At 40.4% G+C, this 122,539-nt stretch overlaps 3 protein-coding genes across 14 annotated transcripts; 2 read left to right on the top strand and 1 right to left on the bottom strand.

Annotated features, from left to right (window-relative positions):
- Positions 1 to 13,299: 13,299 nt before the first annotated feature.
- Positions 13,300 to 18,386, top strand: ostm1 (osteoclastogenesis associated transmembrane protein 1). The gene is made up of 6 exons (XM_084377463.1): positions 13,300 to 13,714; positions 13,985 to 14,099; positions 15,043 to 15,140; positions 15,233 to 15,343; positions 16,340 to 16,505; positions 17,267 to 18,386. Exons 1-6 carry the CDS (start codon positions 13,331 to 13,333, stop codon positions 17,320 to 17,322), a joined length of 930 nt encoding a protein of 309 aa, XP_084233589.1. The 5' UTR covers positions 13,300 to 13,330; the 3' UTR covers positions 17,323 to 18,386.
- Positions 18,387 to 26,764: 8,378 nt separating this feature from the next.
- drc1 (dynein regulatory complex subunit 1 homolog (Chlamydomonas)) lies at positions 26,765 to 31,469 on the top strand. Its single transcript, XM_084377870.1, has 15 exons — positions 26,765 to 26,963; positions 27,128 to 27,239; positions 27,616 to 27,743; positions 27,900 to 28,083; positions 28,233 to 28,370; positions 28,702 to 28,788; positions 28,889 to 29,011; positions 29,236 to 29,363; positions 29,466 to 29,600; positions 29,704 to 30,115; positions 30,325 to 30,414; positions 30,502 to 30,585; positions 30,683 to 30,798; positions 30,872 to 31,024; positions 31,107 to 31,469. Exons 1-15 carry the CDS (start codon positions 26,887 to 26,889, stop codon positions 31,213 to 31,215), a joined length of 2,076 nt encoding a protein of 691 aa, XP_084233996.1. The 5' UTR covers positions 26,765 to 26,886; the 3' UTR covers positions 31,216 to 31,469.
- Positions 31,470 to 32,701: 1,232 nt separating this feature from the next.
- Positions 32,702 to 121,463, bottom strand: otofa (otoferlin a). Of its 12 annotated transcripts, none has more exons than XM_084377863.1 (48): positions 121,133 to 121,463; positions 112,486 to 112,544; positions 93,921 to 94,009; positions 82,340 to 82,439; positions 79,175 to 79,374; positions 67,267 to 67,340; positions 65,942 to 66,068; positions 65,565 to 65,619; positions 64,019 to 64,150; positions 61,904 to 61,966; positions 61,440 to 61,524; positions 61,194 to 61,353; positions 60,731 to 60,917; positions 58,393 to 58,579; positions 57,487 to 57,710; positions 55,526 to 55,634; positions 55,218 to 55,404; positions 54,833 to 54,953; positions 53,771 to 53,871; positions 53,331 to 53,421; positions 52,503 to 52,619; positions 52,083 to 52,235; positions 51,537 to 51,729; positions 50,965 to 51,089; positions 50,749 to 50,883; positions 49,898 to 50,059; positions 49,137 to 49,208; positions 48,744 to 48,863; positions 48,504 to 48,665; positions 48,167 to 48,329; positions 46,674 to 46,840; positions 46,441 to 46,470; positions 46,214 to 46,351; positions 46,037 to 46,112; positions 44,187 to 44,302; positions 43,972 to 44,106; positions 43,172 to 43,309; positions 42,944 to 43,071; positions 42,578 to 42,748; positions 42,200 to 42,360; positions 41,767 to 41,909; positions 41,595 to 41,683; positions 41,221 to 41,319; positions 37,840 to 38,081; positions 37,561 to 37,739; positions 36,921 to 37,021; positions 36,276 to 36,463; positions 34,557 to 34,645 (listed from the first exon to the last, which is right to left on the bottom strand). In XM_084377863.1, exons 1-47 carry the CDS (start codon positions 121,212 to 121,214, stop codon positions 36,283 to 36,285), a joined length of 6,129 nt encoding a protein of 2,042 aa, XP_084233989.1. In that variant the 5' UTR covers positions 121,215 to 121,463; the 3' UTR covers positions 34,557 to 34,645; positions 36,276 to 36,282. The 12 variants fall into 12 exon arrangements, with proteins under 12 accessions (XP_084233987.1, XP_084233981.1, XP_084233988.1 ...); XM_084377860.1 differs by lacking the exon at positions 41,221 to 41,319 and adding an exon at positions 40,900 to 40,998 and having other exon boundaries at positions 44,187 to 44,332; XM_084377858.1 differs by having other exon boundaries at positions 44,187 to 44,332.
- Positions 121,464 to 122,539: the final 1,076 nt, after the last annotated feature.

Genomic DNA, 122,539 nt, shown 5'->3' on the forward strand with positions numbered 1-122,539 from the left:
TGTTTGTTGTCTTTTCACATCCTGGGGTTGTGTTGGAAAGAAGTGTTCTGCCTTTAAACTCTTGGATTGTGTTTTTATAAGTCAAATTTAAGACGCAACATGCAAATATCATCCATCAACACTCCTTTCATTCAGTCGCTCACTAATGATGTTATTTCAGGACAACACTCATCATTACATCTTAAGTAACAAGAGGCTAAGCTGTAGTGAACAGAGTCAACATATGCTCACTGTGAATTTAAGTTTACATCACAAGAAAGATGGTAACAGCTTGTAGGAACAGTATTTATATTCATACATCTGTAATTAACTTTATTCAAACTTTTAATACTTCTCTATGAATGTATGCACATGATTTCCAATCCACATATTTTTAAAACCCAATCAGGTATGAAAATATGTTATTTACATGTGCAAATGTAAACTTCATATGGCCAAATTTCCTTGTGAAAATGTCCAGTTCACGTGACATTTTTTATTTTTGCATTTTAAAATTGTTGTTCACATGTGAAGCCATGTGGAAGATGTCATGTGCCATGTTTTGTTTCCACGTGTAGAAATTCTCATCCACGTTTTAAAAAAGCCAATCGCATGAATGTTTGTAATTCACATGTGAAGACGTAAATTTCTCATGTGGAAATTTTTATTCATGTGAATAAAAGTCAATTGCTCGTGAAAATGGCCTGTATACGTACGGCATTATTTTATTTTCACGTTAAAATTTTAGTTCACATGTGAGTCTCCTACTGCAAAAAAGCGGGCATTGTAGCTTTCATTTCGAAATTTTGCATTTGAAAAGTCCCTCCATGAACGGCTCGTGTTGTGATGTCATAAAGTCATGCTTTACATTTACACAAATGTCCAAAAACACTGAAACTCTGTTGTGTATTTTTTTGAGTTGTGTACTTGTTCCTGCAATGTTTTGACCCAGAGAAGTCCATAATTTGACTCAAGGTAACGATGCATTTTATTTGGTCGCCTGTTGCTGTAACTTCAGGGGAATCAGAAGATACATCAGAGAGTGAGGAACAAAAATAAAACTTTAAAACTTTATCTTGTCCGTCAAGATTTCTGCCTGAGTCACGTGGATAAATTTTCATTAACAATGGTGGTTATTTAACAATGAAGACAATCAAAACCATCATCAAACTACATCTTTGTATTCCTTGTTTTGACTGTGAGACCCCTAGTGGCAGAAATGACATACTGAGCCTTTAAGGTGATCACAGAGAAACTTTTCCCCTCCAGTGGACGAACGTGTAAAATTCTTCACATTCATCATTCTGCATACTGAAATAACACAGTTTTGAGTGGAGGAGGACAAAACAAGAAAAGAGAGAGAGTTTCACACACAGCGTCTTTAAAAAGCAGCAGCGGTGTGAACAGCCGTCGCGGCCGTCAGACAGATTAAGCGCAGAATGGCTGCCATCAGCAGCGGTTCACCTGGAGTCACTCTGACAGTCATTCTGCTGTTGATCCCGCTCTGTTCAGCAGTCACTCTTGCTTCTCCTGATGTTATCCTGCTGTCTCTCACAGGTCAGGTTCAACGGTCATGGTCCGGGGTCACAGTTTCCACTCGTCATTAACCCTCGGGGACCCTGCAGCACAGGAGCTGTCATCAGCAGCCTCACACTCACCTCACAGGTCTTAATACACACCCAGACACACAGGAGACGGGTGATTCATTGTCAGAGTCGGGTCATGTCCTTCCCTGTATTCAGACTGTGTGTGATGAGCAGATTGAGGTCAGTTTATGAGTGTGTGTCAGGTGACATGATGAGAACATTGATGAGCATTTGTGAGTGAGTGACTGATATACTTTGTGACCACAGAATTTTAGTTACTGACTGCTTTCGAAAATACTGAGTAGTTATCAGGTAGACTCATTAATTACTAATTACTTAATCATTAGTTACTCTTTTTTGTACCTTCAAGTATAGAGAACAAAATATTGAATAGAGACCAGGTAGACTCATTAATTACTAATTACTTAATCATTAGTTACTCTTTCTGTGCACTTCAAGTAAAGTGAAACAAAATACTAAGTAGTTCCCAGGTTATTATACCTTTAATTTAATTCCATTTTTACTTTTTCTTTAATTGTATCAATTGGTCATATATTTGCTTACAAAACGTGTGTGTTTTACTTACAACCCTGAATACAAAGAAGTTGGGACACTAAAACATATATAAAACAGAATGTGATGATTTGGTAATCCTTTTTTTACACATACTGAATTAATTACAGTACAAATACAGTATATGTAATGTTTTACCTCATCAACTTAATTGATTTTTGAGAATATACGCTTATTCTGAATTTGATGCCAGCAACATGTTTTTGTCTTTGATTAAATGGTTACTGACTACTTTGAGTAATTGTTGCAAAATGTCCACATGGCTTAGAGACTGTCATTGAATAATGTAGTGAGCACTTCATTTCAATGCTACCATTCATAGACAGAAATAGCTAAAAAGATATCTCAAGTGGTCTCCTTTATTGTTAATTCTGCATTCTTTCATAAGAGATTGCTCTTATGAAAAACGTCGATGCTTTCTTGAGTTTGTTATGGTTGCATCACTAGAAATATTAGGACTTCACTTTAAGAGGCTCTGTGGAACTTCTGTATTGTGCTGGAAGCTGATCATTTGTTTATGTTTGTGGACTAGATCTCTAAACTAACATTAGCTACTGTTGCTCTCTGTTAGCAGAGCGGAGCGAGGCACTGAGATGAGAACTTCCATATAGTCACATCCATTCGACTGTTGTGGAGAAAGAAAGACAGTCGGTCAGCTTTAAACAACTCAAACTAATTGCAAACAGGCTTGTAAAGGCGACCAAGAGAGACAGGGAAGGTCTCATTTTTCACATCATTGCTACAAATTGTTACACAGAGTCCCTTTAAAGCAACACATGAGAGTACCAAGTATAGCTGTTCATTTATAATAAAACATTTATCATAAAATATGACCTACCTGTGTCCAGTTTTAAGTCATAAACTGGGCATGGCAGTAGCAGTCAGTGTGCTCTGTGAAGGCCTCTCATATATAGTTGTGTTTATCTAGGACTCTATTTTAACTCTGAAAGATAAAGATGAGGAGTGATGAAAGCAGGTGGGAGACATGGGGTCCTTTAGAAACACCCAAACAATGACGAGGGCAAAGAGGCACTTGTTTTTTTTTTCATATTCACCACTTTTTCTCCGTCATCCACCCCACCACCCAGCAGCTCAGCGCTTTCCCATCCTCAGATTCCCTCAAAGTTTCAGATGCTCCACAATTCCACAATGCCCAGATGCTGTCCTTTGGCCCTTTACCCCCCCTCAACCCAGAGCTATCATTCATAACCTTTCTGTGGAGCTGGGAGTGAAAGAGGTGGGATAAGGGAGAAAGAAGGGGGAGCGGAGAGCAACATGGCAGCTTATTTAGAAGACTTCCTTTATTGGAACATGTGCAAGCAGTTCACTCACAAAGGACTTAAATAGGATATTTTCTGTTCCCTATAGTTGCTTTCCCCTTTTAAGTGCCGAGGCAAAAAAAGTAAGTTTACAACTCCCTCCTCAATGGGGGCTCTTCACTCTCAGGTTGCGGGGACCTGAGTGACCTAGGAAAGTTAATTAGGAGGCGAACAAAGAGCGAGCTGGAGCAGAATGCCTAGCCTCTCCTCCAGCCAAAGATGTCATCCATTAATTAGGAAAATCTTTAAGGTGGCCTTATTGAATTTACAGAAAGCCCTGTGGTTGGCGGGCAACAGTTTTTTGATCAAGCCCTGACTCAAACAATGCCTTTCTGGGGGTTAAAAAAGAAGAAGAAGGGAGGAGATTGGTGGTAGAAGAAGAGAGGGAAAAGAGGTGGGGGGGAGAAAAAGAAACGTATGGGTTTGCGGCGCAGTACAGTTTAATGGGGGGGTGGCTGCCGATTGTGACAGCTCAGATTCACATGGGTATGGGGGGCATAGTTTGGGGATGATGTCATGCAAAGGCAACCTGGGGGCTTGGGAAGTAAGAAGGAGGGGGAGCTGAGCTTGAGCCACAGGGGCCACTCAAAGTTAACATCGCTGCCTGCATCTGGGCCAAATCCTTTTCTTCTGGCCCAGGAGAGGCTTTCCTGAACGCCAAGCCCTCCACCACTCCTCCCACTCCCTCGTTCACAAATCAGGGCTTGCTTTAAAGCTAACCCCTTTGCTAACTGACTAGCTAACTGCCTTTTCTTTCCAGTCTAACTGCCTATTCATCCCCAGCCCACTATGAATAATATAGCTGGATAACACGGAGCTGTAGTGCAGCTCCTCCGCTTGTGAAAAGCGTCGTCTTTTTAATCAGCTTTTACTTTGTGTCTGCAATATTCCAGTTTTCAAACCTTGATTTTAAAAAGGATTTGCACTTAGTTGTTAATTTTTAAAGCACCCGATCAGATCTACCTCCGACTTTTGTTGTTGTCTTTTTTTCTGATTTCATGTCACAGAGGACGGTGATGCATTTCAACAGGTTGTAGAAGTAAAGAGAAATAAGAAACAGCAATGTAATAACACAAGAGGAGAACAATAAAAACAGTCTTGCTTTTCTAATATTTTGGTTTTCAATGCAGTACACAAGTTTGTACATCAAATGTAAGTCAATTAAAAGTCCTAAAAGGTACCTTTACATGTATTTTCAGAATAGTCTAGCAAAAAAGACAAGTAAATATTGTAGCCAATATTTAACAGAATGAATCAAGGCAATGAGGTAAGAAGGAATAAAATAATAAGTTTATAAGGAAAGACCTGAGAAATGTGTTTTCATAATACAACAACTAAAGTAGGAGAGATAAAGTATGTAAAGGTCCGAGATGATGGGAACCTATCGGTGAGCTGCACAAATGAGGAACAACTTGAGAGTGCACTTAAACTAAAAGAGATAGCAGAACTTAAGTTGTCAGACGGGGACGATGGGAGCACAAAGAGGTGGTGAATGTAAATGATCACGAGAGGGTCAATGAGTATAGGTATGGAGGAGCTCAAGAAGAATCTTAAAGATATATAATGAATGCAAACAGACAATTCTTCTTGAATACTGGCCAATGTTCAAGAATTCAAGCATTATATTAAAGGTGTTAAACCAGATGTAGTATGTATTCAGGAATCATGGCGAAAACCTTTTAACTTTTTATTGTGCATGGATACACAGTGATAAGGAAGGACAGGAATCATGGGGGAGGAGAAGGGTGCGCTGCCTTCAGAAAACAGGATATTCCACATAGGGGACTGGAAAAGGGAATACAAGGAAGGAGGGACTGTTAGATGGGTGTTGGTGGAAGAGTTTTTAACCGGATAAAGGATTTTCTGTGTCGAAGAAGAATTCAAGTACAAAAGCGGACGGTGCTAAAAAACAGAGACAGGAGTGCAAGCTTTAGATCTCTCCACTCAAACAGTCATGATGTACTATATGAGCTGGCAGAGAAGGCTTTAAAGGAAGCAGATGTAGAAATGCAAATCAGCATCAGTAAAGCAGTGGTTAAAAGTTTAATCTGGGGAAAAGTCAACCAAATGTGGCAAGAAAGGTGGCACAGATCACATTCACGCGGCGGCCATTTCCCTCTGACATCACGCTCAGGGTGGGAAGCTCAAATGTCGTAATGCTGTTTTACAGGTTGCAAGTCCTTAACATGTAGTAAATCTGACAAATTGTCATCATTTCACCACTTCCTGATTGATCAGCAATTAAAATAACAATTGATAGTGAAAATCCAGACAGACATGAGACCATATTTCAAAGTTAAACAACATGTTTGATAATCAATTAGCTAACGAGAACAAGAACAAGAGCAAGAACAAGAACAAGTCTTCAATGTTAAACAGTTTTGAGACATTTTAAATTGAGAAATGTTACATACTATATCTTTAAAGGTGCAATATGTAAGAATTGGCGACATGTCGAATGTCTGAAAACTTTCAGAAAAAAGTGAGAATATGTTGCTGATTTTGCTGTAATGGTATTGAATAATGTCACTGAGCATGAATTTAACTTCGCAAAGCAGAATAAAACAAGCTCACTCACTGAACTTTTAGTTTAAACATCTTTTTTAAGTTGGTAAAAAAAACTGTATTTGAATAATCTATATCACGTGTAACATCAAACATAGGGTTGTGTTTTAAAGTGGGAAAGTTTGCTTCTTCATCATGATCTCTTGCCTGTAAATGACAGGAACCAGTAAAGAGCAAGGAAATAACACCAGTATGTGCTGGTTTAGATGCTGCATGTTTATGCTATATGCTGGCATGCTGTCCTGTCCATGCGTCTCCTGGGACGTGAACCCCTCACCCCACCCCCTCCTGGGGGACTAATTTGAGGGGAGGGACGATGTGTTTTGTTGCTTGTCAGAAACAATCACTCCCGGCCCATTACATTTACAGCAGCACGTTGTGCTCTCACTGCAGCAACGCGTTGAGCTCTGTGAGGGGAAAGTATGTGGCTCTGACAGAAATCATAAATGTACTCACGAGGGACGTAAAGTGTTTACAAACATCTTAAATGTTTACAAACATCCGTGAAAGAGATCCAAAACAGTCAAAATGCAAATGTTGCACAGTGGCTCATTTGGAAGAGATCAAATTTGTGTTAAGATAAAGTTGCTTTTGTGTGTTTTTCCCTAACAAGATGTAAGATTAAAGTGAATAACAACTTTATTTAGAGTGGCCTGTGCCGCCCCCACCCCTCTCTTGTCCTCTGTCCCAGCCCACCCGTCCTCTCCCTGTTCTGTTTGGGCACTGGAGGTTGTCAGTCGGGGTTTATGTCCAGTTCACTGGAGCTGAAAGAAGTCAGTTTCATGTCTTGTTATGGAACAAGACGTCTCTGCCTCTCAGGAGTGATGAGAAGTGGTCTGGGTGAGCAGGGTGAGCCGGGAGCGGGACCGTCCCCTGGAGGCGACCAGCAGTGAGGAAGTCAAAGCGGCTTTTGTGTCGCTGCTGTCGGCTGCGTGTTTGGTAATTATCCCCCCTCAATATGAGCACAGACCGGGCTTTCCAGGAGAGATCCCAACCCAACCGGCCCACGGAAGAGTGCACAACACACCGTCAACAAAGATTAACTTCTCACAGCGCTGCAGAGATGCCTGATTGGGGGAGACACAGCAAATACATGAAACCCTCTCGTGTGCGACGATGAGCAGATCTGCACAGTCAGACTTTCTCAGCTGTTGCAGGGCTCAGATAGTAACACCTGTAGATTAGAGAGGTCGTCCTTCCATTCAGGTCCTTTTATTAAGGTAAAAGTACCAATACCATAATGAAAAAATACTGCAAGTAAAAGTGCTGCATTTAAAATCAAAGCCTACTTCAGTATCAGTACTTTTTCTGCAAAATATGGAGAAAACGTATGTGGCACATTTTGTTGTATAAGATATTATCAGATTGTTACTGATGCATCAATGTTGCATTTAATGCATTTAATTGTTGGTTGAGGTGAAGTTTTTACAGCTTAGTTAGTTTAGTCCAGTGGGTCACAACATAAGGGTCAGGCCCCCTCTAAGCTAAATTTGAAGGGATGTGAATTGATTATTAAAGTTGGAAAGAAAAGAAAATGTAGTTGCAATGAAACACATTTGCGTACAGTTTTCAGACTTTTTTGAGGCTCAAAGATTTGTGAAGTTAAGCAATCTGAGAAGTGTAGGTCTGTCTTTGATGGAAACTGTCAACAGCCAGTGGTGGAAGTGTTCAGATCCTTAATTTAGGTAAAAGTAAGTATCATCAGCAAAAGTATCAAAAGTCATTCAGTACAAAAATGTTCAATGGATCAATATTACTGCTGCATTCATGTGTATGTTGCATTTTTCAGCTGTAGATGTTGCAGGTTGAGTTAATTTTAACTACTTTATAAACTGTTGGGTAGTTTAATTTAAAGCAAGGCATCATATTCTTTAAGATCAACACATGTTTGTAGTGTTGCTGTCCTGTGAAAACGACGCATCTCTAAAGAGTCAACTTTTCATGAGCTCAGGAAAAAAACAGCCTGTTTTCAGCTTTGTGACGATCTAATACATGAGGGTCTTTAGATAGTTTGTTAAGCTTAAGAAGAAAAAACACTACATTGGAAATACATTGTTTTCACTGAAAAAGTACAACATCTGCCTTTGAATCAATAGAAAAGTAGATAAGTAGAAAAGTAAAAGCAATAGTTTTAGTTTTTTAAGTCCACATAGGAGGTTATGTTTTCAACCATGTCTGGTTGTTTGTTTGTTGGTTTGTCAGCAGGATTACACAAAAACTGCTGAATGGATTTCCACCAAACTTGGATGGAGGATGGGTCTCAGCCCAGAATAGACCCCATTCATTTTTGGTGTGGATGCGTATAAAGGGAGGGATCCAAGATTCTTTTCTAAAGCAACATTATGTAGAAATTGGCAATTTGTGCAATTTGCCGCCCCCTCTGAGTGCAACACCACTGCGGTAAATACAAATCCCAGGTCTGTAACAAGTTGTCTGCTGTGATCCTACCCTCTCACTGAAGTTACATAGTGCAGAAACATTTACTGTACTTAAGTCCAATTTTGTGGTAAATTACTTCACTTGAATCCATATATTTTCTGCCACTTTATGCTTCTACTCAATTTTTAAGGTCATTATTTAACTTTTACTCTACTATTTTTATTGTTAGTTAGTAGCCAAAGCCAATGTATGGTGCATTTTTTAATTAATGTATTTGAACGGAAATCTGATTTAAAAAGCACAGATTCTGACAAGCGGACCGCTGCTCTGATCTTCATTTATCCATTATGCACACATACTAATCCATGTACATATAAAAATGCCAAATAGTGCATCCAGTATGTCACTTTCATAAGAAATCCTATTGTCAGATCTTCTCAAGCTGTTTACTTCATGCAAACTCTACGTAAACCAAAGACGTCATGTATGTAAAGTAACTGCTGTTTCTATATATTTAGTTATTTTTTGTTGTTCTTGTCATTTTAGACATTATTTCTCAGAACTGTGTCGGTACATTGACAGCTGCTGGAAACCAGAGCAAAAATGACTTAAGCTGATTCTGATTTTATCTTCAGCATCGTCTTCCTCATCATCATTACCATTATCTGCATTTTTGCCATGTTTCTCATAATGTTCATAATCTACCTCATCATCAGCACGATTGCCATCACCATACATATCATTGTCATCATCATCTTCATCAACATCTCTATACTTACTGTCATCATCATCATCACCATTATTCTAATCATAAAACTGGGATGTAGTCATCATCTTCTTCATCATCCTACACATGATACTCAGCATCATTGTCCACTCATCACACTTGACATCACCATCATCAGCAGCTTCATCATATCCTCTAACCTCACTCTAACATCATCATCGTCACCAGATGCAGTCTGTAGATCTTTTTCGACAATGTCAACTCACAAAAAACCCGAAAACTGTTTGAAAATAGAGCAATTAATTTGTGGGAAGCAAACTGAGGAGCATCCGTTTCATCCATTAAAACTCCATCATTTTAACCCGACTCAGATCGCTCCCTTTCAGAGGCGCAGAATAGGCCTGCCTTGATCTGCGTCAATTGTCATCCCGGGGCTCAGGGGCACTTCAGCGGCCAGTATAGCGGGCGAAGTCAGGGCTAATCCCTGCAAAAGGGGAGAATCACGGGAGAGGAGAAAAGCAACAATAACCAAGTCAAGCGTATAAAATGAAAGCGAAATCTCTATTATCACTCCCCGCAATTCCCAGCAAAGTGGTGAAAATCAGGGTTAGTTTGTGATTCGAGTCAGACGCGGAGGGAAGAATATGGGGGTCCCTGCGGGTTGGGAGACTCACACGACGAAAAGGGCAATATTCTGGAGAAAAGGGGAAGAAGAAAGCCCCTCTCCCATCCCGACATAACCATTAAATGCAGTCTGACTTTATGTTGTATAGAGAGGGGGGAACAAGAAAGGAGGCACAGTTCTCCGATGAAAGAATGAGGTTTTTGGCGGATTAGGGACGGCCCGAAGGATGAAGAATAACTTCTGCATAACTTTACAGCTATTTTCTCTCCCCACGCCAAGAGCCAAGTTTAAGGCTGAACCGGTTTGAGTTAACCCCTTTTGTGATTGTCCAGTTAGAGACTTTCACAAGGAGGGAGAGGACTCATATCACAATCTCAGACCCCCAAACTGGGCGAACATTGAAGCTATGTTTATGTGACATTATTATACATGCAGAGCTAAGAAAACCAGGATCGTTGGGTGTTGAAAAGACTACATTTACTACCTTAAATATATCCATTTTATGCAACTTTATACTGATATCTCACTACATTTCACTGGGAAATGTTGTACTTTTTACTCCACTACATCTGTGTCAGCTACATATGATGGTTACTTCACAGATTAACATTTCAAATATATATATAAAAGAATCAGCTTATAAAATAAATTGGGGCCACACGTCACGCTTCAGATGTCTGTTGGGGTCCACGACAAACATTTCACAAGCGTTATGTCTCAAATAATCTGACACCAAGAAAAAATGTTACCAAACACAAAACCTTTTTTTTTGTAACTAAGTACATTTACTTAAGTACAGTACTTAATAAAAAATTTTGAGGTACTTGTACTTTACTTGAGTATTTCCATTTTCTGGTACTTTATACTTCCACTCCACTACATATTGGAGATGCACGTGCTGAACTTTTTACTCATGATGTTAATTTAATAACTTTAGTTACTAGTTACTTTTCAGATTACATGCTGCATCAGAGCTGAGTGCATGTAATTAACTTATTTTTACACTAATCCAATTATCAGAAAAATGCTGAATATCAGCTCTGATAATTGGCAAGGGTAACAATCGATCGACCCATAGCATACAGTACAGGCATACTTGTAAATATATCATTTACTTTCACGTGTACTGTTGATACTTAAGTACAATTAATATCAATACTTTTTGTTGGTGATTTTCACTTTTACCAAAGTAGTATTTAGAAAAGTTATCTTTACTTTTACTCAAGTATGACATTGTGGGTACTTTATACAACACTGCATTTAAATAATGTATGCACAGTGTACACTATTTCATAAAATTAGCAAAAAGAACAAGAAAATTAATGCTAATTTGTGTCAGAAATCTGAACTTCCATTTCTATTTTTTCTTCTTTCCTCTTCCATTGATGAGGACCCCTCAGATGTTTCTTGTGTCCCCCTGGAGGGGGTCCGACCCTTATGTTGGAAACCACTGTGTAGCCTACATTGATGTATCAGTATTGATAAACAATTGATGTTTACACTGACATACTTACTTTTTTCATTACATGTAGCTATGATTCTTCTGTTGTGCGTTTCCATTGGTTTGTTGTTGTTGTTGTTGTTTTTTTCAAAAGATCAGAGTGCTGCTTCTTTAAAGGACCTAAAATGGGGGGTGATAGGCATTAAGGGGCTCTATAGTTTTTAGTCTATGGTCGTTCTTTCCCAAATTATCAATAGATATTGGCTAGTTATTGGATATATATTCTTCTGGCCAGTTTCTTTATATATATATCCTGCACCAAATCACAAGGGGCTTCTTGGACTGAGTCTTCCCATCGGCCCCTGAAGGGCTCTCATCATCATCATCATCATCATCACCGCCATCATCTAATTTATGGGCCTAATTAGTGTTTTTTTCTTCTTCTTTCCTCTTGGTTTCTCTATCTATCACATGCTAATGAAGGCATTTTCTGCCATCTGACAATAACGGTCATCTCAGATAGTAATGATATGCCGATTTTACTTGGTGCTCTGCTGATTAGCGGATTAGAGGAAAGACGTCCAAAACTTTGTGAATAATGTGATCAGTGCAGGCGGAGACTATGAGCCTATATGTTATATTGATGCATGCATTAGTGGATGGAATAATAATTAGGTTAACATTTTTTTAAAAGTTAAGGTGAAGCCAAGTGGACATTCATAACTGCACAAAAAGAGGAAAAAGAGAGAAGAAAAGCAGGACCATAAAGGGTTTAGGTTGTAATCACGTCTTCTTTCTGAGAGCCACACTGGAGAATAATAAAGGAACGGGGGAACATCTGAACAATTAGGTGAACTCTGGTCAGGAGAAGAAGAGTTAATGAGCCGCCGGTGCCATGTGCAGTGAGAGGAGCATTAGAGGCCAGAATCCATATTTACCGCCGCGGTGGTGGGCGCACGCATCAGAATAGGCCGCTGATGCCGTGCGCGTCCTCTCCCCCCTATTTTCATTAGGCTCTGATGACTGCGGAATTGATGCGGCCTGCAAGTTATCAAGAGCCACTAATTTCACATTAACGACCATTGACTGCGCTCGCTTGATTCGAGGGGGTTTTTGACAATTATCACAATCAGGATTGGAGCCCAGATCGTTTACCTTGACTCCGTAATTATTTGCTCCGAGCCGAGGCGCACATTGCAAAATTGTATGGTGTCATAAAACCCCCCGTAAATACCGAGGAGACCAGGAGGAAGGGCTATCTCTCTCCAACACGCACCGCGCGCGCACAAACACTCTCACACACACACACACACACACACACACACACACACATAGATAGATAGATAGATAGATAAGTGTGTAAACTATTCACGAGATATTCTTTATTCAAATCTCAAAAATCGATAATCGATTAAATTTCTTTATGCTACTATTATTATTATTACTATTATTATTATTATTATTATTATTATTATTATTATTATAGTTGTTGTTGTTGTTGCAGTTGTTTTGGTGTTGTTGTTGGTGGTGTTTTTTTCCTCACTGGAATCGAGGCTCTAAGGACAGAGGATGTCCTTCACTGTACGGTTTGTAAAGGCATTGTGATTGTGATTTGGGGCAATATAAATACAATTGATTTCATTTTATATATACCACAGCGTTTTCTGTAAAAGATGCATCACTACAGGTGCGGTTTTTTTTCCATTAAAAGTGTCAAAAGTGCCTTAAATAGTAGGCTTCGTGAGGAAAATACCTAAAGGCACATCCATGTACAGAAAAAGCATAAAAACTCAAATAATGTAAAACAATAAAGAATCAGATTAGCACTCCTCCGCTGCTATATACCAAACTGCTCAATAACATACACTTCAAAATCTATATTTTATAATGCTACTAAAGTGAAGAATAAGTATAAACGTTAAATAATACATTGTTTCCTTCAAAAAGTGCCCAAAGGTGACATGTTATGTGGTTTTAAATGAAGTTAATGGACATGGAGTCTGTGTCCTGATGAGAAGTCTCAGTACTACTGATTTAATAACGGAGCCACATGTTCTCGCGAGATTACACACTGTCACATGATCACGTTGGGAGAGAAACAGGAAATCATGTGTTGTTTATAGCGGCTGCTGTCTGATGATGTTTTCGACCATGTCTCTGTACAAAGGCAGCTTGTTTTTGCTTTTATTAATACTTCATGTTTCTACTCTTGTGTCTAGCGACGGATTAAACCTCACCGCTTCAGATTCAGCGAACAAACTGAAACAAATCCCGTCTTTGAGCCCGGCTCCTGTGTTCAAACCCGCTGTGGATCCCATCTTCTCACTTAATCTGCTGTCTTCTTTCCCCGAGGACCTGGAGGTCAGTGACTACTGCAGCGAGCTGCTGAACATATTCGGACAGCGGTACGTCGCCTACGTGTCCTGCCTGGTGCCTGCTGCCAGACCTGTTAAAGTCTGCCAGAAATGTTTCTCCCTTTATGGCAGCCTCAAGGAAACATATGTGAACATTTCGTCCGAGGTACGTGAGAAATATAAAGTCATTTTCTGTGTTTTGTTTGCAGTAAAGTGCTGTCTTCAGTCTGCTTGCATAGAGGCCTAGTTGAAGGGCAGATGTCTCATGATCACGAGTCTTGTGATGTGTGTGACACATTTGAGGAAATCCCTCTGCATGACCCTGAATAGAAACAAGAGGAGCACTTTCTGTAGCTGATCTTTTAGTCCAAATGTAATACAAACATCTGTATGGATAGAAGATGATGTGTATGATGGAGTGTGCCTGTGTCCTCAGACTGGTCCAGGTAATGTGAGCTGCGGGGAGAGTCTCCTGCGTGGTGATCGGCTCATGGTGGTCAATCAGCTGTACAGCAACCTGAAGGAACTGTGGGAAAATTCAAACTGTGACAGTAAGTCCTCCGCAGGAAGCCCTCTGTGGTGTCTGAACTAGACGTGTATGAATTACTGGGATTCTGTGTGTGCCTTTTGTTCGAACTCCTGACTCACACACATTTGACCACAGAGGTCAGGGTGCAGGGTCAGTGGGCAGTGGGCACGCCGGACGTTGCAGAGGTCACACACGTGACTTTGATTTTGATTGGATAGACTCCGAACATGAATCATAGCAGCTTGTGACTTTCTGAGATAATCGCATCCGACTCGGTAGAGTAGTTGGTTTGTGTGGGGCTTCAATCAACGATTATTTTCATTTCTGATTGTTCCCCTGAGTGTTTTTTCACTTAAGTTAGGTGTTTGGTCCATAAAATGTCAGACAAGAGTGAACAATGTTGAGCTGTGTTTGCAACTCCCCAAAGATGTTTTCCCAAGGCTGTCTTGTTTAGTCCGCGGTGCAAAGACATTCAGTTCATTGTCATAAAAGTGCAAAGAAACCAGAAGATATTCACACTGAATAAGCTGGAATCAGAATTTTGACTTTATTTTTTTAACAAACCAATACATTTTTATCAAAATAGTGGGCAGTTCATTTAATAGTTGACAACTAATTGATTATTTGTGGCAGCTATATTTATGTCATCCTTTCATTTTTAGTATTTTTAGTATCTATAGTCAAGCTTGGAGAAGGTGGATTTATGAAATCTTTGCTGAAAAATACCAGAAGTTAATAGCTTATCACCCAAAAGAGACAGTTATTTTTCCTGTCAATTAACTAATTTTTTTTTTTTCGCTATAAGTTTTGTCTGATGTTGAACAGAAAGCAGGAGCTGATGTATTTTTTTGTATAGTTAAACCAAAAGAACTGAAACCTGGTTAAAGGTAATGGCTAAACTGATTGATCTGACTGCATTTGAACAAATATGCCTAAGTGACTGTTTTTACTTTCCTGTTGTGCAGACTGCATCACTAAAGGATTCCAGAGGCTGACCAATGACACGCTGTACTTCATGAACGTCCTCAACCAAACCAACGACTGCTTTGACAAGTACCGACAGGTACGTCATAAATTTGGTGACGATGAGTTTCATGTGAGTCTATGCTGAGAATGTAACCAGATCTGTCGTCCCTTCTCCATTTTTCGTCACAGGGGAACCACACAGAGCTGTGCAAAAACTGTAAGAGCACATACCAAGAGCTGAACGAGCTGTACGGCGGGATGGAGAAGAATCAGACTATGTGTATCGACATAGAGGATTCGGTATGTGTGTCAGGAGCAGAGATTCATGCAGCGCCTCTTGTGAGATGGGAAGAGAGAAAGCTGCACCCTCTAGAGGAATCTGTAGACAGTAAAGGACAATTAGAAAGTTCTTCACCCATTTTCAGCCGGTGATAATACAGGATCCAACTTATTGTTTAATAAGCTGTCAACCACATTTTGTGACCTTCCTCAGCAAGTGGATTTGCTCAGTGTACTATGTATAGAAACATTTATAATAACAAATCTAGTATCAAGTATAAATGAATGTAAATATTGTTCAATAACCAAATAAGTTGGTACGGTGGAGCCGTGGTTAACACTAGGTTGGATTCCCCGACTTGAGCCTTTCTTTGTGGACTTTGCATGTTCTTCTTGTGTCTGTGTGGGTGTCATTAGTATTCCAGCTTCCTCCCACAGTCCAAAGACATGCAAGTGAGGTTAACTGGTCACTCTAAATTGCCCATAGGTGTGAGTCGTCACTTGTCTATACATGTCAGCCCTGTGAAGATCCGGCGACCTGGGTGTTTTCCGCTGCTTGCCAGATGTAACCTCGGATCAGCTTTTTTTTTTTAATTTCAGCTTTTTTTTTTGTCAAAAAAGATTTATCATATTTAATTTTAAAAAACTGAAGTAAAAGAGAAATCAATCACTGAAAATGGAAGTCCTGCAGCTCCTCTTTGCCAGTCAGTGGTTTGTGCAGAGACAGAATGTTGGTTGTATTTTAATGGTTAGAGGACTTTTATAAGAATCAGGCTTTGTGATCAGAAATGCAAGAAACTTGGTAAAACGCATAAAAAAATAATTAAAAGTGAAAAAATCCTCATGAAGCCTCTTTCTATCTTTTCAATGAGAAGAACAAAATATAGAACCCCAGCACCAAATAACCTTGAATACAGTTATCTGACGACAAACCCCTAAGATGGTTGAATTAATCGTAACGCTGTCCTGTAATTGTGGTCATCTGAAGTTTATGTTGCGTTTGCACTCTGGTTTCAGATGAACATGACCCGCAGTCTGTGGAGTACGCATTTCAATTGCTCTGTCCCCCGTGAGGAGACGGTGCCTGTCATCGCCGTGTCCAGCTTCATGCTCTTTCTGCCCATCATCTTCTACTTGAGCAGCTTCCTTCACTCGGAACAAAAGAAACGCAAGCTCATACACCGTGAGTAACCAGCTTAATTCGCCCATTGTCACACAGGGAGATTTTTTGACTGGGTTTTGAGGGGTTTGGGGTCTTTGTGGACGGGAGGGTGGGGGCTTGACTGACTGTGATATAGGGGTTTGGCTGGGATGGCGGAAGGGGGTGGGTGTTTAAGGTTGTTATAATGCATAGTGGGCTTGCCTCCTGCAAACCTCTGGATCACAGACGTGGTTGGAGGATTGTTTTTTTTCTGTGGCTGATGGTTGTCTTGAAGGATCAGAGGGCATTTACCCAGATTGAGGAACTTTTATTTCCCTGGGTACTGGGTGGATGGGGGCGCAATGAGTGCACAACATGTGGCTTGAGATGGTCAGGGACACATTGAGCCTCATGCAAGAACCACTCGTACAAAACAATTTGTTCTTTTGAAGCCCGTAGGAATGATTGTGTTTGAAATATCTTTGTGAAACTTGCTCTTGTATAACATCGCCGACTATACTGATTAATAATTTTTCTTCTAGTATCTCCAAGACTGTCACATCCCCTCAAGGAGTTTTTGGCTTTTTTTTAAAAAAACATCTAACTTAGTCAGTCCATTTTGTCTTTATTTCTGTCACAGTACGGCTCTCCTCTGAATACACATTGTCTGGAATTGCTATAACTCGTTTTTTATTGTTTACGACTACCGACACCCCTAAATGCTCCGTTTTCCTCTTGTTATTTCCATTTAATGCTTTAAATAATCTTTTTAATAATGGACTGTAAATTTTGTGTCGTTGCAGCCAAACGGGCAAAGTCGTACACCAGTCTGATGAACATCCAGGACAAACTGGGCTGAAGAGGACACAGGTGATGACAAACCTTGAGGACGACGTTCTTTAATTTAAAGTTGCAACCTGGAAGAAGATTTGACTTCTGACCGCCTTGTACCTGAAGTTTGACCTCCATTAACTTAAAGGACTCAAATCAGAGTTTCCTGTGTTTTTTCAGGAGGTTGTGATACCTATCACTAATCGGGGGACTTAAAGGATCGATAACTTGAAAGTGAAATGCTTTGGGCACATGAGACATTTGCTTTCACATCCTCAAAACAGTCTTTTCAAAATGTAGTAAATGGCTTTGCGAAATATAAAACAGTCATGTGAAACAACAAAAAAAAGCTTTTCACTGACATAGTTTAAGATGAGCTGTTTTTGGTGACATCTATGTTGGAATCAAAGAATATCTAACTTCATAAGCTACTAATCTGATGCTTGTTCATGCGGCTGCAGGGTAATGTACGCTCGTAATCCTCACACAGATCCTGGCCTCTCCTTCCTTTCAACTCGTTAACGATCTTCAGGTGTCACTGGAAAGAGTGAGTGGCTTGAATGCAGCGTGTGTGTGTGTGTGTGTGTGTGTGTGTGTGTGTGTGTGTGTGTGCGTGCGCGCACGCTCTATTTATGGGTTGAGAAATGGGTTTTCTGTCTCTAATGTATGTCCCGAAAAGAGCTGCAAAAAGGAAGCACTTGATGTCCATTAGTGGTGACATGTATCTGCTGTAAGAAGGGGTAGGGGGGGTGGGGGTGCACATCAGTGGGGTGGGGGTGGAGTAAATAAAGACATAACACACATAATGTAAGAGCACTCCAAAGTACCACACTGTGATGTTACCTGTGTTCCAGTCAGCGTTCTTTGTGGTCGCATGAAGCTTTTAATGCGCTCTGTTGTTGTCGTTTTCCACTGATGTTTAACTTAATTTGTTAAGGGGTTTCTGACTGCTCGTGACAGTACAGTCTCCATTATGAGTTGTGAGTGCTGAATTGATTAATTTGCCTATTAGAAACGCATTTTGCTGTGAGGTAATGTAAACCTATTATTATGAATGCATAAGAATGAATAAATATTCGTATGTCAGAAACATCCTGCAGGTGCATGTGTTGTTATTTTACCACCACTGAACCAGTGGTGGAAAGTAACTAAAATGGAGTGTTTTCATTCTGTGTTGCTTTGTACTTCTACTTTATTTTAGATGGAAATGTTATTCTTTTTACTCTATTACATTTATTTGACAATCGCTACTTACATTTGCATCTAAAATCTACCATCTTGTAAATATGATGCAATCCTAGTAATTAAACAACAGCCAACAGAATGTTAAAGGTAAGCTCCAGCAAGTGTAGACATTAAAGTGTGTTTAAAGGTCTTAGGGAGTAAAAACAGTAGTGTAAAGCCTTTTTTTGGCTCCAGGGGAAGCTGCATGTAATCTGATAAATTGCCTCCAGTGATGCCACTCATTGGCTAAGTTGCATTGTGGGTAATGTAGGCTCCAGGTTTTGAAAAGGAAGAATAATGTGTGGAATTAAAAAAAGTTGATACGTATCACTGATTCTGCTGTATTGATTCTGATCATTTGTTTCTAAACTATCCATGAGTCCAACAGTGTTACAGGAGTGAAATCAAAACCTGGTGCCTACATTTCCCACAATGCAACTTAGCCACTGAGTGACATCGCTGGGGGTGATCATACCCAAGACATTGGTGGTTAATCTTTTCCAATCCATGTTTTTAAAAAAAAAAAACAGATTGGTGATGAACAAAGTAAATGTAAAAGTGTGTAACTGTGGCCCTGATGCAGACTGTAATCTGCTAAATAATTAGTAACTAAATTCATCAAATAAATGTAGTGGAGTAACAGTACAATATTGGCTCTCTACAGTGGAAGTGAAAGTATAATGTTGCAGAAAATGGAAATACTCAAGTAAAGAACAGGAACCTCAAAATTGTACTCAAGTACAGTACTTAAGTAAATATACTTAGTTACATTCCTTTACTGAATAAACTACAGCTGCAACGTGCCAGAAAGCTTTTAAATGCCACTTGGAAGAGAAGTAGGAACCCTAACAGAAGTACACAACTTGAGTAAAAGTACTTAGTTACATTCCATCACTGCATACATACACATTAAGGCAGCAGTAATATTAACCCAGAAACATCAAGTATTATAGTAAAACACTGACAGGGACCAGATTTCTGCAGGGTTAAGTACATTTTGCTGATGAAACTTGAATACTTTCACAGTGTGGTACTGTCCGGCACTCAAGTATCTGAACACTTCTTCCCCCACCGGTACTCGCAGGGTCTCACTGCTCCATCTCTGGTGACGGGTGTCCCCGCACTGTGCCCTCAGCTCCATGCTGTGTAATGAGTCCATGCTGCGGTTCAGTGCGTTTCCTCACGCAGCAGTGACCTCTTATTCTCAGGTTACGTGGCCTTGTGTTTCTCGCAACGCGGCTTTTCCCTCCGTCATTAGCAGCTAATCTAAATGTGGGATAAAGATACTTGGCCGAATAATCGCAGCAACACATCCGTTAAACTCCTTTGGCTTTTTGGTCTTGTGGAGCGCAGCCACCGCTGGCCCATCAGCAGGTCTAAGAGCATTACGGATTTGCCGAGTCATATGATCCGGTTGCGGCCAGCAGAGCCGCAAAAAACACGGGCTTTCTGTCATCCGCGCTCCCGCACGGTGTTGAGCGGCTCGTGTGCGGCGCGGCCCGGAGCTCAAGAATGACAGCTTTGATTCCTGCTAAGCCTCCGGTGCTTTTCTGAGGCACACCGGGTCCTTAAGCGGGGCTGAAAGTCAGGAAAACACACACACACACCCGGGGAAGTGGACCGGAGGCCGCCACGTGAATGAGAGAACCGGTGGAATAGTTCCCCGTGAGTGAAGGGTACAAGTGTTCAGACCTTTTACTTCAGTTAAAGTAGTAATACCACAGAGTAAAAGTACTCTATTACTGAGGTGCAAGTGCAAACGTATCAGCTAACTTAAAGCTCCAGTAGTAAAGCTATTATTATTATTGGATTATTATTCATATTTAAAGGAGCACTATGTAGTTTTGGGGAAGAAATAATCATAAGAGAAAGACCTTCATTGAATTTTGTTATGCTTCAACAGATTAAATAAACAAACTCTCTTTGTTTTCATGACTGAATAAACAAACTGACTTTAAAGGACAACACAATTTCATACTGTTTTGCTTTGTTTATATGTGGCGGACCCTGCCACCTTATTAGCTTCAAACATTGTTCTGGGGACCTTATTTTCCTCTGAGAACAGCTTGTTTATTCAGTTATGGGAAAGATAAACATTTCTGAGTTTGTATTATTACCTCATTAATATTGTAAATATTAAAATTCAGAGTTTGAATTTCTTCTCCAAAACGACACAGTGCCCCTTTAAGATGTAGGTTGGAGCTCGTTTTGCATGCTGCTGTGCAGAATGACGTGTGGGGCATTGTTTTTGTGCCCATGTACTTACAAGTATAGTAAATTTGTGACATCCCAACTGGTTTGCGAGCCAATCATGGACCAGTATGCAATGCAAGGAAAGAAGTGGGATGTGGAAACAGGAGACATCTTGTGTCTGTTAGATAAACTTGTGAAATGTGTGACAATATTTGCACCATAAAGCAGATTTAGGGCTTTTTTCAGGGAGAACGAGCAGATTAAATCGCATGAAATCGTAACAAGGCAATTTAATGTTTTATTGGATGCAAGTGATTGAATGTAACTAAGTACATTTACTCAAGTACTCTACTTAAGTACAATATATGTACGGTAGTTGTAGGCTACTTTACTTAAGTATTTCCATTTACTTCCACTCCACTACATTTAAGAAGCAAATAGTAACAAATAGTAAAAGTAAAGAGTAACTTGTTACCATGGTTGCCAAATGAACAGTGTAAATGTTTATAGTCGCCTCACATCATGTTTTGCCACATAATAAAAAACACTGGATCATCATATCAGTTTAACATGAGCTAATAAAGAAATTTTTTTCAGGTGATATTTAGTTATCGGCTCCACATTTGGCAAAAAGACAGTATCCTTGTGATGTTTGAGTGTTAAGAGGCTTAGTTTTCTAACCTTTGGTCTGTCATACTTCACCTTTAGAGACAGAGGTGGCTTTTGTTACAGGTCTGCTTTGGAGTCTTTATTGCTTACTGTGTAAAGGAGGGAGGCAAGATGATGAACATTTAGTTAGTTGCAAAAAGAGCATGCTCCATTTCATTAATGTGTCAAGTGTGTACATTTCTACACGTTTGAATTTGTGTTATGTGGGCTGCACAATGCGTTTCTCTTTGGCAAACATTTACGCCACAGTGCAGTGAAGGAGGCAGCTGATTTACCTTCTCACTGAACTGACTGCAGCGCAGCAAAAACTACAATCCACCGGTAATCACAGCCTAATGCCATGCATAATTATTGTACACCTAATCCACTCACAAAGAGCTTTGATAAGAAAAAAAAATGACTTTGAGAATAATTCTACTGTAAGTGTGACGGTTTATGTGGAAGAAATTAATATTTTGTAAACTGACTCATACGCTGATCTCGACTGCTTGCTCTAGTTCTCTGATGGATTAACTTGGGGGAAAATATGCTAAAGATTGTTTAAGAAGTTTTTTAGAGAACAATGAAAAGGGACTGCACCAAAGACAGAAAAGACAAAATATGGGACAGTTTAGACACACTTACAAAATAAATGATTATACAATTATTACAATCTAGCTTTATTTTTATGCCATAATTCTAAATGCTATAATCCATCATCTTCAGTGCATCAGCAGTGCTAACTAACTGACTCTAAATAACCACTGGTGGAAAGTAACTAAGTATATTTACTCAAATACTGCACTTAATGGGTAACTCCAGCAATTTCACACATTAAAGTGTGTTTACAGGAGTTCTACTTCATATGTGAAAAAAAGTAGTTTAAGGCCTTCTGTGGCTCCAGAGGAAGCTGCATGTAATATGATAAATTGCCTCCAGTGATGTCATTCAGTGGCTATGTTGCATTGTGGGTAATGTAGCTCTATTCCACTGGTCTAGCATTGCACTCCTATAGCACTGTTGGACTTATTGTGGACAGTTTAAAACAAATGATCATAATTGATGCAACAGGACCAGAGATATCGCCTTTTGTATTCCACGCATTCTTCTGTGTTTTCAAAACCGGGTGCCTACATTACCCACAATGCAACTTAGCCACTGAGTGACATCACTGGAGGAAATGTATCAGATTAAATACAACTTCTCCTGGAGTTACAAGGGCTTTTTATTACCTTTTTCACATATGCAGTAGTACTCCCCACGACCTGTAAAAACACTTCAATGTGTTAAATTGGTGAAGTTACCCTTTAAGTGCAATTTTGAGGTACTTCACTTGAGTATTTCCATTTTCTGCTACTTCATACTTCTAATCCAATACGATTCAAATGCAAATATTGCACCCCATTACATTTATTGTCAATTTAAGATAATAGTTACTTTAGATCAGTTTAATACAAAATATAATCTGCGCATACATTAAAGTGATGAAGACAATAATGCATCAATAATTATAATATTATTAATTCATTATTCTGAAATATACCATTCTGCGTAATAAGTACTTTTATATTTGGCAATTAGTACTTATTGATGCTCATACTTTTGTACTTGCATGGCTTTTACTCATAAAAGAGTTTTTCTATGCTGTAGTTTTGCTACTTTTACTTAAAGGTGCAATATGTGATAGTGTGAATTCATACTCAAAATACGTAGCATATCACCAGGGTAACTGTTAACTGCTGCCAGCTGGTATTTACACTGCTAGCACAGGGGCTTTGGACTGGAACGGCCGGGGCTAGCTGCTTAGCATGCTAACTTCAGCAGACATCTCTGCAACACAGTATATAGACACATCATAATGTCAAAACTGTTATTTCTTCACATTCTGTTGATATTTTTATTTAAGTTTTGATTGTGAATGTTTTTTAACCAAAATTCTTACATATTGCACCTTTAAGTACAAGATCTGAGCACTTCACTCATCGTTATAGCTGCAATATTGAAATAAACACACACTACATTTTATCTAAAAGATGTGCTACTACTATTTTCCAGCAGTTTTAATAAATGTAGCTTTTTACTGATGCATTGCTATAAAAAAAGTAGAGCTAACAAGTTAATCAACATCTATAAACCTCCTCAGATGCAGCAGCTGTTTGATGAAATCACAGTACACTGTACACTCTGTAAAGAACTGACAAATTGTGCAGCTGTTAATCCCTTTTTTCCTCTGACCTCTCAGCTTTTATAATGTGTGAACTGGTTAGTTGACTTTTTTCAAATTGAGGAGAGAGTAAAGCAGCAATGTTGGAGCAGCATGATGGCTGAAGTTGATGTTTGAGTGGCTAAATGATAACACAAACCTTTCCTCAGACCTCATCTGGAGAGGAATGATGACCGGCAAGTGGCCTCCACTTCACAGACCTTGAGATCATTCTGTGTTCCACAACAATTATCCAGGCAACTTCTGAATAGATTTCTGATTATTTTTCCTGCAATAGCGTCTTTGTCTCTCTTCCTGTCTGCATCTGTGTTCGTCAGCTTTCCTCACTCTCTCTTAATATTTTCAAAGTAGTTATAGAGGCAACAGTAATTTTTTGGGGGGAAAGAATCTGTGTGCCTGTTTGCAATAGATACTCCAGCAGATGGCAAAAACATACTTCTCTTTGCACAAGTTACCTTGACACAAGGCCAGTACATTTCATATTTGATGGAAGAGTAGGGGGATGCTCTTCACGTTGTTTTTGAATCTGGCCTTCGTTTTTCGTTTATTAAATAACATTTTTGTTAAATGACTGTGTTGTTCTTTCACAAGGTCACGACCTCCTCTAGACTAAATGCCTTTGAATTTCCTGCTGTTCTCTACAATCATCCTCCTCTCCTCTGCAGCCTGTACACTGCATCCTGTGTTACCGAACGACGAATGTCTCCTTCGTTATGGCAATATTAAGAAACTGTTAGTCAGGAATTAAGTGGTTATGCAACCCCCACCACCACCACCAACACTCTAAGCTGTCAGTTAGTTAACTGACTGAAGGTCAGGCTTAGATTATGCACCTCTCAACCCCTGAGCAATGAATATGATGCTTTGTTGAACAAGGAGTAAACATATGCCCCTGGGAGTAGGAATTAGCAGACACACACACATGCACCCTCTCTCACAGCGCATATGCAGAGTGAATGGGGCTTATTATACACCTGCGAGTGGGGTCAAAGTCTGTCAATCCCTAGCTTATGGTATTATGATAGATTATAGAATCACTCTCTAATGGCAGTCATTCAGTTTGTAATCTCAGCAGCTCGATGCAAGGGTCGGCTAAGGGTCTGTTGAAAATAAGGCCTTCTCCTCATTCATCCCTTACTTCCCCCCTCTCACAAAGGTCTTATGACAGGTCAGCTGTTGGTGACATCACAGATGCTGGATCATATGTCAGAAACCTTCGCTGGCTGACTTACATCCATTGTGGCTCAGCAGCAACTGAGGCCACTTGAGGCCAAAAGAGCGGCGAGGTGCCCCAGGGGGCGAGAGGGCGAGCATGATAGCTGCCAATAGGCAGGAAGTGTGGGGGGCACTCCTCAGGGCAGGAACATCTGACCCATGTGTGGGTTTGTTTGTGCAGACGACCAGAGAGTGCCCATCTTGCCATCAGCTTGAGAAGACGTTTATTATCTGTGTGGAGTGTTTGTGTGCATGAATTAGAAAGTCCGGATTTGGTGCGTGTTGGATTTCTGTTTTTGAACGACACGCACGAGAGAGCTGCAAAAATCTGCATGTGTTTAAAACATGCTGCGTGTCAGAAAGGAAACATTACAAGGATATTAGTTTGTGGCACCTGAGTAGGATTTATCACAAGACAGTAGCGCCACCTAAAGTCAGGTTCTGAATATAACATATAGAAACATGCCACTTTGTTTTGCCTGGAAAGTAAGAGTGCCTTCTGTTTTTTAACTGAACATTAAAGCTCTCACAGGTAGCTATGTTCACTGCTGATACTTTTTCCCTACTGTAAACCTAGCATTTAATTTTTTTGTTTCATTTTTAATTGCATGCAAATTAATAGTATTTGTTAACCAATTATATGCTTTGTCCATGTTGTGTATCTGGACTTTTGTCTGCTGTTTCTGTTGATCAGTAGACATCTTGTGTTTGGGATAAGTATAATAATTTTTGATTTCTTGATTTATTTTGATCTGTTTTCTCATGCTGATTAAGCTGCCAATTGCTGTTAACTAGCATCAAATCTAAGATATATGAAAATACTTTAGTAGTGTAGTTTTGATAGAGTTACTGTAAGTCATTCTCCATTTGATGTTAACAGAATTTTTTCCAACCACCTGACCAACTGACCTTTGATGTGAAAAGGCTTTCAAATGTTAATATGCTTTTTTCCCCCTTGCCTGAACTGCCCTAAGGACCATTACAGAGTCTTGCAAACAGGCCTGAATGAAAACTTTTCTGTACAAGGTCTCATACTAGTCATAGAAATTATGACAACCACTCAGAAATGTGGAAACAGGATGTTGCCACTAGATGGCAGCACCAAGCCATGCATGATAAATCAATGATCCCAGACTATTCTGTTTTTCCCCTGCAACATTTTCTTGCTGTATAACAAATAATAATGACCCACATATACTAAGTTGACTATGGAGGACTGACACTGCCAAAATCATAAATCAAAAACAATAATAAGTAGATTCTATAAATAAGAAATACATATACAACTAAATAACCTTATAAATTAATAAATACATGCTGGAAAATAAATAGAGAGATAGATGGATAAATAACTAAATAATCAATTTAATAAATGAATTAATAAACAGATAAATAAATGAATTGATAAATAAATAAAGAGACTAACTAAATAACTAACTAACTAAATACCGGAAAACCGGATAGAGAGATAGATAGCCTTGATAGATTACTAACTAAATGACTAAATGCATCAATAAATATGAAAATAAGATGGGAAGGAAATAAATTGTTGAATTAACACAAAGGTAAATAAATACAGAATCATCAATGTATGCCACATTTTAAAAAAATTAATTAAAGCCTACATACATTTTCAATATTATTTTTGGTGTATTTATGGCACATTAATTTATTGATTGAGCCATTTATTTATTTTTCTATCTATCTATGTTTTGTTATGTCCATGTTATGTCTTGGTCAGCCAAGTTTTCATGTGCTTCTTGTTTTGATAGTAGAAAGAGTTTGTAGACATGAACTGCCTATACACTGTATTAAAGTGTCTAAATGTATGTATGTATAGGTTATAAGTATATCGTTCCTTTTTGTTTATATGAACATTTTTCTTTAGCACAAGTCTTGTTTACGTCTGTCGAGTTTACGAGGGGCACTTGAAGGCAGCACTCATCACTCTGGAGGCTCTGTCGCCATAGCAACGTGTAACAAACGGACCACGGCGATACGCATCAGCTACTTTCTGCTGTCTGCTGTCTTCAGCACCGCAGCATTCAGCTATTTCAGTCAGTGACTTTTATACAACACATTGTTAATATGGAAGAAGTTGAGAAGGATCCAGAGGAGGCGTCTGAACCCTCTGTGGTGTCCGAAAACCAGGAGGCCAAGAGCGGGTAACTAGCTAGCTTAGCGTTACTGTAGCGTGATGTGTTAAAAATGCCAAACGATGGGTAGAAGTTGCTAATGAAATTCATTTTTCATTCTGCGTGGACTGCAACTCTTTATTGTGTAATAATATCAATCATATTTTTACTGTTCTGTAACGTTACACCATCAGGGTCTCCACACAGGAGGCGGAGGAGGACCCCACTGTGGAGGTCAAAGAGGAGTCACGGGAGAGCCGGCCTGAAGAGGAGGAGGAGGAGGAGGAGGAGGAGGAAAGTGAAAAGGTGTGTTTAGTTTCCAAACATGGAATATTAAACATACATGTCCTTTTAAACTTTGGTCATCAGTGTAGGCTACTTGTCAATGATTAGGAATTGATTATGTTTCTCTAGGACGAACAGTAACCACATCTGAAATCATTCCCCCTCAAGTTTCAAGTTATACTTCCTCTCCACTAATAGTATCCTTGCAGATTCATATTATTTCATTGTTTATAGGCTACTAATTGTGACTTGCTACGAATCAGACAGTGTTGTGGGCGAGACATTACGTGAGAAGATGCTGCATCAGAGCCAAAAGCCTAATATTATTGTATATTATGTAGCTAACTTAATTAAGCAGTGTCTGAGCATGAATAGTAACTGTCCTCTTTTCTGTCAGCTGATCACTCCTCAGAGGATAATCGACCTGCAGAGAGATTTGTCGACATTGGTAACAAACATCCAAACAGCAGCTGACAGCAAAGAGTCAATGCGAAGGACCGAGTTGGAGGAAGCACGCAGACTTAGGTAATTTTCAGCTATTATTATCTCCTTAAGCACTACCCATAGAGTACATACAAAACTAAGCGGTAATTTTACTTGCTACGTCCTCCACACCATCCTCACCCTTTTGTCCTTCTTCCCTCCTGTTTGCCACCATGTTTGTTCCTCTTGTTTGTCCAGATTGGAGCGGCTGGAGAATGATGTAAAATCCAGCCAGGAAAGGTTTGAGGAGATCACCAGAGGGTGGTCAATAGCTAAGCAGAAGGTGATCCCTCAGGAGCTGCAGGAGGACCTCAACAACCAGCAGCAGTTATGGGCTGTTCTCTTAGAAGACAAGAAAAAACTCATCAACGACCTACAACAGGCAAATCAATCAACTGATCTATTTATCTAGAATATATTTTTAATAGTCACCAACTATTACCAACTATATAGCCAGTTTTTGTCGGTGTTTGCCATTGTATTCTGAAGGCCTCGTCCATTCATTAGGTCACTTCCTGTGTATGTGAATAGGAGCTAAAGGCTGGAGATGATCGCTATGTTAAGGACTTAAGGAAGCAGGTAGAGGAGCTGGACCTAATGATGGAGAGGATGGAAGACCAGATCAAAACCCTGACAAAGGCCTACAGGGAGGAGCTGGCTCAGATGGAGGTAGGTCCAGATGTGGGTCAAGAAGCAGCTTTAAATAATTTGTCCGGTCCATTTGAATCAGATGAATGTGGCAAAACTGACATTCCCATAAGCCTCAGCTGTACTTTGTGTTCAGTGCTAATTAGCGAATGTTAGCATGCTAAGTCATTGAGCTAAGTGGTGAATATGGTAAATTTTATACCTGCCAATCAAAAGCTTGTTAGCATTTAGCTAAAAGCACTGCTGTTTCCAAGTACAGCCTCACAGAGCTGCTATTGTGGAGTTAGACTCTTCATCTTATATATGTGATTGTTGTCATTTTCACTAATGGTTGAACTTGTGTTGTTTGCAGAGGGTTTATCAGCAGGAAACTGACGTCTTACTCACGAAATACAATACCGAATGGGAGCGATACATGACGGAACTTTTGGATAAAGAGGTGCGCACGACTGAAATAAAAAAACAACGCACACACGATCTTAAATCATATCTTATATCTTACAGCCATCAACTCTGTATCTAATGATATCTACCTCTAGGTGGAGAGGTTGACGCAGAGGAAGGAGAAAGTGGAGGAGTACGAAGCCACAATTCACAATCTGTTGTTGGAGACCAGGGACAAGGACAGCATAGTCTGGACAGAACAGAATGAAAAGTTTCAGGTTTGCATAAAGATCAAGATAATAGTTTCTGTGATGTGAACAGTGCTTCTGATGAACCTACGTTTTCCCTTTGATTTGGATTGATAGAGAAGTCCTCCGGAACCAGTAAAATAGTAGATAATTGTAGTGATTCTGATCATGTTGCCAAGAATAAAATGTTTCGAATGTTTCACCATTTGACAAAAATAAAACACCGAGATCAGAGACTGTTCTTGCCTCTGCAGGTTCTGGAGAGAGGTCTTCAACAAATGAAGGGCGCCAGTATGATCGCAAAGCTAAAAGAAGTAAAGCAAGAGGATGACTTATCAAGAAACAAATTCAACCTGGTCCATATGAAGAGCAGGATCACCAGGTAGTACAGATTCTCTCTCTCTCTCTCTCTCTCACACACACACACACACACACTGTTATATTTAATCCATTCTCTTCTTCTCGGGCTTGCTTTGCATTTAAGTCTGGGGACAGATTTGAGAAACCTGGTGGATAAGTACAGGAGTCAGGAGAAACAGTTTACAAAGAAGAGCCGGTATTTGTCTGACGACTACAAACGCAACATCCAGCAATATGAACGCATACAGAAGAAAATCAAGTGAGTTATAATCATCATATCACTTTTAAGAAACGCTGACATAATGCACGATTGCTCACTTCTTATACCTGAAACTTTGCACATCCACCTTCACTTCATGCAGGCACTTTGCAGCCGCTGATGTCAAAAAATTTGAGGACATGTGGCTGATGATCGAAGCAGAGGTGAAGCAACTGGTGGAGAGGGTTTTGGTCATTGAGTCACTGATCTACAAGCAGCACCTTGGTCTAGCCTGGGAGCGGCCTCCTATGCCGTTCATGGAGCACTCTGGTCCCATTCAGCCTCAGAAACAGGCCTGGAGGCCCGACCGCCAGGCCGAGTCGTTTCAAACCGGCAGTCAGAGGATGACGGACGCCTCAGTCGGGCCTCGGCTGGAGGCTTACACTGAGAGCACGGACATGGAAATGTACAAGGAAGGGAGAGTTGCACAGAGCGTGAGCGGTGCAGAGGTGGAGGAGGGGAAGTTGACGACGGAGATGGTGAAGGAAGTGATGGAGCTGCTGTGTGATGAGGCGGTGAGAAACCAATTTACAATTTCTGTTTTTTTACCTTTGGACAGAGCCATGCTAGGTGTTTACCAGGCTTTATGCTAAGCTAAACTAACTGGCTGCTGGCTCTAACGTCATATTTAGCGCACAAACGTGCTGGTGCTATCAATCAATGAAAACTATGAAATTATGTGACAAGCATCTTCAACCAAAAGTTCCCCTTGCGTCTGTCTCAGGGCTTCCTGGTAGAGGAGAAACTCCTGAGCCTGCTGGCCCCCCTGGAGAAGGAGGAGCAGACCGTTGTGAAGCTGGGCTCTCTCCTTACTGTGAGTTTGTGTAGTGTAATGCATCAATGGATTGTAAGGAGCAAATCCTGAACAACCAGACATGTTTTTTCTCTTTTGCTCTTCCAGTCTTTTGGCATCGAACAGGAGGATTTGCCTAAGTTGGCTCATTTCTTAATAAAGTCCAAACATCAGCAGAGAGAGCAGACTGAGGTGAGGAAGGAAACAGATGCAGTGGAAGGCTGGATGCCTCATCAAAGTAGACAAATACTATCTCTGCATCTACTGTCATTGTTTTGTCTGCCTGCAGTATGTTTATTATGAGTTGGGGGAGGAAGTGGAGACCAACCTCACGTCTGAACTCATCGATCCAAAACATGTCGTGCCGGCTCTAAAATATTTCCTAGAGCAGCTCACAAGGTCGAGGTAAGACCACATTTACTGCAATAATCAACACTGTAATGACTATGTGATGCTAACGTGTTCCCGGGGCTTTCAGGAAGAGCTCAGCCCGCCAACGCTTCAGTTTTCAGCATGTAGAAACTCGGGACGCTTCAGAGGACGAAGCCTACTGGGAGAGTATGGGCAACGTGATCCCCGAGGACAAACTGAAACTCTGGGACGCAGCGGAGAACACGCTGACGCAGTACCAGTGAGTTTCAACCACACACTCGCACACAAAGCAAACAACCCTGCGTCTTTCGAACGAGCTTTTCTTTCTTCTGTGTTCCCAGTGCGGTCCTGACGGAGATCTCTGACCTCGTCCCTGAGACTGAAAGTCTTGAGCAGCAGAACAAAGAGCTGCGGATGGTGCTGCAACAGTGTCTTACCTCAAGTATATGATTCTGTGTTTAAGTTTACGTCTCTGTTTCGTGGATGTGTCACACTGATTTGCAGATATTCAATGCGGTTGAGGGTGGAGGAACTTCCCTGACAATAGGTTGAATTGTTTAAATCAAGTTAAGTCCAAATAAAAATACCACAAATGTGTTGATTACAGGTTTTTATAAATGTGAAGATATTCTGCTCTTCTTTGTCACATTTGTGTATTTGTAAAAGGATTTATATATCAGAGTATTTATAAAGGATCAAATCAACGTGGTTTGCAGGTTTTATTTTCACAGTCCTAGAGGAAAAAAATGGCAGAACAGTCAACTTCATCATCAGTAAGACATACATCAGTTCTTGTGGGATACAAAGTGTACACACAACAGTAGAGACTCCATGTTTTCATCCAGCAGTGTTGAAGAGCTTGTGGTTGAGCTCTGAGGGCAGAGAGAAGAAGAGCAGAGCCAGGAAGAGCAGGACCAGCACCGCAGCCAGCAGCACCGCACAGTGCAGCCTGTAGTGCCTCCAGGCCAGGATGCACATCGTCCTCAACGGGCTCAGCAGCCACGACATGCTGCTACTGGGGCGACTGCACACAGAGATTCAGAAGGTTTTAGTGCGGCCAGTGAACTGAAATCAACAAGCAACTAACTTTTTGGCCACTTGGAGGCAGCAGAGGCCAGCTGTGGACACATTTAGCTCCGTTTTCTGGGGGAAATATTTGTCCTTTTAGTTGCCTCCTTAGGGATGCGAAATTTTATTTCTGGTTTGGGGACAGGAAGTTTGTTAGTCCACTTATTTCAGTTGCTTTCTTTATGTTAAACCCAAGAAAGTAAGGGGCTACAGTCAGTTTCAAAGGGTTTGCTATTATTGGATTCTGTCGCCATCTGAGGGGGGGAAAAAGTCACTTGGAGCTGTCTGTTTTCGAATAGACCTTATTCACATGGCGGCCATTTGCCTCCAACTTCACGCTCAGGGTGGGAAAATTGAATGCTTGGATAATGTAATGTTGCTGTGTTCCAGGCTGCTTGTCTGTTGTTGTTGTTGTAGGCTAACTCTTTAGACACTATATGCTACACGCTAACCTTGTCTGCAATGTTGTGCTGGACAGGCAGCACACGGTAGGTTTTGTAGAGACACAGACAAAGATGTAATGAGAGGCCATAACATAAAGTTGCAATATGAAAAATCCAAACGCTGAACTGAAAAATGCTTAAAAGGATCAGTTCACCTATTAAAAAAGACATCTACTCACCCCCATGCCGATGGAAAGTTGAGTGAAGTTTCGTAGTCCATGTTCTGTGTACCATGAAACTTCACCTGACTTTCCATCAGCGAAGGGGTGAGTAGATAATGACTGAATTTTCATTTTTGGGTGAACTGTTTCTTTAAAGTGATACAGATCTGGGGAACAGCAGAAATATAAGAACGATCCCTTCCAGGTACAGTTAATGTGAGCCATCGTTAATATAAAAACTAGCGGCTGTAACAATCTCAAACGTGTTGTCCATGGAATTCAGTTTATTTCAAATTGCCAAAACAGACAGAAAATAAATACTGCACACATTTCAACAGATATATAAACACGAAATTAATTGTAAAAACAGGCAGGTTTAGTGCAAACGATAACTCTGTAATCACAAACAAAGACTGGAACACAAATGAGGTCAAGCACAGGCAAGTTTGAAAGGGACTAATGGACACTGCAAACAATTCGACACGGAGCTGAGTTTTGAGAATCAACACAGACCTCCCTTCAACACGCCACTCAAGTGCACTTTAAACATATTCCCACTTTATCTGTAACGTTAAAGATAACAGGGTTGGTGATTTGGTTTGTGTCGAGCTGGAAAGACAGTCATGCCAACGCACATGACCTCTGTGGTCAGTTATCACAATGATGCATGCATATTGACATATAAGTCTACATTTTGTGCAGGAAACAGTAATAACCTCGAGTATTTGTTGCTTTTGAGGACTTTTGACTCAGACTTAGTCAAATGAGATCTGCAAATAATACATTTTATTCTACTGTGGGGGTTTTATCAGTGGGACAGCGAACTGAAGAGCATTTCCTGTACATACTTACACAAAAATCTGGGAATATTGAAGCATACAGCATTTGTGAGAGTGCATGTCTGGTCCACATGTTATTAATAAGAAAATGAGATAAAACAATTTTAATTGGGATTATTTGCAAATACTGTTTGACCAAAGTCTGGCTCGGCTGCCTTAATCCAAGAGGTTAAACATTTAGCATCGCAGTGGAACCCTGTAGAAAGCTTCTTAATCGTTTGATTTTCATTTTGAAGTCACCTTGTTCTATGTCTCTTTGAATCTCATTAGGAAAATAGACATCTTTATCTTTTGTTTCTTCATTATTATTCTTGAAGTGTGCAAAGACCGCAAAAATGGCAACACTTTGCTTCAACCACCCTTGAGAGCATTTATAAGCAGTATATAAACATTGAATACAGGATAATGTAATTATGAGCAGATATGAGTGTTTATTAATGTGCTCGTCAACAACTGTTAAGTCCTCTTGTGGGCACTGAGAGTGGAGGCTGGCTGGTGTATAAACAGATTATGAATGACACAGGTATAATAATATAAAACACGTCTTCACAGGAGAAGTTATAATTGCTGATAAAAACTGTACATTCATAAACATCCTTGTATCTGATTACAACTGCATTATAGTTTATTAAATGTTTATATAGTGCTTATAAATGCTTAATAGAAGGAGGGGGGGTTTGCAAAGTGTTACTAAAAACATTGTTCATTTGTTCCCTATTTACCTAAATCAGCAGCAGACATTATAGCAGTAATGGGAGATCTTACAGCATCACTTGAAATGAACGCCCATGCAATCGTCTGACCACGAACACAACACTCCGATTTAGCTTGATTAGCGGCATAACCACATAAAGAAACATTCATTGTCATGTAACATTGCTCGAAAAGAAGAAGAGGAAGAGGAAGAAGGGGTTACTTTTGTGGCAAATGATTGCTTTTTAGTCAGTTCAAGGATGGAGTCCACATACTGAGCGTTAGATTTGTTAGGCTTGCTGCAGATCGGATAGAGGAGTAGACAGTTAGTGTTTCTCATGATTTCGGGGAGGTGGTGTCTGCCTCTCTCCTCGGAGCTAAGGCGGGAGGTGGCGAGCTGTTTTACGATGACCTCCTCCTCCTCGTCTCCCTCATTCACCCATCCTTTCATCTATCCAGGCTGGCCACCCCCCTCCCTGTCCTCCCAGCAGCCTCTCAGGCCCCCAGCAGCTTCTTGACAAGGTAGCCCGGCATGCTGTAGAGGAAGAGGCCCAGCATGATGAGCAGCAGCAGGGCCAGCACGATCTTGATGATCAGCCACTTGTAGCGGTTGCACACCAGGTAGCGGATGGCTTTCAGCGGGCTCAGGAACCACAGGAAGGTGGTGTCTGGGCGACTAGAGGCGGGGGATGGATGTGTTAGAGGAATTTGGAGAGGATGGCATGCAGGTGGAGGAGTGAGTTAATGAAGGGTGAGTGATGGGATGAGACAAGGGAGGAGTGAGAGAGAGAGAGAAAGCTGGCGTTAGTGGTTAATAAGCTGCATTAATGAATATTGTTGTTCGCTACAGCATGCTCACAACCCACATTTCTATCAATATAATGTTCCAGAGGACCAAAAGATCACACCACAGAGTGAAAGCTGAACAATAAAAACATCTGCACAAAGAAGATGGATGGATGGATGATTGACCAACAGCTCAGAACACTGATGTCTGTCCAGGGCCGTTTGTTTCTGGCTATGTTGGTGCATTTAACCAAACATTTGAGGAGGGATTTATCTTTTTGAATGTCAATAATTTAAGTGTATTTTAGTTTAAATGAATTCATGATTTGTGTCATGTCATCAGCCACACATAAGGTTCAAAAGCACCTTTACACGCACACTTGAATTCTTTATTCTGGCTTCATTAATGACGAAACACATCCCCTCTACCCTGAGTCTGCGCTGCTCCCCACAGAGCGATGCCACAGAACACCAAAGAAAAAGATCTACAAGGGTTCATTTATCCCAAATGCAATTAATATGGTTAACCACCTATAGTGGGTTTACAACATGACTATGAATGCACTGACCATAAAGTTTAATCTATTCCTAATCATATTAGAGATTATATGGGACATAAGAAAGGTGCAGATATTATCACTACCAGATGTTCACTGGTTGCTGTCCTGGCTACATTTCATGGTAAAACTTACAATAAACCTTAATAATGCAATTTAGATGTGTGACTTAAAGTTAAATAGCTCTGCATTTAAAAATAAATCTTGGCTCACAGCTCATACTATTTTGTACAGTGTCCTACAGTATAGTGTATATAGTGTTTTGTATGAAATTTAGACAGGAGGATTTAGACAAGATTTAGTTTTAACCCTTCAGAATTAACAAAATACTGATGTTTGAAACCAACGTCACCACCAATGTGTCTCCTGCAATAAAAAAATATTCTTGCGACTTGGTTAGTTTTGCATTTCTTGTTTGTTTGTTGTGTTTTCGTGGAATAATAATAATAAGGCAACCAAATGTCACTGAAAATGTCAGCAGCTCCTCTCGGGCTGTTTCTATATTTTGTGTATTCACACTTGTAAATGTCAACTAGGCATCTGAAATGAATTACAAAAACAAACTTCTCCAGATGGGGCCTTATGTCATTTCATTTATGTCATTTACTGACTTGTAAAAGGTGCTCAGGTCTACATCCAAGTTGTAATTACAACTGGAAACTCACTTCTCTGGACGCTTCAATATATCTGACTGTAATAACACAGATAAACCATTCCATTTAATTCAGTTCAGATTTTATGAATATGTGTTTCCATACCAAACAGCTGGTCACTGATGAGATGTATAATGGCACTTGGTGGCAAAAGACACTGACACTAATATATAGCTAAGGCAACAGAGGAGAGACAAACGTGAAGTAAAAGAGAGAAAACAAAGAGTTTGGCAGGACAGGACAGGAGAATCCAGGAAGCAAAGGGGTTAACTAGAGAAGCAGAGACGGCGAGGACGGGGGCGGAGGCTACCAGCACGTCAGGCCCCCAGTATCTTCTTGACCAGGTAGCCGGGGATTGAGTAGAGGAAGAGACCCAGCATGAGCAGCAGCAGTATCAGGCCCAGGACCTTGAGGATCAGCCAGCGGTAGTTGTGCCAGATGAAGTAACGAATGGACTTCAGGGGGCTCAGAAACCACATTAGACTGGTGTCCGGGCGACTTTGTGGAGGGAGGTAGAGAGGGGAGAAAGGAAGGAATGCAGATGGAGCCAAAAACAGGGAGAAAGAGGGTAAGGAGAAAGGGGGAGTCACACGCAAAAAGGAGGGAAGGGACCAGGGGAGGGAAGAGACAGAGGGAGACAGTTGAAGAGATGGTAGGAGGAGAAACGAGTGCGAAAGTGTAACAGTGGTCTTTAGGCAGTGCAAAAAGCAGTGCAGGGTCAAACAGGACCAAATCACAGCTTTATTCAATATTCAGTCTTGGCTGGAGCTGATTTGTGACGCAGCATTTGATCCACTGCTTTTTGCACTGAGAGAATGAATTTCTCGAAGAGGAAATTTAAAGGACAGTCATGTCTGCGCCTTTCATTTGCTCCACACAACTATCCTCAAATTTATGTGTGTGCATTTGTGAGAGTTTGACTCGACATATATTGTGAATAAATGAAATATCTTACTTGGGTTTCTCCAGTGGATCCGGCTCGTTTCGTCCAAGTCCTACAGGACTCTTCTCCGCTTCTTCTGCTGTCACCAGATGGAGCTCAGCTTCTACTTTACCCTGCAATGACAACATGTTTGATAACATATCAAAGTTAATAATAATCAATCAGCTAGATACCTTGAGTATAGGCGTCTTCATACTAATACTTGACCTTTCTTCCTAACACAGGTGGTACTATCTATCAAACCAGCCTTCATTTCCACCAGATTTGATGTGGAACCATTGTAATCATGGATGCGTCATCAACAGAGATGTTGAACATTACACAACGACCTGTAGAAAGCAAAATTAGAATTGCTGTTTAAAATCCACCTTGGACTGCTCAGCTTTGGAGGTTCTCAATCCCGGGTTGGGTAATACTGAATTAACGAGTTTTGAATTTGCTTTGTAATGAGCTTTCAGTAAGAGTTCTTGCCTGCTTTAATAGTTTGCTCTTTAATTACATTCTTCTTCATACTGTTGAATTTAATTCTGATTTTTTTCGCTTCATGCGGCTTTCCAACTGCTGTTTGAAAATGATTTACGAAACAATTACAAGATCATGTTGCGGTGTCAATCTGCAGTGCTGTTATGTTCAGTATTTCATTTTCATTTACCGTGAGCTCCATCTCATCGTTCTCATCTCGGGCCACAAACGGCCACCAGCCTTTGACCCGCTTCTGTTTGAAGATGGAAATGGTCGGCAGCTCCTGCTCATTTCGGATCATGTCAAGGGAACACTGCTTGGCCGTCTTGGCGCCACGAGGGAACCGGTTTAGGTCCAACTCAATCGCACCTGAGAGTGGTGACAGTCAGACAATAGGAATGGTGATAATTTGTGGTGAATCAGAGGGAAATTTCTGCTGAGAGCAAGCAACAAAAACATCAGTCCTCACCCAGGAAATCATCAGCGGAGAAGTGATCGGCGTCCCAGACCTGCATCGTGAGGCGAGGAGGGATCTTATATTCAGTCTCATCCCAGGAGAACATGGACTCTTTCTTGGAGATGACAATCTTCTCCTCAGCCATGAGGTAATCGAAGGGGTAGACAAAGCGCCAGTTAAAGTTGCCCTCACCAGTCAGGGAGTGATAGTGCACATCTGTGTCCTGCTTGTCCTCCTGTTGTCCTTTCAGCCATCTATGGGGAAGGGCCATAGAGATCTTTAGATCATAGTTTAGTGAGATAAGTGGATAGACTTTGTTATTTTGTCAGTCATGCACTACTAAGGTCTAACTCAGGAAATTACAATCGTCTGTTAGTTACTGGGTATTAATTTGGTTGATTCAGACAAGAGCATAGGACACGTTAACAAGAGAGATGATGCTAATAGGTCAAAATCAAAACATATAATGTGGCTCCCCAAAACCAAATCAGATTCATATACATGTGTGCGAGATGGTGAAAAAAATCTGATTTGATGTTGGAGCTTCACACTATTTTCAAAAGCCATGCATACAATAAGCTTGCAATAATGCCATTAGTGAAAATTATCTGAAATTTTCCTTAAATAAAAGCTATTTTTTAGTGTCTGGATGCACTAAGCAGACGATTAAAGCCTATGAGGTCAGGCTGTGCCGGCTGGAGCTCTTTCACTAACAGTTGAGTGAGTCTGACTTCATCAGTGAGGAGGAGCAGGAGGGGTTGTCAGCCTAAAACATCTCAGTGAGTACAAGAAAATGTGAGGAAATGTGCTGTGATCTGCTAACTGAGATGCACTGGAATAAATTAAGCTGGGACTGAGTAGGATAAAGTCACTAAACATGCCTGATCTCATGTAACCCAACAACTGAAACATATTCACTGTATCACAACACTGGATCCATCTGAAACAACCCCGTCCTCCTGTCTAACAGTCAATACAGATGGTTGGGTCAGCACTGAATAAGAGAGTCGCGACTTTTAAAATACTATCAACCTCCAAGTACTGACCATATTCAGACGACGGCCATTTTCCTTTGACGTCACGCTCAGGGTGAGAAGCTCTAATGCTGGGATAATAATAATAATAATAATAACTATTAATAACTATTAATAATAATAATACAGTTGCTCATCAATATCAAAGTGGTGAAACGATAACTATTTGTCAGATTTTCTATGTTTATATGACTTAAGTACGACAGTTGAGCTTCCCCACCCTGAGTGTGATGTCAGAGGAAAATGGCTGCCGTGTGAATATGGTCTATTGAGGGTTGTTTTAGGATGGCACCCTGTTTGTTATAGTACAGTCCTGAGGTCCACGGGTGACACCAGGTCAGCTGAGGGAAAAGTAAGTTTGGTTAAGAGATGCAGGAGTGAGGAGGCTCCGCAAAACATTAATAACTTTGAGAGGGAATAACATAGTCAGAGTTACAGACCTTTTTCATTGTAGACATTTTACATGTAAGGTATGTGTATGTATAATGGCAGGTTCACCACAGGTGCAGCTGAAAACATTAATAGTGGCTGCATTACAGTTATGTACCAGTAACAAGAAACTGGTATTATTTATCATACTGGGTCATTTAATGGAATGAGACATTGGTCGAGTTATTAGTTACCTCTTATTAGTTATTAGTTATCTGGTTACCTCAACCCTCCATCTTCCATTCATGTTAAGTGTAGTCCATATGACAAATGAGTGCAGGCATGCCCCCTCTGTTGTGGTACAACCTCCTGGCTAATATTACACAACCATCTCTCTAAAATACAGTTTACAGTTGGTGATCATAATAGTTCAATGTTAATTTTTTATCCATATTGGAACAACTACACATTATTTTGGGGTTGAGTAAGAGGGAACTACATTGGACAGAAGGCAAATTTAATTCACCTTATATCAAAATGTTAAAATGTCTGCCATGAAGAAGGTCCAGTATTTGAACAGGGCTGCAACGTAACAATGTTATTAAAACATTGGAGCTCTGTAGTGCCATGCATATTCTCTGCTTATATACATGCAAAAGGCTCCAAATATCTTAAAATTATAAATATTTTGAAGTCTCTTATAAAGTCTAGTAATTTCCAGTACAATTGGCAATATAGGATCAAACCACAAACCTTGGAAAAAATAATAAAAAAAGCAACAACAACAAAAAAAAGCCCTGTTACATCGGTGATGAAAGTAAAAGTTGGTGCTTGGTGTTGGAAATAATAGTTTGACATAAGAGAAACGAAAATGATAGGTTGACATAAAAAAGGAAAATTGTATTTTGACAAAAAAGTAAGTGCTTGTTTGATGGTTTTACAAAAACAGGAAAATCGTAGTTTGACCACAAGGAAAATAGCAGTTTGGCATAATAATAAATGGAAATAACAGTTTGACAGAATAAAAAAAGATAATAGTTTGACAAAAAAGAAAGGAAAAGAAAATGGTAGTTTAACAAAAACAAGAATATGGTACTGAGACCTTAAGAAAATAGTAGTTTGACATAAATGAAAATTGTAGTTTACAAAAAACAATTTAGTATTTTGACAAAATAAAAAAGTGGCTAAAGAAAAGAAAGGAAAAGAGTAGTTTGACAAAATAAAATAAAATTCTGTTTTAACAAAAAAGGAAAATAGTTGTTAGACAAAAAATAAGAAAAGCAAACAAATAGTGGTTTTCAAAAAGGACGTCTTGTCCATGATAGGTGAGAGGTTTCAGCAGTTTTCAACTACGTGAACAAACATTTAATCTCAGCATAACTCTAAATTTAGCTGTGTGATTGCCAATGGATGGTTTATAGTATATATACCATAATTACGATTATAATTGTAGTCAACAAGTTGTCAATGTGGTTTGATCCTGAATCAAGTCAATTTTTACTTGGCAAAAGTTTTCAGCGTGCTATTTGGAGAGTTAAGGACAAGCGAGGTTACGTGCTGGATGGAGAGTTGAGACAGGAAGTGGGAAAAGGGGAGAAAGGAGTGACATCAGGCCTTCAGGAGGGGGAGGAAGGGAGGTACGAGCCATGCGATGGAATCGTGTGTTTACCCCCTGACATAGATGTCAGACATCTTCTCTCCTGTCATGAAAGCATCGTCCTCTAGAATTACGTCATCAGTGTTCCAAATAACAACACGAAGCTCAAAGCTAGACACCAGCAGAGCATTGACCAGAGGAGAGAGAGAGGACGACAGACAGATAGACAGGAGACACACCACAAACACAAAGACAGACGCCACACAAATACGCACACGGAAAAAATGGAAACAAAACAAAAAAAATAATGGTTAACTGCAAAAAAAAATAAAAATCCACACACAGCTCACACCCACGGGACGAGGCTCGGTCACCGCGTCCCTCTGTACCTACCCCCTGACAAATATGTCACTGGACTTTTCCCCAGTGAAGTAATCATCGTCCTCCAGTATTACTTCGTCTGTATTCCAAATAATCACCCTGAGCTCATATCTGGTAAGGGGAGGAGGAAGGAACACATACACACACGGTTGGACTTGTATTCGACAGTAAATTCGAGAGCTAACTATTCAAACAGACTCACCATTATTTAACCTGGGGATAAAACTACATATTCTGTTGAAAGAAACTCAAAGAAATTTAGAAACTTTGAGTGAAACTAACAAGTATCTTTCCAAGTGAAACTGCATTGGATTTACAGTTTTGCACAATCAAAAAACATCATAATCGCTGTGACGTTTGTCTCGTTTACTCCAGCCTACGCCTACCTCTTTGGTTTCCGTGGTGATATGTCAATCGCAGGTCCAGGAGCAGGCATGTCCATAGGAAACATGTCCACCCACATCTCAATACGACCCTTTGAACGCACAGAGAAAAACAGTTTAACTCTAATATCAATCTGTTTCATTACCTCCAGACAAAATTATGGATCCTTCCTACCTGTTCGATGCCGGGTTTGTCGGGGTTCAGCAGGGGTCTGGTCTCCACGTGTTCAGGGACGAGCTTGCAGCCCACCCTGGGGATCTCCTCCCAGTGGTTCAGCACCGTCAGAGCCAAATGCTCCTCGGTCTGCTTCTTCAGACCTGAGATATCGACACGAGAAGATAAAGTGGGGAAGGGAGAGCAAAACACCCAAAATACTTGAATCAGAACAAACTAATTCGGTTTTGAATGAACTTCCAATCATGACGTCCTGTTACGGTTCAAAAATAGTTCCAAAATGGAAGCTGTGTCCACCTCATAATTATGTCGAAGGATTAACCATCACTTTTATATTTTATTACATCTGCACCATAATTAATGTGAAGGGTTAAATAGTGATGTTTAATCCTATGCGGGACTTTATATGATCTCACAGTTTTAGCGGCCATACCATTTTCATCCTCGATATCTGTAGGTCCCGTGAAGATTCGATTCGCCACCTTGACTTTGCCTCCCGGCCCGTAATGAGGTCCATCGATCTTGCCCTCCTTACAGAGCCTTGCGAGGATCTGACCGGGCTTCATAGGGTCCCGCCAAACATTGTATCCATGGCTGACATTAACAGATAACAATGAGGTAATTGCAATTCTGCGGTCCTTCAGAAAGTTATAATTCATACAGTCAATGCAGTCACATTCAGGACATCTTGGGGGTTTTGACTGCAACATTTCTGTTATAACTATTATCTATAAAACTGGTGGTGACATTGGTGATGCTACAACTTAGCAATTACCAATAAAATGTAGGATAAAAACACATGGATGCTCACACAGAATAGTTGGATGAAATCCCACAGGTGGCTCTGTATTTGCTGTAGAAACGGTTCTCCAAGTCGATCTTTGTCTCTCCGATCAGGTCATCAGTGCCGACCAGGTCCCAGTCGTACACGGACACTGTCAACATGGACTCCATGGGGAACGTGGCCTCGATGTCGAATGATCTAAGCACAGACGAGTGGGGGATAAACAGAAGAAGTTGAAAACGAGAATTAGGAGTTAAAACAACAGAGTCAATATTTTTTGATGACTGTTGGGTAGGTTTGATTACTCTGACATAAGCTGCTTTTTTTCCCAGACTATTCTGTACATAACCAACAAACTGGAACTAAATAGAGAGTTGCTTTCTCTCAACGTACTTGCCAAACACAGGATTGAGCTGTTTGGAGATGTAGTTCTCTTTGTCCTTGACCTCTGACTTGCCCAGCTTTATGACAACGTATGGATCAGCCTTCCCGTTGATGTCAGCAGGATGAAGGTCTGTAGCCTGAGGAGGATGAAAACAGAGCAAAGAATAGTAATAGAAATAAATAATATTTGATTCTGTTTCATTTTTAACTTCAGTATAGATTCAAACAGACACTCACCCGGACCACATAGACACGGACAAGGACGTTGATTGGATCGTTGTGTGGAATGCTCTGGAACATTCCCATATTGGGATCAAATCCTGCCTCTCTCGTGATCTCCTCAGACAGAGGTAGCTTGTACATACATAAAGATCCCTGGGTCACACAAAAAGACAACAGGTTAAAAGATAAGTGTGTTTTTGCTCTATGACTTATTTTAACTTCTTTCTGTCCACTAGTGCAGGTTGGGCAAATGTAAACCCACTGTGATGTCCCCCATAGGTTTGTGGACTACCTTTTTGAAGCCTTGATATTATTGCAGTAGCCATCATGGTTTTTTGGAGCCAGAAATGACCATATTTGTGAGAGGGTGGAGATGGGGAGAATATCCTGATTGGATCTCGCTGAGAACCCAAAGACAAGCCGTGGTACCAATTTGTCAATAAAAACGTAATTACGCTTTTAAGCGTACTCTGCTTTATCGTCTATTCTACCCTCAATGACAACTTCATTTACAAGATGAGCATCGTGCTGCATTGAAGAAGACTTGAAACAAGTGATTGAGACCAGAAAATGATTAGAAAACGGTTTACTGAGGCAATAAATCAAGTGAGAAGTAGGGTCATTTTCTCATAGGCTTACATACAATCTGACTTAGTTTTGAATCCAGTAGGGTTGCCCCCTGCTGGCTATTAGACAGAATGCAGATTTAAGGCACTTTTGCTTTGGCTTCACTTTTCAGACCTGGAAGCTCAGTCAATATCTTATGGTCAATGTTTAGGACATACTTGTTTTTACTTCTGTTTTACTTTTCTCACCTTAAATCTGCCAACAATCCTGTCGTCATCCAGAGCATGTTCGTCGTCATCCCCGGCCTTTCCTCTGTACAAGTTAAAAGTGTGGAGCCAGTCTTCAAAGTTGCCATACTCACTCTCCAGCTCCTTGTTGTACACCTGCATATGAACGGACACATCGTGTTTATATCTGCACGTGTGCTGGTTCTTTATTGTCCCAGTGTGACTGATATACTCACCAGCAGCTCGTCCACTTTCGCTTTAACCGGTCGTTTCTCGGAGCCGTCAGCAGCCAGACCCTTCTTCTTGTCCTTGGAGCTCTTCTTCTCTTTGCTCTTTTGATTCGTCTTGGAGCCTTTCAGAAGAAGGTCATCGGGTTTGATATCTGATTGGACGGGTGAGTGGAGGCGGAGGTGGACAAAGTAGGGATGGAGTCATGAGGAGGGGTGGCAGGGTGGCACACAGCACTACACGTGTCATTCAACATGAAAGCTGACAAGTCTGTTTTGTCAGGGGAGTACGTTTCTCTGAAATCATGTACAGGCACTCCAAGAACCAAAAACACCAGAAAATGCTAAATAATCTGAATAGTCACTTAACACAACCTGATAAAATATTGTTTTTGATGACTTCCAGTGATTTAAAGCAACATGTAGGAATTGGTATTTTGTGCAATCTGGCGCCCTCACAGTTACTGATGCAACACCACTGCTGTCAATAGAAATCCGAGGTTTCTGTAACAATATTGTCAGATGTAATGTGAGATGAGCCAGCTAGCTAAAGGCAGCTACAGTTAGCAGCAGTTAGCCGTTAAAAAGCCCATTTATCAAAGTTTTACGATAAATTTGACGAAAGTGTCTATTCTTATGCTAGATGTAGCACCTGTAGCAGAAGTTTTATGTGGCATGGATTGCATTGTAACAGTAAATAATTCATATTTTTCTTAGCACAGATGTTAGTGCAGATGTAAGTTAATTCAGTGAGTCTCTATAAGCCAACTTTCATGTGTACAGCAGAGCAGGGAGGTCATGCTGATGGAGGAAATGGTCATGAATGCGATAATGGTTGACTCATGCTCAAAGCTTTGATGAATCCATGGGATGAAGGAGATGATGATGCTTTGTTCTCACATAAATGCTACAACTACAGTCCAAAATCACTCCCTCATTCACCCCTGCCTTTATGATAACAACTCAGTAGACTGCTCTATAGTAGCAGTTAACATTTATGGATCATATTCAGTCATCACCTACTGTAATCATTAGCAGGTTTTTAGTTTTTAGTGTGCTCACACTAGAAGAGTGATAAAATAAAGTATCCTCATAGCAGACAGCATGCATGAAAACAAACAAACAAAATAAACTTTGAGAGTGCCTTTGATGGATGCTTTCGTGCAATGCAGTGCACAAAGGGAAACGGCGGAACATCTCACTACTAGAAAAATAAATTGCTGATGGTGATTAAAACAGATCCAAAAATGTTTGTGCTGCTACACACATGATGTTGCACAGCTTGCTTTTAACTTGCATTGTCTATGTTTTTAAGAATATTAACCATGAAACAGCAGTCTGAATAAAGGCTTTTAAACTGTTTTTTTTTCTGCCAGAATGCCTTGAATCTTAAAACTTTAACTTCAGAAAAACCTTTTGTTGTCTATTTGTGAAGAACAGGCCGTAGCTTTCCACCATATGTCACCTTTCCTTCATATTGTAAGATTTCCTGTAATATGGTAAAATATGTTGATATTTCTATATACTGCTATGTACTTTGAGAATAAGTAATAGACTTTACGAGCACTATATTGACCATAAATACCACACAGATAAAATGGACGATGGTAAATATAGAGCACTACAGAGTAAATGGGGAGTGATTTCAGACTCATTTCCATCTGTCACCTCAGACAGAGAAACTGACATAAGAGAACTGAGAATGATTTTTTAAACAATCCTGTAAAATTAAGTAAAAATAATCAGGAATGTGTTTATACTTAGAGAATCACAACTTAAAATTTGACATATCCCTTTAAAAGAGAATCAAAGCAGCAGACATTTGGCACACTGGCAGGCAGCCCGGCCAAATTCAGTACCTGCTGCCTCTGCAGCTATCTCCAGGTCCTCTCTCTCCTCCGCCTCAGCCTGAGCTGCCTCCTGGGCTCTGAGGGTCTGGAAATACAGCAAGAAACTGTTAGTGGATGTCAAGTGTGGGGGCAATCCTGTGAGACTAAATAAAAAGTGTAGATGCAAATAGAACAGCACAGACAAACCTCCTTCAGTGTTTCTATGGAAGCAAAATATTTGGACCACCAGTCCAGCACTCTCTCATCCGGCTCATCATCTTCGTCCACTCCTCCCTTCTTCTTCTTCTTCTTCTTCTTTTTCTCTTTGTCACTCTCCTCCTCAGTCTGTTGAAAGACACTTAAGTGACTTTCGGGAGCTCGTCTTTTAATTCATAACGACGCACCAGTTAGCTTCTGTGGGAACCATTACTTACCATATCAACTTTTACAACAGCGTCAGACGTCTATGACAGGGGGGCATCACATAAAACAACACAAGGGTTAATACACACGATGGATGATGCAGGTAGGAGCGGCACATGTACAGAGGCAGGTTAAAAGGATTGGACATAAAGCAGTGCTACTATTCCTACTACTATTCACATATATAAACACACACACTTTACATTAGAAATGAGCTCCACAGTGAAGTCAAAGAGAAGCTTACAGCATCTAACTTGACGACTGTGTCCATCTTTCGGACCGAAGGATCTGAGTCCATGTTGACGATGATGTCACCTGCGGGGCGAGAGAAGGTGCGGGAGGAAAGGCTAGGTGAGGAGCGAGGCTGGGAGCCGCCATTGGCAAGGACCATGTAGCCATTCATTAGCTTAGCTGTAGCCAGGCCGAGGGGGCGAAGAGAGCAGGTGGCAGGAGAGGACAGGACAACCAAGGACACGCAAGAGAGGAAAAAAGACGACAGATGGAGAGAGGAAACAGGAACGAAAAGAGGTCAGGGCAGAAAGCGAGCAGAGAAATCAGCAAAGTTAATAAAGAATGAATATTCATTCTTTAGCGACAACAGAGCTGGAACAGAAGTATATAAATGTGATTCTTAGTTTGTTTTAACCTTCTGTGATGTATAGTGTCCTTTTAGTACTTAAACATTAGCATAGAAAAGGTTAAAACAAAGTCTAAAGATTATTCGCAAACATTGTTTCACCCATGTTTGGTAAGGACTTTTTCAAGAAATACAGGAAACCCAGAACTGACAAAGAAGTGAAGAAAAGAATCTACACGTTTCAAATAAATGTGCTATTTGTTGCTGTTCTATTTGAAACATTTAAAGATTAGAAGTCACAGTGTAAAGTGGCAATCAATTGTAAGCTTTTCCAGTATACTACGCAGGATTTGCTTGTTGCTGTTTGAAAATGAACCATTTTAAAGTTGGTCACAGCTGTTGCCGGTGCAGAGGAATAATAGTTAATGGTAGTTACGTGCTGAAAACACAAATAAACATGCCCACACCTCCGCACAACCATGCAATAAGGTGCCACGATGGCAGATTTGATGTAAATTCATTTGAGACGCAGCCTTATCCCTTCCGACTCTCTGCTCTGTGTGTGTGAAACTCAGCCCCACCCCAGGTCGAACACACACACAGACCTACAGTTCATGACACAGAGGAGAGAGACGAGAAAGCGATGTAACCCAATTGTTACGATTTCATAAAGTGGGTCCATCATAAGTGATGATTGAGAGTGACTACTTTTAAGTCTTTACATTTTTTTTTGGAAAATCCTGCATAGTATACCTTTAAAAGCAATTGGTAAACACTGTCACTGGAGGGATATTACACTTTCCTCTAATGGCCATGTACTCCACAACTGGTTAAATACAGTAAGATAAAATAAAATGGCACTACTAGGACTTTGAAATCAACCTTACAAGTTGCTACAGTCAATAGGCTGCTCATTAACTACTGAACATGTATTTGTTCTCCTCCTGTCTTGATGATTTTTTTAAATTTTATTTCAACCAATGGACTGACAAAACTGCTGACATGTTTTGGCTTGACGTCTCTATAAAAGCGTACAGGACGTGTCATGCAGCTTATCATTTTACAGCTGGCAACAGAAACACAAAGCTGCTACTCCAAACACACAAAGGAGCTCCTTGCTAACAATAATATATCACAAAAATATAAATATAGTCCTTCACCTGCTGTGGCCCAGTTGTTGGAGCTCTTGTCCGGGGTGCTGTAGATGAAACGTCTCAGGCTGGTGACGGCGTGGGACCCCACCAGGATGTAGCGGCCAAACGCCCGGCAGTCCACCACCCGGATGTTGAGAGGAGGGTGTAGAAGCTCATTCTCTGGAAGGTCCTGAGGACAAAATACAGACATGGAGCTGGTAAATGGAGATAGGTGGTATAGGTTTGGTATTGGTATAGGTTACAAAGGGAGACAAGTGTGTTTTGTTTATTGCAAGAAGCTGGATGTAACATCTAGGATTCACCTTTTTAAAGGTCTAAATATCACACAGACAGCTGCACTTACCACCTCAAACCATTTAACCAGGATGCTGAAGTTGGGGTTTTTCTTGTAGTTCTGGATGAGGACCGACTGCACACCTCTACCGGCACACTCTATGTCCACACGGGGCCGATCCACCTGAGCCAGGTTAATCCTCTTCAGATCCCGTAAGCCCCAGAACAAAACCTGAACCAGAGAAAAAACAGCAGTAGGTGAAGGGGATCTCTAGAGCTAAAAAAACAAAGCTGTTGGTTAAACTCTCACCTCTATGCGGTAGCGACTCAGAACAGGTCGGATGCCCAGCGGCACAGGTAGAATTGGTCCACGTTCTGAGTCTGTCGGACCCTCAAGGGGAGGGAGGTCTGCCCTCCCTCCTTGACCGATCTGATTAAGGAGGAGAGAGGGGAAGTTAACATGAATATCATATTGCAACGCTTCTGTAGTTTCTCAGTTGTGATACAGTCTGAGCACCATACCAGATTTCTTTCCTACAGTTGTAATATTTCTATCAATTCTTTCTTTGCTTAGTGTGACAACTTTGAAGGAGTACAAAGAAGGCAGAGATTAATGCTATGTTGGTAGAGATAAAACAGTTACTGCAGTACAAACACTGACGACAAAGTGGGATGAAAGGAAAGAATGAAAGAAAACGAGCACCTTTATTTGAGGGACAGCAAAGTTATGGACAGCGATCAGAGCTCGCCTAATCGCCTCCTCATCGAAAGGAATCTGTAGGCAGCAGGAGGAGGCACAGAAGAAGAAAGAGACAGACCAAATGGATATTTCACAGGAGAAAGGAGAAAAGGTGAACATGTAAGTGGATGGAAAAGGAAGGGTGGCGACACGGTGGAGAGGAAATATGGGGGATAATGGAGGAAAGAGCCAGAAGAAATGTATCATGATTATAAAGTTGTGATGAGGCAGATGAGGGGATGGACATGTGATTGTGCAAACAGGCAAAGAGCAAGAGATGAGTTTTAGAGTGAGAAATGTTTTTACATATGGAGAACTGAAACTGCCAAAATCAAAAATAAATAAATATGTAACCCAATAATTGAATTAATATATATATATATATATATATATATATATATATATATATATATATTTATTATATATATTTGTTTATATATATATGATCACACCATTGAGTTTTTAATTTTGGCCTGCTAAGGGAAAAAGTTTGGGTACACTTAATTTAATGGCATATTAATGTCCATGCTCCACATCATTAAAGGTACCACACGAGGCCTTTAATGAATCTTCCTTTTTTTGTCTTCTTTTTCTCTTTAGTATAACAACCTTTGCTGCAACTGTACAACAGCGACATACAATCACTCAAGGAGAGAGTTGCATGTGCGTGTGCATGGCTGCATGCGTATAAAAAGTTAATTTGTGTGTGTTCTTGCAAATGTTACCTGCAGCAGCTCGAAGGCAGCCAGCAGTTCCCCGGCGGTGCAGTTCCCTCTGTAAACCTGGTAGTACTCCAGCTGTGGTGGGAACCTCGGGGGGCCGTAGTGCTCGTCACACATCTTGATTGTGGGCTTCGCAAACGTCCGACCTATGAACTCTGCCTTGCCCTGAACACCACATTGTGACAGCAGGCAGTGGAGACAGTCAGGGGGACAAGGGATGGGAGTTAGACACGGGTGTGGGAGGTGCAGTTCCCATGGCGGCCACTTGGTGTCAGTATTGGTTAAAGTGGTTGAATGTTACAAACGTGGAATTTGAGAGGGGAAATATTATTTATTTATGTAACACAAACAAACACCCCGACTAAAGATTACAGTGCAACAGAATACAAAGTGTAGTCATTAAATTAATGTCTACATAAGCACTTTGTTTCATGAGTATTTGGAGGTAGATTATCATACTACACCACTGCTACTTATAACATCATTAATGCTCCTGCAGCTGAGAGAGTTAAAATGCAAGGTACATGCAAGACTTTCCAAAAGTTTCCAGAGCTCATCAGTAGCTAGATGAACCAAACGATTCATGCCACATCAGCTAACAGCCATCAGCAGCTATTAAAACTTCCAATTCAACACAGCACTAATGCTTTCACACTCTATTTAGCCAGCGCAGCATGAGCAAGGCCAGAGTTCACAAGGAGGACAGGGAGGAGTGAGACGAGGGCGGACAGACAGGCAGAACATGAGGAAGGGAGAAGCAAAGCAGTTTTATTAGCGCAAACTTGATTCTGTTTAACGAGCATTGATGAATCAATCAGTCAGCATCCACTCATTCACACAGAGGAAGATCCTACCACAGTGTCCTGGTCATAGATTTCAACTACAATGATTGGCGGGTCGTCTCTCAGCTCGCTCGCCTCCCCAAACAGCTCCACGTCGTCAAACACCAGCAGCTGGTCCCACGTGGGGCAAAGAGTCTCGCTCAGGATCTGCAGCACACACATCAAATCAGTTCACATATAATCGACACACTCGCATGTTTATAGATATACACACATTCGTGGTCCTACCTCAGTGACCTGGCTGTGTGTGGAGAAGAAGACCCGAGCGAAGGGATCTGAAAGGCCACTGCTGTCAGCAGCAAACAGACTGCGGGCCTGGTACATGTGAGCTCTCAGCTGGAACACCTGCTTCACTGTTGGACACACACGCACATCACATTAACTGACAATCAATCCCCTTCATTGGCAATCTTACACTGAAGTTAGAGAAAAGAGCCACAAAGTAAAAGGGATCAATAGAAGTCAAACGTCCTTCTAACGTCTGAGTGAGTTTATTTTTGTGTTCACTGCCTCTAGCTGATCTGAGAGTGGAAACTTAATGCTAAATCAAAGCACAGTTTGATGGTAAAGAGAGAGAAAATAATGCAAAAGTAAAAAATCATGCAAAGTAACACAACTTCAAAGAAATATTGAAAGCAAACTTCTATATCCAAGAGCTGTAATGCTACAACAGCACAGGAACCTTGAATCATTTTTCATTTCTGGGTGAACTTATCCTTTAATTTTTCAGTGACCATTATGTTTCCCACTTACAGAGCTGATATATGTGTCGCAGTTTGGCATTTTGGGTGTGTACTTACTGTTATAGACGAGGCTGACGGGGGGAACAGATTGAAGGCCGGGACCTGTTTTAGCAGCTTTGATCTCTTCGAAACCATTAGGCAGACCGTTGAGGAAGTCCTTCCTTTGCTTGTTGAGGCCGAGCCACAGATACAGCTCCAGCTTAGCCTGGACTGTCCAGCCTGCAGGACCAAACCCCTTCTTACCAGGCAGCTGTGGTGAATATTCATGACAAGTTAGATTAAAAAAAGAGAAGAGATTGTTGAGAAAAACTTGGGAAAGTATGTATCCCATCCTCTCTTTGTATTAATACAGAGTGGATCATTAAGCATTATGCCGACAATGTTGCAACACGGCCCAGCCGATAAATATTAAGGAGTCACCTCATTGATTTTCTCTCCAGGCAGCCGTCACAGATTTACAAGCCTATTCACCATAATACCTGTCAATACTGTACATCTTGTTTTATGACTATTCACGGCAAAATAAATGGTTTTATCTGTTGATGAGTATAATTGGTTGAAAACATCAAAGCTTGAGAGAGGAGCAGGAAGAGATGATCGCACCTTGAGAAAGACAGCTTTGACTTTGCCGCAGTCTTTTCCCGTTTCCTCGTCCACGATGGAGTACAGAATGTCTTTGGAGGGAATCTTTGCGTAAGCGATGCGCTTGTTGTTGCTCATCATCCACACGAAAACATCTGGGATGCTGTGCTGAGGCTGGACAAAATGAATACATAGGGTTGATAAATAGGTGATCAGCACTCTCCTTCTTCCAAATTCTTTACCCAGTTTACATATTGTGAAATATGTATGAGACGCTTCAGGTGAATATGAAATTTCTTTGGGCGTTCTAGGTGTTTTCATAGTAATATTAGGTAAATTTTCACCCTATTCATAATTTTTTTTGTCTAAATACATATGGAATCTTAAATATATAAAAGCTGCTTTCTCAAAATTTCCCCTCAAACAGTTCTGTGTCTTTACCTCGTCAGCGAGGAACCGGAGCTTCTGCAGGAAGTTCTGCACCAGCTTCAGTTTGTCTTTGACTGTGTTTTTCTTCACTTGAGTACGGATCTGCTTGGCCTGCTGGCCCATGCTGTCCTGCATGACGAGAGATGATAGATGATGATGAAGCACACAAACAGAGAGAACATCACATCATAGCTGGGAGTCTATTTGTATTCAATTTTACCATCTGCTTGTGGATTTTCTCTCTGAATATGAAAAATGTTTTAGCTCCAGGAGACTGTGATTACCGACACTGTCACTACTTGCATGTTTCTAATTGTCCCTTAACAATGATGACATTTCACACCATAAATCAACTTTTTCTTTTAAAGTTACATTCTCCTGCAATATCTTTGTTTCCCATTGCCCTCACACACAGTGATAAAGTGCAGCTACAGGCAAGTCTGTGCATTAAGCGCCGCTCATCCATTTGCCTGATCAAACACCGGACCATATTATAGCCTTTATTCACCGCTCCTACGAAAAAACATCTTGAATTCTTTTTGCATTTCCTCTTGAAATGAATCCAATGCAAATTAAATACAAACATGCACCAGAGGGAATATGAAACATTTCTAAGAATGAGATATTTCAAATGTATGTATGCAAATGTATTGCAAGGAGTTATTCGAGGGAGTGAAAATGACTTGAAATTAATTTCCTCAAGTAGCCTTTTCAGGAACTCCACACCATTGTCTCTCTAAGGCACCAAATTGATGCCATTAATCACAGCTTCATCTTTCCCTCTATCACTCACGCTGCTTCCTTCCTTCTATATGTGAGAAACATAAATCATCTCCATACCATCTCTCTCATGCAAGACTTGAGCCGCTCCCGATCCAGTTTGGTTCGGCCTGCCTGGTTCACGTCCTTGTTTGCCAGAGTCACAAACCGGCTGGAAATAAATCAAATGAAATATTTTAGATTATTCTTCTGTGATCATATGCACGCTAGCAATGAACAATCGTTTCTACAAAATGACTAAAAGAACATAAAAAGAAATAAAGATCAATAAAGACATTGCTGGTTTTATGAGTGAATCTCAGAGATGGTTGAGAGTAGATGAAGATGGAAGCTGTAGTCTTTATTGTTCATGTTTGAGGAGTTTAAAACAGCATTATAATCTTAGACCACAAAGCGGTTTTTCAGCTTTCAGCATCTGGAGAAACCCTGCGTAACTTTACTAGCCACAATGCCTGTTTTAATATGACAGCATGACAAATGATTATTTTTATGCAGCTTGCCTGCAGCCGACGCTCAGCTCCTCCAGCACTCCCCTGAGTCTGCGCTCTGGAAAGGCCTTCTCTGTCTTAATGATCTCCTGAACATCATTCAAACCCTCTTCCTTTCGGGACACAGAAAATACAAGGTTAGTGCTCGTATGTTTATGTCCAAAACAAGTTTTGCAAATGCCAAATTCCCCTTATCTATATACTGTATTAAGAGTACTATCTAAACAATGGGAGATGCACCATGCACAGCAGTGCTTCTCTTCTGGGTGAAGCCAATACAGGTCAAATCACAGTAGATCAGAATCAATATTCCAGCTCACACCAGAAAACGACTGACAATATTTTATTAACAGTTACATTAAAAACAAGAGGGGGTACTAGAGTACTATCTACTATGTTCAGTAGTTGAAAATGTATCTTTTTTATCATTTCTATCTCTTATATGTGATGTATTTTTTTTTTACTGGGTGGTTTGTTTATTATAATTGATTATTTTCCTTTAATTTTAGCCATTCTACTAGAATGCAATATTGCAAAAACTATTGGATGGATAGCCATGACATTTTGTACAGACATTCGTGTTCCCAAGAGGATTAATTTTAATGACTTTGATGATCCACTAACATTTCCTCTAGCACCACCATGAGGTTGACCTTTATGCTTATGAGTGAAATGTCTCTATGGTTATCAGACGGATTGCGTCAGATTTAGTACAGACCATCATGTTCCCCAGAGGATGAACTTTGCTGATCCTCCAACTCTCCTTTTAGCGTCGTTATCAAGTCAATCGTTTCCCCAATACTTTGGTTTTTTACTTCAGTGGATACCAACAAAAGTGGCATCAACCCCAGCTGCAGATTGTGTTTAAAGCTAATGGTCTAATGACGGCACGCTAACATGCTAAACAAAGATGTTAAACACTCCACTTCCTGAACATACACATTGTCATTGTGAGCGTGTTCAGCTGAGTACAGCCTCTCAGAGCTGCTTGCATGGCTGTAGACGCTTACAAAAAATCTGAGTCAAGCCAAGTGAGCCGACTTTTGCTCATTGGGAAGAAAGGTGCATACTGACCAGTTTGTCTGCAATCTTGTCCATCATGTTGGAGTTGTAAAGTCGTCTTCTCTGGTCCTGCCACCAGCTTTTGATGTACACACATGGCTTCTTTTCAAAGTAGGGAAGGTGGAAGTAATTCCTGTGAAGTATAAAGAAATAACTTCACAGTCTTACAAACCTTAATTATTACATAATAAACTACAGTTTAGTTTATAACATACATGCATAGAACATTTTGCAACCACGCTCTTAGTACAGCTACAACAGTCTGCTCCTGGCTGACATTCACTGTACTATCTGTGATAATTGTCAGGCAGCCAGTTCAAAAGAGCTGAAACTAGATGAGCAATATATCAGAAATTGCTTTCTCATAACCCTTGACCTTGCTCCTGTGACCCCTGACCTGTCTGTGATGACGGGCTTCATTGGAGGAGTGCAGGAGACGGACACCAGGTCGCTTTCCTCGTCCGCCTCGTCCTCGCTGGAGTTCTGGATGAGCTCGCTCTCGTCTTCTTCATTCTCCCCATCTTTCTTTTTCTTCTTCGCTGATGAAGGCTTGCTTACACCATCTATCTGGTTGCCATAATTACCTTATGGAGGATGGAACGTAGATGTTGATCTTTTTTTGTACACTGTCACATTTCTACGTTGTATTGTACATTTTGTGGAGTGCAGGTCAATGTTAACAAGATGAAGAAATGGTTTATTTACCTATTGTGATTTCAAAACTTATCGTTTTGTCCCCGATCTTCCTGTCGATCATAGTGGCCTCCAGGAAGGAACCAAAGAGGAAGAACTCGTCTATTTTCCCAGTGGCACTCTGATGCAGGAAGGAGAAGACCAATAAAGTGAATAACAGTGGAATCTTTTATTGGACTCAAGTGTGTTCGTTTTATTGTTGAGTCTGTGGAGAAATAACTGCAGGTGCTCTTTTTCTGTAATTCACTACACAAATAAAACCTACCTGAGTTACTTTATTTATGCATTACATTTGTCAGTGCAATTCTCCCATATTTAATGCCCTTTGATGCTTTAATTCATTTATGTGGTTGTTATCAAAATATTAAATATTAATCCGTACTCATTATTAATTTAAAAGGTATTATTTGCAGCAGTTCATTGCAATGCCCCCAGGATAGTAACCACATATTGGACCATATTGGCCTAAAGCTATTACAAATGGATGCCAAACTAAATGTTATTAGAGGAAATATATAAATATAATAAAATACAACTTATTGTCCCTGTATGCCTAAATATGCAGCATCTCCATTGTCAATAGCTAACATGACCGACATGTCCATATAGCTTGTGTCAAATTGTCATAGTTTAAGGATATACAGTGAGTATGATGGTAGTTCAAATAAACTGTATATTAAAGGGTAACTCCATCAATTTTACACATTAAAATGTGTTTACACGCCTTGGTAAGTGCTACTGCAAGTAGTTTAAACCCTTCTGTGGCTCCAGAGGAAGTTGCATGTAATCTGATAAATTGCCTCCAGTGATGTCACTCAGTGGCTAAATTGCATTGTGGGTAATGTAGGCTCCAGGTTTTGAAAAGCAGCTGATTAATCCTATAAAACTCGAACCAGCAGAACTGGTTCAGCAGAACCAGAGATATCACCTTTTTTATTCCACATGTTCTTCTTCTTTTACGAAACTTGCCGCCACATGTGCACCAGTATTCCCCAAGACCTTCAGCAACACTTTAATGTGTAAAAATAGTGGAGTTACCCTTTAAACCCACCTGAAAGTGGCCCAGAAATGAAAACACACTACTGAGTTGCAGTTCATGTTCTGATGTCATAATTAAAGGCACCCCAAATCTAAATTACGGGATCGATGAGAAGTCTCCTCCAGAGGAAGACGGAAAATCATATCACTGAGCAACTTTTTAATCAAGGAGGGGAGGTAGATTTCCAACCTCTCAAAATAACCTGTTTGATTTATATCCCCACAAACTAAACTATAAGTATTTCCTCCCAAACTTTTCCAACTCTACGGCAACCACAGATAATGTGTTGGATATAGCTATAATCGATGGGAAGATTTTACTTACTAGTCTGGTCTGAAAGAATGATGAAGCATGACCTTAAACCGAACAAGCTAAAGTCTAGCATCAGAGGAAAGGTCTTCAATCATGGAATTGATTCCTGGCCCAAATCGGGATAATCTCTCCAAGAACTTCACCAAGTTTGACTATGATATATGGACCGCAGCCCGCTTTCAACACAAAAAACTTTTTTCTGTTACACCTCCAGTCGGCTATTGCTATCTTTTCCTATTCTCAGCATCTCTCAGCAGAGTAGAGATTGAAGAGCCAATTAACAACCCTTCTGTGATTAGTATTAGTATCTGTCTTCCTTTTTAAAGCAAAGCGCCTGACAACTGGCACAGACTCACGCTGGCAGTGACTGAGGTTCCCAGGGGACTCATTTACACCATAACTGCCAAGAGGCTGAATAGCTGGCAAGCTTGCCCCGAAGCAAAGCATCTAATGTTTCTGATTTCCCTGATGGACACTTAACTCCACATGTGCCAATACAAAGGTGGATTGTAGCTTTAGAGTGTTTATTGTAGGGTCAGGAGGTCAGGAGAGGTCAAACAGCCTGTTGTTCTTTACTGTTTTGTCAAATCATTGTCTGATCCTGTAGGTCGGGTCTTCTTACCTCTGAGATGTTGGAGACACCCTCCACCTGCACCTCAGTGGAGCTGATGATCTCAGGTGCAGTGGTGTCCAGGATCTCCACAGCGATGGACAGCAGGAGACGCGCTCTGAAGGACACGCCCTCTCCGAGACCCTCGTTCAGGTCCTGGTGCTCGTCCATCAGAGTGTACTGACGGGTGGAACCGTACATGTTAGCCCAAGCTGGACCCATGGTGGGCAGGAACCCTGTGAAACATTGACATTTCTATTGCTATAAGGTCTTTAAACGTATCCAGTGCTTCAAATCTTCCCCTGATCAACAACAATGACAACCTCAGTGCTACAGAAAGGTCAGTTTCTCATTCCTTATTGGGGTTTAGAGTTAATATCTCAATCCAGACCATGTAAAAATGGTCCCCAAATGTTACTGAACTTTACATTTTAGTTTTAAAAAAAGTTTGACTATCTTTGATTATTATTTTAAGCTCAGCGCTCTACTGTTGTTCCACTTAATTTTGTAGAAATTACTTGGAAATGAAAGTGTGGACTGTTTTCTTTCAATTATATGTTTATCATTTTTGAGCTTCTGTAAGGTTGTGTTCAGTCATGCTCACCAATTGTTCCTCCATCCACTGCTGATAATGTGACAGTACACACTTGTGAAATTTTCATTAGATGGACTTTGTACTTTGGTTTAATATATGCTAATGTATGTATTGATTGCAAGTCAATCTGAATGTCATCCACAAAATTTATACAGCCGTTAGCGAAGGGTCGGGTGGGTCATGTGGTTTGATTAATCTGCTGCAGCAAAGCTAATTACTACATACTGTAAAATATTAACTAGTTAAGACAAACTAATTAATGTACCTGACAGCTAATCAATGCCAATAAAACAAACTTTGTGTGTGTGTGTGTTCTGATCTACCTTTATCACCATCGTTTGATATCTTGCGTAGGTCAACAAAGTGTGTTCCTATGGCAACGTCGTTGACCTTATCCGAGTCTCGTATCTGGACCTTCATGCGTTTGCAGAGCGGAGGGAACAGCTCAGTGAAGACGATCTGCTCGTTCCAGATTGGTTCATAACTGCTCTTCTGGACTGACGTCTTCCCCTAGAGACACATGAGGAGTCAAATTTAGGTCACTTAAATTTGCAATAGACAACTTTTTTGCTTTAACTTATCATTCTGGAGTAAATAATGATTGCACAGTGTAATTGCTGGAGAAAGATGACACCATCCACGGACAGATTGGTTACCTATAAACCTAACTTTCACTGTGCTGTTCGGCCTGTCACTGCGCTTCTATTACTACTAGAAAGATTAAGGTCGAGTTACGGCACAAAGGAAGCATGTCACGTCAGCAACCAAAACAGGAAGAGGCTTCGTTTTCCCTGGTCACTATCCATAGGTTACAGTGGAAGAACTGGAAAACTGTGGAAACTCTACAATGCAAAAGAAAAAGAAGGCAAAGAAGGTGAAGGTAAGGTGAAACAAGAGTGAACAGATGTGAATTTACTCGAAAGAGAGTGCCGGTGTTAAAAGTCAAAGTCTGTTCCCTCGTTTGTATGTTTCCCCTTGCCACCAGACTTCTTTCTACTAGAACAGTAAGTAACAAAACCTGCCTGCTTATTACTACAACTGGGTGTTTTACTCTGCCTTTTCATAGCACTGAGATCAGGTTTTTTTAAGGTTCATTTATGATCAACGTTAGATACGTGTACGGACAAGGACGGAGCCTTCTGGCCATGCTCTGTGTTAATTTTGTCCGTATTTCTGCACATTTTCTGAAAGCTTACAGACACGAACCAACGGAGTAGTATATTCGGTAGTCGTGGGGTGCAGTGTAGCAGTGTAGTCAATAGTTTAAATGCGACACGACCAGAGGACAAGAGGAAGAAGTCTTAAAAATGGCAGAACTTTTCAAGGAGAGGTTATCAGTTGGTGAGAAGTTTTAAACATCCATGTCACTTTGCCTGGGCACAGTCAAAGTCAGTCCCAAAACAATACTTACATGCCAATATGCTAATCAAATACAGTTTTTGTTAATGTAATTGTGTCTTGTACTCATAGTAGCATCGGTTTCTATGTAGGAGATGGTAGATAAAATCTGCAGTCCTTATTTTGTTTTCAGTGGATCATCAAATAGTATTACACATACACAGTAAAAGTTCAGCAAAAAGTTCATATGAAACTTCAGCAGCATAAGTTAGATAAATCAAGTGGATATCTTTCGAGGAGGCAGTCTTTTAAGTACTAAATGTCCTCTTTGTGTAACTGTCTCTCTTTCTGTACCTCACATTAGCTTCAGCTGAACTTTAGGCCAGCAGTAACAAAGAATAAGAGATTGCATAATGTGGAGGGAGCCACTTTCTGCCTAGCAAACTGCACTCAAACTTGTTCAGTTTTGCAGAGACTGTTCATTACCCTCCATCAAAATCACTGAAATCACTTTGGGAAGGGGACCCTTTACAACCAGTACGGACAGGAGGTGCACTACAGCAACCAATAACCCTTTTAATGCACATACGGGGATGTAAGTGTTATATTATAGGAGACATATTATGCTTTTTGTTTTTTTCCTTTCCTTCACTGTGTTGTATAGGTTCTTGTACATGTAAAAGATCTTGAAAGTTAAAAAGGTCAAAATCCGCACCAACAGAAGCTCCTCTCTCCCACAGAAAACACTGCTCCTGAAACACATCATCAGTCTGCACACATCTTTGTCACAATGTATGTGACAAAGTTATTGATCTAAACAGCCTGAAGGGCGTATTGGGGTCAAGATCACAGAAGTAGTTGTGGCCTTCTCTACACTTGTTGCTTGAAGTCTGCTCCTCAGACTTCTGAATCACCATCTCATAGCAAACATAGTACTTAAGCCTCAACAAGAGAGTTTTATTAAATGTACAAAACTTTTTTCTCTCTTTTTGTCTATCTTCTCTTGGATTTTAGGGTATTTATGCATGGGACTTATAGTGTTTACATGGTTATTGGATCTGTGAAACAATTCGCTTGCTGATTAATATCTATAAACAAATAATTTAACAAATATAAAACTTTGAGTCCTTAATAGCCATGGCATGTTGCTCCTCTTTAATAATATATATAATTATTGGTTAAGCCTTTAAAACCCGCACTACAGATGTTTGCGTTTGTATATATCATAAAAGCAACAGTGCATTTTAAGGGCACAGTAATAACTCCTTGGGGAGTATTAGCAGTCGAAAAGAATGAGCGATGGCAGGATGTGGAGGGAGTTACTTTCTGCCCGGCGAACTGCACTTGAACGTAGGGGTCGACCAGGTCTCTGTTCTCTCCTATAAAGGCTTTCTTCACATTAGCCATGATGCTGGTGTTCATTTTAGGAAGTCCCTCGGCTCGGTAGATCTTCACATAGAACCGAGCCCACTGCCTCTCTGCTGGGATGCCCTCTGGGAGCAGGAGGTTCCTGGCAATAAGAAGCAGCACAAAACTCATTCAGAGACAAGATTGTGGAGTTATTGATTAGAAAAGCACAGCTGGAGGAAAAGCTCTCGGAAGATACTGGGTGAGTATCTTTGTGGAAGGTTTTGAGAATGTCTAGTCATCCTTGCAACTAAAACACCTGGTACAAAATATGCATCATTACCAAAGTCATCAAATATTTTAATACTTTACACCTACGTATGAGAGATTGTGAATCTGTAACAGCTCAAACACATTTGTTCATTCAACAGTTCATTACCCCTCTATGTCGTCTTCATCTGTCTCGTTAGCCTTGTGCGGGGTCTTGATGTTGTCGCCCTTCCCGACCACAGCGATGTCGCACTTTATATATCCTTTACAGCCCGCTGTTATGTCATCAGGATCAGACAGGATGGCCCACTTGTGATAAAACTGATGCTCTGGGATAGATGTCAAACAATTAGAACTATGCAGGTAGGTTTTGACAAGTTATCGAATGAATATCGGAGCTACAGTTGTAGTTTACCAGGCTGAGAATAAACAGTGCCAACATCCATCTTGAACGTTCCCACCAAGGTCCCACTCCGTAGAAGATTTTTAGAGTGAATAACCTACACAGACAGAGTTGGGAATGAAATATTAAACTAAAAACTCGACCGAATAGGAAACGGCTATGAATAATTAAATGTGTGAGTGCTATGGGGAAACAGATGGCTATGGACTTTATGTTTATCAAGGGGCTGCATATGTCTGGCACTATTTTACATTAAACATAGGCAGTTACTCTGCCCCCCTTATTCTGTTACTCAATGCAATATCAGCTATATCCTTTATAGTCTTTACACTCTGTCCCCTATTCTCTGCACCGTAAAATATTAAGGAGTTGTATTAGCTTCAGGACATTCAGCTCTCATACTTTTACGCAGCAAATTTCTTTCAAATCTAACCTTAGTGTACCTCGCTGTGTACTCTGAGGTGTGGATAACTTACTGAGAGCTTGATGATCTTGTCAAACATGACATGAGGAGGGACGTGGAAGTCAAAGACGAAATACTGCAGAGAGAAGAGAAAAAGGTCGGCCCATTAAAATGTATTCAAATCTATTTAAAATGGATAAGACATTCTACTTTTAGATTTGCTCTGGGAGTAAAAAATGCCACGGTGATTGTTATTAAATAACTTTGAAGTTCAGAAGATGTCAGTGCAGCGTTCAACTGAGGAACTGAGGGAATGAACAGTAAAGCAATACTTTCAGTTCTGTAGAGAAAAAAGATGAGTGGGCTTGAAAAGAAATGGCTGATTTAAAGTTTGACATTAAAGCTCCGCCATGCCTTTGCTGCATGACACGCCAGGTTCCTCTGTATTAGTAATGCTGTATACTGCAGCGTATGTGCAACTCTAGTATAGGCAGGGGCTAGTCAGGGTGGACGGACACCACAAGGGCTCAGACTTCTCTAATGAGACCCTCCCATGTATCCCCCCTGAGCTGCCAGAGGTCAGTCACTGTTGGGGGTGCTGAGAGTTCAGTCTATATAATGTCACAGTAAATGATGCACGAGATTCATGTTATTTGTATTAACTTGAATGGCCAGGTTAACTTATATCTACTACTCATTAACAGCGTTTTGTGCTACAGCAGATGGCAAACTTGAACAACAACATATTTTAGGTCAAAGCAGCCACAGCATCTGCAGTCAACAACAGCAAGGAAATGAAGAAGAGAAATTCCCCAGACTTCATTATAAAATGGGCCTTTTTGTAAATTCGGCAAATGTTTTACATTAAGTTCTTTCTTTCTTTGTGTAGAAAACATCGTGTCCGTTCGTCCCAGTGATGTATTTATTTATTTGCATATAGAGTGGAGAATTATATCTGCTCCCAAGTGGTCACTCGAGATGAATGTCGAGACGCCTAATGCCAGGCGTGAACTACCGAGCTGTCCCCTTGAGAACTGATCACCAAAGATTCATGTTAATGATAGTAATTTGTTTATAATAATGCAGCGTGGTGAGGATACAGATGTTTTATAGCGGAGAAGAGCATATGCTGTAAATCGCGGATCTGAAAAAGCACTGAATTTTAGAGCAAGTTAAAGCAACATTATGTAACTTTTTTTTAACCTTAAAATAGCAACTTTAAAATCATGTTGATGGTACAGTGTTCCTATCACTGGTTTCTGCACTATGTAACTCCAGTAGGATCACTGCGTTGCATACACGTTTACTCTAAGAACTGTGAAGTCATCCGAAACAGCACCGACTCTGAACAAACTGGAGGCTCTGCACACGAGGAGAGAGGGAGAGTTTGTCTGTCCACGGGGGATTTTCAGACAAACAGGAAGAATCGATAGCAGACAAACTGTCGCTTCCACTCCCTGCAGGACACAACCCAGAGGCTGAGCATAGCGTGACCCTCATCACCACCAGCAACACTCCCTACTGTTCAGGAACAAGAACTCTCTAGTTCGGAGTTTTATGTTTTATTTCAATGCCAATAAATCATTACCACATTGGACCATCAAAGAGAACACAGCAAGCCTCTACTTTGAATTTTACTTTCTGCATCCTCACAGAAATCGTTGTGGTTGCAGGAGAACACAACTGCTTTCACCCAAAAGTCAGTGATGCATTTTTAAATATTAATTACAGCTGCATTAAGTCACCACTTAACTTACAAAATAAAGTAGTAGCCTATTTTACAGACTCTAATAAACCTTTCAGATACTGAGGATAACTTTTCTTCCGGCATATACACTTTATGTACAGTACAATGAATTTAATGCACCTTGACATTGTGATTTTACCACTACAGTTGAGCCAAATCCAATCTGAGTCTCATTCTGCTTCAACAACAAATCTCAGTCGGGCCTCAGTGTTGGCTGTAATGTGATTTAAGGCAGTTTATGTCCACTTATGACCAGAATACTGCATAGGTTAGAAAATGAGATCAGCCTTTGAAATACAATTGTTTTTATAGGTGAAGCAATAAATGAACACAGGAGAGACAAAGTAAAGCTGACATCTAGTAAAGAGAAAGTTAATTTATATATAAAAAGTGTTCATTGCCTTCATGGAGGATTACTTTTTAAAGCTTCAGTGGTCTCACCTCGTTGTAGTACGGGCAGTTGGTGGACTCCTTCATAGACGTGTACTTCTTGTCATCTCCAATCTCCACACACACCACGGGGTCCATGTTGAGGCCTATCAGCTGCCGGGCCTCGACCACTGTGATGCTGATCTGATGGGAGACATCAGCACATCAGATACTGTATTAAAGCTAAAACTACCTGACCTCCCTCCAACAGTGAATTCAGCTGCAGTAATGCCATTATCATAAATCATGCAACTATGCAGTAATTACCCTGAGGACAGTCCAAAGGCAACACACACTAATCGATCTTTCGCAAACTCTAATGATCCTGATTACCAGCCAGTGAGAACTTTTGCCAGATACTTTTTAGTCTGGGATTTTACTCAGACATCTTCCCAGGCTAAATAAAGTAGCATCTGTTAGACAACTAGATTCAAGCTAAAAGTTTCTTTATCCAAGTAATATCCCTCTGGTTTAATTAGTAGTTGGGTAATGAAGGGAAACACGGAAAAACAGTCTGCTGCCTACGATTACACCAGGATTTCAGTCTGTTGTTTAACTGTATTCATGTGTTTAAATAAAATAGGTCATTAAAGTAGGCCATGGGCTATCATTGGAGGACAATTACACTGTGTCCACAATTATTTTCTTGTTTTCTTTTATGTTGTGGTGAATACTGTAAATTAAGTGTGGTAGTCACAGCAAGGACACAGCTATGATTTTAAATAAGACAAAGACGCAGATTTGCGTACCCTGTAAAACTGTAAATTGTCACTATTTTACATGTTGGTTTATGTGCATATTAACAAACAACATATAATGTGTTAATTAGTGAACTTTAAAGGTGCTGGTAGGCAGATTTGGTTACCTTTGGACAGAGCGAGGCTAACTTTTCCCCTGTTTTCAGTCTTTCCAATAAGCTAAGCTAAGCTAAGATAACTGGCTGCAGGCTTCAGCCTCAGAAAGCTATAAGAGTGGTATTAATTTTCTCATCTAACTCTTGGTGCAAAAGTAAAAAGTGTTTCAGAAAAGCTAAGTATGGAGTTGGAGCCAGGTGGTATTAGCTTGTTTTAGCATTAAAGCTGGATGGTAAGCTAGTTCGTCTCCCTTCAAAGTTTTGTCTACCATCGCCTCTAAGCTTACTAAATAATACACTGTATCCCGTTGTATATCAATGTAAAAATGATGTCTCTGCTGTTCACACAGAAACAGTTAGAGTGTTTTTAATTAACAAACGAGACAAGATACAAAATGTTAAATAGTGAGCTTTAGCGGTGCCGGTAGGCAGACTCTTACTTTGAAAAGAGCCAAGCTAGCTGTTTCAGCCTGCTCCCAGCCTTTATGATAAGCTAAGCTAATCAGCTCCAAGCTCCAGCTCCATAAAATATTTGAGTGAGATCAATCTTCCCCTCAGCGACAAAGTATATTTCATAAATTGACAAACCTACATCAATGAACCGTCACACTCTTGTATGTAAATGCAGGTAGAAATGTGTCTAAGTGTTTAATATGCACTTGCACATAAGAACACCTAGACACACACACGCACACAAACACACACCTGATAATCCACTGGTCGTCCAGAGCTCGGCTCCATCTTGATATCTGGCTTCGACCTGAAGGAATTCAACACAATCAGTGATTTTTTGTCAGCAGATTGAAAGAGTACATTTATTCTCCTGCACGAACTCGATTATAAGTTTGAATCTCAAATTGTGAATGCTCTCATTTTCTTTTCACTCCAAGGTTGAATACGTTGCAGAAATATAAACTAATGAATGATACCAGCTTCGATTAATCCTGCAGCATCAGCAGTTTGAGATGTTCAGAACTGACTGAGGCCATTCAGGTTGTGCGTTTTAACCTACTGTGTGCTGACTTGCATATTGGAGTGTATTTCTCCGTTATGCTGTCTCAGTGAATAGACAAATATAAGACCTCTTATTAGAGACGTTGGTGGTGACGGCTGTGACAGACGCCAGAGAGATGGTGTCGGGGTCCAGCGATCCAGCAAGACGCATTGCCTTCCTGTCCAGGTCCTCCATGTCCAGGATCGCCGGCTCATCTGAACAATTGAAATTAAGTAATCAACAGTAAAACTGGATATTTTTTAGGATGATCCCAGCACATTTTTATATTCAATATATATTAATTCCATAACTTAAAAGCCTTAACATGAACAATAATTCAGTTGTTCCCAACCAGATCTGCATTCCTTGAAGTGTGACAAAAGTTTTATACTTTTTTTGTATACAGATAGCACAGTTGAACAATTCTAACAAAATGTTTTTAAAAAATCCAAAGCAATCAAACATCCAGTGTGTAGGATTAGTGGCATCTAGTGGTGTGGTTACGATTGCAACCAAATGAACCAAAGGTGAAAGGGACCTTGTTCAGTGGCCCTAAGCTTCAAAACTATGACACCTTACCAACCCCTCTAGCGTCAGTTTTTGCATGTGAAGAGCTACTGTATGCAGTCAAGTTAGCGACAATATGCAACATACATCGTTCGGTTAGACTTTCAAAATAAAAGCTCTGCAGTCAAGTTAGCAATAATAATAAAAACGGCGGGTAACCCTTTCAAAATAAGTATACTTGGGTTAGGGTTATTGAAGGCTAGGGTTTGGGTTACATATGCAAACTTAATTAGGTAACATAAATTCAAAACATATCCCTCTTTGTTCTTGGTCACAAATGGGACGCAAACCCCATTCTCTAGAGGGAAACTCCAGTGGATGACCCATCCAACAACCCCAACCACCTCCTGACTTGAACTATTGCGACTGCACTTCAAGAAGTGAGGCTCGGGGCCTAACTACAGTGTCAAACTCAGCACAGGGCCACCGACCAGGCTGCTGTATTTGACATATCTGGAGTGAGAAGGGGCTGGAAAGGCCCTCTCTAGAGAGTGTTTAGATTAGTGTCCGTTCTGGGCTAGTACAGAAAGAGGAAGAGGAACTGCTCCTTCTGTAGATATAAAAGGCTCATTCTAAGGTAAAGGAAACACAACAATTCTTTGTTGGAGATGATTTTACCCTAATTAAAACATAATCATGGATAGTACAATCCATTTCTGCCCCTAAATCTCAGAGGATCCTACACACTTGAACTTTAAAAGCTTTGATGTTTAAAAGAATAAATTATCAGTAACAACTTGATGAATGGGTTTCAACTTGAATTTTCCTCCAACTACCAAAAAATGGATTAAAACAATGAAGTTGTGTTCATTCTGGGTCAAATAGGCAGAGTCTTGAGTGTTTTACCTCCTTTCTTGTGATCGTCTTTAGACATCTTGATCTTTCCGAGCTTCATGGCTGAGAAAACTCCCTTCCCTGCTCTGGTGGAGGAGTCAGCAGATGGGAGGAGAAAGGAAAGGGAACATATATTATGAAAAATAACTTGTGTCTGATTCAAGTCTGATCCAATCAACCAGTTTTATGTTTTTCTTATTAAGCTCACCAAAAGTTGACTCGACATTAAGTACTGAACTTGACTTGAGCAGGAAACCCCACTGCCCACTCGTGGCCCTAATAAAATGCAACCCAACACCTCAACGTCCGTATATCATGGACATCTCTCTAACTTGGCTGGACATTTAATTCCGCTGGATTAAATCCCCCCTCTCGCCATCAACCCAAACAATTCTCCAGACCCTCAATCACAAAACAAGAGTATCAAGTGTCTCCACATTGATATGAACTGGATCACATATCACCGCACCAACAAAGAGCTTGTGATGCCATCAGCGGAACGACAAATGAGGCGCCTTAATAATTAAAAATGAGTGTGACCGTCCAATTTGCTGCGGATATGGATACATGTCAGGGAATTAATGAATAGGAAGGTTTTCCTTTTGTTTCCTGCAGCATTCAGAGTCGAGTGTATCAGAGTTCAACTTCTGCTTTGATCTTTTGCCCCGTTATTGTAGAGGCAGCCTTCGACCTGATGTCGTGGAATATGGAGAATTGGTTTCAACGAAAAGCATGTCAACATCTCATTCGATGAATTCTTGGCTGACTACTTAGAGAGATTTATAAAAAAAAGCCTGCAGCCACGTGAACTGGAATAAAAGTCGAGAAAAGACAAATGAGCCACTCATCAAAATAAAGAGAAAAAGCGTTTTCAGTCAAATCAAATCAAAGACATTCACACTCAAGGACACGCTTTGAATCTCAGCCTCCGTCATGCCTTTAAAGCACAGTTTTATCAGCATATTTCCAACTGATGGGCAAGTTTACTGATTTGATGAGCATGTGCAAAAGTTTGAAAGAACAGCAAAGAAAAACATATCTTTTATCTGTTAATTGGAGTTGAAACCCGGAAACCATTTGTCGACTAATCAGTCAACCAGCAGAAAATTGACAGGCATTTTCAAAAGGCACTTTGGTCTCAGAGAGAAACTGGGCAAATGTCCATATATCCTGACACGTTATAGACTGTACAGCTAGAATGACTGATTGAAAAGCAATTTATTGATAATGAAAATTATCAGTTATTCACCTCCTTCTCTCATTTAATCTATGATTCATGCAATAAGATGTTAAAACGATAGACACACACACACCATGTGTGAAAGAAATGTGTTTCATACATACCACATGAAAGACACCACTCCACAGAGAGGTCAGATCACCAAATATCCACCCAACACGTTTCCTCCCCAAGCTTCCTTCTATTTTAAACTATACTTCCATATCTTTCACCTGTCAGGTGCAGATAGTCCAGACCAGCCAGGTAGATAAAACATGGACAGAGGAGTGGAGGATGCAGGAGAGAGGAGGGGAAGGAGAGAGAAGGAGGTGGAGGAATAGCTGGAGATAGAGGGAGAGGAGGAGGATGGAGTGGGTTGGGCTCTATTCACCACCAAGGAAGACTGCAGTGGAAGCTGAGCCTCCAGAGTTCATAACAAACTTCATGTGATATTGTGCTGAAGCTGATTGATCAACTCATTGAAAAAAAAGCTAATCTCAGTGGCACCAGCTGGGTGTTTTGGAATATGCAAATGCAGGTGTATTTCTTCCTCTGTGAGTAAAATTGCCACCCATATCACACACAAGGGTAGACTTAACTTGACTTAAGGCAACATTATGTAGAAATTGGCACCCAAAGGAGAAGGAAACCAATATCGACTGAGACAAGATGCACGTGAAATACCCAGCTTTCATCCCAACTAGCTCTTCGGCACTTGAACAATGGTATACTACTTCTGCCTTTGCATCTGAGAGAAATTAAGGGTCAACAAGAGGTCAAGGCTTATGTCGGAGGAACATAAACATATAACCGATGTCGTGTTTATTGTGATGAAGACAGCCAACTTGTACATCAGCTGTTGTGGGCATGAAGTTATAGTAGGTGAGGATGTAGCAGCTCTACCAGCAGTAAGGAATCAATCTCCTGCACAAGAACATTCATTTTCACCCCAACAGAGAAGAGAGTCATTGCGTATTCTGGAAAGCAAACACATTGAACCACCCAATATTTGACTTACTTGTCTTTCACTCCCTTCACTTTCTTTGCCCTTCCTCTGCTGTGCCAAGTTAAGAATAAACACAAGGACAAACATTAGAGAGAAACGCTTTCAGCAGGAGGCCATGGATGAATTTAAAACGAGCTGGAGTTTAACAAGCCATCCCTCTATGCTGATTTAATGACGAAACATAACCTTCAAAGATGTCAGTGAGAAAAAGCGAAGAAAGTTCACAAGAGGGGTTTCCAATTAGAGTAAGGAAAATATGCAAATTCACTCTTTGCGGAAGAAGTTTGCAGGTAAAACTCACAAAATGTCAAACTTTAAAGAGAATACAGAGACGGCTTGTTGAGAAGTTGAGAACCAAAGAAGACAATATACTTGTTATTTTCTCTTTCCTTGTGTTCCTTTGATCTGAAATAAAGACCGTAAATGCATCAGGGACTATCACAAAAACGGTAACATCCAAGCACTGCACATCAACCAAACACACAAACAAACACCTTGAATGAGACGTGAAGCTCATTCAAGCGTTGCACTGACACAGAGATAATAAGCTTGCTATTGTGTGCAAAGCTAGCTGCTGCATATTTAAAAATCAGATAACTCAGGCAACATATGCACATGTGCTTGGAGTTGAAAATTAACCGTACTGTTTGTCTGAGGGAGACTGTGCGGGAATCAATAATACATGAGAGCATGAATAAATTGCCTCATTACACGTGTAAATTGCAGCAAAGATGTATGATCAAACCGAGGCTTTGGAATTATTCCCAGGGTTATTCGATGGTACCTGGCAGCTCGATTTCTATCTCCTCAGTAAAACAGGGGTTTCAAACGGTGAATAAAACATGCTCCGCACAGTTATGAATTCATCCATAATGTGCATGTGAAGTAGTGGGATGAGGAGCAGAGCATGGTTTTGTAAATTGCAGTTAACTCCAGAGATCAGCAAGTGGTCAAACATTAACGTGTCTGCAGGACAAGTACTGTGAAAATATTCCACTACATGTAAAAACCCTGCATTCAAAATCTTACTTCAGGAATTTAAACTGCTTTTCTATAGCTCTGTATGTTGCATTTTACTGCTGTAAATGTTCAAAGGGACAGTACACCCCAAAATCACTCAGCTTGTGGTGCGCAAAGCTCCAGAAAACACATTGGAAGAACTCAACAGCAATGTCTCTTTCCAGAAGTTACAACACAGTCACTCAAGATAATCCACAGAGCTTGTCGTTAGCAGTTTCATTTTCTCTCTACTGAACTACACCGTATCACCACGCAGAAGTAGATGTGCATCTGCTCGTGAAATTGCAGAACCTCCTCGGCTGAGCTGTAACATTTAATAGCTTAGGTTGTTAGCTACTACAAGCTAGAGTGCCATCTAGTTTCAATTTGGTTCTAGGGAAGGCAGACGTCTCTCGACTCACTCAACTCACACCCAAAAATTCTAGATGCATAAACAGCACCTCAGGAAAGAGGAAAAATATGTATTTTGGAATTTGGAGTGAACTTTCCCTTTAAGGTTGAACTAATTTTAACTACTTTATATACCAAAGGGCAGAGCAATGCATTATATTCTATAAAAATCATTGTAACTCATCTAGCCTTTATACTAGGTGCCTGAAGCTAATGCTGCAGACACACAAAGAACATTGGTAAAAACAGGAAAACCTTCCATTATGCTGACCGAGGACTACTTGCCTATTAATCCAAGCCATGACCCCACTGCAGGGCTCATAGCCACATCATTTCAATAGCTTAAATTATCTACTTTTGCAGCTGCATATTTTGAAAGGTATGTTAACAAGTGAAATAAGATATGAATTAGTAATTTGACAGCTGCTTGTTGACACTTTCTCCAGATGGAAGATACTTTCCTTCCAAATTACAAATATCACATTCAGAATTACAACTCGGAGGCCGATGTGAATGTTCTTCTGACTTGGTGATGGTCTGATTACGGTCTAAATGGTAATGGTTACATTCTTGGTAAACTATAATTATACAGATGGACTGACTGTTACATACTCTATCCCCCTTTTTTTTAAAAACATTTGCTGTGTTCATGTTTACTATATCAATTAAAATGTACTACCTTCGTTGTTCACTGGTGATTCTTTGTTTCATGACATGAGGGACACTATATCAAATCCGACAGTTGATCTATACATTTATAAATTCACTTGTCTTGTTTCTATACAAATGGTGTCACTTGTGTTCTTGGTATCTCTTTCAACGTATAATCGCTATCATTGCATTCCAATACTGCTTTCACACTTTTAGTGAAGACAGTTACTCCAAGTAAAAACTTCAGTGGCCAACTTCTGTCCTCAGTCTTTAATGGAAGTGTGTTTAGCTTACTGAAAGTCTGTGTGCCTACACAGCAGTTACTTTGAATGAAATGCTCAATGAAATAAAACTGTTCCTTCTGTTTTAATTACGTCCAGAATTTGGTTCTAAATATGGCATATAGCACATTATTATAAGTACTGTGTTTTCCCCATTTGCATGTGTTTTCATAAGTGTGTTGAACTCTCTCAACCCCTTCACTATAGAAGAAAATAAAAGAGTGAAGGGAGAATAAAAAAATAAGCTGCCAGTGATCAATAATTCATTGACATATACTGTGTGTTCTGCTCCAAGTGCTGTGCTGAATGGGGCTCACTGAGCTGGCCTGCCCACACCTGTTCTTTCTCTCTCACACATATAGAGTGGAAGCACATACAACATTTCAGTGCTTCCAGGAGCCGCTGGACTGGAGCCAGAAAAGAACCGGCTCGTTCTGATAACACAGTTGGGGAATGATACTTTCACTGGAGCAGAACCCAATGTACTGAAACCTTATTGAACGCTCTGCAGTCCTCTGTTGCCCTCTCCCTCGATACTTTTTGTTTCTGGCAGATTTCTTCCTCTACTGCTCGGAGCATCAAGTCATGATTTTCACGCACTTTCAACTGTGATATTGACATCTTCTCTCAAGTGCTTTTGTGTGGCTGCTTCATTTGCAGACAGGAAAATTAATTAATATTCTTTGCCTGTGATCTTGCAAGTGTTCATAACTTTACCCTCATTAGTGTCACATAGATAGAAGCTTATGCAAGATTAATGGCCTCACACCCAAAAATAAAAGCACGCTTTGAGCCTTCATGGCCTACATACAGCAAACAAAACATTTAAAAAAAATCTTTAGGGGGTTCGCTGTGTTTATTTGTGATTCTGTGTGTTTCCACATGATTTTAGAGTGTGTTCATGCAGATGACTCATCACCAATGCAGACTGGGGAAGCATGAAAGAGGAAAGGAAGAATGACGGTGAGGGAGATAAAGGGGAAGGAAGAAGCAGGAATAGAACATGAGACAACGACCAGTTTTTCTATGAACATCCATTACTTTTTAAAATTTTAATATTCACTCCAAAAAGCCCTCTTGCATTTTTTACTCTGTTATTGCATCAACTGGACTGGAAAAAAAAATCCCTGAACAATATCAAAGGCCAAAAGCTTTCAAAGACCAAACGTTCCTTTTCTCTTAACATCCCTGATGATGTCTGAGAAATTCCAAAAACCTTTTTTTGTCATCTAATAAATATTTATCTCTAATGAGAACATCAGCTCTTCCAAATCCTTGTGTTTCCCTATCTGGGACAAACACACAGGTGATGCAGAAACTGGGATTTACCCCAAGAGGCATGTCTTCATGTCATCGTCGTCTGCTCCCACATCAGTGCTTGGAACACAAAAATAACAGAGAGGAGCTCTTACACGCTCGATCACGGCGTTCAAATTTACGCACCGTACAATCACACGCAAGCTGAGAATGAGAATCACGGCAAACCACAGCAAAACACAACAACGACAAAAACAGAGCAGTCCCTTGAGAGAATACAGCTACACGAGAAGAAACAAGGAATGTCAAAGATTCAAGAGGCAAATGCTTCAATCCAGAATCTGTCTCAGCAGAAGGAAACAAGAGGGAACAGCAGAAAAGAAGAAAAAACAATATCTCCTTTAGATTATTCACAGGATTGAGAACAAAAAGACACATGAATCTTTTTTTTTTTACTTTTTATACATTGTACAGCTTATTCTTAAACAGAGATGGATTCTGTAAAGCCTTATCTGTGATGGCAGCAGGTCAGCAAAGTCTCCACTCACTCATCTGAAGATTTTTCATTTGCTGACAAGGGCTCACTGGTTCACCTACTATGTTTTAGCCTTTCCAAAACCAAAACCAGAAGACCAAAAGTGTCAGGAATGAACTGAGTAGAACTGGGAACGTTAGCATGTCCAGCTAACTAGCTGCTAATGTATTTACATGCTCCATTACAGAGAGAGTTTCAGAGTAAGAGCATCATATAACCATTGAAACTGCGTCCTCCTGCCTGTCCCCAGTGATGGGATGTAACTAAGTACATTTACTCAAGTACTCTACTTAAGTACAATTTTGAGGTACTTGTATTTGAGTATTTCTATTTTCTGCTATGGTTCTATTGTAAAAAAGTTTATTTTTGAGTCTCATTCGCAACTTGTCAAATACTGACAGCAGTATTTGAGTATTTGAGTATTTGAGTATTTACTGTCAGTATTCGACGAGTTGTAAGAAATCAACTTTCTTACAAATAGGACCTTCAGTATATCCGTAGGCTACTGTATATAAAGTATATCATTTCTGTATTAGCTGATCTAATGTTATGGATGTTTCCACAGGGAGTCAGTGCTGCAGTGAGCGGACCCACTGAGATAAAAAACAAGTGAGATTATAGACTAAACACCACCTGCACCACAGCGCCGTGTGATGATACATCATCAACATGTGACGACAGAGCTGTCTTTGAAGACACAGCACATTACACTGATGGACAAATGAATCACACGCTGGCAAAAAACCCCCCCATAATAAATAAATCATCACTTGTTTCAGTAAATTATGCTTTCAACGGAAGCTTTACTCAGGCTGAATTGCCCCCTTTGAGCATGGATTTGATGTTATGCAAATGGACCATGCATATTAAAATGGTTTGAATAAACACAATGACTAGTTACTGCACATGTTTCAGTGTGGCCACGCCGATTAATTCATCGTAATTCATTCAAGTGATTTTACAAGAAAAAACAATCCTGTCCTGTGGCCCTTTACACCAGTGTTAAAGTATGATCCCATTCTAATATGCAACCCCATTTCATCCCATTGTTTGTTCTTTTTTTTTTTTTTTTCCAGTATTTGATGTCCACAGATCAAATGACAATTGGGGCCTTGAATCCATTCTCTGCTTGTCTGGCACATGTGCTCCTCTGCATGCACTATTCAGCAGATCTGCTTCACTGGCAGCAAAACCATGCAGAAGGTGATTTATTTATTAGGAATAACAAAACCCCTGCAAAGCCGTCTCATTGTGGAGCCACGGATAGCACAAAATGCTTCATGGGCGCCGCCATAAATCATCCTGCAGACACAGAGATGATTTGGAGGGGGCACAGGCCGCAGAAATGAGAGGTGATAGCGCTGGGACGTTCATCTTCGAGTCCAATTTCACTCAATTAAGAGGATGAGAAGGAACCAGTAGGCCTTAACAAGCCACCTACACTCTACTGCAGTCATGTTTTAAAGTTATAATGAAATTCGATGCCAAATGAAAAAACTGCACTGTGCACACACTCGCCTGTAGAGTAAGCAGCATATATGACCTTTATGGCTGCAGGTGATATAACAGAAATAGACAGCAGTGGGTGGAGCTCTGTGGGCCATGTAGACACAGTTCCTCTGTTTGTTCTTCCACTCTGAGGGAGTAAACCCAGAGCAGTTATGACACGTCATGGGAATAATCCACGAGTTCTTGTTTTAGAAACAAACTAAGACTCCTCTTCTCACAAAGGGTTTAAGGCTGGGGTTGTTAAGATTGTAGAAACCAACAAGAGCAAGCTAAATTTTGAAAGTATCCAACCAAAACAACCCCACAACCCCCTCCCTCCAGAGCCAAACCAAAACACATGAACGTGCACTGTCCGACTACACTGATGCCAACTGCCTCGTAGAGCTCACTGACCAGCTGGCAGATGTACTAGCGGCTAATTTGCTACGCTCAACAAACTCTCTTAGCTCTTTCAGTCTCATGAATACATAAATGAACAACACTGTTAAATGCCCCAATCATGTAACAAAGGCAAAATAGTGTTCACAAATGTACCTGTCTGAAAGACTACCTAGTGCTACAGTTACTCCTTACAGCTGTATGCGGTGTGCTTTGTGCAACGTTAGCCGCTTAAGGAGTGTGTTGCAGCCCAGTAGCTTTGTTCTTTGGCTCAGGGGCTGTTTGCTTTGTGCTAATGTTAGTCACTAGAGGGTGTGTTAGCCACTAGAGGAGTGTGTTGCTGCTGCAGCGGCTCTTTCATTGGGTTCAGGGGCTGTGTGCTTTGTGCTACTCGGTTGACGGCTGAACGACGAAGTCTGTCACTGCTGCTGCTGCTCACTCATCACTTTGGCAAGCAAAATGTGCAAAGTGCAAAGGGTAGAGTGCACGCAGGCAGACTGGTATGTACATAAATACACAGACAGAAAGGCCTGTCCTTTCATATGGGCCGAATGAGACGACTGGATGGGCTCATTAGAGGCCTGCAACAGTTACGAGATTTTTTCCTTTTAATTGTCAAAGCATTTGATTTATTTATTGCTGTTGGGAAACAAAGTGATCTTCTACGAGCATAAAAAAAAAAAATCTTCTCGAATAACTTATCAACCCTTGCTTTTATTTAAAACTCTTACATAGACTGGTAACCATCCTTTAGAAATCCTGAGATTATCATAATACCTGCAGGACACATAACCCTCCATGATGTTATCAAAAGTATTTGACTTAAAGCAAAATTATTACTGATGATGTGATATTGCTTTGAAATATTGCACCTGCACCAAAGAGGAGATAAAACAGACACACCAAACAACAAACCAAACGTTGGGGAGAATCATGCAGACAGGAAAGGATGCGGGAAATATACCTTGAGCCTAAACTGTTTATGACATTCTCGTCCTCCTTTTCCTCCTCTTCCCTGGAGGAATAAGAGATTCATGCCCGGTTATCATCTCCTGCACATTTACGCTTCATTACCAGAATGCGAACAATTAACACTGGCTATAGTAGAGAGTGTCAGAATTTAAGACTCAATGAAACATCTTTAAAAAGCTTAATAGTGAAAACCTCTCAACCAGAGATAAAGTAAGCAGCTGGTAATATAGGATATAAAGGGTTTAAATGAGAAGTGGCAAGGCTATTAAAATTTCCCCACAAGCCCATCAGTCTGGCCAACACCAGGTGGATTAGAGGTGGATTTGTTGGCATGGGAAGAAGTTATTGGTATTTCTGCAGCAACTCATTCACTTTTTTGCCAGACAAAAGCCCTACGGCAACCCTGACAAGGTCTGACTGACAGCTCTCTGCAAAAACAGCAACTGGATGACAGGTGCATCCATCACAACAAGGACGGAGGGCTGCACCTGAAGAAAGGTGAGGAAATGTAAATGCATGTGCTAGAGATAGATTCATTGAATGCAGAATTTAAGTTTTAGCTTCATGAGTTTGGTGACTATTCTCATCCCACTTTTATTGAACCCTTTTACAGTCCTTCTCAACAGCTCTTTTTTCTTTCCCGACCAAATCCAAATACTGTATCTGTTATATAACACCCGTGGGATGCTCTAAAACTTAAGATTAGTCAACTCTTCTTGTTTTCTTGGACTGCCTGCAGTCTCGCAACAGCAGACCCTGAAATGTTTTTAATTCTATGCCCTGAGACGGGCATTCAGTGTCAACAAACAAAAACAAAAATGCATACAACGGCATTCAGTCCCACACATACACAATTTCTCACCCGCCCATTCAACATGCAGCATAATGATGGACTTAGAGGTCTGGCTGTGCAGATAGTCTCAGTGTAAATCGATAACACCCACAGATTGTTTCACATACTATTCAGCAAAAACACGACAAGCAAACCACACAGGAGGACCCCGTAACTGAGCAAAGAGGAAAAGAGCAGCCCGTGGGGCAGAGGGTTTTTCATTCTGAATCTATATAACCACGTACAGCCTGGGATTAGTTGTCTATTTTTATGAACAACCAAATGCACTCACTGTATAAACAGACTCTGCAGTTTGACAAAGTTGCCGTTTACAAGCAAGGTTCACAGGTTCAGTGCCAATGAAATCCATTTCGAAATCCCACAACACATGATGTGGGCTCTTTGAAAGACAAGGACGAAGACATCTGCATTCAATAGTAGGACCGCTATGCCATTGTTACACTTGTATCTGGATTTGTAAAGAGCAACAGATCATTGGCCTTATGCCCTGAAAAGTGTCATGTAGATTTTCAGATTCTTTAAAAAGATAGGGGTATTCTAGAGGGAGGGGAATCGCCAGTACAGCCTCTAACTTTTGATTTAGAATCCAAATTGTGTTCAATATACTTTACTAATATACTAATCAATAGTACTGAAAGTACCATAGCGCAGTAAAAAAGCAAAGATTTGCATTCAGTGACGTTTCCTGTACCAGCACTGTGTGCAGGTACAAAAAAAGAAGAACCTATCAATCTGTATTGTGTGCCGAGGACCTTAGCCGCTGTATAGAAAGAGGTATCATGTATAATTTGTCTATTCTACTGTTGTACCGAAGTTTAAAACTCAATCACAAGTTACCATTCAGTTACAGAATTGATTTTAACATTTTGCTGATCACTAGCTCCAAGCGACATTGCTGAATTGCTGCTCCCTGATGAGCCAGACTGCAGCCTCAGATCCTCAGTCAGGGCTTTGCAGGCTGTTTTTGAGTCCCGGCACAAGACCAGAGGCAGTCAAGGCCCCTCAGCTTTCAAAGTCCCTGCCCCAGGATATGAAGCTTGTAGTGACATCTTTATAACTGTACTGTACACACACTGTGAACTGTTTCAAAACAGAGTTACACACTGTTTAGAAAAGTACAGTATAAATAGATTGCTTAAGATTATTGTTATTATTATTAGCATGTTAATCATGACACTGACAATGATGGTGCTGCCATTAACACATCTACACTAGAATTAGCAGTTAGCATGACTTTCCAGCTCACAGCAGACAGTTAAAAAGAAAGTTGGAGTTTCAGATGTGTTATGCAAGTAGCAGCCAATGTAGACCCGAGGCTCTAGCTTCGTGTAGAGATCAGGAGCAGACTGCAGAGGTCTGACAACTTCTTTCTCAACACCCCCACATTTTTTTTCATTTTCAAACTTTTTCACATACTATGCAGCAGTACTCCACAGCATCTGAAAAACACATTTCGATGTGTGGAATTGGTTCCCCACACTTCTGATGTGGCAAATCTGATCTAAACAACTTCTACAGCAACATCCGCATCATATATAAATGTGTTTACAGAATATACTCTGCCTCCACAGCAGTGACAGATGTTAAAACAGTTGGACAGCATGAAGCCTCATCAAAGTATGAATGTCAAATCCATTTATGTACCTCAACGCATTCAAGTAATTTTCTCATCCATGTGTGCCGCAGTTATACTGTTACTGTTAATGATCTCTTATAAATTAAAGCACATAATTAAATCACCAGTCGTCAAATTAGTATTTAGAGGCAAATCAACAACATTTCACAGCCTGGTGAACTGTAGCATAATGTGACAGAGTTAGTTTGGAGATGGTTTGTGTGATTGACTCACTTCCTGAAGGTCGGTATGGATCCTTGTAAGGACCGTCCAGGAGACGTCCCTGAACCGTGGCTCTGTCCTGACAGCAAGCTGTCGGTTTCAAAGGTAAACATCCCATCCCGGTCATCGGGAACATCCAGGAACTCCCCGTCGCTCCACACTCCCACTGCGCCATCCATCGACTGGTATCTTATCTCTATGGTAACGTTAGTCTGAGGACAGAAGGAAAGCAGATGAAAATGATCAAACCTTAACTTCCACAGAGGAGCAGCTGTTTAACTTTAAAGATGTTGGAGGAGAGATAATTTCATCTCAGCCATTTTTAATAATAAAAACTATAAAACTGGTGAGCAGATTTAGTTATTTCACCTCTCAGCTGCTTCAAGCTGCTTCAAATCAAGGGCTTTATGTCATGTCTAATCTAGAAACTTCTATGAATGCCAGAACTGACAAAAGCATGAATGTCCCTGACACTAATATTGTTTGTTTGTTTGGCAGGATAACAAAATGCTTTCATGACTGTCATAACTTATACTCCTTCAGCTGTCAAGATTATTTTAAATTGCTTTAAAAAGAAAAGCCTGAGGAGCACAGGCTTGTCATATCATATTAATTATTTTCCCTGTAATTATGTATTCAAGTTCAGTTTCATTAAATCTTTCCATGTAGCCTTTTAATAAAGTCTTACTGTATTTAACCTACAGTACAGTGTGTTATCATTGTATCTTTGTGGCTTTGGGGTCTGAAACTTTGTTCCATAATAAAACAACTGTTGGATGGATTGCCATTAAAATCTGTACTCCCCAGAGGATGATCCCTTAAATCCATGTGATCCCTTAAATTTTCATCCAGCACCATCATCAGGGCGACATTTTAATTTGTCCAATGCTTTGGTTTATGACCAAATACCTGCAAAACTGGTCAAACTAAACAACAGCCGACACCTTAAGGCTTAGTCGGAACTTATCTACAGCAAATCATTTAATTTTGCTTAGAAAAAGCTCTCAACACCGGCGACAAACTTTAACAGGACTATAAATCATTTCCTCTCCCTGGCATTTGCAGGGGGGATTCAGGCTGACAGTAAATGTTAGTTTAATCCAGGCCAGAAACAAGACATGTAGTTTGTCTTTGGTGTCTTCTGGGGACTTGGTGTTTGGACAAATATTATCCTCCTGACAATGACCTCATCTTTATTACGGAGTGGCCAATTTATTCTACTGACAAAGACAGATGAGGAGAAAATATACACGGGGCGCTTGTTCCTGTTTCTCCCTTCCCTGTGTCTCTCTTCCTCACATCCTCGCAAGGCAATCGCTGTAGTAGTCCACGAGGAGTAAGATTTGTCACTATGGCAACCACGCCAGTGCAGTTGTAGGTTGAAAGTGTTGCTCTCAGGTGATGTTCGATTTAGTTTCACCAGTTTCTTCCTTCAGGAGTGTACATCACTGAAATTCTCGTAAGTGTGTGTGTGTGCTTTGATTCTGTGTTCGCGAGAAACCACAAGAACTGTGCGTGTGTGTGTGCGTGTGTGTGTGTGTGTGTGTGTGTAAGCCCTCGAGCACTCCCATGCTGTGTGTCATCATCCCAGAAACATCACATCAGCACTACCAGCTCCACCAACACAATTCTGCACCCCGGGGTGCATTAAAACCTCAAACCATTAAGTTCCCCCACACACATCCTAGATTACTGCCATACACATGCACTCCTACATTATTCACCAGAAAAATCATCCTAAACACTGAGCTGCTCGCGGTTCAGCTGTTTTAAACGTTTTCAATCAATAGAGAATATCAGGATTAATGACAACAGCAAGCGTCTTAATGTGCTGATGTTGCTAAGAGATTGTAACGGTGCTTGTTGAACGCAAGTGGCTTTATAAGCCATATGATAGCAGTTACTTCTCCTATTGTCACCGCTGCAGGTTGCATTGGAAGATTGATTTCACCATTTAATGTCCCTCTGTTTGCTTGTGAATGCATTGTGCCGGCTGTTAGGATTAATTTCAGTTCTACTGCTGTAAGGTGAGTCATGTCATTTAATGACTATAAGCTGTTTGCAATCTAGTTTTCCCTTTCAGTGCGCTGCAAAATCTGACAAAGGGACTTTACTTTAAAAAATTGAGGAAACTGATTACCTTAACAAACTTCTTTACTTGGTAAATCTGAGGTAATTGGTTTCCTGACTTTTAAAAAGTAAAGTCAACTTTTAAAATTTACAGTAAATATATTCTGTATCAGCTTGTCCCAGCTCATTACTTAAGCTACGTGAGTTAAATATTTAAACCCAAAACGCTATTCTTTTTTATGGCTGCTGCACTAACTTATACATCCTTTTATACCCCAAACCCATCTGGACAAAACGTTGAAATATCCACCCAAGTACAGAAGCCATTCACAAACTTGATAAAAAAAAAATTGTTGCCTTCCTATTAGAGTTGAGTTATATAATGTCAACCAGGTCGGTTTATGGAACACATCAATGGGAAACACTTCAACACACCAGACAAAAAAAAGGTCAGATAAAGGAAGAATAAAATGTAATTTAACTCCCCTTTTCATCAGTTTCTATTACTTTAAAAAAAAAAAAAATTATTGTCATTTGTTTTCTTATTATGCTTCTTGACTTATAATATTGCTTTTTTTCTTTTTATTCTTTTTAATCTTTCATTACATTTTCCTGCTTGCTACATTTCTTGTAATGCACCAAAACACCAAGGCAAATTCCTTGTATGTGAAAATCAACCTGGCAATTGATTTTTATTCTTATTCTGGTGAAATGTTTATCCAGCCAGCACAACTAGCTCATTTTCTCAATTCTAATTTTGCCACGGGCAAAAAGATAGAAAGACAGAAAGATAATATTATAAACACCCCTCCTGGAGTACAAGGCACGACCTGCTGCTCTAAGACATTGTGCATATTGACTTGTAACAGATGATTACACATTTTTCCTGGGGAGAGCTGTAACACAGACACACTCCGAGTACACACTCTCAGCTAACGTCTGGTCATTTGGTTTTCTTGGTTGTTAATGCAAAAACCCAAACAGCAAAAGCTATAACTACATTACTCATTAAATGTTTCCAACCAGAGACATGCAGAGGTTCTCCATAAAGCTCAACTTTCTCACAGCGTAACTCCTTTCAATGGTGAGAGCAGCGTTTAGCTTTACCTTTATTGATGTGTTGTTATCGTCAATGAGTGTGTCGGTCAGCTCTAGGTGTCCCTCCTCAGCCACCTTCTGAAGTACCATGCAGAAAGTCCCCACCAGCCTGCAGGAAAACACCAACAGAGAGCCAGTCTTAAACAGAAATCAATAAAATCAGTGCACAAGATCAGTATATGGTGTTTCTTTCCTTTGTTTCCCCTCTGTCACCCATCTGTTCACATCTTTGTAAATGTACACACTCATTGTCACGTCACCAGTTCATTTACTTTTCAATTTACCCTTATAAATACTGACAATTATCACTTTTTTATTCGCCAGAAGCGTCTGTCCTCCACCGCTCTGTCTCACAGTGCGCAGGTGAGTGAGTGCCAGTAATACAGTCATGACAACAGACGGCTGTGTGGTAGGTGGTGATGGATATGAGCTGTGACAGACATTGACAAAGTGCCGTACTGCCTTGTCACCCACTCTTTACAGTGTGTCACTCCTCTAAGTGATTTAAATGATGTAGATAGCGGCTCAAATAGACACAAACACAAACACAATCCTTCTTCCTTTCCCCTTGCATAGCCTTTTTGTTGTACAGTACATGCAATTGATACTAACAAGAGATGAAAAAGTGTTAATCCTTGTTTTTGCTGAGTCAGAGCAAACATAGCAATAACCGTCTGTTGTATTAAAGTTCTGTTGCTGCTTCTTTAATTTCCATGTGATAATGGCATTTTCAGCAAATCAAAACATTCTATGCATATACAGGGAATAATATTGAATGGCAAACAAGCTGACCCATCAGGATGATAAAGATTCAGTGTTGCATTTTTGGGTTATTTCTCATTTACAATGCAATATTCATTGTGTTTCTACATTAAAACAGACCACTGTCAGAACGTTTACTACATAATTTAACACTTACAAAAAGCATAAAACCGCGGCTGAAATTGGTTTAAACTTTCAAAAAGTTACGCTTTTAAGTGACGCCACAGTGTTTTTCCATTTAAAAACACCGCACAATTTAAAAATCGTCTTTGCAAACATTTATGATGAGGGAAATTCACTCTACAGACCTCGAGGATACACACAATGCATTTTGGTTCAACTGTGAATCATCAATCCACTCTATAGCTTTACATGCTTTCAGGTTATTGGTTTGGTTTGTTGTTCAAAGCACAAGAGCTCAGACCAGCTGTTATAATCCACCTCCCCTGTGCGGCCTTCACTGGCACAGGCCTAACAATATACTACAAGAAGCTCTATTAAGAATCGATTTGAAAACTTTGGTGAGACAATTAGCGAAACTGTTAACGTCTGTAGCACATCAAAGGGAAGCTATTCGAAAAGCTTACATTGTGCAACTCAGGTAGGCAAACATTCAGAGCTAATCTCTTAAAACACATTTCAGCACTAGGCAGCAATTCTCAGCCACTTCTCTTCAGCTCTTATCAATGCCTGAAGGACAAGTAACTCAATGGATGGAGACTATTCAGTGGGACATTCATTCACACAACACACTGAATGAAAAGGTTTGTATTCATTTGCTGTTTAGTTTGCTCTCACTTGAAATTTGCAAGAAAAAGTTCTCTCTGTTTGAATTGAAAAGTAAAGCTGAAGGTTACAGAGCCTCTGTGCTCTGACCCAAAACCTCATGCAATGGTTTATTATGTTAGCATTGCTATTCTGCTTTTTTTGACTATAATTCAAAACATATTGTTTATTGTCATTTGACCTATGTTTTGAGGTCAGCTGTGTTTAGAAAAAATGACTGAAAAAGACGCCGCTCGTTGCAAAAACTGCGCTCTGACCTGAGCTCATTGGCCGTCCAAACTGGGAGTGCTCACAATACTCCAGGGGTGAAAGCTACACAGAAAAGGGTTTGGACACTTCCATGTTGTAGGCAGCAACAAAATGATAACAAACACACCCAACAACACCGGGCAGGAAGGACAGAAAATATATCTCCTGTCAAAGAAGTTTAAAGTTGTGTTTAAAGAACGGAGTTGGCAGACAGTGAGTGATGGACTTCACAGGAGCCTGTTTGATCAGTAAACAGTTACAGACTAGAGGAACATAAATTATTGAAGAGAATTGTTACCAACCATTGGTGAAAAACAGATCTCTTTTAAAATGTGACAAAACTATGGTTAACAAAAATGACTTAGCCTTACAGAAGCATCGTGGTTTGGGTTAAAATAACTACTTTGTGAAGCTCAAGGGTACTTCATTGTCATGGTTGAATAGAACATGACTAGGACTTCATGTTGCTGTTAAATACGAGATCATTAGACGTAGGGTTCATTTCTACAAGCTGCTCAAGGATCCTTCATAGAACATTACAGTGGGAAGAAACCCAGTACAGTCCCCATTCAGCGGGCCAATTAAAGCTGGTGAATAATTTAAAGAGTTTCCCCCAAAACAGTTTGTTGTTCGCAGAGTGAACGGTCACACACCGAGAACCTGCAGCACAGCCCACACTGAGCCACAGCCATGTGTAATTTCTACTGTAATGGTCACAAACTATATTTACGACTGCAAATGCAGCTGTGTCGCTAAATCCAGTGCATACATGAAATACAGGATAATACATGTCAAAATGGTGCAACAAGACGATCATTAGGATGAACAGACACACAATCACTTAGCTGGATGTGAGTCTGCAGGGAGAGATTCCACCACAAAACGATCGATAGCTTACGACTTGGCACACACACACACACACACACGCACACACACACACACACACACAGAAAACAACCACTGGCACGGCAGCCAACGATTTCCAACAAGACAATAAAGACTGACGACCACACGAGAGTGAATTGGTTGAAGATGGCTTATGTCACACTGCTCCCAATCAATCAAATATAAATCCTGAAGAGTTGTTTTTTCCTTCTTCCTGTTTTTGTTGATCAAATATGGCAAATTCGAGTCTCCGCAGTGCAAGAGAACAAACTGTAGGTAAGTTCGAGCCATATTCCTAAGCTCCCTGCACTTTCTCCAATAAATACAGTTTTCAAGCGTCAATATATGTCCTTCAAGCAGCAGCTCGGCTTGCCAGAACTCACACGCATTTTCTTCAGGAAATTAATTCTCTAGTCTCCCTCTTTCTTTATCTCCATTTCTGTCCTCAACCATAATTTTTTGCCTGCTAGAGTTGGTGGGGGTGAATTAAAGCTGCCTGTAGGAAGTGAGGCTACACTTGCCAGCAGAGCTTCAAAACTTAATAACAAGGTAAGTTTAGACTTCCCAGAGTTTGACTTCACTTAAATCCGAGTTATGAGAAAAAAAAAAAACAAAGGTTAGTGCTTCCCCTCAGGCGCCGGCAGATGCTTTCTTTGTGAAAGTGCATATCTGCCAGGCTCCCCACTGAATTACTCCATGCTCAACTTTACAGGCTTGACGTGACTCAAGAAGCTCTGTAGGGATATCAACGGTTTTATGCAGTGAACTTTTTCTTTCAAGATGAACAGAAACTTCTGCACCTCTGAGCAATAACACTGCAATACTAACCCCCCTACAGTACAGTTGGCTCTTTACTTCCCTGGTCAGCGGAGATCAATATGTCCAGAGCTACTTAGAAAAGCAAATGGTCTGTCATTTCCTTTCAGCCATTGTAACGTGTGTACAAGTGCTGAAAAATTGAACCGAGCAGGGCCTATCATGTTCTGGCTCACTTTTTAGCACTTCAAAAGGTGGCATTCATTATTGATTGAAGTTCTGCAAACAATTGACTTTCATCTGCTTTATAATTTAGAGCTCCCTTCCCTTTCAATTTGTATTATTTTTCTTCGTCAGCCTCAAGTTGCTTTTACAAATCGGCGCATTACTATGACGAAATCTCTGGCTCAGGTGAATTTCAGAAGCTTTGAAATGCAAAATATTTTTTTTCCCCCCCAAGTCAAACAGGGCTTTTCCTCAAGGTTGTGCTAATCCAGCACAGCTGCTGGTAACTCAACTGGAGGACGGTGTGAAATGGAAACGTTGCAGCTGACAGGTGTGTGTGATTTGGCCTTTGATGAGCTGAGGAGAAGCTGAGCACTGCGTCAATATCAGTGGGCTTACAATCATATTATCCATGAGAGACTTCAGCAGACTGGTGTTCACTGGTGTTCAAGGATAAATATCTATTGATGTGCATGGACACAATCAATACTTGGGTGCTGCTTTCAAACACACACACACACACACACACACACACACACACACAAAATCATAACACAATCCTTTAACCACAAATAATAGAAAAAGCTATTAAGACTCATGTTTTGTACAATCAGTCAGTGTCCATCAGCTTTAAATGCAGATCTGTGTATGTGGTTATACGCAGTATTGTGCCTTTTGCTGTTATACAAGCACAGCATTGTTCCAGCTTCACAACAGCTTTGGTGATGGATTAATTATATGTAAATACAATTTGATGCACACTTGGATTATTCACATGCCAGTCCGTAGAAAGTGAGAGGCAGGTGTGTTTTTAATGACACTCAGCAGGAAACATAACATTTTGTTCAGTGTAGATATCCATCAGTATACTGCATTTACATGAAGAAGTGCCTGGTGTTTAAGGAGTGGGTGATGGATAAAATCCTCTGTTTTAATATCACTGCATTGATATTCTGTATCTTTTCATACAGTCAAGTTTATGGAAAATGTATTGAGGAACTGTAACTGTAACTGTTTTTGGCCACTGCAGATCACATATAACAGCGCTTCATCACACAAAAATGATATTCAAAAAAATCCAATGGTCATTAAACTGTCCTGCTCATCGATTTACAACTCACTAAATCTGCGATGATAAACAGCTTTATATTATCGACAGTAGCACCTGAAGCACAAGACTGAGATGTTAAAGCTGAAGCAGTGACACAATATCCTCTGAGTATACAAGAGGATGAATGGGAAGATGAACAGATTGACAGAGGCAATGAATAAAGTACTGTCCGGCCTTATTGCCTCCACCAAGGAGGTTATGTTTTCACCCGTGTCTGTGGTCGGTTGGTTTGTCAGCAGGTTTACACAAAAAATACTGAACAGGTTTTCGAATACTTGGATGGAGGATGGTTCTCGGTCCAGAATAGACCCCTTTAGCTTTTGGTGCGAATCCAGATAATGGAATAAATCCAAGAATGTTTTCTCACTTAACATTACAGGAGGCATTTTTTCGACATTGTCATTAACTTCTCAGGGAACAATGCATGGATCTTGTTGAAAGAAATCTGGTGGATGGTACCCATGAGTGAGAACAATTTGATGAGGATCCTAGATCTAGTGAGTTTGAATTATGGTTAAGCAGTTATAGGTGGTTTAAAATTTAGAGTGATACGAGGTAGGGTTGGATGATGGCAGCTGAAGTGGTATATGACGATTTGTCCAAAGTGAAACATGGTACTAGACGATGACATTGTTGTTTGGGGGTGGGGGTGAAGGGCAATAGTTGCCACCTTTTCCCACTATCCCACTGTTGCTTCTACTAATCTCATCCGGCACAGAAAACTGTCTGTAGCTAAGCAAGAAAACACAATAACAACGGCACGATTGAGAGAAACACACTGACAGTGGTCCACAGGGAGGAAACACTGCCTAGTGTCTTGGTTTCGCCTAACTAGGCACGTCTAATAAGAAAAAAACAGGACATGGATACGCAGCAACTAATTTCTTTTCATTTTCTCTCCCACGTCACAATCACCAACAACTCTGCCTTACATAATACTTTATTGTGCTCTGGTGGGGTGCCTTTTAAATCACGATGTTACGATGATCACGTCTCTAGGTGATGACTGTCAGCCACGACAATCGACAACAGTATTGTTCATGGGCCAATCCTTAAAACAGGGCTGTTGAGTTTGACAGTGGATTAGGCTCGGCTGAATTAAAGGGGATTGTTGAGCCTTGCCGGAGGTATTTGTCTACTGAGTGCCATTCTAGTTTGTTTATTGACCCGCAATGAGAAAACATTTCATCCTTAATACAGCTGTCAATGTAATAACAAAACTAAGAGTCTTCAGCCATGCTAACAGCTCTGTGAGGCTGCATTTGGGCATAGTGATGATGTGAGCTAAAAAATATGTTTAATGTTTAACGCGTTCATCATCTATAGTTCCAATAGTTGAGAATCTAAATAAACTAAAATGTGTTTATGCATCTGGTGAAAAGAAATATTACATAAATAAAAGGTACACAGTGTCCACAGTGTTCATTCCAATGCTTCAGGCAAGAGAAAGCCAAGATAAAATTCAACAGATGAACAGGTTTATGTTTAAGCTTACATTTTCAGACTAAGCAACAAATTGCTGAGTCTCAGTGTGTACAGAATGACAGGATTATATAGCCTTCTTCTGGAGCCAGAAAAACACTGCTGATGGGCTTCCAATGAAAACCGTAAAGATAAACACACCCATGGATGGAACACAATAAATTGGTAATGGGATAATTTGATTTAGTGCTGAAATCAAGAGGGGGAAGACAGTCTTATCTTTCCTCAGAGGAAACTGTCTGCAGTAAAACTCTGAGCCAATTTTGAAGATAAAACAGTGAAAAAGTCAAAAAGTCAAACACATTGAAATTGAATACTCACGCTGAACACAGAGCAGGGAAAGCACTTCAAAAGTGTTGCAGACTGTTTTTAATTAATTTATTAATTGTCTTAATTCAAAGGGGCTGTTCCTTTGGTGCTATACCGCCAAAAATTACACAACATTACATAAATAAAACACAGAATTACTGCAGTTATTACTGTAGGCAGTCCTGTAGGCAATTCTTTTGTTATAAATTGTTTTACAAAACATGTTAATCATTGAGAGGCTTATTTTAAAAAAGTCATTAACAACAGAGAACTTCTAACGTTCCCACTGTCTGAGGGGGGAAGGACTGTAGTTGGGACACACACCACATTTAATAACCTGAAATATTGTGTAATAGCTCCTATTTTATGGTTAATGAATGAGCTCTATGCACCAACATATTTAAGTTTTTCTTTCAGGTAATTATGCCTGACCTATTGCACTGTTCTTTACTTGCCTTAACCAAAAAGCTTTCAGGCTGAAGTCAGCAGCCATTCAGGCTTTTAAATTGAATTTAGAGACACATAAGGCCTGTTTAGCCTATTTACATTGCTGGCTCCATTTTAGCCACCAGTATTTCATCCCTTTACTTACCTAAATAGTTTTTCCTGTTGAGTGGTAAGTCAATTTATGACCGGGCAGCTGGTGACATTGCAGAACTTTTAATGTCGATTCGAGCCACAAGATCCTCAGTCAGAAGCCTCTTACTGTCGCAGGTGTTCAGAGCACAACCCCACGTTAAAACAATGAAATAACACTCAGGAGGTCCAGTTGGAGGAAAAGTTCTGCAAGTCTGACGGCTTATCAAACATGGTAACCCTCCACAGTGGTTTATAAGACTGTGAGATGGGATTCCTGTTGTACTTTTTATCATTGTGCACAAATTTCACTGCCTGTCATGAATCCACTGTCCTTAACGTGAACGATGAGAATATTTAGTATTGCATGATTTGCAAACACAGCACATTTCGTACAGTGGGTAAATTCAAAGTAGTAAACTGAAAGCAGAGGGATACAGTGTCACCTTGTGTAATGTTTAAAATGCAGCAGGATTCATACGCTGCTCGGAACATACTGTTGTGCTGTTCAATTATAGTTTGGATGCTAAATTCACTTATTATCTTGTTATTATCTTGTTTCTTTCAGTTTTCTGTTGCTGTTTGGTTAGGTTTATGCAACAAAAATACCTTCTGCTTTTGATTTTGGTGCAGGCAAACAGGTTCGAGCAGCCACACAGCCTGCGTGAGCAGTGAGGCTGCAGCAGCCCATCATCAAATGTTTTTCTCAGGAAATTCAGGAAACTAAACCAAATCATGACAAACACGATCTGTGGATAATCCTATCAACATCATTCCCGTGGCTCACAACAGTTTCCATGTCTTTATCGGTAGGATATGTCACAGACATGAATAAAAACATAAATAGGTGAAGGGCAGCATTCTTCTGGTGCATCATCGCCATTATTGATCATTATCAAGGAGAAGACTTCATGTAGAAAGATAGAGAAGGCAGGAGCCGTGCCACAGCAACGACACTGGACAGTATGTGACACAAACACACAAGAAAAGTAAAAAAAGAACAAAGAACAACGAACAAAGAATGATAAGCCGTTCGTTTGAATGGCTCTGGAAAAAGAACGAAGCCATGAGATCTGGCTCACTTCAAAGAGCTGTGATTCCCACCACAAATGACATCGTGATGTGTTTTATTTGGCGAGCCCTCTGCATTGGCAACTCCACTGCATCAACGGACTGGTCCCATTCAAATTGATTAAGAGGATCAGTTTTTAATGCAGTGCAAGCTGAAGACCAGAGATGAATGAGCCTTTGCAGTCAGAAACTACCCAGAGCTTTTTTTTCATTCCAAAAATGATTCGCAGAACATAATTGATCCTTGATTTAAGAACATGTCTGTGGGGCTTGTTCCCATGAAGCCCTTCAGGTGACTTGCAGGCCAACCTCACAGAGATCATGTGAGAGACAGAGGCGTGTCATAACAGCCTTGTTGACAACTTACGGAAATGTGGCCTAAAAAAATAACATCAATGCTTCCAATTCTAATACCAAGGTATTCCTCCATGGACCCCCTGGGAGTCACTGACCTCAGGTTGGATCATACACTCATATAACCTCCTCTTTGCACCAGTGCTCAGTAACTCACACACAAGGTTCTCCACCGCGTGCAGAATATAAAAGCATATCTCTCAGCCACAGGGGAAAACAGATAATAAAACACGGTCTATATGCCACTACAGCACACAGACCATCATGCATCACCGCTTTCTCTTTGTGTTGTGGTAATGCGATCGCACTTGCGGTCGCAGGGTGTGACACACTGGCCTTACAGTGTGTTGGAGCCGGCAGCGATGAAGCAGATCAGTTACCCTGCCTGTGGACATATGGAGCAGGTGTGAGAACAACACAAGCTATGACTCACCTTGAATTATTTACCTAGCTAAATGTGTGCCAGGCTGTGTTTATGTGTGTGTGTCTTAATGTGTGTGGGTTAAGTGTCTCTGCATGCAAGAGGGCTTGTTTGTGTATATCACGCATGCATTAAGGGTTCTGGTGTTCTCAAGCTGTGAATGGATGAAAAGGTTTCAGAATTGCATCTGGTTTAAAAATAGTAACACCGTTTATGTTTGTCTTTCTTTTTTCTTGCTTGTTTTCTCTCCAATTCCCTAGTGAAATTCCTCATTTCTGTGCTCAAAGCTGCAAAGAACGTCAGATATGTTTTGCAGATTTGCTTCAGTACTTGATGTTTGGGTTTGCCAATACACAATGATGAAAGTCAAGAGTCACAATGTAGTCTGGTTCCAGACTGCTGCAGTTCTTCAGTTATTAAAAGAGGTCTAGTGTTTTGCTTGTTGACAACGGCTTTAACAAAATGAAAAACCAACAAGGCCAGGCAGAGCTTTGAAGGCGAGATTGAGACTGGGGACTGCATCTTCTTGTGTCAGAGCGAGAAATATAGTACAGAGGAATTTAGCATGTTACTATGCTAGCATTTTAAATTACAGCTGAGGTTGATCTGAATGCCATTAGTTTTGCAAGTATTTGGTCATAAACCAAAGTGATGAATAAATTAAAATGTTGACCTGATGACAGATGAGAATTTTGAGGATCCCTACACTGAGTAGACTAGACACTTCATTTATCTTCAAAGCCTGGTGCTGTTCCCGAAGGCATGGGATTTAGTCATTTTAATGCTCCCAGAATGACAATGGGTGCAACCAGAACTTTCTCAAGCTCTGACACAGCGCTGTGGATCACCAAGGTTTTTCCAGTTCATCCTGAGGAGGACATGAATGTGTGCATCAAATTTCATGGCAATCCATCCAGTCGTGAAAGTGCTATTTCACTCAAAACTGAAAAAAGTGCGCCTAAATGTGGCTCTAGAGGAAATGACAAGGGATCACCAAATTTAGCAGTGTTCATCCTCTGGGTACCATCAACGTCCGTACAAAATTTCTTGCCAACCCATGTATCAGATACTGAGATATTTCACAGAATAAGTAATAATTTTGTCTGCACCAAATTTCATGGTAATTTTTCAAGTTTTTGAGATATTGCACTCAAATCAAAATGGTCAACTTTATGGTAGCATTACAGGAAAAATCAGAGGATCACCAAATTGATTGTGTTATCCTCTGAGAGACCATGAATGTTAGTGCAAAGTTATGTGGAAGTTGTTTACTAGCTGCGACACAAAATGGCTTCAGATTGAACGATGAAGAGAAACGTCACTTCAGTTTGATTATCAAACTGGTTCTGTTGTAAACTTTCTGACCCTCTGTGAATTGTCATGTGTGGCTGTGAAATTCTCGTCCTGATTCTGTTGTCCTCTTCCACACGACGGCACCAGAAAAATCGTGACGACAGTTAAGAGCTGCCTTGATGTAAAACTGATTCAACACCTGTCTGCACACCTGTCACCAGCCTTTATCTCTGAGCTGTCTTTGTAAGTGAACTACTTTCAGACGTGACAGACAAGATGAGGTCACAGAGATAAAATATAAAGGCGGTGGTACACACACATACATCACCACCCACAGAGACGACTAATCTAGGTTTTAATGACTGCGTGGGCGACATAATTTGTCCTCAGTCTGGACAACATCAACCAGTCGTCGAGATGAACGCAGCCGTAACGATGAGATTGCGGACGCAGCAGACGGACAGACTTCCTGGCACAAGCTGCTTAGGTTTTTTTCAGATCCCGACACATCAAGAAAAAACTTCAAGAGAAACGACGATGAAAACGGCAAGAAAAAGGGGAAAAAGATGAGGTGGAGGGGTCGGGGGAAATAACCTAATTAGCCATCTTCCACTGTTGCCTCTGCACAAATGAGTTCTTACAAGTAATTAGAGTGCTGTGCAGGGTACTTGGAGCAGGTTTTAATATTAGCGTATTGCTCAAGAGCACTTAATGTTAGAACTGTAAATGGCTCATAATTGAAATACACCCTCCTCCACTCGGGACTTGTCAGTAAAAAAATACAAACCATGGCAGCAAAATTTGTCTAAATGACAAATATTCTCATCAACAAACCAGTATTGTATCGAACACACACACACACACACACACACACACACACACACACACACACACACACACACACACACACACACACACACACGTGCACACACTGATAATTACAACATAAGACACAATCAAGATGACATCGTCAACTAAAGCGCTGTGTGTTTTTCATTTCCTGATTGTTTGGAGAGTGTAAAGTGACAAATGTGCCCATTACTGAGGATGTAGTGGCGTTTCATTACCTCCAGCTCTGTGGTTTGGAGCCTGTTACACACACAATTGGGTCAATTTAGAACAAGCTATTAGGGAGCAAAGGCTTTTTCTCCGTCAGCTGAGAAACATGCGCTGTGTGACAGTCTGATTTGGTCACAGGCTGGGACCGGAAGGCAGGAAGGGTACTAAAACCACAAACACTTTACTCTGTAATGTTGCTTGTTGTGGTAAATGTGGTTTCAGGACAGGCTGTGAGCAGTGGTATACCTTACCTGTTGGAAAAGACTTTGCTGTAATTGTATATTTGGATCTCCAGCATCTCGTTTCCATCCAGTCTGCTTGCAATGGGCCATCGAAATGTCTGAAAAAAGACAGAATATGATGTTTAGACGATAGTGGGCCTGCAATTTAAAATTATATCTATTATCGTTTAATCTAGCACCTTTTTTGGGGGGGGGGGAAATCCACAAATTGTTGGGACTATAAAATGAGGGAAAATAGTGAAAATACCATATCTTATTTTCTAGACTCCAATGTGACAAAGCACAAACTTTAAAATCTGACAATGATTATGATTAATTAAACAATGAATCTGTTATTAAACCTCAACTTCGCACATTCAATTTCTGTTTGAATTCAGCCAGTAATGGTTTCAGCCCTAAAATAAACTCTCGAACATTTCTATCATTATTCAAACTGAATAGTTTGGGATATTTTGGGAAATACACTTTATTTTCTTTCTTGCTGAGAGCTAGATGTAAAGATCGATACCACTCTCATATCTGATTCATAAATATGAAGCTATCTGGCACATAAAACCATATAAAATATAGGGAGTAATGAGTAATTACAGGTTTTGGAACAGCCTCGGACTTAAAGTCTTAAAGGGTATTTCCCGTATTTTCAGTAGTGTCTAAATGACTGTTTTAAGGTTAGTTTGGATCCAAATCAACCCTTTGAAACATCAGTCAGTCGCACAATTAAAGTCCCACAATAGCATAAACAAAACAGAAACGTCAGAGTAGAGTGCACACCTCGGCCCAACAGTCCCGTTTAATTCAATCAAGCCTAATCCAATATCAAACACAATACTGTAGCTCTGCATCACTCTAAACTTTTAACCACCCACAACTGCTTTACTACAATTTAAGATCATTTGCATCATAACGTACTCACTAATAGATACCAGTCACCTAACACGAGTTATTCCCTGAACAATTAACAAAAATGTTGGATGTCTTATGTTGAAGAAAGTGGGAAAAAAAAAAATCCTGGATCTGTCCCTTATCTGGATGGGCACCAAAGACACATCCTCAGTCCAAGTTTTGTGGAAATTTGTTCAATAGTTTTTGTGTAATCCTGCTGACAAACCAACCAACAAACAAATGGACACGGGTGAAAACATCACCTCCTTGGTGAGGTTAACTAACCAATCGAAGCAGCGGTAGACCAGAAACTCCCTGCTCCTGTGGTCTGCAAGATACATTTACAGTTTTTGTTAATGAAGTCTGGTGCCTTCTAAAGGCTTAATTTGTAACCACTGTTTCTGCTTAGACAGAAAAGGTCTTACTCTTTAACAGAAAGGTTTATAGCCCTTTCCATATTGTTGTCAGACACTTAATCTGAGTTGGTAAGTGGCAAAAACAAGCCATTTTAGAGGACGTACCAAAAGATTACATTGCACCATTGTAGCCTGTTTTGCGACTGCTGGCTGGGTTGATCAACTGGACCAATTCTAAAACCTTTTGTACCTATTAGTCATTTTGACACCAAAATATATAAAAAATGTGGCCCAGTTTTTAAAAAAAAAACCTTTAAGTCAATCAAAGTCCACAAACAGATTGGGTGTCAAGTCAAGTCAGCAGCATATGTTCCTTAGAAATGTCCTTTAATTTATAATAATCTTTACCAGATGTACCTGGGAATAAAACATCATAATGTTTTATTTATCACCATGAACTCTAAAGCACAAACTAAGAATACTGATATGCTACTTTTTCTATAAGACGGGAAAAGGCAGCAGCCAAGCAAAACTATATGGTAATGAAAGCTTAAAAAATGCCTTGAATAACCTTGAGAAAAAGCCCATGTTGTAAGTGTGAAAAAAAGCTTTGAAAGATAGAGGCCAACATGTTGGCCTCTATCTTTCTATCTTTATCTAGCTCTGAGTTGTTAATCAAATTTAACTAGCTCTGAATTTACAGGTTTTGTAGGCGGCTCATTTCATGTAGCTCGAGCAGTAAAAGGAAGACATAACCACATAATTTTCGCCACAAATCTCCACAGTGATGTCTTTACTAATTGGCTTTGTCAGGCAGATCAGACACTCAGTATGGTACTTTCACCGTTTTTCTCACACCAGTAAGCAGACAGTGTAAGGGCCTGTCATGTATAAACTACAATAACTTGAATAACTGTCTGTTCATTAGCAGAGATTTAGTTCGTCAGCAGTTCAGTCAAATAGGGACATGAGTTGTTATCACTCCACTTACAGTATCTCATCAAGTACATGTCTTTGTGATATTTCTACTACAGCTACTATGTCAACAATGATAGTAGTCTTAATTTGCAACATATCAGATCGCAGTTATGACATTTTTTTAAATTAAAAAGTACTTTATAAAACAAAACACACAACTTTTAACTAATAGAAGAAGCAGTAAATACAGAAGACAATATGGTGATAAAGAGACATAAGATCACACAGGTGGTTCCAAAGTCTCCTCTTTTAAAGAGCCTTGGCAGTTATGTCATTGAAATGACATGAAATGAAATCTAATATGGCCAAACGATTCCTGAAAGTCATCACAAGTCAGCGGCAAGTTTGCAGCCCAAAAAGCATTTTCCACATAGTCTACTGCTGTAATAGAGACGTCTGTAAAACTGTTGACAGGACACTTAGAGCTGCAAACAAGGTCACATCTTTGATCAGTGGAGGTTTTGTATTTGTAAAACTTTCCTTGAGTTGAGAAAAGCAATTTAAAAACCTGTGAGGTCATCATAATGTAAAGAGTATGGAGTGAGCGTGGTCAGCAGGGGAAACTCTACTGTGCATATTTAATGGGCCGCATAACCAGGAAGTAAACGCGGAAGACAATAAAACCTTTTTAGGCGTATGCGCTAGGTGAGCAATTCATATTGGTTTGAATGGGTTAGCCATCTTTGCATCTGGTATCTAGCTCATCTACACAAATCTGTGGTCTGTGGTCAGAGCTAACTCGTAGATGCCCTCGCTAGCTTGAGTTTTAGCTCATCCTTCTTCTCCTTAAAGTGTTTTTCAATGTGTTTAGTCACAGTAGCTCTCGATGGCACAACATACTCGTCATTGTCATCAACTAATTAAACCCTATATTGCCTTTGACCTGTGTGCGTCATACGTATGATCCCATACCAAGGTTTGTTCAGCACTTTTAATCTTTATCATAGTGTTCGTGTGAATACTCTAAGTGGTAAACTTTTTAACGGTTTCAGTATTTCCCGAAATATTCCAGAAAAAAAAAACATTAAACAAGCATGAGCAACCCTCTTCCCACGGCAAATCAGTTCAATTAAGATGGAGTCTTGGCCTGGCCTTTGAATATCATTTATATGCAGAGAATTGGGAAATAGCAAGGAGGTAATATTTATGAGAAAAGTACGTTATGATTGATTTGGAGAAGAATCTAAGCAATTCCTATTCACAAGACCCATTAAAGGCATTAACATGCATATTATTAAAGTCTGACAGAGCACTGTGATGTATTACTCAGCCCTCAAGTGTTGATTAACTGTAACACGACTCCAAAATTAAGACAGGGACCGAAAAATAAATAAAATAGTTGGAAACAATTCATTCATATGCTGATTCCCACTCAGTAAATCACCATTGAGCCCTCTCCTCTGTACTACGGCACCTTGGGAAAGAGGTTGAATGAGGGCAGGGGGTCACACAGGTGATTTAAAACTCATTCGCCCCCTGCTGATGTTGGCCTCTCTTCCAGGAAAACACTGCAGGCTCTCAGACAAGCGATCCATCAGGATTGTCCCATTAACGAATCCTGGGGTTCCCAACCTGCTTCGGATAGATCTGCCTTTGAGGATCGTTTGTGTTTGTGTGTGTGTGTGTGTGCACTTCATTAAACCATCAGTCTGTGCTCGCTACCTTGAGGCCCTGCAGTCTGACTTCATCCAGGCACGACCAGCACTGCTGTTTTCTGTCTTAGCAGCATTTCTTCTCTTTTTTAAAAATGCATTTCTTTCTTTTTTTATTGGTGCAAAAACAAAAAAAATTGGAACAAAACAATGATAGAAACGGGGAAAAATATAGAAGAACAGATCGAACAGACTTTATCACAATACATAAAATAAATAAATAACTTAAATTTGGCATGTGTATTTCTGTGTATGGATTTGGATGTGCGAGGGAGGATAAAAAGGTAATAATATCAATATATACATGTATTGTAAAGTAAATAAGGGACAAATTTAAAATAATTATCTAACTAACTAAATAAAGAGTTTGTAATTAAAGTAGAGGCACTGATATCACTGGCTGTAGGGGTCTCTCTGGTCATAATGTCCGTTGAAAATAATTCCATTGTATTCACAGCAAACATAAAGCAAATTTTTCGTGCAGCGAGATAACATACAAAAGTCCATGTACAGTATAACTCCCAGATCCCACCGCTGCTCTAGACAATGTTCGTATTTCCACCAGTTTATTTCATGAACATAAGGACAGGAGGTGGGAAAAAGAAGGGACTTGAGGGAAACTGGGGTATCTGTTGAGTGCTGAGTTCAGTCAGAGGCTGAACTGAACACAAAAACAGACACTCTTCTGAATGAGACTCAAGAAGAGAGACTCAGCACAATCCATCTTTCTACTCTTTCGACTACAGTTGATTGATGAGTCTGATTTCAATCCCAGGTCGTCACACGCTGACGCTTCGGGTCGGTGATGCAAGGCATCATCGGTCTCCACGAATTGACCCTTTTATTCAATCACAGTCCACAGTCAATCACATGTTTATGAAACTCAACAAACATCAATAATATTTGACTGGAATTCCCTGCCATTTGACCAACACATTTAAATCTTCTTTCCCATAGCTCCCTGGCTGGGGATGTGTGTAGGTATATGTAATATATGTACATTTGTTTGTGTTACAAGGGTTGGCAAGTGGGGCCCAAACATTTGTGAAATGCATCCATTTGATTGCTGTCTATCTATTTTGGTTGGTTCTCGGTCAGCTGCCTTTCACTGGCAACATTAAGTCTGCATACGCCTTCAGAGCGCTGGTCATTAGCTGAGATTACAGCCAATACAACTGCACTGCATCTCATTTACAATGAAATCTCCTCCAGTGTGTTTCAACAGCCAAAAGAGAGAGGAAGAGAAAGGCCCCAGCATGGTGTTAATGGTGCACGGATGACAGCGCACAGAGCTAACGGAGGAAATGATGTCTAATATACACATACCAGAGCATGACACACACTGGAGCTCAAATTATACATACACACCACCTCAAACGTGATTATGTTTTCTTAATCCAACACCGGGGACAGCGGGCAGCCACTTAATTTCCCCAGAGTGAAAACCAGTCTTAATCTGTGCCTGCACGAACAAATGGCGCAGGTACACATCCCTTCTTTCCTTTCTCTTTCTAGAAACACAAACACAGATGTGCTTACTTAATACTTCCGCTCCATTACTGACTCAACTTTGCATGCCTTCATTCCCTGCCACAAGGTCCAGAGACTGCTTATCTGTAGAGTAACACACATACAAAAATCCACAATGTGAGGGAATAAGCTGTTTATGTTGACAGGGACGGACTATAGTGCTTACAGTGGTTTAAATACCCACACAGTGTTGAGAAAGTGGAAAGGTTTATTGTGTTTCAGCTGTGCACAAGTTTTAAAAAAGTTGAATGGGATTTGGCTCACAAACATCAGACGATACGCTTGCAATGTTGACTACTGCATTTTGACAAAAAGTGCTATTTTTCTCAGAAGAATGCAATTTCAGATAGTGCCATGCACCACTAAGCTGCAAGATATTCACATTTGTCAACCAAAGTGGTTCTCCGATACATTTATATTTCTTATTTTCTGTAAAAGAGGCCAAGTTTAACAAAGTTCCAGCTCATACTTTGTTATTCAGCAGAAAGTTTCTCTTCCCCCCACATTTCTTTTACTTGCCTCTATTCACTTTTTTATTGAGTAGTTAAAACAGATTGACAGACAGAATAAATAGCATGATTATGTGATTTAGCCAAATGTCTCTGCTGTATCAGGCTGCTGAATGACTCCAGGCACAGAAATTTATGGAAACTCATTATGTTTGATTCAGCGTGGCCATGGCTACAACAATAAAACATTTATGGGACGACTATATTGCCTGTCAGGTGACAATTGTGGCATCAACAAATACCCTCCTCAACAGGCTGTAAGGCTGCTGGTTGAAAACTTTTTTGGGGGTAGAGAGAAAGAGGTGACAAAGTGAAGATAAACTAAACTGCCGATAGTTGAAGAGATGAAGATCTCAGAGACAGTGGCCCATTTCTTTGAGTCTGGTATCACCTTCAGGCTGCAGATGAAAGTAAATAAAGCTGATGGAGCGTGTTATATCAAAATGACACAAATCTCCCAAAGTCAATACTCTCTGAAGTGGAGCAGTAAAGCACAAAGTCTTTGGAGATCCTACATGAATTAAATGCTTTCCTATAAATACAGTGTGTTCTTTTTCATGAAACACCACTCTTAAGATCATCACTCATATGTTCTCTGGTCCAGACATTTGACTCACTATTTACTCACAATCTCCTTGGTGCAACAGCAAATATAAATTTATATCCGTGCCTTTTTCTTTTTTCTTTTTTTTACCAGTGATACTTTTCATGAGCTATAAAAAAGTGTTACCTCAACAATACAGTATTGCATTTTCATAAAGAAGCCCCTAGCGTCCCTAGGTGATATTTTTCTTTATTGTGTGCAGAAGTTGTGATGTGCGCAAGATAATAACTTGTAACAGCGACCTTTGTTTTATCTCTCTCAGTATTTTCTGTCCTCTCTTTGGAAAATAAAACATCAAATATCTAAAGGTACTTTTAAATACTGGTCATAGTTTCCATTGTTCTTAGTAGATCAATTTTTACACTATAGTTTTTCACTAATACGCCTGCTTTACAATTGGACAACCATATACTGTGAAAAAAAAATAAAATAAGGTTATTATTATACTTTTACAACGATCAATATATAATCATCACTTTATCTGTCTAAATCATTAATTCATATATTATGGGATTATTCTAATTTTGCATTCTACAGAGTATGAAAAATATCACCTTACAGGTCTTTGTGGGTGGGAAACTAGCAAGAGAACAATTTAAAAATAAAAAAAAGAGTAACTAAAACTGATGCAGCATGGGCACTGGGGCCCAGCTCCAAAACCCTGGATCCTACACTTCCCGCAATGCAATTCAATAGTGTCTTTCGTTCAAAAAGAAATGCTAATGTCTACACTCAGTTTGTGAAAAAAATAAAGCTCCCAAACCACACAAGCAACCCCAGTGATGTCACAGACTTGACAAAGCTTTTTCACAGCCACAAAAGAATTCATCAGGCTGACTGTTACTCCATTTGACTGTTAAACTGACATGAACCACTAAATTTCACATTTAATCCACTGGAATAAAGCAGATATTATGCTTATCAGAATTTGATGCTTACAAATACACCCACACAGGGGATTTTTTTATTGTGGATGGTTGGACCTCTTCTCAGGACTGTGTGGGCGTGTGGATGATTAACATGTCCCTCACTAAACTGTTTGCTTTTTGGTACCTCTAACAGTGCAGTCAGACTGAAATTCGCTTTTCATTCAATTCAGTGTGAAGCAGAGCGAGACGGATTTGCTTGTGGTCTCAAAGTGACCAGCCTTTGGCCTGTGAAGCTCTCCAGTGTCCAGCCAGTTTGAGAGAGGGATTGATCTGTCGTTCAGTGAATATTGATTTTTATATCCTTGTTTCATAACTGTATGGCAAAATGATACATGCAGCAGAGAAAGAAAGATCCAAGTGCAAGGACAGTAACAGAGGTTAATGACTACAACTTTCAATCCATTCATCCATTTTCTTCCACTTATTCTGGGGTTGCTTCGTGGTGGCAGCCAGCTAAGCATTGTATTGCAGACCTCCCTCTCCTCATGAACCCTTTCCAACTCCTCTGGCTGATTCTGAGGCATTCCCAGGCCAGATGAGATGTGTAATCCCTCCAGTGAGTTCTGGGTCTCCTCCCAGTTGGACCTTGATACCCTACAGAGGAAACTCCTTTTGGCTGCTTGCAACTACAACTTTGTGGACTGTTTTGGTTTGCCTGCTAGCTCTCAAAGTTTAGGTTTACAACCCTACTTGTTTATTTCCTGCTATATAATGTTCTCGGCTGCACCATGCAAGTATATTTCAGCAGGTGAATTTTGATCTGCCTGCAGCCTGAGGATAGAAAATATTGCTCTTCTATCGTTCTATTATTAGCAAAAAAGCTTCACATAACCTCAATTCGAGCCGGTCTAATCCACCACAATAAGTGAAATACCTGTGAGAGACCTTTAAACTAAAAAGTAAACCTAGCAGGAAAAGGCAATCACAGTTTCACTGTTTTGTGTTCTCTTCAGCCCAATTTGAAGCCCTGCACAAATCAGATTTGAAGCTGTCAAGCAGTCACAGTGCCTCAAACACTGGCTGATGTAAAACTGCTGCAATGCGCCTACTCTTTCATTCTGTCTGACTCGCTGTAAAAAAAAAGTATCACAGATTGTTTGGTTAAAGAAATATGCGATAGTATTCTCAAAAGCAATCATTACTGCACTGATTTAAAAAAAATAATAAAGGCAAGTCATCACTGGGCTTATTTTAGATCCTCCTCTCTATTTTTTGAGGCTGCCTGAAGAAAACACATTTCTATCCCCAGACCCCCCCGCCCCCGACGCTCTGTACTGTATGGTACACTAATTGGCGGAGTGTGGCCGCTCATTAAAAATGACAGGTATGATCTCACTAACCGGAAGCCTTGAGGCCTCAGTGGCCTATCAGAGGGGCTAAACGCTGAACTGAAGAGCAGCTATTACTGCTGTGATCCCACGCTGTAGCATTGTGGCGAGCAGATGGATGACCGGGCTGCCCTCAGTTTCCCCCGCTCGCCGTCCTTTTGATCGCTCATGACTGTTGCCATGGACACAGAAGATGAAAACACCTCTATGATTAATTATGAAGAGTACGTTCTATCTTTAATACTCGCTGACTACGAGGATTGGGGTGTTATATTTTACAGTAAGGGCATTCCTTATGCAGTATGCAGTCTTTTGTGTTGAGTTTAAAGGCTTGTTGTGATCACGATGACGCGGTTCTCTGCGCTGGGATTCAGCGGGCTTAGATGTGTTCTTAAAAGGATAAAAGAGATATGGGTAGACCGCTGAAAGAGGCAGTATACAGCAGCTTCTCATTACAGCAGGATTCACCAGCCAGCTCCATATGCTTTATAGTATTCAGGATTATGGATAAAGGGTTTCTTTATATTCTCTGGATTTGCTGACTTTGACGGTACGAGAGAGTATCCCTCTGCAACAGTGAATTATTTAATGCTGGAGCATCAGTCGCACACATACAGTCACCTGACATTTTCTTCTCATTTTTCTGCTTCTCTCAATCACATTTTATGTCCTTTTTTCATCATGTTCATGGAAGTTTGATTTTAATCATGTAATCTCAAATCTCATGAAAGAAATCGCTTCGGGACATTTAACGACCCCGAGTTCAATTATTTAAAAGAACGCCTCCGAATGCTTCGTTTGAAAAAAACAAAAAGCTGTCCCTACTCTCTCCTTCTTTTTTTGCATGTGCACTCATACTGAGAATATAGAGAAAATACAGAATAGGGATGCTGAGTCCATTTTGTTTTTTGTAGTCTATAGTAATGCATTCAAACACAAAACCTCTGCAGGTGATACCAACTTTGGGAAACCATTAAAGTTTTGTTTAGACTGAGCTTATTTTCTAGATTAGTTTAGTTTTGTCCATTGGATTAAATCATGGTGTCAGTGGTTCATGTTCTCACCCGAGCACAAGAGTGTTGGAAAATAACTTTGTACATTTATTGGTTGGTTATTAGTTTTGAGGTAATAGCCTCTTTGCAGTCATTATGTCTTTTTCAACCTATGCAGCTGTGTCATCTGTAGTGGTTTTGTGTCTCTTCGTAGTCATTTTTGTGTCTTTCCAGAGAGTTTTCATCTATTTGAGTTCATTTTTCTGTCTCTTAAAAGTCCCTTTGGGTCTTTTTGGTGACATTTTTTGTCTCTTTTTAGTCACTATGCATCTCTTTGGGGGTGGATTTGTCTTCGTAGTTGCATTTATCTATCATCGTAGCCATTTTTTGTCATTTTTTTGTCCATGTGTGGTTGCTGTTGTTGTTTTGTGCGTCTTTGTAGTTGTCTATTTGTCGTATATTCTTTGTTTACGTGTATCATAGCCAACTGGACGTGTTTCAGTTCCTTGAAGACTTTCACCTCTCATCCAAGAGGCTTCTTCAGTTCTGACAAACTGGAAGGGAGTTGCAGGCTTTTAACCCTGTGTGGGAGTGTCCAGTTGTTTTTGGCTATTTGTCTTTTTTTATGTCTTTGTAGCAATTTTAATCTCTTTGTAGTTGTTTTTGTCTCGGTGAAGCTGTTTTTTATTCTCTGCGCTGTTCATTGTCTCTCTTGTATTTTTTTGGCCCTTTGTAGTGGACCAGGCTCTTCACAATAAGCCATTATGAATAGTATAATTACTTGGTGAAAGGAACAACATTTCGGGAGAATGAGTAAATTTTGCTGATACTATATTTTCACTGAAGTAAACTTTTGAATGCAGGGTTTTATATATTGTGCAGTTATACTGTCATTTTTCTGGAGCAAAGGAGCTGTATTCTTCTATCACTGCCACATATACACACACTATGTGTGCCTGTCAGTCTAGATGAAACAGCATCTCTGATAAGCTGGTTCTGCTGAGAAACTCGATCTTGTCCATTTCACTGACATCGCCGCATGCCCACTGCATCCTACACCACCAACCCCTCCAACTCTGTCTCAATTTACTTTTTCCAATTGGACTGTCTATCCCCGTTTTCATTTCCATCCCCGCTCTGTTTCCCAGATGTCACTTTATCCTCTTGCTCCAATGTGTCCGCATTCATCGCTGTCTAATGTGTAATATGTGTCAAATAAAATGCCATGGGTGTTGACATATTGACATTAATCTAGTCAGAATCTTTTATTCACCCAGAATGAATATTTATGAACAGTTGTAGCAGCCACAAGCTCTGATTGTTGTTATCAATCAGCACTGAATCTATTCTATGTAAGAACAACTATTAAAAGCAGTAGTTACTGACAATGTTTGGATATGTTTTACCCCAAACTTCTGCTAAATCAAGTTTAACCCATCAAAACGTGCGTCTTTTATGGAAGAGCAGTGGACAGTTAAACCAAATGAAACTGTTCTGCCTCATGTAATTGATTGGCAGTGTGGACAGGTACAAACTCTTTAGCCGGTTAATTCAATAAAATCTCATTTTGTTTCAAGCTGAACTCTAATAAAACTGCAATTAGCTGCCCAGTTTCTGCTGTGGAAGACCAGATGGTGCAGAGATAACGAACAGTGCATTTGTCAAGTAAGCTGCTCCACAGCCTTTGAAATAGACAGTGTTGTGCTTGGAGATAACACTCAGCCCTCAGTTAGAAACTTTTCTGCTGAGGAGGTTTTTTTCTTTCTTCTGTTCAACAATAGAAGCTCTATCTTCTGTTCCTCTGGTGTCTTTTATCCTAATGTGATGAGTCACAAATGGCCCACGCTGGTATCGAATTAATTGTATTTATTAACTTAAAAACAAGAATTTGTGGAGGACAAGAAAATCTGGATCAAGGATGATGAACAGTTATTGTTAGATTTGAGCTGCCCTTACAGAAAACTTCTTACAAAACATACCTCATCATTTGGAGATACATACTGTCTACTAGTACAACAGTACCTTCTTTTTACAATACACCACACAATACCAAAAATGCTTACAGGTAGTTCACACTGCTGCTCAACAGAATACATGAAATGTTTGGCCATCTACTGCACTTGAATAACTGGACCACAAGAGTATATATTTGGCTTCATCTCGTGGTAGGTAATTTGGCGATTTTAGACGACGTATTGTAAATAATTAAACTGGAGCTACAGCTAGCAGCATGTAGAGCTTGAGCCAAAAATTATCTTCAATGCAATATTGTGTTTTAATGATGCAAATACAGAAATTAAAAAAGCAATTTGGATTGTAGATCTTGATTGCCACTAAATAGTCTGACTTACTGGATGTAGACTGTTGGTATTAAGTATGTCATTGGGTGCCTATTTCCCCCTTTCTACTGCTATCTGCATGTACTGTTTTCAAAAATCCCCATCTCTACATGAAACCACAACAACAACCTTCAAGCTAGCAACCTACAGGCTAAAACTAACAAGTTACTCTCATACTAACCTGTTTGCTAACGGCATGAATGTAAACAAGAGGCAGAGGCACCGTCATTGCATCCTGGGTTGAACGCCAAATCGGCAAGACCAAGCCAGAGCTTTTTCCCCCCTGTACCTGAATGAGAATTGGTGCAGCCAGACCTTTATCCAGTGCTGATACAGTGCTATGGAGACAGCCATTAAATATATCATGATTTTATTATATGGCCAGATTGCCCATCTCTGGCTTCATCCCAGTTGTTTCTGAGCAGGATGTGACATGGGATTGTTAAATGTAGGCAAATGAAGTCGGAGCTTAATTGTTGCCACTTCCCCACTGTGTCTCTATCCCTCTCTTCTCCCTGTGTATGTGATTACCTGAGTGAGACAGGTGTGCTGGAGACAGAGTAGAGCAGAATCCGACAGCTGTACCTAATCCTGCAATCGAGCCTGCCTTCTTATGCTGAGCCCTGCGACACTCACGCTGCCAGACTGTAGCCACTGTTCAGTCAGGAATAGTCCACACTTACAGCCATGTCACTTCGTTACCTGTTGCCTTGAACCTGAATTTAACTCTAGGCCCAGTTTCCCTGGACTCTGTTCTGTCTGCTCTGAACCAGCCTAGCTTTGCCCCAAACTCCCACTTGTTTACCTTGCAAATAAAACTACACCTTTTGAACATTTATCTGTTGACACCCTGTCCGTGTCTGCACCTGGGCTCACCTGTATTGCTGCCACATAACAGTCCACACTGCAAAATGTCATCAACTATTGGATAGACTGCCATGAAATTGTGTCTATAGCATAAATCCTGATGACTTTGGTGATCCCCTAACACCAGTGAACATTTCAATATATCCAATACTCCAATATCTTTATAACTAAATATAAACACTTGCATGATAGCGTTGTCATTCTGAGCATATCATCATGTTTGATGTTAGCATTTAGGCCAAATCACTGTTCAGAGCTGCTAATGTGTACTGTTACTCACGGAGCTACCTCAAATGACCAAACCACATAACACATGTGGACGCAGTCAAGATTTGAGCTTGTGTTATCCTATTTTTCTGTTTTTAGTGCATGTTTTGTTCCAAAAGTGCCAGATAATACTCTTTAGTTAAAGAACTTTTCTGTGGGTTGCTTTACTTTGTACAATTGATTTTTGAGCGAATGTGTGGTGCCGTGTCACTCTGGAGAGGGAATCCTTCAGCAGAGGAGTTACAAGCTGATGCACATGAATACACACTCAAGCAGCTAAAGAGAAGTGGGCGCTGATATGCTGTATCTTTTCTTTCCCAGAGGGCACGCACGGCAAAGTGAAAATATAGCTTTCCCAACAGATATGTTTTTGTTATATATCCCTATGTGTGCACGGGGATTGGTTTGTTCTTTCATCATTCTAAATCCACAATACTAATGCATAAACCAGAGTAAAAACGAAAAGTAATACAATTAAGTTATATGCAATAACTGTAGATTGTGCTGTTCTCATTTTGGCTGCTTGAATTTCAACTTCCTTCCAACTCTAACTGAGCAAAGACAGTATTCTGCACAGATCATCATTTATTCAGTGTACTCAGAGATAGGAAAGCACCTCCCTGGAGCAGCCCTGACTCTTTAAAAGTGGTGAATTCAGACTATTTTTAGCACCAGAAATATTCCAGTTTGTGTCAGGCCCAAAAGCTACTGCTACTCCTCGTCTTCTTACTGGTGGCCAGGTCAGAAAACCATCAGCTGAAATACGACCTGCAGAGTTGAACCTAATGCACAAAGTTACGTTTTAAGAGTCTTTAACTCACTTGATATGAATCCTGTACTACTGAGTGTGATGTATATTAGTTTAAAAACCTCACCCTGATAGTGATATGCTCTCATATAACAGACACGCCTGACTCGAGCCCACTAACTTCGCAAACTTGATTACCAAGGGAAGTTTTGTGGACGTGACCTCACTGTGGTCTCTTTACTCTCTTTGGTCAGCCGCAGCGCTCCCTGGAGTTCGGAGCCCTGATTGGGCTGGTTAGGCTGTCAGGGGAGAAGTAGAGCAAGAGCATCGGCAGTCACACAACTACTACCATAGAAATTGTGCTTATATACTTATAATTTCTCTTGCAAATTAGTTTTTGTCAGGAATCTTGATGACTGTCCGGATTATGTTCAATGCCAATGTTTGTTGCTAAAGAAATTCTATATTTTTGGGCTGGACGTAGGTCATACAGAGCATGTTTGAGTGCATGGTTGTTGTTTAAAGCACAGGACTTAGCCCAGAGTTCATATCCTGAGTCCCTTTGGTGGTTAGGTTTAGGCAATAAAGGCACTTTGTTTGAGGCAAAGATCATGTGTCTGCAACATGTTCACAAAGTAAACATGCCATGTCTCCTGCGACATGTCAGTGTTGAGGTTAAGATTACACCGAGATCATGATGTTTGTCTTAAACAAGAGCTCAGAGAGCCACAAAATGTAGGAGTGTGAATCTTTGGCAATCTCATGATTCGATTCTGGTTCCTAGGTGGACGATTCGTTGCATGGTTGGTGAGGAGATTTCAGAAAAAAATGGATCAACTCTTAGTTTATTGGACTTTGGGGGACAGATAAAGTCATCTGCTTTACCTGCAAACAGGTGAATGGCGTGCTTAAGGAATTTAATCTTAAATGCCATCGTAAGACAGATCACAATTCCTACGATTAGTTCAAGGGTTTTTTTTTCTGGTGCAGCCCTCAGTCATATGATGGCTCCCCAAATTGGCACTTAGTCATCAAAACTTTGAGAATTGTCAGTGAACATTTTGCTGACACAATCATAATCAACGTTTTCAAACTTAGAGGTAGATAATCATTAAAGGAGAACTCAAAAGACTTTCCACATCAAAGTCTGTTTAGAGGTCCTGGGGAGTATTAATGCATATGTAAAAAAGTTGTGTAAAGCCTTTTTTGGTTCCAGAGGGAGCTGTGTGAAGTCTGCTAAATTGCTTCAAGTGATGTCAGTAGGTGCTGATCACTACAAGATAAAAAACTAAAAAGGAAAAAAAATCTGGGGGTGTAGAGTTAAAAAGAGGTGAGCTTATCACATCTCTGTCATCCGCTCCCCATATCTGCTGAAAGCTAGCTGCTCGAGGCTACATTACAGTAGCTGCTACAAGAGTAATGCACCAGGAATCTCTGTCATGGCACCTCGGAGTTGCAAATCAACAGCATGCAAACGCTATTTATTGGGGGACAGGGCTGAAAACGGTAAGTACACAATTACCTAGAAAAGCCATGAAAAAGTCATGAGATTCCAAATGTAGCATTACATATTTTGCAAGACTCTCATTAAAAAGTCAGACTGTGCACTTAGCACAGTGCAGGGCTGTACGGTAGCAGCTGGAAGCTAGTGGAGAAGGAATATTCTTGCATTCATTATGTTTGCATAATAATTCCCCTTGCCTTGTCTGCATAGTTCAAATCTCTCGGCATCTGTTTTGTAAACTAAACAAACGCACATTCGTGATCGAGCTCTTGTGTTTGCCCCCTCTCTCCGTCTCTGTTGCACACACACTGACATGGACACACATATATCTCCACTCAGTGAACCCTGTGGTCACATACAGTACTTGCAGGGCTCTCTGTTCTTTGCTCCAGTTATGTCTAACTAGTGAGGGGGAAGCCCTGGTGTACTGCAGCTAAAAGCAAAGTCCCACCATGGAATGAATAATGAATACAGATTCCCCATCCAGTCTATCCGCATACTAGTTCAAAGGCGTCCTGCTAGTCCATGCATAAAGCAACAAGACACACAACTCTATGCTAATGGCCCTCAATTCCAGGGGCAGGACTGAGCTTACTGAGCCATGCAAATGTTTCAGTGCCGAGGATGAAGATGTCAGATGAGGAAGATGTGATGAGTGTTTGTTGGGGGGCAGGGGTGGCCAGGGCAACTGTGCATGAACACTTGGGCACCAGCCACATGCAACACACGCACAAATACACACCAACTCAGGAGCTACTGGAAGCACAAGTTGTCCCAAGGGAAGCCTGGACGTTTTATTGATGCTGAGTGATGCTAACGACCTCCCCAGCACTACAGGACTGAGACGAGAGCATCGGGTGAAGCTGTCACAAGAGATCCCGCATCAGTGGCAGCTACCCAGTTCTATACCAGTTACTGCAGTTAGGCCTCAGGAATAATATAAGTATTATAATATTTCTGAGACATTTCTGCCTTTTGTCTACTTTTCCTTCTTGTATCTCACCCACAAAAACAGAATTCTTTCTGCACGCTCTCTGAATATTTGTTTGTGAATGTGTGTGTGGGACTAAGGCCAAATGTGAACAGTCATTTAGCCATTTTCCTGATTAGACTGAAAACAAAAAGCGCTGCTTATCAGCAAAGGAAGCAGCACTCTGCTTGTGAGCCCATCAAAGGAAAAATGTTTTTCTTTGTGAAAGCTCGCAGCTCAGAAAGAAAAAAAAAACCTGTAGTCAAACCTCCCGTGGGAAGGTGTTTGAGGCTGCCTTTCTTTTTGTTTTCCTTCTTTCATTCCCTGACTCTACCCCCTACCTCTGTTCTGTCTCTTTTGCTTCCGCTCTGTGTGGATTTCCTCCAACACTTCTCTCTTGATCCCTCAGGCCTCATCTCTTTCATACCCCTCTCCCCCTCTCTTCTCTCCTACGACTCTTTGCATTCGAATCCATCATAAAGCTGGTTTCTCAGTGTGACAGGAGCCTGGAGGAATCCTATTGGGAACATTTCCCAGCATCCCTCAGCAGCCATAGGGAGATGAGGCTGACCAGCCAGAACCAGGATGGCTCCAGTGAAATCCGTAAGATCCCGGAGGCTTACTTAGGTCTGTGCTGTTGCTCGGAATAATTTTTCAGTAATTCCCTGGAGTTCATGTCCACTAAACTTTCACTGTCGAGTTAAAACTACCTCGAACTCTGTCAGAAAGGCTCTTTATGGGGCCAACTCTTCCTCACTGCAGCAGTGGAGTGCCTAGTTTAATTACAACAAAGCAAGTGTTCAATGTCATGCATGGGTGGAGGCCTCTACCTCTGCACCGCCTCTCAGACCCGGATAGGCCATCAGTGAACAGGAGAGGGCCATTAGGAGACACTTGACAGGACATCGGACATTTGCAAATGAGAATCAGTAAGACTTTGAGTTTGAAAATTAATTAAGTGATGTGATGCTCGGCTGACTCAGTGGTTAGCACTGTCGCCTCACAGCATGAAGATCCTGGGTTTGTGTCCAGTCCAGAATCCCATTACATCCATTTATGATGATTTTGCACCTGCTTATTTACGTGCAATGCCAACACAGGAAATAGTGTGCCCCTTATGTAGCGAGCCAGGAAGTAACGTTTGTCTATAGGAACCTGCCCAAAGTGTACCATGCTTTTAACACAATGCATGATGGTATAGGAATTAGCATTGTTTCTTGGATAATATACAAGAAATTCAAATTATATTTAATTAATAATAGACCTCCAATGCCACACTCTTGAAAACTTTATTATAACTATCATGTCATATTCAATAACTATGTTTTCATCTAAATTCACAGATCTGAAGATACAGATGGCGTCTTCAGATCTGCGTTTTCTATATCATGGCTAAGGACCCTGGACGTGAGGGGTGTCACGATTCCCCAAAGCCAGAATAACATTTGGCTTTCAGTTCAATTGTTTTTCAGCACTGACAGCTACGCTGTTGTTTGACAAATGTGTATTTTTGCCCCGACAACTTCCATTTACATTTTTTGAGGTGCACTTGGACACACCATGATGCCACCAGCTAATTTGTATAGGGATCAAATAATTGAATCACTTTCCACACCGCCAATGGCCCAATGCCAGGGAAGGTGAGAGGTGCAGAAGCTGTTCTTTATTCTTCATGTTAACGTAGATTTACTGTAAAGTGTTTCCAAGGACGCCACTTTCAAATACTAAGAACTCAAAGAGCTGTAAATGTGTCTTTGCAAGTCACATTCAAATTAATTCATCTGTCAATAGCAGTTAGAGATGTTATCAGTTACAGTAGGAAATTGTGTGGGTGTAAATGTGAAATCTTCCTGTACTCACTTATGTCAAATAAGTTCGAGTTGTATTAATGTCATCACTTAAATCTAAGAACAGACATCCAAGTTAAAAGTAATGACCACATTATCTACATAATGGCTAATTATCATCAACTTAGCAACAGGTTCATTAACAAAGCCTGCAGCCTGGTTATCTGCACTGGAGGCGGCAAGGTTGTGGCTTCTATTAAATTAAGAGATAATTGCTGATCAGTCATTATGTAGGTGGGTTAGTGTAAGACTGAGTAAATAAAGACACCGACCTCATTAAAGTGAGCCACCTCATCACAGTTCTCTGCCACGCGGCTGTAGAAGGGCAGACCTGGAAGGTGAAGAGGAATTTAGAGGTTAAAAACAGATCAGCTGTTCAATAATGACACTGCAGTTTTTGGCTTGTGACCTGTTACAAAAAATCAGCGTCACATTTCACATGTCTCTGAGTTGTTTAAGAGACATTTCCCCCATAAACTTCCTAGATGTTTACATTTAAATAACTGTTCTGTTTCCACAAAAAGGGAATTATTCAGTCCAAAGTCCTAAAAAGGGTTACTCATCACCAGCCTGTTTTTCCCTCCACACCTGCACTGCATCTCCTTCATCAGCCCAGCGCTGTTCCCAGTCAGAGCCCTTGAGTAGAGAGAGTCGCGACAAGTTGAAAATGCTGATCGTCATGTGATTCACAGAGACTTCAGAAAGTTCCAAGCGAGCAATTTAAATGCATGAATACAGAGGGATAACAGTACAATATTACTTTGTCCAGTGGTGTAAATGGAGATGACGCGACTCTCTCTTCTCAAGGGCTCTGTTCTCAGTGTTCTTTCTAGCCTATCAGCTCCTTCCCTGCTCTCTTGGTCCCTCCACTCATTCCCCTCACCTGCGTCTCTCCGCCTTTCTCCACCTGCACCTCATCCCCTCATATGGTTATTTTGCATTTAAGTCCAGTTATGAGTGTCACTCCCCCTCTCTCTCATCCTATTTCCTGTCATCTCTCAAGCTCGCCCCGTCAATAAAGCCATACAAAGGCCAAAAAAAGAAGAAGAATAAAAAAAAGCTACTAACACATCATTATTAACTATTGATTATGACCCATAGATTTCGATCAGGCGTGTTGAAGCAGGGAAACATCTAAAAGACGCAGGGCAGGGGGCACCAGGAATAGGACTGAAAAACACTGGTTTGGTGGATCATATCTAAAACAGAAATAAAAATTAGAAAAGTAAGATTTTAAATGCAGAATTGTTTCTTTTAAAAGAGTTTTGGTGTTTTCACTGAAGATTATAGTATCTGGACACGTCTTTGATACATGAATCTATAATCACAGTAAGGTACATTTATCAACATTAAAATGCTCCCATTACTGTCTCAAATGTTTACATTTAAAGACAAATTATTGCCTTAAGTACCTGGAAAACACACAAATGAGCTGGCTTGTGTGGAGCCACAGGAGATGGAAAAGAAACACAGGCAATTAAATGGCTATGATATGACTCACTATGCGACAGGATAAAAACAGAGCAGCAGACAGGGAGAAAAAAAGACTTCGGCAGAATCAAAATAAGATAAAAGAAGTGAGAAAAAAGAAAATATAGAATTTCCACATGGTCTCCTTAAATGATTGTGAAAACAATCATCTCCTGGGGCAGTGTGTATTCAAGGTTATACACGGGGCAGATAGCCATTCACGGGACAGTAACGTGATTCACTCATGTGTGCCACAGTACAGCCTGTGTTCACCTGGCTGCTTTGTGATGCTCATGAATGGTGCCGGACTGCTGCTTTGTTGCACTCGTTTGCTTTGTGTATCTGAGGCTTTGTGTGGGTGTTGATGTTTGTTTGGGTGCATGTGGACAGCTGATGTGTGCTGACACACATCCATGTGTATATATAATGCACTGTATATATACACAGACAGGCGCAGGGACCTACAGCGTTAATTACAGTCCCCGTCACTCAGGCTGTTCTAATAAGTTTGAACAGAAATAAATAGATTCTGCCTGGCTCTGATGTATTATTAGCATTATTTGTGTCGAATGTATTTTTTCACACATTCACAACAACTGAGTATAGAAAGAGAAAAAGCCAAACATGTAAAAGGAGAACTGAAAATGTATTCACAGGACCTCAACCGTATAATTTTATGAAAATCAGCTAGGGCTAGAGCCACATCCTACAATCAGGATGTGGCCTTAATATCGCAATATTTTATTTTGAAATGTCCTCAAAATAGAGCTAGAGTGGATACCTGACCCGAACCCGCTCTGTAGGAGTACGTGCATAATCATAGATGATTTTACATCTACGCACATTGAACAATGGCATTTCTGGAGACGGCTCAGAAAATTATCCAAAATGATAACGATATAATATCAACGTAGTTCACAGTCTCTTTCACAACTTCCCAACACTCCACTCTCTCTCCATCCACATCCTTTGAAATCATTTTTAGAAAATAAACACCACTCAAATGTCAGAGAGGGAGAGAGACAATATCCCTCCTACATTATTCAAAACAGAGGCATCTTTGTCATACCAGCGTTTCCAGCTAACCGAGACGTGGGCTTACAAAAGTAGACCATGTGAAACTTATGTAAGGTGTTCCACACCAAACTAAAACAACATGCTGCTAATCAGATTGCCTTTTGGCCTTGGATGGAAACGGTGAGAAACAAAGCGATTAGAGCAGTGTGAGGATTGCGGCATTGAAATAATCGACCTGTGGTGGAGGCAAGAAAAGGGATGGAGAGATACATACATACTTCAACCAGGCGGACTGAGATAAAAGGAGTAAAAGGATGGAGAACACTGTTTAAAACCCAAGCTAACACAAATGAAGGGGCACAGAGGTGCTTTCTGAGCTTTCCTTTAGTTTTACCAGAGCTAAAGGTCTGTGTGTAGAATACACAGCACACAATACAGACTTTGTGGATGTGCGTTAATGTTCAGGTTGTAATAATACTCTCACTGTATGCCTCATCTCATCTTTGTTGTTCCATACTGTGATTTAATTTAGTCTTATTTCCTTACCACATAATGAGAAAAAGACATGGGCAGCACCATTCAACGCACAGTAAATGTCTGCTCCAGCAGAGGATGTAACAAAGGAGCTTCAAAGTGCCACAGGGAAGAAAATGAATCTAAAAGATGGGTCTAGGATACAGAAGATTGCACAAAACCTCTTTTTCAGTCCAGAGAATATTGAAGATTTAGAGCTAAAAAGCTGACAAACAAGCTTCCCAAGCTGCAGCGTGGATGACAGACAGAAGAAAAAGGAAAGCTGTAGTGGAGCAGCTTTAAAGTGGAAATCATATTTTCTAATTAAAATTCCAGAGTGTACACGTGATCCTGCAGGCTACTCCAGTGTGAAGTCCCGGGCTATAAGCAACAAGAGCCAAAGTGTCACTCTTTGATAAAGCTGAGAGCTACAGATAACAGCAAGACTTCATCAAAGACTTGTCAGAAAATCAATTAAGTTTGGATGCCGTGCCTTTGAAGACGATTTTATTCATTGGCCTTGGTTCCAGATGATAATGAACCACACTGGGAACTCTACAGTCTTCCTTATCTCTTTTTTATATGACGCCTTGAATTCAAGGAATAGTGGGAAGAGCGAACCCCAACGTTGGAACTGGTATACTGAAAATTTTAGTATCAATTATTATTGTCATAGTTATTCTTCTTGGTGTGATCGGCCCTTTTGTGGCTGTCCAGACAGAGTGACCTAGATCAGTTAGAAATGTGTTTAATTAACACTGAGCCTGATAAGTCAGATAAAGTATATTATAGTTGTTTTCGGGGGTTTTTGGGTCCTGAGTTTGGGACAGCATCACTTTGTGACACAATTCTTCAAACAGCTATCAACATTTCGTTGAAACGCTCTAAGCAATAAAATACAACACATCTTTGTATCGTAGTGTATGTCCATTTTGTTCCCACATCACGACATGAAGTAAATGTTGATTGCACAATGTAATGGCTATACTGTATAGAATAATGACACCATCTGTGTTTAGCTTTGTTGCGTATAAACCACTTTGCAATTTTATCTGCCACCTGGCACTAAGTCTCCTGGGAAAATGAAGGCTGACTGGAGATCCAGTCAGGCTGGCTCCCTGGACAAATTTCGTCTGCTTTCACATCCATATTATATCCTAAATTAATGAATAAACTGACATTTACTCTGACTTTTGTTGTTGGTAGTTGCGACTGAATAAAAAAGCAACAATCCAGATGTCTTTTCAACAGCGGATCCAACAATAATATCACTTGGAAATGCTATGGGGCGGGAAAGTCATCTGCTTCCACTTTAAAAGCTAATGAACTCGGAAGAAGAACTTCCAGACATGGGCAGTGGGATCACGTGAATGCAAGGTAATTCACTGATTTATGGCTTTTAATTTCACAAAATATTCAAAATGTTTGATTCCCGATATCTTGTGTTGGTACACATCCCATCAGCTCTCTTTCCCCTTTTGAAAGAACATGTGATGCTGGCCTTGCGTGCATAACATCTCCCCACCAGCCTCTCTCGTGGGCTTACATGGTTGGACATGCTCAGGAGGGGCTGCTTCCTGGCAGACCTCTTCCTCTCCAGACAGGAAGTTGGTTGAGCTGAAAGCACTCAGGAAGCTCTACTGACAGTCTGCAGGGAAAAGCTCCCAAACCCCACAGTAATTAGAGAGACTGGGGAATGGCGCAAATACTGCAAGTAGAAGAAGAACTACTGCACAACATGTATCATGTATGTACATTGGTAATACAGATTATTGTGTCTTTCAAAGCGATTAAAGGAAGAAAAAAGACATAGAGAGATGGAGGCAGAAGAAAAGCTTATTTCAGGATATGAAGAGGGTAATAAAAAAATACAATTTAAAATGATTTGACCATCTGTGGCAGAGTAATGAAGACATTAGCCTCTTTTAACTGGAAAATAATACATTTTCCTAGTGTTTTGCAAGTACTGAGCAATTACTCAAGAGAAAACAGTACTGTTTAAAATTAAACTAATCATATGGTGGGCGCTGGTGATTCAGTATACAATAGGTTTGATCCCAGCTCGTATCAGTTGTTGCACTGCTCTCACTCTCTCGCCCACCTTTCCTGTGATTCTCTGCTCTCTGTTATCTAATGAGCCATAAATATCAAAATGTATAACACACACTGACCACTCAGATGAAGAGATGTATTTCTTGCCTTTTTGATTAAACCTCACTCATTCCACCACAGGGTTCTCCTACAATCTCTTGCTATATAAAGTCTTCCAAAAGTAACATCATAGTCAGGTTACTTCAGACATGTTGTTTGGCCAGAGAAACAACATGTCAACAACATTCAGTGATACAATGGAGGATTATTTATGAAACCCTATTAGAAGTTCTGGCAGGGCTGAGCAGAGGGGGGCAGCTCACAGTACAAGCTAAAGGACATAAATGTGTATGTACTGTATGAGAATGGGATAATACTAGTATGATGATTATCTCTGGTCCGTAAGTAAGAAACTTAAAGAAATGAAGGACCAGCTCACTATTTAACAAAAATGGAAATCTGCATGTGTTTAAAGTGGTTATTACCAATATTTCCTATAAAAATCATTGAAATAAATATGACAAACTGAAATAAATATGACAATGTGAACCAACTGTGAACTTGTAAACCTACTGAGAATGATCTCCTGAGTCTTCAGCTGGCTTTACAGAGCTTATAATGAGTTTCAGCTCATTAATTTGCTGCTCAGCAGCAATTTAACTGTTTTGATTTACTCTGCCTGCTCTCATAGAGTCGTCCTCAGTGAAAAAGCTCTAAAATCTTTTTAAACTACCTGCTCGGCACTAGCCCCAGTTTCTGCAGCTCACATTTTAGTATATAGCCTATCTGGGCCTGATGTGTAACCATCAGTTTCTCTTATTTAACAAGTGATGTTGAGAAAAAAAAACAGCGTCGTATAAAGTATCTAAAAGTCATACTTGAGTAAAAGTAAAGATATCGTGTTAAAATATTACTTTGGTAAAAGTGACTTGAGTAAGTATTTCAGTAAAAGTCTGAAAGCAACTGATATTAATGTAATTAAGTATCAAAAGAACAAGTAAACGTATATTCTACATATATTCACATGTATGCCAATAATTTATACTATGGGTCAATAGATTGTTGGCCTGGCTGAAGATTGGATCGGATAATCATCATTTTTCTGATTATCAGAACTCATCACTGAAAAAATACCAAAGGTTGTTTAAAATTCATGTTGACCTGAAGGTGTTTCCAGAATCTCAAAGCTCTTCTATACATGTGGATTAAAGAAATCACTTCTGTTTGCTGATCGATAAGATTTTAACTCTTTACCCAAGCTGCGACTGTTTCCCAAAACAAAGATGGCGGCCCGCTGGCTACCTGGATCACAAACAGAAACTCCTCCACACAGACTGTTTTTTCATACAGGCTGTTCTCCGAAAATCTCTGTAAATACTGTCTGAAGGTAAGTGTATTTACACCACCCTTTAGTTCTTCAAACAACGTCCGGTTAGCTTTTTTATCATTTAGAGATGGCTATCGGTACCTCTGTGACGTGAAAGTCACTAGCTAGCTCAGCTACAAACGGAAGACGCAGTTAGCAACTAGCTAACGTTAGCTCGTGATATAGTGGAGGGATTACCTAAAGAGTCAGGTATTCACCAAAAGCAAAGCTAAAAGAGAGTGATACGACTTACAGTCATCAGGTCAGAAACAAGACTTCAGATGAAAGATAGTTGATGCTCTGTATCTGTCTATAAGCAGCTATTTGCTAACAAATTCACCATATCAACTTAAAACGTGACGAGATGTCAGGATGTGCTCACAACTTGTTTCTGTCGCCCCCAAGTGGCAAGAACCATCAGTTACACCGTATTCTGTGACCTGAGAATGATTGTTTAATTGCTTTATGTGGAGAATGTAAATAAAGAGTATGTACAACAAAAACTGTCAATACAGGGGCGTGTATACAGTTTTAAATAAAATGAAAAATCAAATATATAAAAATAAAAATAATACATGTTCACAATAAAGTGTTATCAGTCCATATGAAATCTAAGGATTTTCATAAATTTTTCACAATATTATCTTATTTTAGTGCCAAAAAATGTTGGACCACAGTATTTAGATGGGATCATAAATTTGAATAGCTGTGATCTCATTGAGCAGTGAGCACTAAAGGATGAAAACAGACCAAATTGTCAACCAACATGGGGTAAATTACATTTACAACATAAGGTTCCTGCTAACACATCGATTAAAGTGTGTGTGATTTTCTCTCTTTTTGGATTAACTGCTGTCAAAGTTGTTTGGAGGGTGAACCATTGTTGTCAATATGCAGGAATATTTCAATAAAGTGTGTAGTCTGATTCTTATTCTGTGATTGCAGCTACTTAGATATGAATATTCTCTGGTTTCACATTATTCTTTTCACCTCCACGACAGGAAGTCTAATTTTCAGCTTTGGGAAACACTGATCAACACCTTCACCCTTTTTTCACATTTTGTAAACAACTAAACAACTAATTGATTATTTGAGTAATTAATCAACAGATTAATCGACCTGATTAATGGCCTGATAAACAAAAGACCAACATGGCAAAATGTCTGTAATAGGTTATTCACAAGATACGTGTATCATATGTGTATTTTTAACACAATGTCAGTATTTTATTATGTAATATCACAGTTATCACCAATACTGGTACATCGTGACACCTCTGGTTGCAGCCCTAGAAGTGTGTGATAAAGTGTAGTCACAGAATTTCCTCAGATGGCGTCATAACCAGAATTTACATGAGTGGAAACCAGTGAGAGTCTCTGGTGTGTTGAACTGGGCAGGACTCCGAATCGTACCCACTTAATCAGAGAGACTCCTGTGCTGTTAGTTGGACCAGGGGGGAGGAAGAGTCGACAATCTGATCGTTGACTTGGATGTCACGGTTCATGTGATATCAGCCTCTGGTGAATTCACTGCAGCACAGAGCACACCACTGAAACCCATCCTCTCTCCACAGCACGCACACACACACACACACACACACACAGTGACAGAGCAGTGGAGCGCGGAGGAAGAAGGGGAGGTGGGTGGTCTTGTAACATCCTCCACAATCCTGATACTAACCAGAGATCAGCTGGGATTGAACACCTGTCACCTGTCAGAGAGCGGACTGATCACTGTCCAGGGTGCTGAAACACACACCTCCCTATGTTCCTCTCTCTCTCACACACACACACACACACAAAGAAAGGTATGATGTAGATGAATGAATCCACTGATTTTCCCTCTAAATATCCCTCCAGTGAAGAGCAGGAGATGCATAATGACCCTGTAGCAGCCAGAGAACTGAAGGATTGGCAATAAAGTAGACCCCCACACCCCAACCTTTAACACCCTCCCTGCTCAGTCAGTTGTAACCTGCTGTCCTCTCCTGGCTTTATTAAAGCAGTGAAGAGGTGTCACTGTAATTACACTACAGTATATTCACAAGGATGTAGAGAGTTACTGTGCTTTGTATGAACAGGGTCTGTAGTAGTTTAAAGACGTGAGGAGGGAGTTTAACAAAGGATTACATAACAAGTCCAACAATCATGATAAGAGGTTAGATCTTTATTTATCCTTTTAAATCGAAATTATCGTGTTTTATGATTGGTTCTCTCATTTATTTGAAGCGTATTCGTCCAGTTGGATATAAAAAATGTAAAAAGATAAAATAAAAAAGCGCATTGGACATCAGAGCGCAGCGCGTCTCCGGTGACCGCTGCTCCAGGAGGGTTCCCCCTAAACTTTTTACGCACCCGGGATTATCTCCCATCACGTCTTCTAACACCAATCAAATCAGGGCACAGGGATTCAGTTTCCACACATGTATACGGGCTGTAACCCTGCACTTAAACGTGTCCTACCTCTGAACGTAACTTTAGCGATCCTGTCACCTCTCCCCCGGAGGTGAGCGACCGTCTTCAGGTGAACCATTAACGCCATCATTAGTCCACGCTGGTCAGGGGGAGTAATTCTACTCCAAACTTGGTGCAATCTGTGTTTAAATGAGCTTTAGGTGAGCCTCTCCTCGCGTCCGGACGCAACAATCCGTTTCCATACGGGCAGCATGTAGTAGAGTTGTGTTTTTTTTTTCTTATCTAACAGAGACAAAAGAATAAATAGTGAATTAATGACAGGCTCCTGTGAATATGTTCTTTCGCTCCGTGCTGGCTGCTCGTTCTGTCGCGCATCTCCCGGCTGGCACTTGGTTTTTACTCTGCCCGTTGTGCAGGAAGGGCGGGGGGTGGGCTTCAGCTCCAGCTCCAGCTCCAGCTCCACTGTGGGGATGCTGGATGCTCTTCATTGTAGATCAGATCAGCCCAGTCTTGGAATTTCAGGGAAATTTGCTCCCTCCTTTGTTTTCAGTGAGTGAGTATCCTCACTTTAGTAGGTATCTTTGAAGGCTGGTAACTAAACATTGAGTTCAAATACTAATGTCTCTTATGTAGGATGGGAATTCTCAGATACCATGATTTACGATACACCGCCCATGATAACGACAGTATCGAGGTGCAGCGGTGCAATAATCAGTAGCACTCAGATGAAGAGACTGATTTTTTGTCATTGACGATAGCAATCATCCACGATATCTGTCTGACTGAAGAACACAAATTAGCCCAAAAAGATAAAGAACAGGAATTATGTATTTATTCGCAGAATTTGACATGAACTGAGATGAAACAGTGCCGTCTTTACTAAGTGCCTCGTTATCAGGCACACTGACTGCCACTGTACATGTCCAAGTGCAACCCAATCGACAGCTGAGTACGCCTTCAATCGGTCGACCAGTAATATACAGTATACATACGTGTAAATATATGTGTTATTTACTTTTACTTGTACCTTTAATACTTAAGTACATTTATTGCCAGAAAATTACTTTTGATACGTTTATTTAATATCAGATTTTTTACTTACGTTTCATGTTTACATTCACTTTTACCAATGTAATATTTTCACACTTTTTTTTACGTACGTATACATTACATATGTATGACTTTGGGGTACTTATCCCAACACTGAATATATCTTCTTTAAAATTATTATAAACACTTAGAATTTACTTTTTACTTTTTAAAAGTTACTGTATAGTAAGATTACATTTTATTCTTAAGGGCAACACAGTTGCCAGGCATCTCCTTTTCCCCTTACTAGGGGGTCAGGGGTCAAATGAGCATTGACCGTCGGTCCCTGTCTGGTGCTGGGCAGTAGTCCTTTCTGCTCTGGTAACAAACAACAGAAACCTAATTTTACCTTCATGTCGAGGCACT

This window comes from Pagrus pagrus (assembly GCF_965226575.1).
Source record: "Pagrus pagrus genome assembly, chromosome: 16".
NCBI classification, from domain to species: Eukaryota; Metazoa; Chordata; class Actinopteri; order Spariformes; family Sparidae; genus Pagrus; species Pagrus pagrus.

Excerpts from the sequence above, each read along its gene's own strand:
- drc1 (XM_084377870.1), top strand. The coding sequence starts at position 26,887 with ATGGAAGAAGTTGAGAAGGATCCAGAGGAGGCGTCTGAACCCTCTGTG. Across the intron at positions 26,964-27,127 it reads AACCAGGAGGCCAAGAGCGG|GGTCTCCACACAGGAGGCGG; the intron begins GTAACTAGCTAG and ends TTACACCATCAG. Across the intron at positions 28,789-28,888 it reads CGGAACTTTTGGATAAAGAG|GTGGAGAGGTTGACGCAGAG; the intron begins GTGCGCACGACT and ends ATCTACCTCTAG.
- ostm1 (XM_084377463.1), top strand. The coding sequence starts at position 13,331 with ATGATGTTTTCGACCATGTCTCTGTACAAAGGCAGCTTGTTTTTGCTT. Across the intron at positions 13,715-13,984 it reads ATGTGAACATTTCGTCCGAG|ACTGGTCCAGGTAATGTGAG; the intron begins GTACGTGAGAAA and ends CTGTGTCCTCAG. Across the intron at positions 15,141-15,232 it reads GCTTTGACAAGTACCGACAG|GGGAACCACACAGAGCTGTG; the intron begins GTACGTCATAAA and ends TTTTCGTCACAG.
- otofa (XM_084377859.1), bottom strand. The coding sequence starts at position 121,214 with ATGATGGCGTTAATGGTTCACCTGAAGACGGTCGCTCACCTCCGGGGG. Across the intron at positions 112,545-121,132 it reads CGCTAAAGTTACGTTCAGAG|GTCTGCCCTTCTACAGCCGC; the intron begins GTAGGACACGTT and ends TTCACCTTCCAG. Across the intron at positions 54,954-55,217 it reads AAGCCCGTCATCACAGACAG|GAATTACTTCCACCTTCCCT; the intron begins GTCAGGGGTCAC and ends TATACTTCACAG.